We start from the raw sequence: 144,179 nt of genomic DNA on the forward strand, positions 1-144,179 counted from the left end.
GGTGACTTGCAAAGAATCAACATCTTCCTACACCATCACCTGGGCACTGAGAGCTCCTGTTTCAGCAACATTTCTCCGATGCCTGTGAAGTAATTAGCAACAGCTCTTACCACTGTCCTCTAATGGAAGATGGCCTCATTAATTACATTTCACTGAGTCAGCTTAGTATGCTTAGAGATAATAAAAACACTGTTAGCCCTTCTTCCAAAATAAGCAGCAAACTCACATTTTACAGACACTTACACTAAGATCCCGCAATAAAAATACAACACCTTGTGTTTAAATATTTTCCATCATGCCTTAGACTATCTAAATCTCTAAATATTTCTTACAAGAATCAGTTCACCCACTCCTGAACTGCCTGCACCAGACAAAACACTCTGTGGTATTTTAGGGTATTCAGCAGAAATAGCAAAACGGATCTCGTTAAGAGGATGGAACGTCCCTGCTTAGACTTTAATGAAGCATTGGTATTAACACATACCTGCATCACCTTAAAAGCATCAAGAGCCCTTAACAGCATTACCATATTTCACAGTATGACCTCTCCTGCCCCTACCCAAGGTCGCTGGTACAATACTCGTTCCATGGAGGAACCTCCTCTGCTGGCTCATCAACTTCATCTAAATGAATGTGGTTGTTAATATTGACTAATCTACATATTGTTCATGATGTTAATGCTTTTCAGTTATGAACCCCACTGTCTCCCAATGCCTCCACTGTATAACACAATACATTTACGCCCTAAACGTGCCAGTGAGCCTGCTTAAGCACTTCACAATACACGCTGCAGTTACAATAGCACATCCACAGGCCCAGGGTCATCCCCTCTGACCTTAAATATATGAAAGAACATAATTTAGGAGAGTTAGCCTTACACTAATTAGAGAAAGGCAGAAGGGTCAAATCACCTTCAAGAGGCATCTCTTTTTCTTTGCTGATTTTTTAGGAAGCCTACAGTAACTAGGGATGGGAACCATCTCATGGTAACTACTATATGGTAAGAAAGAGGCCATAACTTCTTCAGGGGAGGAAAAATAGGTATATTTTGGAAAAGCAAAAATGTCTCTATTTTGCATTTTGAAGATGTTTCAAAATGTTTAAAGTTTTCCTTCCTAAGTACATTTGCTTCAAAGAATCATCAGCATTTAATTTTTAAAGAGGGATTTGAATGGTTTCAGAGCATGCAGCTGAAGCAAAATGAATCAAACTAAACACTTCGGGTACTCTATTTATTTTGCCGAATAATCTTCCTCTTAGTGTGATCAGAAAGAAATTAAGAAACATTTTTTAGTTTAACAACCAAAAGTAAAAAAATCAATTATTCAGAGTTCTAGTTCTGAGCTCTTCTGAAAAAATCTACCTTTTTGATATGCTTGAGATCACTTAAAGATACTAAGAAATATAGCTATGTGCACCAAATTAAAGGGAGCATCAAAATACTAGATGCAAAATAAATGCTTTAAAACAAATCTCCATAAAAATCAGTGAAAACATTTGACAACTATTTATATTTCCAATAAAACAGGTGATTTTTCAATTAAAATGGAGATACAATCTTTCTTAAAAGTAATGAAAATGCAAATACTTAGTACTAGATAAATTAGGCTGGGAAACTGCATATATACAGAAAATAGGTCATGTTGCACTGAGTGAAAGAGGGAGGGAAAAGTAGAAAATTAAAGGCAAAAGGCAAATTGAACTCAAGTTCTTATTTCTCAACAGTGTCCTTTTAAAAAACCCACCCTCTAAGTTTTCTCTCCAAATACTGAATCAACAAGGAAAAGGGCATTGAGATCTGAACTCCTTTTAGTAATACATTGGCAGTTTTTTCCTTTGGAAGGAAAAACATTTTGGAAGAGGACAGAGGGAAAGACAAATAATCCCAACTAGATTAATAAATTTGTTAAAAGAGAGAGCTGAAAAAGGAAGTACCACAAATCAGGACAGACCCTCTGTTTTTATTTTAATACCTTTTCTTTTAGCACCTTTTCTTTTTTTTTTAAAAAAAAAAAACCAACATAACCATAAAATAATATTTGGAATACCACGGGGTGTTAGGGAAAACAGAGCCTACCCTGAGCTGCCAGGAGGAGCTCAGCCTCGCTGAGCAGCTGAAGAATGAAGCACTGGAGAGGCAGAGACACACTGGGGAGAAACTCCACTCTCCTCCTTTCAATTCTTGTTTTCACTCCTGTCTCAGAGGTCACCAGTTTATTTCATTAACCAAGTGGCATCCCCCAGGACTGCGAGACTGATCCTGCTCTTGGTTATCCTACAGGAGAAGGGTATCAATGATATTTCCATGGTGGTGAAACCATGGTGTGTTGGTCCAAGTCCTGGGTTTCTGCCAGGGATGGGACCAAGTTGAAGTATATTATCAAGGTTTTAGGTAACCTGGACTGGAGGAGCAAAAATATTACGGAGGGAAAAGTACAGGTCAAAAATGGGCATCGCTGTCAGATATGTTAGATATCCCTAACACAGGGATCAGCCCTTGGAGCAGCACACACAGACCCCCAGCCACACACAACTTCTCCATGTGAATAGGGCACATTATTGCTCTATACCCTGCAAGATAAACCCAGCAATAATCTGAAAGAGGCAAGAATCGAGACTTGCCTTGAGTGTCTACAACACTAAAAATTCCTGCTACTCATGAGGAGCTGGACTGTCCTTCAGCAGCATATCCACTACTCAGAGAGGGCTTTTGCCCCCCAGCAAAGTCCATCCTGAAATACACCAGAAGCAAGAAAAAGGGGAGAATCAAACCCCCCAAGTTCAAGGAAAAAGATTTAGCTCCTGACATGAAACAGTTGTTCTCTCTGAACCAGTCACAAAACTCCAAGGGACAAAGTTACACCCTGGCCGCAGAAGAGCTGATCTTGCCCTAAGCTGGAGGCTGGATCTCCGTTGCCTTGACATCCCCTTTTCCCTAATCTTCGCAATTATTTTCTACCCTTGCTTATCTCGTGCTTTAAAAACAAAAAATCCCCAAACAACCAAAATGCAGAAATGAATTCTTGCTAAAATTCTTTTCATGATTGCTGTGTAAATAATAATCCAGTAAAATGACTGATACAAATCTCCTTCAACGACTCATTCACCAGATTTCTGCCCTTGCCTTTCAGACCTCAGCATCAGTACTGTAGCGTTTCGTCTTCTACCCATCAATTGATACTTAAATAATGCATAAAACTGTCTTATTAAATGCATGTTGAATATTTATTTGGAAGCTCATCATAAGTTGAAAGATAACCTTCATTTCCAATTCCCTTTGGGATAATCAGCTAATTGGGTATCAGCAGAAGCTCAGCCTCTTCAGTCTGCTGCTAGTCAGCATTAGAGCACCTTCTAACAATGCCTTCAACATGCACTGAGAGGCTCAGGCCCTCATGCTGCTTTGTCCAACCCGAGCTAATCCACAAGAAGGATATAAAAGGAAAGATAATAAAAGTGGTTGCAGTCACCCACTGTTTCTTCAGTCTCCTTTGTGCCTTTGGATTTGGGCCAGATGCAGGCAGGAAAGAACCAGCCACTTCCTTGAGATAACTGCTTAAAGTAAGTCCTGGCAGCTGCGGCTTTCACATAAACTCAAGAGCTGTATGGGACCTCCTGGCAGCAATGCAGCAAGCTCTCAGGCTTGCTTGTTCCTAATACACTTGGCATTAAAGCATCTCATGATAAATCCAGTTCTTAGAATTACAGGGTCTGTGATACAGCCTGGACCGTACCTGACTCTGAGTGGCAAAGTTGTTTCCCATTTGTCACAATCAGACGTTTGTTAATGAATCAGTTAAGTAATCACGCTGCAAAGGCAGAAGCCAACTCTACTTTCTGTTGAAGGATCCTCTCTCCTCTTAAAAAGAGCACGCTGGCTTGGTTTTGGAGGGCTGCTCCAGACCCCCGGCATGTAACAGCTCAACATTGGAAGGCTGTTGGTAAATTGTCATTTATTTTGTGCTGCTGACTATTTTCTTCTCTTTTCTTTGTAAAGAAACATGACTGTATCCATAAATTAGGGAAAGGGAGGTGTATTGTATCAACCTGGTAAAAAAATACGAAGGACTGGTCAAATGAGGGGTCAGCCCAGACAAACCTCATTTCTGAACACATTACATCAAAAGTCCCCTGATGGCACAGGAGCCACCAAACCCTTTCACAGACAGGCAGTTACCAGTGTCTGACATGTTTTGTGGTACAAGACCTGACAAATCAACACATGGAAGAAATTTACCTGTGCCCAGAGCTCATCGGGTCTTTAGCAGCTGCTGCAAATAGCTGTGCAGGGAGCAAACAGAAGCACTTGTGTGTAATACTGTCTTCTAGGCTTGTCAAATTCACTTTAAGAGGAAATTCAGTCAAACAACACTTGCATGGGAAATGCCTACTAATTTTCATGCATTTGATTATTGCAAGCTAATGCTGCTTCCCTCCTTCTCCCATCGCTGTTCACACTGAGGAGGCTCCACCAGTACACAACAAGGCATCCCACAGGATACAGGAATCGCGCTGCTTACCATGAACCACTTCTATGTTTGCGCTCAGGAAATATTTTCAATCACATCCCTCTTCTCCTTGAACACCTGCATCAGTTTCAGCTGGACACTTCTTACGTGGGATCAGCAAGGAAATGCAGAAAGACCTCCAGAACCTCCTAATAATGTCGTCTCAGATTTTCACCAGCTATGGGTTTCCTCCTGCATAGAAAGCAATAGCAGGCATGAAAATCCCCATGCGCGTTCCCTAGACTTACCAAGTTGTAACGCACCACACGGATTTTTTAAGTATCTAAAGTAAACTGACAAACTAGTCTGTGATTTAAAACTACTTGACAACCAGCTCCTGTAAGAAAGATCTAATCTGTGGCATTTTTGTCCAAGTTAAGTCTAATAATGACAAATGAGAAGCTTTACGCGCTTCTGGAACGAGACCTGAGCAGTGTGCAGAGAGCAGCTGAGGACGCCGCCTGCCCCAAAACTGAACCTTGCGGCATGACCTGTGGGGAAGAAAATCAACACACAGAGTAACTGACAGCAGACACAGCCTGGAAAGAAAAAGGAGACATGAAACAGAGAAACCCAAGCATTTTCAGGGCTAGTATCTGCTTGCTTTAGGCAAATACCTTAGGAGGCGAGGAACCACGTGGAGGGCTGGTCTCTGTCCACAGGGAGCTGGGGCCCATTTGTTCAGCTGGTGGCATCTACGTTTAGGCAGAAGAGTCTGGCCCTGGTGAATAAGAAGAGAACCTTTCAGCCCTCATCAGGTATCTCTTAATCCGCTCGCCACATTTTGTTTCACAGCAGGATTCCTCCATCCCAGAAAAAAAGGCAGGATTTTTTGCTAATCCACACGTGCCCGGCAGAGATGGGGCTGCCTAGGGATGAGGTGAAGGGTCCGTGTGTGTCTGGCCACCGGGACCCAAACCAGGGATTCACATGAAGGGAGAGGAGCTGCCTCTCTCCGTGCAGCAGCTCTTCCCTCCTCCCAGCCACAAGCCTAGCCTCCTAGCCTTCCCTAGCCTCCTAGCCTTCCCTAGCCTCCTAGCCTTCCCTAGCCTCCTAGCCTTGCAGGCACCCAGTGAGACAGATAAACCATCCCGTGAAGCCAAAGGTCGCTTCATGCCTCTCCACATGGATGAATAAAGGCTCTCACTGGAACCTTAAATATTTTCATAATCAATCATCTATATATTAACATCTGACATGTATGGGCAACAGACCAACTATGTTCTTTCTGAGAAAGCCGATATTACATCTGGCTGTCCCCCATGAAAACATGACGAAGAAATGCAAGTGTCTCCGTGGTGCATCCGATACCTGAGTCAGGCTCCTCCCTTGTGTTGATCAGGTCTCTCTGCCGCATCCACCACCAGGAAAGTACAGGGTCTCTGGGCTTGTTGGGACTCAGACTGCACACAAAGTCCTTAGCTTCCAGATGTTTTGCACATTCTGTATATTTAGAAAAAAATAAAATGACTCTTTAATACTGAGAATAGTTAGCGATAATGGATTTGGAGCGTGTGTTGGGGGACTAGTCAAACTGAAATGTGTGGTGCATCTTTCAACGGTGTTTTACACACGCAGAGAGAGAATAAAAAAATGTGGCAATTGTTATTTTGTGGGATATTTAATTCCTCCAACTAATTTTGCATGAAACTGGCTTTAGTTTTCCTTCCCTGTTTTTCTTTTCTGTTTTGCTTTGTTTTTTTCAAGTCTTCCCCATCTTCCCTTCCTTCTTGGAAAGAGAAAGGAAAATGAGAAATGAAAACTCGCCCTTCCCCATACTTCAACTTTTTTCAAACTGCTCTGCCAATCCATAATCAGCCTTTTCTGCAGGTAGGCCCCAGGTAGCCTTCGACACGTTTTAAAAACTCGATGCCTATAGTAAGGTTCCTAATTCCATACTTCCAGCACCAAAAGCATAAGCTGGTTTTAAAAATACTGAGCATGCAGCAACTCCCAATAAATTTCACACCCCTGTAAAAGTCCTGTTGTCAGGAACTGTTTTCATCCTTTCATTTGCAGGTTGCCTTCATTACTTCCTTCCCTTGGGTCACGAAAAGGCTGTTAGTGACATCTTCCATTTACCAGGTGCAGCAGTATAAACTCAGAGTAACTCCACTAAACTTAATGTGCCTAATGTAGATACTCTGGATTTGCGTTGCTGCAAATGAGATCAGAATTTGTCCCAGCCACAGGAGCCAGAAGGAGGTCAAATGCTTTACATACATTACCTCCTCTTCAGCTTGCTAATGATGTGCAATTTTCAAATGCTTTTCCCCAGACACTGCAGTTCCAGGAACAGCACTAAAAGCACTAAAAGGATACACGGCAGACTTCACCACTGGAGCAGGCGTACGACCAGTGAAGCTACCAGCCTGACTGCAGCAAACCTTATTTTTGTGAGTTGAGAGAGGAAAAGATTTGGCAGTATCCAAAAGATATCAACAAACCCACCCTTATGATGCCAATATCATAGAATCATAGGATGGTTTGGATTGGAAGGGACTTTAAAGGCCATCTAATCCAACCCTGCAGTGAGCAGGGACATCTTTAGCTCGATCAGGTTGCTCAGAGCCCCGTCCAACCTCACCTTGAATGTTCCCAGGGATGGGGCACCAACCGCCTCTGTGGGCTATCCCACTTACTGACCACTGCAATGCCTTACCCTGCTCCCAGAAAAATCAATGACAGCCACTCCAGGAGTCAGAAGCCACGTTGGCCCTGAGCACCTTCCTCCACCAGCTGAGGACCCAAGCATGGTGAGAGGTCTGCGATGGCACACGCATACAAGAGGGACATGCTCCCTTCCCCTCCCCGGGGCATGGGGACACAGGCCGTTCATCAGCCTTAAATCACGACTGCTGCTCCGGCTTCTGCTTTGCTTGAAGTGGGCAAATGCCTCGCCTGATTTTCGGTTCAGCCGTGTCCTGCATCTGTTCATGGTTTTCCTGAGGTTACCTGTGCAGCTCGAGCGCTTGAACACGGGCTGAAGCCCATGTGGTTTTAAGCTGGATGTTAATTAGAAACGTTTAGTGCGTCAAACCTATGATTAATGCACAGAGTTTCAACTGAAATGAACCAGAGTCCCAGAGATCCACTCTCCTTCCCTACTGCAAGACTTCGCGGGGGGAAAAGAGCTTTTTAAACAAAACAAAGTCAGAGCCTTGGCCAGTGTAAAGCAGCCTCTTTATACTGGAGGCAATGAAGGCTATTTGCTCGATCTTAAAATCTGGCCTGAAAACTGTAGACTACATTAAGAATAACATGAAAAAGTCACAATACTACTCTGCTTTGCTTTCTTATCAACAAACATAGCTGCAAGGCATGATTAAGGGTGCTCATCATTCACATTGTAATTATGAGGTATTATTTGTAATACTATTTTAAATTTGCCTCTCGGTAATCCAGGGAAGAAAATCTGATTTCAGTTCACTTCATTATTATGTTTTTGGTGTCAGAATAATACAGAACTGCTTTGTTTTGACCAGTGGAAGAGACCCAGTTTTCACGGAGCAAAAAGGATTGCAATGACTGGGAAAAAAAAAAAAAAAAAAAAAAAAAAAAAAAAAGAGCAAGAAACAATGAAGTATTTTGGAATTCATCAGGTCCAATATTAATTTAATGGTTTGCTTTTCTTTAAAAAAGCACAGACCATTTAGCAGATAAAAGCTGCCTCTCACCTCTGCTATTTTAAACTTCACCAAAACGTGCAAGAAGTTTCTTCAGGTCAATTTTGGGACAGCTTTGCTTTGGCAGTGAATCGCAGAGCTCCAGATCTCAGAGGTCCAAACCAAATATGTTTTGAATTTTGCCATATATCTGGCTTATTACATTCCTGATAAAGAGTCTCAAGATACTACTGTCAGTGAACTATGGAGTGTTTCTCAGGAGCAGCATAAACATCCGATAGCACATCCTTTACCCCGGCTATTCACCTCTTACCATTGAATGCTTGACAATATTCTGATAGGATATCTGAAAAAAATAGTGGGTGACCAGGAAATGAAAGGCAATCATATCTGCATTTACACAAGGCAACGACTTAAATTCTGGCCTATTGTAATCATAAATTTTCTTAATATTCTTTAAAACTTGTTACTTTGATGTGATTGCCTATGAATATGTGCAATACACTATCAAGTCTTAAAGCTGCTGAATGCTGCTCACTCTCACTTGTTTACACAACTTTGCCAAACTTTAATGATTTGAGATGAGATATTACAGGTGAACAATCTGCCTCCAGCAGTATTTTCTCTTTAATTTATATCTAAAATGACCTGCCCCTTTCTGGGATGAGGATAGAAGCAAAAATAACACTCTCCAGCTAAGTTAAATAGTTCAAGCAATTTTTTCCTTAAAAATTCCTCACCACATTTCCCACTTTGGAGCAGGCATTTTATTGGGGATATCCCTGTGGTTGTCCTTGAGAAAATGTGGGCAATTTACAAGCTTTTGTAAAGTCAGAGTTTGCACAAGCTCAGGAAAACCTACACTTGCAGAAACCTCAACGTATCTGGGGCATGTTCCACCCCAGAGCACAGGAACTGCGTTGGCCTTTCCCCAGCTGCAGCTCTGGCAACTGCTGCAGACCAGAACAGGTCGGGGAGCTGGAGAAGGGTGGACAGGGTCTCCTATTATGAATAATCCCATCTTAACAGGACTGCTGAGCAGAAACCGCTAGAGAGGGTTTTATGAATAGGTCCTACACTGAATGGCACCAAGATCAAGTAAGAGGAAAGTCAGTGCTGCACATCACCGTTCGGATACATGGAGGAAAGGTGTTTGGTCCTTACAAATAAGCCCGTATCAAACTGATCCTGCTAAGGAGAAAACCCAGGATATGATCTTCGCTGAACTGGAATGAGGACCCACAGTATGGAGCTTCCAGGCTCAGCTTCCAGGCACAGCGCACTCAGGCGCAGGTCTGCAGGTGATTTGGGATGTCCCTCTTTTGAGTGACCCACCTGAACCATTCGGAGTGGGGATCAACAGCTTCAAGCCAGACGAGGCCAGGCACTTCCCAAAAGTCAGCCCCAATGACTGTATCGGGCGCTTGGCACTAAAAAAGTCAGAGCGCCTGGCTCAGAAACATACGGTTCAGCATAGCCAAAAAGAACAGACTGACCCATTAAATCTTATACAAACAGCACTGCAAGAACCGTTATATTCTCTGAACCTTCAGCAACCTTGAGCAAGCATTCAATTCAGGCTGGTTTCTAGAAGCTGACAAAATTGCAGGGCCTCTTTTCTGTTTTAAGCTGGCTTGTTTCCTCCAACTGCGCACAGACTTTAAAGGACTTCTCATGGTATCTGAGACTGTGGTCACTAAAAATAAAGCAGGCAACGGGAGCTAATGGACTGCAAACGCAAACTGTTTCTAGGTTGCAAGAGAAGGTACTGAAGCATTTTCCCTTTCTTCCTCTGCCTTCCTGCTGCTTTTTCCTTCCCCAATTCACTCTTTTCTTAGCTCAAATCTCTGAGGCTCAACGACAATAACTATAATCACTGTAATATGTAGCCATCTGAGCAGCTCAGAAATGTCCATCTTGGGCCAGACCCTCTCATGGTGAGGAAGAATAAATATGAAAAACACATGGACTCCTCCAGAATTTTAATTTAAAACAAATATGGAGTCAAGTGAGGATTAATCGCATTTCCACTGAAGGCTGGATTTTGTTGAGGGCTATTGACTCCACGTTGCTCTTTAATCAAAGGAGGAAAATGATGATGGGGGTGGCAGTTGGAATAGCTGATGGAGATGGGCTGGATTTTCTCCAGGATCTACTGTTCTGACCCTTGACCAGAATTGTGGTTAACATATTAGAGGGATGATTCCCTCCTTCGGCTGCTGGGTTTTGGCAAAATATCCAAGGATCATAGGAGATCTGCACAGAAATATGCTGCACAAATGCCTCTTCCAGGGAGAAATGGCACACAAAAAGGGAAGCTGACTGCGCTTCAGGGCAAAAGGAGACAGTGAGAGCAGTGGCTGTGGTGTATGAACTTCTCCAGTGCAGAGGAACTTATTTTACAAACAGCAGAGTGATGATGGGCCTTGGGGAAAGCTGACAAGCTCGTTAATGCCTGCAGTGGGTCAAAACTTTGACATCTTCGAGGGGCAAGACGTGATGGGAATTAGAAAGCAGTGATTGAAATCTGAATTTGTACTACTCTACACCGCAGGCACACAGGACATTGGCTTTCCAGTCATGTACCCAATTAGAGATTATAATTTTTAATTAACTTCCTTAGCAGTTCTTGAAGGACCACAAATTTCTCTAACAAGACAACCCACTTATTATACAGGCCAGGATGCTTTCAATATTGCTCAGGGCTGGTTCCCTTTGCCTGTCTCCACAGAGGTGGTTCTTAGTCCACCAAAGGTAGAAGAGGCATGAGAAGTTTGACTAGAAATGTCAGACCCCCAAGTGGATCTGGTCCATGATACAGCTGATCTTCTTTCACTTGAGTATATCAAGCCAGGAAAGCAGACATCAACGGTTTCTCACGGTAGCTGACCAGGAGGAGGCTGCCACCCATCAGAGAGCTCTTGCCTCGCCTGGCAGGTGCTTCTGCACATCTACCACCAACAGCATTGGAGCATCTAGCCCTGAGCTACAGTGTGTGTAAAAGCAAGAAGCAGGCCTGAGCACAAACACATGCTCTAATCTGAAAATCCAAAGCATAAGAAAATCTCTAGCCTAGGATGAGAATAAAGTGACCCACTCCAAGTACAATGTGACCTGTTTTTTCCCCATTTCTGATGGTTTTGATCCTCTGAGTCCCCAGGCAGCCGCACTGTGAAATCCATTTGAAACGTCAGAGAGAGAGTGTGCATCAAACTAAAATAAATTCCTCTACCCACCCAGTCTCCTTATAGGCCAACAAAAGGCTCCCCCCTTTCTCTGCTACACCTTTGGCTCGGCAGTACTTGAGTACTTCTTGGAAATCAAGCATGCATTTGATCCCCTTGAAAAATCCAAATTGAGATGCTTGAGCCTATTTTATTCTATTTTCTTAAACCCCAATAGAAAAATAGGTTTATATACATAAATAAAAAAATAATAACCTGCCATTTAAATCCTGTTCAGGCAATTAGCTCAGTGCCTAGTGCTGTGCTAATGCGATCGCCTTTCTTTGTTTGTTCCTATTTATACTGCGCTTTAAAGTTCATTAAAATCACTGCTGCTATCTCACACAGAACAACTGTTCAAAACATCAGTGTCACACAGTCAGGAAATTTATGCTTTGAAGTTACCTCCTTTATTCATTTTTATCAGGCTTTTTTTTCATTTTCTTTTTTCCTTTCTTTTTCTTTTTTTTTTTCTTCTTAATGACTAAACCAGTTTTATGCTCTTCACAGTTATTCCAAAACCTGTTCCTCCTGACACAGAGCTGATACATCATTCCTTGCTCATAACCCTTTTTCTCATTTTCATTTCTCTCCTCGCTTGCTTTGGCTCTCTGCTAAGTCCATCACAGCTTTGTTTTTATATCCTCGTCGTTGTAGTTTATAGCCCAGTAAAACCTAGAAAGCCGCTTCAGAAAACACACATGCCAGCCCTTTGATGCTTGTGTTTGTGTGGCAGCTTGCTGGAACGTGTCAGCGCTCGCACAGAGACAAAGCCCCGCAAACCCACCGGCTGCTGGAGTCAGCCCTGCCAGGCGTGGGGCTGCAGGCAGCGGAGCAAAGGCAGCGACGATAAAAGGGAAACAGGTGAACGCTTTCCTCTCCAGCCCCAATCGAGACAAACTGCCTTTTTGCCCCAGTCCCCCACACCACACTGCTGCTTTTCCAGTATTAAAAGCTCCATGGGACAAAAGAAGCATCTCCCCGAGGGAATCAGCCCTGGGGCCAGCACCATGAAGATGCTTCTTGCCTTTGCCTGGAGCTCGCTGCTCCCCTTCACGCTGCCAAAAAGCACAAGGCGACATCTATAGATAGGGACCACTGCTCAGCAATGAAGGACAGGCAGTGCGGATCCTTGGCAATGGCAGAGTCAGGCCCAGGAGCAGGTGGAGGATGCTTGTAAAAATAACGGGGATTTGGCTGAGAGCTGGCCAGAGAAGGAAGAGAAGCCAGCTTCACTTTTCTGTATCCTAAGAACTGTGTTTGAGAGCTTTGACAGCAAAACACCCTTCTTGTCCAGGAGGCAATGTCCTGCCCCTCCACCACGTCTGCGGGGAGCTGTGGGACAGTATGTCCAATGGCGCCTACAGATTGTCTCCACTGTGGCCAAGGACAACATATTCAGCTGCCATAAATCCATCCTAACAGAGACTAGGGGAGCCCAGTCCAATTACAAACCTTGCCTTGCTTGGAGCAAGGTCCCCGCCGTGTCAGACCTGAGACAGAGAGGTGCCGCCCCAAATGCTTTTGTGTCTAAGCAGACATTTCAGAGGGTGCAAGCACTGTACGTGATCTAGAGTCCATAAATAGACCAGTTTTAATGAACATTAAAAAGAAATTACTTTCAGACTGGTGCTGTATCTGCCAGGTGACACCCCCTCTTGCGGGTACCTGCACAAATCCCAGATTGCAGAGGATGGGAGGAAAAATGTGGATTGATCCTGGAGGTGTCCATCAATAAAGTCCAGGTCACTGACTATCACCTGTTTTAACCAGCAGCCTACTGTCTTCTGCTGGTCTTCAGCAGATTTTGATTAGATATGAAGGCTTATAAAGACCAAATTACATTTATAATTATTCAGAAGAATTCTTCAGACTTGTAGATCATTCTAGTTGCATATACTCAAATTTCATTTTAAATCAAACAGTCAAAAATATTGTTCAAGCCGAATACAAGTTATATCACTACGTAATTTTGTACCTATGCCCTTTAGAAAGTGATATTTCCCTTTTACCTAGAAGAACTGGAGAAGTTTATATACTGAGAATGAGCAGAAGACCTCTGTCAGGAGCCAGAATTGTTTTTCAGCCTGCAGTAATTAACGAGTGCTGTAGACCATCACTTAACATGATACAAAGAGCACTGCCAAATCTCAGGATTATATCTGGAGCTTTACTCTCAAGTCCCCTGCGTCTGGAAACATGTGATTTTAAGAAAATCTCAGCTTTAATTTTTCTAAATGCTCTTCTAAATTTTACAGCTGCAGAGGAAAGCTTGAAAACATGAATAGTAAAGGCTATCAAAAGCAGAACAAAGAGTTCAGTATTAATGTGTTGTAGAGGCTTTTTTTAACTTTTTCTTTTAAGCTGTCTCTTGAGTTGAGGGGCTGATTCACGGTATTTTGGCCACCAGCAGTTGGTGGTGCTCAGTCTGTCGTAGTAAATAACAGACACCGTGAGCCATCCCTTAGTAGTTTTAAAAACAGTTCTGGCTCCCAGACCAGAGCCAGTCTGAAGGGCCAGTCAATGGCTGGGACATGTTATCATCAACATGCTAGCACCGTGCAGAGAGAAGACACCCACCCCATCTCCTCCAAGACTTTCAAAAGAGGAAAACACTTTTTTCTCCACTAAAACATGAGTAATACTAGTTGTAAGGTTATCTCATTTGGCTTAGTCAAATGCAGTACAGTTAAATAGTTCCTAATTCCCAGGTTCAGTCCAGAGCTCTTTCAGCTCATCCACCACAAACCAAATGAGAATTTGAAGGGCAAACTTCCCTTTCTAGTGAGCCAAGGAAATCCTGCCCGGCGCCTGCATGGGCAGACGTGTAACAGCAATGCCACACTCAGCTTTCCCCACAGATCACCGTCGTCTTACTCTTCTGATGACAGCTCACGAGCAGTAGAGAAATCTAATTTCTCAGCATCAGATTTACGGCTGAAGTGGGCCTATCTGACAAGGGAAGGCACTGTGCTTACTCGAGCTGATCAAGAACCTGAGAGCAATTTCTACAGAAAAAAAAGGTCTGCTTTAACAGACAGATATTAAAAGTAAACTCACAAATTGCTTAGGGCTTCAGATGAATAAAACACAAGAAGGATTTGATTTTCAGCTGCTTCCCTTCTTTCCCCAGACCCACACTGTTCTCAACAGGAATGTGGTGTCTAAACAGCCCCTAAGCACCCACAAGGCTTGGACCTCTGTGCCCCTCATTTTCACACAACAGGAAAGCTGACAACAACCATCTGACAACAACACCTCTAGGGAATGGCAAGTGTCTTCAACACAATGCCCAAGAGAAACTCAACGCCATCTATTCCACTGCTACTACAACACACTGCCATAGCAAGAAGGCAGCAGGTAGTGAACCCCATCTCCAGGAGCCCGTGTGGGCCAGCGCAGTCGGCAGCATCCATCATAAATGCACTATCCATTTAGCCCCCCTTTTACAAGGCTTTTTTTTTGTCTGCTTTTTCGAGATATTCTCCACTAGGGTCTTGAACATGAGTCTGAAGTAAGAGGTGGATGGAGACTGTGTGAGCAGGGGTTTATGAGGCAAAGGGAAGGGCCATGAGCCAGCACCACCCCTTCTAATAACCCTGGAGAGAAATTCTGGGTTGAAATGCCAAAACCAGGTTTGACCTGCAATGGGATAGAAAAGTTTCTGCTCTGGTTATTGTCATCCTGGGTTTGGGTCCTAAATGTTTACCTCTCTGGTTGGAAGCCTAAGGTTCAGATTCCCCACTGGTGCAGGTGCTGATGGACATACGGAGAATTTCCAGACAGCACTGGAATCTCAGCCGCAGTGCAGCCCTCCTCTGATTTACTGAGCTGTGCAACTGGCAGGGACAGATACCATCCCTCCCTCTGCTCGCAGCTTGACCCCTTGCTAGCCTCTGATAACGCTGTGTCTTGCCCAGAAGCACTGCCTCCAAACATACAGACAAAAGCCAAACTGATAGCACTGCCATCTGAGGTCTCCAGTTGCAAAAGCTGATCCCAATTCCCTGCCTCCCCTATGCTCTACTCATTGGTGCAGGGTGAGATCTTTTCTGTGCTAGCTCCACATGGATCCTGGCAGTCACCTGGCAGTGCTCAGCAACTGCAACGCAAGATGTCCCTTGGTGGACATTCACAAGCTCTCCCATGTCCTTCAAACTCTTCTGAAGGACTCCCTGGGCAGCATTGCTTTCATACAAGCCCATACTCCAGGACGTGGAGGGTTGCACCTGGTAGCAACACTCTACAAACCAGGACTTTGGGGCTGCCCCATAACACGGGTTAGACTCAGGCAGGCCACCAGCTCAGGAGCCTTTGGTAAGGAGCCTGCCCGTGAGCCGTGCAATGGAAAACGAGTAACCGGAGCTAACGCTGCGATAATATCTCTGAGAATAATCACGCACTGGGCTCCTACCATGTTGTTTATAAAGCCAAAGCGGGCAGCAATCCAGACGGAGCCACACGGGAACGGCGCAGGAATGAGAACACGAGGCCCTTCGCTTGCACAGACAGGACATAAAACAGAAACATGGAATTTATTCCACTCTATACTGGGCTGGACTGGAGCTTCTTCTCCCTCTGCTTGGTGGATTAGCAGCCACTAACAATGCCTCTCACAGCAACTCTCCGTTTTGTGTCCAAAAAGTTTATTCTGTTTGTAATTTCTCGTACCTGCTAATCTCTCCCGGATATCCTCAGCTGCTCCAGAGCAAGGGTCAGGCTCAGCCACGTGCCGCGAGGCTCACCAAGTCTTTCTTCACCTTGCTGCCTGCCTGTCATCCCTGCTGCTGCTCATGGAGGCACTGCAAAGACAACGGATGGGTGTTGGATGCTCAGCTCCAGTGCTTCTTTCTGTGGGAAGTAAAGTCAGTGGGAATTTTAAGAGCATGTTGAATGCAAGCTCAGATGGTAAGTCAGTGTCGGCTTGTCCAGAGGACTCGGATGTGGCTACAGCCCTGCCTCAGGCATTTCCAAGAGCCCCAACTGCTCGTCTTTGCAGCTTGAAAGACCTTTCAAAGTCACTTTTGCAACCTCATTAACTGCTTCCAGTGTCCATAAGCTGTTTCTTCCCAGCATAAAACTCCAATGATGGTTTTAAACAACAAAACCAGCGAGGTAGCACTCAGAAGCAACCCTACAAAAACAAGTTCTTGCACTCCAGCAACCGCAGACCACTTTCTGGGTAGAAGGCAGGATACGCACACAAGGGAAGGGATCACACAGCAGTTGCTGCAAAGAGACTCCTGTTTTCAGCATAGCAAGGTTTCCTACACACATAAATAAACCCTGTGGCCACGTCTTTTTGGTCACGCTGATAATAAACTCCTCGGCTCCTGAGCACTCTTTCAGTAGACGTGGTACCTTTTCCATATGAAGCTCATTCCACCTCACACTTCAGGCTGCTCCTCAGCCAGAGACCTGAAGTGACAGAAACAAAGCCGCACAGCCGTGTGGTTTCTGACGGCAAAAACCCACGCTCTGACACAGAGCATGGATCTAGGCATTTTATGGCAGTCTGGAGTATAAGAGCCTCCAAATGCTACTCATAAAAGGAACATGAAGAACTGCTTTTCAACACAATTCTCCTATTTTTTCCCCATTTCCCTTTTTACGTTCCAAAACGTGAACAACTTTGGCTCCAGTGGAAAAATGGAGAGGAGGACACCAGGAATTATTTACTTATTGCTGCCTTTTTTTCATCACGCTTTCCTCCCTTTAGGACTTGGCCTTGGCGAGTTTCCCAAGCAAGAATCGAGAGAGCCGACGGTTCATCCATCTCTATTTAAATTACTTTTGTACTGCATTGAATAATTGTGCCTCCATTTTACTCCAGGGCTAAAGGTGACTGACTTAAAGGTGATTATCTTTTGTTAATAGCCTGCATTACTGAACAAGATCTTGGAATTACCTTTGTAATCTTTCCCCACACTTTAATGTTGCTATTATTATTAATATTGCTCTTTAAAACATACTTTTCTCCTGTCATGTGGAGGCAGAGACTGCTGCTTCTCAGGGAGACAGTGAAAAGGCTGCCTGATATTATCAAGCAGGAAGAATCCAGTGCATCACACCACCTTTTTCCTTAAAGGTGCTGTGGTTTCGAGTCTAGCCACGAATGAGCGCCATTTGATTCAATCAATACATGATGGCTGCAGCCAGGCTTCCAGAGTCACAGATTTGGAAGCCTATTTCACCATTTTGTAGGATTTGTACAATATGTTTTCTCTTTTAAATAAAGCCATTTCCACCCTGCCATCCCCCTGCAAGCCCTGGGGCTTGATGGGCATTTGCACCGGCAGCTTTTCTTTCCCCAGGTCGGGACTGGGATACCATCCCACATCCAGCAGATGCGAGTCCAACTTCAGAGGCAGCATCAGTGACTTCAGATTTTTTCATCCTTCTCAGGATTTAGAGGAGCTCATCAATACTACTTCAGGAAGGTCTTTAACCAAGCCAGCTCACACAGTGCTCCTGAAATACCCCATCACAAAATCCCAGCACACCATAAATAATCGGTATTAGGCTTATATTTTTCACGGCCCAGACTTTCTGCAGTTTCTGCTCTAACAAATCACATTTGTCAAGCTTTCCCCGCATTGTCTCCGAACACTGAGCACCAGCAGTGTTTGACAGGTATTTGCTGAGCGCTCAAAGGACAGGCTCTGGAAGGACTCTGTGCCCAGCACCACTTGAACATACAGGATTTCACAAATACTTGCACACTGTGTGTTACTTCCAATGTCTTCTATCTGTTCTGTATTTCTTCCTTCTGTATTTATACTGTTGTTTGCTGCCTCCCATATAGAGGAAACCGTCTGAAGGCTTATGGAGAAGTGTATAATTTGGTTCAAGCCAGGCTAGCATTTTCTATCATCAGTAGCATTTCACTCAGGTATGTAATGTGCAAATCCACAGGCAAAACATAAACATCTTGCCATTAAAGTGTTACAAACTTTTAATGCTAACTACTGTCATTAAACAGTTAAACATCCAGAGGTGAACAGAAAAAATACCTTTCCCATATTGAACTTTAAGCTGAGGTGCATAAACAAATGACACATTTCTTTCACATAAAATGCATATTAGAATGCGATTATTAAGCTTAAAACAACAGGTATTCAAAGGTAAGGAAATAGCGATGCCACCTCATCAATTAATCCCATACCATTTTTTCTGCTGCATTTGGTGCCAGTTGCTACCTACGTGACCCCAAAAGTTTAACACAGCCTCAGAGCCTGTTCTCCACTCACCAGCAGCCAGCTCCCACAAGCCCACCTCTTTCGCTAGAATCACTGCCAGATTACCTTGGTACGCAAGGTGAGCAAGATCTGCTCTGTCTAAGACATCAAAATAGGATGTTTAGTAGAAATCTGAGGCTGCATCTTCCCACTCGCATCACACCTAGTGCATACAACATGAATGCAATGATAGCAAAGAGAACAGAGCCAGGAATTGTCACCCACCAAACTCCATAGCAGGTTCCTCAGATGGAGCCCTCTTCTGTGCAGATCAGTCTAATTAAACCAAGTCCTCCTGCAGAGAGAGCTGGCTCTCCACACAACCTGTGACAAAACGCAGGAGATCCAGGAGAGACCACATCTCCCTGCCCTCCAGGAGCTCACACTGCAATGCCATTCAGAGGACAGGTCTGATCCAGACCTCCCTTCCAATGCAACCAGAAACCTGCTACTTTGGCCAGGTCAGGCTGGGAGATGAGATGGTGTGAGGCTACTGAAGTCACCTGGAAAATTAGTTTCACTCCCTGCTCTGACCTGGATCTGGGTTCGAAGCTAAACTTGCGTGTGAAAAATACAAGAGGCCAGATCCAGGATGCAAATGTCCCGTGCAGGTGAGCAGCCTGGTTCTGTCATCTCTTTTTCAGTCTTTCTTTCAGTGCAAGAGACTCCAGCCCAAGTGCCTGCCAAAAAAGGCCTCGTAAGCAGCAGCTCTAAAGGGAAAGCAGCCGAGAGCAGCAGGGAAAGACTACCAGCCTGCAGAGAGCAAATGTGGCAGCACTTTTTAACACAAAATCACGCAATTTCTGGAGAGCTGCACGTGTCCCCAGCCCACTGCAGCTCTCCAGGGAAGGGAAAGCCACACTTCAGGCTGGAAGCACCTTCCCACGCTTGACGAGTTATGCAGTTATTTAACAACTCATCGTCTGTCATTACTTACAGCTTTACACATAACCAGAACTTCCTAACTGGCTGCACACATCATGGCCATAGCCACCTGCAAATAAATGCCCATGGCTGATGGCCTTATTTCTATGCAGAAATTGCACCCCGGGACTGAATACAAAATATTTAAGGTTAATCATTGCGTTTGTCAGATGATTAAATCCACTCAGCATTTGGCCTTTCATCTTGTCATGCCCATTTAGATTAAAATCATCCAGGCTTGCCCAGCCCATAGCACCTTATCATTCAGCGGAGGTTAGGCTCAGGTGGATAAAGTGCTGATATATATCTCAGGCCTGAAAATAACCTTTCAAATAGCTTCCACTGTGAAACTTGCATTTTTTGTGGCTGCAATCAGTCCAGAGTGATATCCAAGACGGTTGTTTAGCTGGCCCAAAACAGTGAGCTGGGTGGCAGAGGCTGTAACACAAAGCCCCATTTCTCATATTGGTTTTTCAGCAAAGTTAAGCAAGTCAAGGGAAATGGTCTGAACAGCAAGAGGGAAGAAAAAGATATAAGGAAAAAAAAATGTAGAAATGCTTGCTTGAGAAAACAGTACTTGGCTTCTGAGAATAAAAAGCTTACTAGTCAGAATAGTCCTTTCCCAAAGCAGAAATTTTCCAGTGTGCCCATAAAAATGAAAGCCATAAAAAAGGATTTTCAGTTCCAAAACATACACATTTTCGACTGAAAGGCTTTCAAGTGTAAGTAGTTTTGTCCAGCCGTGATGTTCTGGCTTTAAGTTACCGATAAAGCGTGGATGCTTTTAGAAAACAGCAGATACATTCCAGAGAAATTTGTTGGTTTTTTTTAAAAAAAAAAAAAAATAAAAAAAAAAATAAAAGTTTTGGCAGGAAAGTTACAACAGGCTTAGCTGTGGTTAGGACTTTTGAACGTGGCCAGGCCTGACTTAACTTTGTCCCGAATGACATCTGTCCTTTGGCTTCAACAGGACCTTACCCTGCACCAGAGCTGAGACGAGGGGGTTTTGGCCCACAAAAAAACCCTAGCAGTCCCAAGTTTGATGCCCAAATACATTATTAGTGACAGAAAATCTTAAAGAAGTTCACTAATTCAGTTCAGCATCTACATTTTGATCTAAAGCTGCCAGATCTGAAAAGACAACTGAAAATCCCCCAAAGCCGGGCCCTCAAGAAATATTCTGTACGTCTTTCTCTGAAGCATGTAGAAAAACCACAAGAATAGCCTTTCCTCAAGGTATTTTGAAACCTCAATTCCTAGCTGGATTGGAGAAGGGCAGAGGCAAGAGGAAAGGAAAATCATCTGGGGAAAAGTTCACAAGGCTTCCTAAGACCTTGGGGAAGCCTTTGCGCGGGTTTGGATGAAAGATGGAGACAAGGGCAGCTTCAGGGAACAAAGGAGATTAGAGGCAAAGAGGCTGTTTGCATTTTAGCAGAAAACTTCAGCAATCTTGAGTTTTAAAACGTCTGAGAACGGTGAAATTAGACCAGACACTGTCCTACCAGTAGCTCTGATGGTCTGAACTGGAAAAAGCTCTAATAGTACCTGAATTTAGAAGTGGATGAAGAATGAGACCCAGCTTTATTCTTCAGTCTCACATCTAGTCTTTAACCCTCAGCACCATGAACATGTTCGTGTCCACCTACTTTCAAACTAAACAACTGAGCAAAATTCACAGGGTGAGAAAGGAAATTTTAGTCTTTTTCCCTTTTAAAAAAACCTCTCAAATGACTGCATGCAAGCAAATTGCACATAAAGGAGGCCTGACTTACGGGATCAACCCCTTCCACCAGGAAGCTGGTTGCCCAATATCCACATGGCATTTCTGGGGACTCTGGCAGCTCCTCTCTATGCCACTGATGGGTACCAGCACCACCCGCAAACTTCTAGGGCCTCATGCTTGACTTACCAGCAGCCTGTTGGATGAAGATAACATGAACTATGGGCCGAACATACAGCAAATGTTCTGATTTACAGAGTTGAGCTGTGGCAAAAGTGGCTGTGCAGGTGGGGAGGAAGCAGTCTGAAAGGGGGGGTTTCCTTCCTCAGCTCCTTCCATCTGGCGAAAGGCCAAGGAAGTCGTCCAACGCCGGGTGGAGAAGGCTGGGAAGGACCCCATGTCACCGGCAACAGCCGTGGCTTTGTACAGCTCCCCGTGGTTTTCTCCACAGCTGAGCTGTGAACTCAAAAGAGGAACCTTACCAACTTCAGTTCAGTTGCTTGCTCACGGGCAGGCAATGGTGAGATCTTGCCGCATACCTCAAAATACATATCCCCATTGCAGGAAGGACAGAGGACCAGCTTCGTTACTCATGTCTCCCAACAATGATGGGAGGCAATGCCCTCAGAAAGGCTGACAGACCGTCAGCTCCCATGAAATGACACCAGTTTACACTGGGGCAGATCTAACTTTGCTCCCGCACAAGACAGAGTAGAAAAATCTTAAAGCCAAGTTCATAAATCACTGTCAGCCCATGACGAGGGTTGTCCAAGCTACAATGAGATTAATTGCTCTCTCTCCTTTCCCTTCCGTGCCCACTCCAGAAGTTGGAGGATCTGTAAACTATAATCTAACAAATTTGGCTTTTCTTTTCCTTTAACCTGATGGGATGTCAGATGGATCAGCTGCAACAACACTTCAAACCCATGCACTGTCCTGATTTCAGAAAATCAGGAAAGGGCACAGGACTCCCCAGGCAAACAAGTGCCTAATTATACAGGCAAAGATGTCATGCAATGCTATCACCAACTAACTGTTCTGTGGCAGATGCCCTTCACAAACCACTCCTGATGCTTATTTTTTACATTTTTCTCTGTCTAGTCAACATGTGCAGCCTAAAACAGATCAGCGTGTACAAAACTCACTGCTCTGAAGCGGCACTGAGAAAGACTCTCCTTCTCATTGGGGCAGGAACTCATAGTGACTATGAAGAAAATACTGGAGAGCGCATCAATAGCAAAATCACGCCACTATGATGTTTATTTGCCTTTAAATTACTAAAAGCACATCCAGCTGTTGCAATAAGAAGCGAAGTGCTGAGATTTCACACATGTAAAAGACCACAGCTCCTTTTACTGCTCTCCAGAAGACAGGCAACCCGCACTGAACTGCATCCACGACCGTCTTAATCCATAAGAGACTAGAAGATGGACATAATTCAAACGCACCTTAACAAATGAGAGAGAATCTGACCTGGTTCAGTCTGAGCCCAGGTGTATGCAACAAAGCTTTGGGTAGAAACTAAGATGAGGATTTAAACAGAAGATTGTCTGGCAGATGTGTATCGGTGTTACTACATGCATACTAACCTGTGCACAGTGCCACAGCCACGCCTCAGCACAAAATACATCAGCTCCCAGACCAGAGCTGCCTTGCACCAGCTGAGCTTGGATCCCAGGTGTAACACACACTGGCCTGGCCGCAGCCGCTCCAAACACTTACGGAGCACTTAAGGATGTAAGGTTTACTTAGCCTGTGAACCTGTCAGGACAGATGATGTCTCTCTGCTACCTGCGTGTACAGCATGAAGCACAATGAGTGTCTTCTCCTGCTTGGAAACGTACATACACGACAGAATTTATTACCAACGTTGCTCAAGCTTTCCCATTCTCAGCTGTCACGGCTTTTTCTAAGCTTCCAGACTTTCCCGAGAGAGGAGGTGGCAGCAGGTCAGTGTGGTTCAGCGCTTTCTTTGCTGTTGACCCCCTTATCCGTTGTGAACACAAAAACTCACCTCCTCTATGCTTACTGGAGCCCCCACCAGCCTCACGCTCTGCAACCCGAGCCCTTTCTGCAGGCCATCAGCTCAGCCTTCACTGTTCTCAGGAGGAACCACGTAGGCTCCATTAATCATCTTTTCTCCAAGTCTCCAGTTTTCCGCTCAGGCTCCCGCCCAGTGCTCGAGCATCCTGTCCTCCATGCCGCTCCTGGGCTGCGTCCAGGCCAGCCTCGCACTCAACATCCTGACTTCTTTGCATCATGCACATCTGACACCATTTATTAAGCAACACCATTTACTAAGCTGTAACACGCTGGGCTGCACTGTATCTCCTTTCCTATTCAGATATAATTCTAGGAACAATCTAGATGAGATCATATAATAGAGGGAATGACATTTCTTGCCTGTACTGAGGACCAAATGGCAGCTTCATATGGTGAAGTGCCACAGACGTTTGATACAGTTGTATTTTCAGCCATTCCCTCCCTTCACAAATTAAAACAGTACGAGGGGGGTTTCTCAGTGACTTTTGCTATACAATGTCTGCTAGACTGCAACTACAAACATCTTCTCATGAAACCAAAGGTTCAAAAAGCCCAGGTACAGACCAGCATGATTGGCTTGAATACTTGTATCAGCTGCGTTGGCATCATTCACTGGCCTCCTGGCAAACAGAGGAGACAGTAACAACTTCTCTCCATTTAGGAAGAAGACTCCAGCTCTTCCAAGGTCCCAGGTTTGTGAATGGTGCTTCACAGCTCCCCTGCATTTTCCACAGCCATGCAAAGCTGCAGCAGGCAGGCAGACAAAACACCTAACCCAATAGAAAATGTGATCCTCTCTGGGGAAAAGTTCAATTTCTCAGCCAGAAAGAGCAAACTGTGTCCCAGAGTGCTTTGAACTTAATGAGGCATGTTATTTTTAGCTTTTATAGATGAAAATGTCATTAAAAGCAAACATATTTCTGGGAGGAAAAAAAAAAAAAAAGCTAAATTCCCTGCAATTTGGACTCTTTCGAAGGCCACCTCTACTTTCAACAGAAGATGATGGGTTATAATAAAGATAAACACATTGGGCACCTTTTCCCTTTCCACACAGGGCACTGCAGTGTTGCTTCCAAATAGATAACACTATAATTTCATTCCATTTAAAAATCCATTTGTTACTACCATGTAACTGAGAACCTGGTCTTCTCCTGCCAGAACGACCATCTGAAGTCTGGCTGAAGAGGCAGCACATGGAAACCTAACACAAGGCAGGTGGCTCTGTATCCAGTCAGGCACAATAATAATCAGTCAAAATCCATACTCATAAATTGAACTAAACAGAAAGCTCTGTATGGGTAAGGAAGTTAGTTCATTTTGGGGAAAGCTTTATTTGTCCTAAGGACTACTGGCACAGAGGATAAGTAGGAGGGTAACTTGAAATCAGTCTTGCTAGAAAGCTTTCAACCCAGTGAAAACATCCGCAAGCAAAGTAGTTTGCAGAAAACAATCAGCTGGTGCCTGGGTTTGAATTACAAGAGCACAAAGTTAGGCTCTGACTCCATCTCTGGGCATTCAGGCACGCTGCACCAGAAGCACTTGCAATTCAAAGATGCAGTTTTTCAGTGCCAATAGAAATCAGGCTTCTTTTAATACAGGACCCAAAGCTGGATTTAGGAACTATCCTGAGAACCACGCTGTGAACATATTTGCTTAAGTCCTCGTCCATCTGATAATCTTCCAAAGTGGCAATTTAATGACTTCATCCACTTGGATCTTGCCACCTCCTTGCTTTCCCTAGCCCTTCACACTGGTAAATGTGGCTCCTCAGAACTCACAATGGGAGGAATGCAGAATTTTCTCCAGGAAAAACACATCCATCTCCCAAGTCAGGGAAATCTGACTCAGTTGTAACATTAAAAAAGCCTCTCAGACAGATGTGAAGAAGGCGGACATAATCAACATTCTTCCTTAGGTCTAATCTGCTGCTGCACTGATGCTGATCCCAGAACCCACACGAGCAATATCACTACAGTGTCTCCAAGAGGAGGACAACAAGCTTAACTCAGCTTTACAAACCTTTCACTACAGAGGCAGACACCCATGCCCAAACTCTACACTTCCAAAAGCTTCCAGATATCACTTCCCCTCAGCCCCCATATCACTGGGGTCACAGAGGTATCATTCAGGGTTTGTTTTACCAAAGGATTAAAAATATCACTGGGAAACACTTAAACCAAAACACACATTGCACTCGCAGATGTTTACAGGGAAGACTCCATGATCTGTTTTCTGTTTGCATCCTTTCCTGAAGACCAATCTGTAACCACATCTGTGCTATCCCCCTGGCAGATGAAGGACACAGCAAGAGCCAAAGCATAGGTGGGAAAAGAGCAAAGGACTTGCATAAGCGAGTGCCCAGGGTCTGGCTGCATCCTCTACCTGCACATGGGGTAATAAGGACCATCCTGTGGAAAGGAGGTGCCTCCGGAACACTTGGCCATCAGTCAACCAGTAACCAGAGGAAAATTCTCAGTTCCTATACTCTCCAGGATCCAAACAAGATAGGATGAATGAGAGGGCTGGAAGGAGCAGCAATTCCAAAATCACATATTAAATACAGCACCTGTACATATGTGTGCTTAGGGAGCATGGAAGGCCTCAGGACGGTTTGGCTTTCTTCTGAAAAGGACATGCAATGAAGTCTTGCTCAACAGTAGCTCAGCAAAATACAATTTCTGACACGAGTGGGCTCCAATCCAGAGCTTTAATGCTATTGATTTTAATCTCTGCCTCTCTGGAGTAAGTCTTGATGGATTTATTCTAAGCACCATGTTAGATTTCCAAATGGTGCCAACCAGCTTTTCATGGAGGCCAGTGGAGCTCTGCCAATACACACTAACTCTGTATATACAAGGGTTTTCAATATGTAGAATTCAGAGATTTTGAGAAGTCCAGATTATAAAACGTAGCACTAAATCAGGAGGGTGAAAATCAGGGCAACGGGCAGACAGATTTCAAGAGACCATTCATGAGCTTTTGCTTTAGAAGAACATGGCCCACAGCGAGAACAGAAAAAACACATATGGCCCCACCGCCTAATTTCAGGAAACCAGAATGAAGTAATATCTACCTTATTCCTGTCACAAGGAGATGAAAATCCAGCAGATGCTTCAAGAGACAAACCCCCCTGATACTAAGAAGGAAACTGCCCTCAACTTTTACCTACTTTGGATCAGGCTTAAAAAAATAAATTAAAAAGAAATCAATTTTGTAGAAGTACTGAGGTGAGTAAGGAGCAAATATGTTGGCAGATCAAGCAGCTTTGTGTTCGTAGGTTGGGTGGGCAGCTGTGAAAAATCCCCTCCCTCCCCAAGTATGTTACCAGGCAGCCAATTGAACCAGTAAAGAGCCCCAGAGCACTCAGCCATACCCCTGCTGTAACTCAAGTCCTTTACAAACCACCGCCTCCACCACAGCAAAGGGAGAGCCAGCTCCATTCTTGGGCAGCCTCTTTTGTCCTTACAAACACGATATGAGAAATTTCAGTCTGTAACTACCTTGCTAAATAGCATGTAACAGGTAGAAACAGTTCAACACACTTTTCAGTCTGTTTTTGGTGTGGATTAACTCTGCCTCTGAGCATCCCAGCACATACCAAGCTTGACTCCAGGCAGCAGTGAGATCAGTGTTTGCTCTATGTGTTTTTCCAGAAGGGGGAAAAGAGAAAAAAAAAGACATTTGAAGGGTGGCATTCTTTTTAAAACGGGGTCAACAATAGGTCAACAATACAAGAAAATAGGTCATGTCATCTTAATTGGGAAATCATGAATTTGGGGCTGTCCCCATCCTGGTAACACAGCGAGGATCTTTGTTCCAAGCATTAGGCAAAAGCCAGCACTGTTAGCCAAAATAACTTTTCAAGCAAACTCTTGTTGAATAAATGTTTTACACTGAAGGGAACATTTTTCAGTACTCTGCTTTTTAACACCATTAACTTTAACTGTCAAGCCTGACAAGTATGGAAAACTGTTTTCTTACAAAAGTTAACATAAAAAACATTTTCCACTAAAAGGAGTTTTCCTCACTACACATTAACTCTCCATTTTGCCATTTAACTCTAATTGCTATTTTTCTCCATTCCAAATCTTTTTTCCTCTCCAAGATCTGGACTTTAAAGAGTCTGGGTAGACAGACGTTAATGCTTGCTTATAGAAGTTCTGTAACATGGATGTATTGTAATGAACTAATCATATTTAACAGAAGGATCTGGGAATAACCATGACCTGTTAATCACATTCATTCACATGCTCCTGTTCTTTTTCGCTACTTTTCCAAGTGTCTAGGTGAATTCTTGAAAATATTCAGGAGTCTAAAAACATTTTGGGACTTTCAGAGCCAAATCACGACATGAATTAACAGCCACATGGAGTGGAAAGGGAAAAGGAGTGCTGGTCCATTAGAACATCAGCTTACCAGTGGGGACAGGCTGCCTCAGCAACGTGCGGGCACATGTCTCAGGAGGGGTTCATCTCTCCCAACTTTACCCTCTGAACATTGCATCTAGTCTTAGATGTCTCCTTAGTCAGTGGAAAGCATGAGTACCTCCCGGTGACAGCGTGGGTTGACAAGGGACAAATGTGCACTGCCCACGCTGATGTTAACCGCCCGGGTGGGTGTGCCGTGGGAGTCCCTGCTGCTCCCAGCACGCTGCAACGGGGACTAGATTACAAAAGGATAAAGCCTGAAGTGGTTTAAGACATGTAACTTGATTTTGAAATGTCCACAGTAGTGGGACTTGTGTTGATTTACCTCTCTGCATTCCTAAACAAAGTTAAGTGGCTGCACAAATGGTCCAGAGATGTCCCCTAAAAGGGGCTCCCAGGAGATGCAGCAATGCGAGAAGCCTGTCAAGCTGCTTGTCTGTGTGGATGTGCTTCTTGTCTCTGAGCAGGTGAAGGAATCAATATGAAGCTAAGTGAATTAATCTGTATCTGGAACGCTTTAATAAATAACAAGGTTTTCAGAAAATTCATTCCCTGGTTCATTGGTTCTTCTGGAAATCCTCATCTAAGCTGGTAAGAAACAAATAAAGCTCCTAATTCATTTCTAGATGAGCCTATTTTTGTGAAACTACCTCTTTCGTTACACTGCAACACACAGGCAGCTGACCTGGTAGCATATGTAGTGTCAGGGGTTGGTGGATTAATTAATGACAAAACCAGATGAGACTACTGTGATTTTCACTTCTGACCCCCCTGGATAACCCAAGCCGTAAGACTTCCCAGAACTGATTCCTTCTAAAACTAGAGCAGATATTTTAGGGAAAGAAAAACATGTAAAATTTTCCAATGAAACAGAAAGCTTTGTGTTTCTTGGTGCACTGTTGTGAGTGGTTAATCGCTCTCACTCCTGAAAATGTGGTTTATGTCTAGTCTGAGTTCACCTACCTTCAGTATCTCTCTGCTGGTTTTTATTGCATGTTTGTTTGCTGGACTGAAGCCAGCCTTTTTATTGTATCTATGTTCCTCTCCACCAGTGTTCAAATCTCCCCGCCACCTCCCTCTCTGTTAGACAATGCAAACTGTCTCCTTCAGTCTCCAATGGGTAGACGTGCTTTCCGATCATTTAACAATTCTTAAAACCTTTTTCTCAATTCTCTCCAATGGCTGGTAAGGTCTTACTTCAACTACCAAAGTCACAACTGGAAACTGCAGGAGGAGCACCTTCCTCCTCCTCTCAAATATTCCTCTTTTTATACACGTTTCCCTTCTTTGCCACACTCCCATGTAGGGGTCTATACTTGGCCGATGGTCCCCACAACTTCACACATCTTTTTCAGAGTCATCAGTTCCCAGGATATGGCCCAGCTTTACAGGGGTCCTGTTAAAACATGTTGCTTGTTTTCATCCAGGTTACTAACGGGATCTAAATGTCCACACTGTTGATCTGTCTTTTTATTTCAGTTATCTCTTCTTCAGTTTTCAGTCTCATCACAAAGACAGATCTGTGATAACCCCAGGACTCCATTAGAAGCCTGTCTACTCACTGATAAATTCACATTTAAAACTGGAGACTCCAGCAGTTTCTTATCCATTTCAGAGGTGCCTAATTGTTTTTCTATCATTCCAGTCTTGTATAAGAAGTCATTCATTGCCAAAGGCAACACTTTCTCAGGACCACAGGGTGTTTCAGGTTGGAAGGGGCCTCAGGAGGTCACCTAGTCCAACCTGCTCCTCAAAGCAGGGTCAGCCATGAGATTGGACCAGGATTCTCAGTCCTTTCCAGAAGTTTATCACATCAGTACTATTACATTCATCAACACAACTTGTAATCTTCCTGAAAAAAAAAAAAATCTAATTAGACAAGAACTGTATTCTATAAGCCTGTGTTGATTGACACTACTTACATTAATCCCTTTAATTCTTTACTAATTACATGCCCTATCAGCAATTCCATTATTTTGTCTAGGATTAATGTCAGACAGAAAAATCCGTAGTTATGTGAGCCACCTTGTTTATCCCTTAAAAAATAATGGCACAAAACTTAAACTTCTTCCACATAGCTGTAACTTGCTGGTATTTATTACCTCTAATTAAGAGCTGCTATACAATATGCTTTCAGTATAAAAGGTGTTTTATTGTTAAAGGACATGATCACACGATCTCCCTTTCCCCCATAAGAAACAGAAATATTTCTTGAACTATTCAAAATTCCGTGCAATATTATTAACAACGCTATCATTTTCATGTAGCACTGATCTACTGTAAACATAATTATATCACTCAAGAAAGAGAGCTGCATTTCTATAGGGATTTCATTTTGAAAGCCATATGTTGGAGCTTTGTGCTGCAAATACTAAAAATGTGCTCGGAATTCCTAAAATTATACTTGAAAATATCCAGACACAAAAACAATCGCATCTAACATAGAAGAAATCCTATATTAGGCCTCATTTTTACAGATCAAGGGGAACTGATGACAGAATGTAAAAATATAGTAGCAGCTTAGGTACAAGAGACTGATTTGATTACATTTGTTATGTGCAAATAGAATAAAGTCCAAACGAGTAATGTATCTACTTGATGACTTAAAATGCCAGCTTAACAAAGATGAAAATAATTACAAAGCAAAACAACTGGGAGAAAGAATTTGAGCAGGAATCTGTGAATGATAATTGGGAACTGTTCAAGACCATTTTACTGCCTATGCAGAGCAACCCCAATCCTACGGAAAAGAAAGAAGGCTGTGCTGGCTAAAATCTGCTCTGGCTCGGAGGGCAAGTGAAAGCCAAATCATAAAGTAATAAATAAATGGAAATTTCTTCCCCATGGAAGACAAGGAAGATTAATGGCAATTAATTTAAGTCAGCAGCAAGGAATTCCACAAAATTGATAAGAGGTATCATGCACAGATTGAAGGAAAATAAAGATACTGGGGACAAAAGAGGAAATTAAGGTTTTGTCTTCTGTGTGCAGAAAGTCAAAGACTCAGATCAGCAAGCAGCAAACACACTGCAAGAGGCAATGCAAGTGAAACCTCCTGCTGGCACGTTCGATTCTGCTGTTGCTGGATCAGGTAGCCTCAGCAATGCCCTTCCAGGCTGGAGTCATCCCTGTCTGTGACACAGACATTACCAAAAAATGCAAAAAAGTGGCAGGGTGCCCCATATGGGGTTGAAGACCACGCATTTCCTCAGCTGGCCATTCCCCTCGGCTGCAGTGGCACAGAGAAGGGCAACAGGCTGACAGGAGCGGGACCGTAAGCCGAGGCAGAACTGCAGGAGGAACGAACCATCACAGGATGCTCTTCCAGACAGGCTGGTTGTGGTGGCTGTGGCACGCACTGGGTGCCTCTGCATTGTGAACAGCAGGACACCGGGGTACGGTTTTGCCCACCCAAAACCTGCTAGCCATCTGCTAGAATTAAAGACGACCATCACTGTCTTCAGCAATTTCCAGCTGACCTTTGACCTGTGTCTGCACAAGTTATGGATAACAACACACAAGCGCTGCGCTGTGTTTGTCCATCCAACCCATCTCCAGAAAAGCAAAGGACCAAGGAGTTGTTCCACAGAGCTAGTCCAAGGCTTCAGAACAACAGCATATAGAGCTGGCAGAGTCACTCCTAAAACAATCATTCCAGGCAGCAGATACTTCGCAGCAGGCAGCACGTGAATGTTCCAAAGCCTCCCCAACCACCACATCTGCCAGGTTTCCCCTACCCAAATATCAAAGTACACAATGACCTCAATATTGAACATGTCAGGTGGCAGGGAAGCAGCAAAGACCTCTCTGAGAACAAAGGCAGTTACAAATGCCAGGAGTCAGCAGACAGTCCTGGAGAGACCTAGAATGTCCAAAGGTCCGGCACAAAACACTGGAGTGCGTATCTGCATTCAGTGTCTCCCAGCATCACATGGGGAGTCGGAGTCAGCTCCCAGCTAGCGAGGTCAGAAGGAAACTTCTGGGGGCAAATTGTCTGCTCTGGGGTCTCTTCTGCCTTGCTCATGGCAGAGAAGACAGTGGCTTAACCAAACCCCAAAAGGCTTGTCCAACAAGAGGATTATCAAAAAAATGAGGACCCATGGTCCTAATGAAGAAGCCCCAAATGCTATGTTAATCTTCTGTCAGATGCTCCCCCAAAGCTAAGGGTACTTCTGAGCCCTACAATAAGCAGATGACACACAACCAAACAGCCGTTCGGCTGCTCAGGTTTGTATGACTGAGCCTACAGAGGTCGTGCAAAGACTTTCCTGATGTTCTCGCTCCAACCCAGAGTACACAGGATGACCTGCTTTAACATGGTGAAGCAGGAGAGGCACAAACAGCTCTTCCACAAAAGCATGCCAGCTGCTCCCTACAGACACAGCAAATAACTCACTCATGGGTGAGGAGATGCTCCTGTGGCACTGACTTCTTTGCAAAGTATGGTTTTCAAGGGAAGGCCCTTAAGGGTTAAATTCCCTCCCTGTCTCCTCTTCTCCACCCACCTCCCTCCTCCCCACTCCAGCAAAGGACCCTTGTGAAAGAATCTGTATTCGATATGCACCAAGAGAGACTCTGGTCTGCGCTTTTTAATAAAGAGCAATTCCTTTGCATTCTCAGGTGTCCCTTAAAATCAAGCTCTGATATTTCTGCTGCATTATTACCATGGCCTGTAGATGTCTTCAGACTCAGAAAAGCCATTTGCTCTGCAGGTATGCTTTGCCCCTGCAGTGCTGAACAGTTTCTCTCTGTTAAGAGAAGTCCCTCTAGAGAAATTGGTACTTGGAGCCAATTAATGGACCTCTTCCACCTTCTGTCCTGCCAGTTTTTCTTGGCAACAGCATCCGATCCCTGTGGCTGAGACACCGGTCGTTACACTGTGCCATTAAAAAGCAGAACTGGGGAAACAGCGTGTGTAACCTCAGCAAAAAGGAGGTGCCTGAAACATTGCTGGCCTGACTTTTTGCTAACCTGCGTGCCATTCTTAATGATGCGCTTCATGATTCAGCTTTTGCAGCGCCACTAATTAACTCCGGAAAGCACAAGAGCTGCACAGCACAGAGATAAATTTAACTTTAAAGATGAGCAAAATCCTATCATTACAAGCAGGGAAAAAAAGTTTTTCCTGGAACCACAAGGAAATAGTGAGTGAATACCTGGCTCCCAAAGCTGCAACTGCTCAGCAACACCTCTGACCATGGGACCAGCTCTAGATAATCACATAAAACTGGGACTTTAACGATCACCTGAGATTTGGGCTGAGAAAGGCATTCTGTACAGCCCAAAGTGAGAGTTCAAGCTCTTCAGCGTCTCAGCCAAAATCCCTGTAGACCTTCCTGGGCTGAGAAGAAAAGACTGCATTAAACTCTCCAAATGACTGCCCCAGAAAATCCCCTCTATTTCTCCGAACAGACTGAATGAAGCAGGGGAATTTAGGTCCAGATTAAGTTTAAATGCGGGGCTTGAAATCAAGGGATCATGTTTGGGTTCAGATTCACAGATTCTTATCTCTTCAGAGATGATAGCTGACCTCCTGCATTGTCCAGGTCACACAACTGCAATTAAAAAAAATTTAAAAATCTGTATCGAGTCCCTTAACTTCTGTTTGAGCTACAGAATATTTCTGAGGAAGACACGCATTCTTGATTTGAAGAGATCAAACCATGGAGAATCCATCACATACCTCGGTAAACTGTTCCAGAGGTTAATTACTCTCAGCGTTAAAATTTTGTACCTTATTTCCAATTTGAACTTTTCTGGCTTCAGTTTCCAGCCATTGGACCTTGTCATGCCTTTGAGTGCTCAATTAAAGAACACTAAAGCATCAGATACCATTTCCATCTGTCAGTGCCTAAACACAGATATCTCAGTAGCCGGTTCTGACGAGGTTTTTGGCAGGATCTGTACTACCAACAATAATTTTTCTGTCTGTCTTCAGATCTGACTTGGAAGTCAGGTCAAAAGGGTGAATGTAATTAATTTTTAATTATTTTTGATTCTTCAGAGAGCTGGGCAATAAATAGATCTGATTGGAAAAACTCTAATGAATCTTGGGTTTATCAGAATTCACCATTTTCTCCACACTGAAATGTTTCATTGGAAGAGTTCAGGTCCAAAGGAGAGTAGTGAAGGCTAAGCAGGTTCTGCCCCTAAGTGCACTCGGATCCTGGGCCATCACAGCGTTCGCACTCAGCATCTCACAGCAAGCCAGCCGCGTGATGCGGCTGCAACAGTACAGAGTCATGGCAAAACGTTCCCCCAGGAGGTGAATTGCAACCAAAACAACCACCCCTACTGTGACAGCAGCGCTGTCCCCCCAGACAGCTCTGGAAATTAACCTGAACACATCCCATGAGAGTGTGGAGGGGTTTCCTCCTCCTCCCTCCCTCCTCCCTTTGCTATGGTGCAAATCAAGTTCTTGACAAGTAACTGGAAAAATAATCTACATGTTCAACGAGTATCAAGTGACATCACACCCCAGTGTTATGGGACAGGAATCCTCCTTGGTAACTGTTCCGTTCCTAATCAGTATCTGCTCAAATGAAGATATGGTAATGCTTCTGCTAACAGGAATTCTTCTCCCTCTAAAGAGGCACAAACAGCTTTAGACAACAAAAAACAAGACCTGGACAAGACTCGTGAATTCAGACTGCCTGAATCTGAACGGATGGAGCAGTCAATGACTGCTTCCGAGCGGACTTTCGATGGATAGGTGGGAAACGGGGACTTGTGATGGAACGAGACTTGCAATCTCATTTCTGGAGCTACTGCCGCACCTCCCGCGTGCAAGATGTTACTTCACTGCTACACTGATATGCTGCTCACAAGCCAGCTATTAGGATGAACTATGCTTCCTGCAGAACGGCACTTGCCTGCTTGAGGCAATAGTGCCATATTCTGCTGTTGAATTAATTTGCCATATGACAGGCAGGCAGAATACTCGAACACGCCTGGAGCCCAGTGATTTTGGCTTGCTTTCACAGGGGATATTTCCTCTATGCATGCAGCCTCCATCATGATTAGGGAAAAAAAGGAACCAAGTTTATCTCCTAGACAAAGACTTATTTGCTGGATTATCAGCAAAGGGTCATTTTGGTTTTTCATTGCTGCAGCTTGAACTGTTACTTCCCCCATTGCTTTTCTTATTTAGTCCAAATGCACAAGACACCACCACAAAGATCTGAACTCATAGGCGAGACTATATGCAAGACCTTATAGTCAAGAGCCACACAGACTTGGATAAATATTGCAACAAATCCTCAGGGTCTGTCCAATCCAGCTACAGACACATTTTTGTCACAGTAGGTGTTCACAAAATGAAAACAGGTTACAAAGGTCTATTCTGTCCTATAAAACACTAAATGCTCACCTGAGGGAGGCTGATTGCCACACCTGACATCTGCTTCTATAAAGCCAGGTCCAAAACGTTACAGGGAAGAGGCTTGGGCAGGAATTGAGAACCATTTCAGTGGATGATACTATTCATTAAGGGTCCTGATGCAAAACCAGAGACACATATACGGAAAAGACCTCATAGGTCCCCTCCGCCTTTCCTCTGGCCACCACAGGGTTGTTCCCAAACCTTCAGGTCATCCACAATAGCTTAAACTGCCCTCAAGTTGGGAATCCCACCCTACAAAAGGCTGTTCCGTGAACCAAAGGGAACCCAAATGCTCCCCTTCCCTGGCTGACCTCTGGGATAGCCCAGACCACCTTTGCCCGCTGCACACTGGTACCACTCCCAAAGTCAGGTCTTCCAAGCCCGTGGGCAAGAAATCAGGCAGCAGGAGGTCAGGCTAATTTCTCACATACTTCAGGTCATCTTTCCCAAAGATTCCATTTACTGGGCCTATTTTTGACCCCATAAACTTGGCCAACTTAATCTTCCTATTATCAGGAGGAAATAGTGATAGTTTTTACTGTATCTACCTGTCTCAGATTTATTGTACCCAGATGGATCTCTCTGGGCTGTGTTTTCTATTAAGAAGTATCTTTATTTTATCACATCAGTAAGAGAGGTATGCAGGTCCTGCAGGCTGTTCAGCTCAACCAGACACATAATACTTTTCTTTGCTAAAGAAAACTGTAGGAGCTACTAAGGCCCTAAATTAGCAAAACTCTTAAGTATAAACTAGCTTAAAAATACACACTTAACTGCCATTTAGATCATGGGAAATTACAGCTCAATTCCAGCAGGCACCTATAGTTTTTTATATATACATTTATAAATACATAATTACATGTTAGCTGAATAAGTACACCTCAAAGCACGTGCTTGAATATATTGCTGAACCAAAGCTCAAACACCCTCCACACCAACCCTGCAGCAAAACATGATAGTGTTACTGGAAACACTATTAAGCAGTGACCATGTCTTAACAAAATGCAGTTTTAATGCTAGGAAATGTCCCATGTTATCTAACCTAATCAAAACACCAGTGGCTGCTAAATGACAAGACCTGCATTTGATCTTGCCTTTATACAGCAAATGCAGGAACACAAGCTCATAAACAAGTGAGGAAACACATTTAACCAACAACCCACAACTTACTTTCAACAAGCTTACCGATGTCAGCACATGCGATAAAATTAGCCTGTTGGAGTCTGCGATTTTGGCATGATTATCTGCTAATTACATGCTGTAAGCTGAGAGGGGTGGGCTCAGCAGCTCGCCGGGGGCTGCTGGCTGCTTCTCTTCCCACAAAACTTGCTCACAAGGCATCTAAAAATAACTTTATAGGCAAGTCTTCTGAAGGGAGAGGCAGGGTAAAACAAAAGAGCGTAGACAGCTTAACCTCTTCGTGCCCAAATATCCACATTTGCAGCCAGGTATCCAACGCCCCCATCAGCAGAATCGAATCCTTTCGCTCCTTTTCATCAAGGCCTGTCATTTCCTCCAAGTTCAGCTCTCCACCTCTTCACCTCTACCCTATCCCTTTAGTATCTGGCACGTGACCATTGCTTCTGCTCCATAAGTTGGATGCTTTCAATCCCGTGTGGAGCTTTTGGGCTCTGCTGCAACATACCTGCTAACTGAGAATAACCTGGTTTCATGCACAGAGACGACAGGTTGTCCTGTCTCTTCAAGTCCTGCAACTGATAGCAGCGAGGTTACACGCTTGTGCAGATAATACAAGTGGAGATTTACCCAGCAGGCTTCCCGTGTCCAATCTTCTCTGCCCTGCTTCCACTTCCCCAGCAGCAGCTGCTGATTTCCACCCAACTCTGATTTTATGCAGAGGACATATTCATCCCAGTTCTTTTCAAAGGGTGCAAGTTACCTGTGTCCTGGAGTATGTGTGGGGAAAATATGACGATGTCCATTGTCAGAGGCATACAAGTGCATGATTCAGTAGTTATCTTGATGGAGCAAATCTATCAAAAGAGTGAAACAGCTAAGTGGATGAAACACAAGCAAAATTTTATCCATTAAGCAATTCTATTAGGTTACAGACCAATGTATTGATTCAAGGAGCACAGCGTGAGTGACTAAATACTTATGAGCATCAAAGACCCACTGCAGTCAATTACTGCTCACGGTCAGCAACTGGAGCTTCATGTTAGGAAAGGATGTGTTTTTCCAACATCACTGATTTAGTGAAAAACAATGCTGATGGTGCTAAATATGATAGAGCATATAAGGACTACAGACAAGTGATCATACAGGGAATATTTAAGCTTCTCAACAAATTCATTATATTGTTAATGATAAGCAAATCAGGAAGAAGCAAAGAAACTCAAATACAGACTGCACACAAGACTTGCTCTTATGTGAAGGCTGAGCTCATACTTTTTAATACAAAATTCAAAAGGCGCCAAGTTTATCCAATTCTTGGATAATCGGTCATGTTTTCCATTGCAAGTTCATCTCCATATGCAATCTGATGAACTTTTACACTTTTACTTTTAGACTAAAGGCAACCAACAACCGTAGCAACTGTTACGGTTGAAGTCTCCCTGAGACAGTTGATGCTAATGTGACATCTACAAAAAATACACAGGTAAAAGCATAATTACAAGGAGTAACAAAATGGCAAGTTCCAAATCACAAAGGCAAACTCCTATGAGCAGCAGTAGAGAAGCAGCATTAGAGGCAAATGCTAAAGCGTATTAATGATCCTAAATGTTCCAAATGACTTCATATCGCCATGCAGACAAGATGCAATTTTTTTTAAAGGCTTAATTTTTAGAGGTTGCTGAAAAGGAGAAGGCGGCACTCACACGTCTCATACACCTCTTCTGTCTTTCATCCAGAATGAAGACATTAACCAGGCCTATTATGTATTAAACCAAAGAACAATCACACTCGCGAGTCTCTTGACGCTTGCCCATCATTATGCTTCCACTTGTAGACAAGGCTAAGCTTCCCCAAACAAAACTCGGTATCTGCTGAGGGAAATGCAGAATATTGCTGGCAGAAGGGAGGCATTTCGCATGACCATTTCCCTTTTCCCGCATTAATCCCCCCTGCCTGTACAGCTCCTATGTGGATAGAATTAAATTATTTTTAAAGCTCATTTTTCTTCCAATAGTATCACCATGGTTTTCCACTAGAAGCAAATGCACATAAACACAAGTTCCACAAGTTCAAGCTGATTTAACAAATCCCCCTGTTCTCTGATCCTATTGTTCCTCGGCAGGGCTGGCTAATGTCAGCTTTCACGAGTCAGAAGAAGCTGCCCCCTCCCCAAGGCATGAGATCCACTGGGAGCCTTGGCTTCGAAGCGTGTGTTTTGTATTCTTTTTAATACTCAAATGCTAAAAATGAATTGGGGAACTAGGACAGCTGCTGGAGGCTGTAGCGAGGTGGTAATTTAGTAGGGTTTATGAAGCCAGGCACCCTGCCTTTTACAGAAAACACTGTATTCCCCAGAGACATTTTAAAATAATAGGATAGGATATAGTTGTAGTATTTGCTCGTGCAAATTGTTTTTCTTCACCCGGTTTTTTATTTTGTTGGCTGATGCAAAGGATTAAAGGTATCAGCATGTGGAAACCATGCAGGCAAACCCTCGATAATCCATTTTTGTCTAACCTGCATATCATCAGGCCTTCAGCCTGAGAGCTCAGCGACTGAAACCAATGGGCATTCTGCAATCTGAACTGATTGCAACATAAAATGTCACAAAAAAAGGAGCTGGCTTCTATATGTTATTCTCTGGTTGGTATTCGGATTATCCATATTGGGTTCTTTCCTACCCGGCTGGTTTGGGGCAGGGTTGTGGTGTGGTGTGTGTGTGGACAGTCCAATGTGGATGTGTGTGTGCAACCACACAAAGTCAGTCTGTGTCCTTCTGAACGCCTTCACGCACAGATCCAGGCTGTGGGTAGGCACAGGCGGCTCCACATGCATTTTTGCAGGGACACAACTCATGCTATCACTTACGCACCTCTTGCATGGCTGCACGGAACACTCATCTGCCACAGGAGGCTGAACAAGACTTAATTTTCTGTGCAAACATCTTACTGGAAAAGGCAAACCCCTGGTGTATACAGTTGAGCTGCACTTTCAACTTCATCACCCACAGCCCTGCAGAGCTGCCTCCTTCCACACCGCTGCCTGTGGGGTCTCAGCAGACTTGAGCAGACACAATTTCTATGCCATACCCAAGAGAGATGAGAGGACAAGGCTGGCCCCAGCACCACCACCTCGCTGCTGGGTGTTTTGCTGTTAGAGTGGCAGCACTGCAGGTTTTGTAGTGGCCATCACCTAACAATTCTCTTTAAAAGAGCCATAAAAGCCCGGGGCTGTAAAGGCTCTGGCTTCTCCTAGGGCACAAAAAATTTGAGGTCATGGTTTTTTTGACAATCTATTTTCTGCCCAGTGGAGAAGCGTGAGAATGCTGAATCACAGACACAGCAAATTAGAAAAAATCATATTTAATGTTTTTTAAACCAAAATGTTTAATCTGAACCCTTGATCTGAACCAGCCTTGGTTTAACTGAAGATTTGCCACAATCTAGGCAGGATTCCCACATTCTTCCAGAAGCTCTAAGTTTGGAACAAAGCTATCCCGCAGCATACCATGGGCTGAATGTCCTTACCATCCAGCTGTATACCATATCCTTAGCTCTGAGCATGACCCACCAAAGCAATAGGCCAAGGACTTGTCCAAGCCCAGGACACCACCAGTCCCACTCTGCGGCTTTCAAGGCTGCCCATGAACCAGGCAGCCTTGCAGCTGCGCCTCTGTAAGAGCAGCTCGAGATCTCAGACTGCCAAAGAGTCACTGAAACTGAATTTGTCACAGACGCTGCTACTACTACTATCAAGGAGGTCACTCTCCCCGAGAATCTCCAAGATCCAAGATTAATTTTGAGTTATAAATGCCTTGTCCATATGTCCAGAACAGATCGAGTTTGGATTGAAACCAAATGTTTAAGGAACTCCATAAACACTCTTCCCACAGGAGCTGGGTGATCGTCAAGGAGACAACTTGTATAATCCCTCATTAACCTCTAACATGGTTGTTCGTCCCAACTGATTTGATACTACCCCTTTCCATGAAAGCGCATGCTTTCCTGCCACAATCTGACTGTGTACAATGTCCATGACACATCCCATCATCACCAAAGCATTCCTCATCTGCATGGCATTTCAGAAGTCTGCAACATGCCAAATCAATTGTCCATCTGTTGGCAATTTCACAACATGTAGAGCATAGACTGCACTCTATTTTCTTCACTACATCACTCACCCATCAATATCCAAAGTCTCTCTTCCCTCAAAACAAGTGTTTCACTTTATTAAAAAAAGACAAAGCCAACCTATTGACAGTTTGGTACCAATTCCACAGAACAATTCGATATATTTACAAATTTAGACTTCCATTAATCAATACTTATTCATAGATGCGAACGAAGGAGCAGCCTTCTGGGCACATATGTTTAGCGTCAATTCATGACTGCAAACTAAATATACCTCCCTTGGCTCCAAAAACCTCGAACAAAGACCTCCTGTTCACTTGAGATGCACAGTCAGGGTCAGGTAAAGGTTATGAGTTATCCCTATCTCAAGGTTACTTACACAGTACATAAACTCCAGGATCAAGTTGCAGAGTCTGCAACAATTGCTCACTCAAAGTCAATCACCTTCAATGGAGACCAAGCAAAAGCAGAGGCCTTTGGGTCTGCCTCGCTTCCAGGAGTGAGCTTAGCTGTTTTATCAGCTTTCTGTCTCCAGGGAGCCTCCTTAGATGTCAGGGCTTCTGCTACCAGCCCTGTCAACCAGATCTGAAACAACACGACTGCTACAATTTCTTGATATATTTTGGAGTGACTTCAAATTCAACAGAGCAGAAGTGAGGTGAGGTCAGAAAGAGAGGTGTGAGCAGGCCCAGTGAAGGTCTGACTGCCTAGACACCAAACAAGCTGTTATTTCACCTTGAGACACATCTCTGCCCAAAGGTGTTGTAGGGCACCAGGATGACAGTTCAAAGGACTTCTCTGCCATCTCATTTAAAAATCAGCAGGACCAAAGTCTACTCAGCTTATCCTTCACCCCAAAGGCTCAGTGGGTGAAGAACATTGTCTTACAGAAGAACAGCTGAGAAAACCAAGAGCCCAAATTCTCCATGATGTTCACCTATATTAAAAAAAAAAAAAAAAAAAAAAAAAAAGTATTTTCCCTTTAAAAAAAGTCTAATGATCAGGAAGGATAAAAGGATAAAAGACATGAGCCACTGTTATGCATTAAATCTGCACACTCAGTGAGGCAATTATGAGACTTCAACTTGCGAGTATATTTTGCAAAGGCATCCACAAAGACCTCACTTGCTTTAAAGGGATTTCTTCTGAAGAATGGGCATGATTGCACTGCCCAGATTCACAGTCTGAGCATCTGATGGGCTGATCAATATTTTGAAGATGACGATCAGCCTTTACATCTAAAAAATTAACTGCTCACTCCCACACCAGAGAGCAAAGCATGCATTTGGAAGCAGCCCCATTCCCTTCCTGCTGCGGACTTCTCTTAGCAGCCCTAAGTCCTGACGAATTTCTAGCCTGTCTCACAGGGGAATTGCAAGGCTCAGGTCCATTTTATTTGCAAAGTGCTTTGAAACCATTCTATGACAGTGTTATATAAATGCAAAGTATTGTTATTGTATTACTTTTCCTAAGCTTTCACTCAGACTGTAGGGCTCTCCACCTCACATGCACATTTCAGAGGCAGAAATCTTTTCTCCCTTACTAAATTGCTTTAACTTTCTTGCTTGAATAAATGCTCATCAGCTTTCATGTGGTAGTGGAAACTGCCCAACAATATCCCTGCTGTTACAGGCAGCCTGAAGCCCCTGGCTGCCCCCAAGCCCCTCCCAATGCTGAGGAGCAGAGCAGGCAAAGAGCTCCTGATAACACAGCGTTTCGTCCCACGGCAGAAAAACAAAAGTGCATGCGGAGCCCCCACGCCAAACGCTCCACCTGCCAAAATGCTTTGTGCCCCTGGCATGAGCGGTGCTTCCCCAGCAAAGGCCAGAGGAGCTACCGCAGGGCAGGGATCAGCTGCGCTTTCACCTGCCCCATGTAATGCGTTTCCTCCCTTTTATTCTTTCCCTCTCCTTTTACAGTGGTAGGTGGGAAAACAGAAGAGCAATCTTGCATCGACATCAGAAGCCATCAATCATCCTCTAAAACCAGCTGAATAATAGAACAAAAAAAAGAGAAAGAGAGAGAGAAAAGGGTCAGGGCGGGTCCTCGGGTATGGAAATGCCTGTCCTGGTGAAATATACTGTAAATTAGTCTGAGACAGGGGAATTTGGAGCCAGCAGGGTCCCCAAAGCTCACTTAATATCAACTCCAGAAACATTACACTAATGTATTTTTAAATATGATTTACAGGTTGCTCCATCTGAGAGCATCGTGTGGATGGAGGAAAACGAAGAGCTGGCCTGGCATAAGTAACATGCTTCTGGGAGGCAGTCACTGCCTCCCTTTTGCAGGATGCAAAGTTGGGTGGGAAAGAAATAAAAGCACTTGAAGCGCAGCACAGCTTGAAGGTGGGCAGCCACCCCCCGCACTTTGGAAATGCCTCTTGAAGTACCGAACTTCCTTTGCAAATCAAAGTGGTGAGTATTTAGGCACACGCTTCCCATCACCAAAACCAGTTTGAACATTTAGAAACCTGCACCCCTTGGGAGTTTAAATGGCTTTGAGCAACCCCCCACCACCACCACCACACCCCGCACAGCCTAACCTCAAGGGACGAAGTCCCCAACCTCTTTTGGGGTACATGAGGCTGAACCACAGCGACCTCTATGTAGGGGCACAATTGCCCATGTGTCTTGGTGTTCCCTGAAGAACACCTAAATATATTCATATATACAATATAAATATAATTATAAAAATATATCTAAAATATAAATATATTTAATATATTTAGCCCTCCTAAATATATTAAACAAGGCTATTAGGATGAACCTCAGGTTATTCAAATGGGGAAGACGAAGCCAATCCACAGGGACCCTTTGGTTGCCTCTGTGATGGGCTGAACTACACTTACCAGGATGGAGGAGAAATCCCCTCCTAACAGCAAAAGCTGCTCCTTCCATCAGCATTAGCAGAGATTTTTGCACGGAGAGCAAACAAGCTGCTCTGCATGACGCGTTGACCCAACTGTGATATAGGACTTGTCAGTAGAGCTGTGTGGAGTGGTGGCATCCAGCCCACTGTGCCCCCATACTAAAGACAAAGGGATGGCTCCAACTGTGGAGGGACAGGTTCAGCAAAGCACTTGAGCATACGTGTAAGTGTCAGCATGTTAGGAACTGTCCCCTAGCCAGCAAAGCACTTAGGCCTGGGAAGGAAAGGAGATTCCGGCAAGGGCTGGAATTAAGCATGGTTTGGTGAACTTAGCCATGATGCTGTCATTCCAGTAATTTTCACCTGCCTAGACTTCTCTTTTTAATAGCTCATTTTTAATTGAAATTTCTTTCAAGAAAGAAAATAAATACTTGCTCAGCTTAATGCCCTGTTTCTAATCTTGGTCAATTAGAGGATAAATAAATAAAACAAACACAAATAACTCCACTGTAACAATCTCCTATAGCATCACCATGTGATTCTGACAATGTATTTCAAATTATTAACACTCGTTGCAGTTCTATTTATCATCATCTTCAGTGTCAAGATACTTCAAGAGGCAAGTGAGCTTTTAATGAGCTCTCAGACCCAAACAGGAAAAGAAAAATATATCCAGTGCATACTGCTTTAATGATCACCTAATTCATTTTATTGTATCTGCTGTTATGATTTATGAATTAGGCAGAAAGATCAGAGACATAAGAAAAACACTCATGTACACAATACCCAAAATAAGACAAATATGTATTTATATCTATTGAATATATATATGGATTTTATATATAACATTGCATCTTCACACTGGCGTTCGTTTTTCCCTACAAGACCATGATGCTCTTGCTGCACAAGTCGCTATGTAATTATGGATTTGTCATATTGATTTAAACTCCTACAGCCCATGGGTCCGCCTGCTCGCCTTTGTGTTTTATACCAACACAAAGAAAACAGCTCAGAAAGGTGGTTCTTTGGCCCTGGGGTATTAATGAGTTGTTCCTTATGGGCTCTGCCTCTCTCCCTCGCTGACCCCAGCTCACACCCCCCGAGCTGAAATGATTTCCATCTGTCAGCTGCGCAGGGGACAAGAGGCACTGGACGTTTCACAAATGCAGGTGACCCTTCTAACCCCCTCGGTGTAAGCACTTAAAACTTGCTCTCACTTTTTATTTATCCTGCAGTCATATCCCATGAATAAAGGGGAACAATTTCCTTTCCACGGCAATGACCACCTTTAGTTAGGTGGATATTCCCTGCAGATGCCTGTCGCAGGGTTTAAGAAGCGACTGGTGATTTCTCAGAGTCCTTCTGGAGACCCTGCAAAGAGCCTGGAGCTGCAGTGCGACACCACATCAGGCTCTTTGTACCACCACTGCTCAGGAATCCACCACAGGGAATAAAACAAAGAGCCAAAGTCTTAGCTCGATACACATTTGAAATAAAATCTTCCCTTTTTAAGAAAAAAAAAAATAGACAGAAATTTCATAGAGATGCTGGAATATAGCAGATGGATGTGTTGTATTATACCTCACATGTGTGTCAGGCAGGAGCTTGGCAGAAGAGCAGGGAGCAGCCCCTGCCCTGTGAGCAGCGGTGTGTATGCTGCAGGCACCAATAACCCAAAGCGCTGACCCCCCGGCGGCAGGAAACCTGCCCCTGCATCCTCATGACTCACAGGGAGCAAAAGCAGAGAAATGGACACCAAAGAGCTTGGTCTGGAGAGACCTTCCTCTACAAATGACTTTCTGTGACTCCTGAAAGCCTACAGTCAAATTTATTGTGCCAAATACCCACACAGGCTCCCTGCACCTTCAGCTGCTCCAGCCACCCTTTCCAGTAATTAGCAGGGGTAACATGAAGTATCTGTGGCTTGGTTTGAAGCTCTCCCTCTCTCAGCTGTGTGCATGGGTTAGGGCTCATACAGTGATGGGAAGGGGGGACAGGGACCCCGAGCCCACTGCCACCCCGTGAAGTCTCAGAAGTAGCTACGGAGGGAGAGCGCTCCTCCAGAGAGAAACACGGCTGTTCGCACACAGAGTGATTTAGAGCTCAGGGCTGCCCTAGTGCACCTTCCCCCTGACTCTGAGCACTCACTTCTGCGTCCTGTCCCCTTTCCAGCACTCCTCATTCACTCTTTGCTACTTCAACAACTGTTCCACACATCTTGATGCAACCTAAAGCTGACAACACGAATACGTGAAATTGAGAAACACTTCCATTTTGGAGTACAATTCATGAGCACACCCAGCTCTGGGCAGTACCCAGGTAGCTACTGATTCAAGCAAAAGCCTTGGGCAATGGCCCTTACCTTCTAAGCCACTCGTTTTAGGGTTGAAATCATAACAACTGCAACCTGCACTTTGGAAAGGCTTTGGCTACTACTCAGTCTCCAGAGCATAGTCAGCTTAGTTGGCTCAGTCCTTCATCATAACACGACATGCTAAAGACCTGGCTATTCAAAGTAAGTAGGTGAACACAGCAGACGAGAAAACCTACAAAGCCCGCCTCTATCATTTTATAAAACAGACTACTGTTTGCCATTATCTCTTTAAGACAGCTTATCCTTCCAGCTCTCATATTAATTTCCCAATCAGAAAAACTGCTGGACAATTTCATTACCAAATGGTTCTTCATGTCACTGAAGAACTTCTTGACCACCTGCCACCCGCTGCTATCAGAAGGGCACAAAACCTCTATGATCACCACAGGGACTGGAGCTCCTCCAAGGCAGATTGTGGTGATTCTCCCACAAACTGGATTCTCCCCAAGTGATCTCTGATGTCAACTTGCAGATGATAAATGACATCTTCTCTCATCCCAAGTATCCAGCTCCTGTGACCACAAATTGAACCCAATTGTTCCATTACTACACCAGCCACGTATATCTTCTCCATGGCCCAGACATAACAGCAAGCATTCCTTCTTCTTTACTTTCCAAATGCCAGCTCCAACCACTGCCCTTAGAAATCTTCAAATGGCTTGTTCCTTTCCCACCAAGCACTATAATTACCCTCAAATTCAGTCCAGCACCTTCAGAAATGCAATTGTACTCTTCTTACCAGGAAGAACCTGCTGACCACTATACTTTGTTGAACCTTCAGGCCTAAAAGTCCACTGCAAAGTGCTTTGTGTGGGTCATTTTTATCTGTGCCCTGCTGTGGTACTTTCCAGTGAGAGACAGAGAGGTTTCCCACTGTTGTGCGTTTGTTCTGTTTTACTAGGTGTTTTTTCCCAACCCTCAGATTCCTTGCTGCAAATATTCTCCTCCAACTGAAAGCAGTAAAAAATCAATAAAAATAGGAACTTTGCTAAGGGTTCAGGAATCAAACACCACCTGAAATACCCCTGAAATAATAGGCACCTCCAGCATCCCAACCCGAAATGTAGATCTCTGAGACAGATACATCAGCTGGGCAGAGGAAACTCTGCACACCAGTTTAAACACGAACCCTGGGAAAGCACCAAGGTAAATCAGGAGAATTGTTCTAAGTGATCAGTGGTCAGTACTGCTCTCAGGTGAAAAATTTGTAAAGATATATTGATGCCTGGAAATCAGCCAGCCAATTCAACAAAAGGAATCTGTTCAAGGGAAGGTGCATGTGAAGTATTGTAACTATCACAGCATCCTCTGATGGTCAAGCATGGCACAGCATAATTCAAGACATGTGAAGTAAATGATAGAAGCAGAACTAACGCCACCATCAGCTGCTTCCTGAGATGGAAAAGGCACCTATGGGGAAATTAAAAACATCCTTCATGTCACTGAAAAAAATAAGTTTCAGCAGCCATTGGTTGTGCATTTCACAGGCTGCTCAAAATACCCAGTGCATCCCCCTCTGCCATCAGATAAAGGCAACTCCAGAGCATCTCACTGAATTCACTGTGATTTCCTTATTGTAAGCAAAAGCCATCACCATGAACAGCATCAGCGAACAAGTGGTTTTGCGCTGGGTAGAAGTGACACACATGCCCTGCCACCAAGCCTCTGCAGAACATACACTGAATGTACCCTACAACAACCCTGGCTAAAGTGGAAAGAGCTGGGAATTGCACAGACAGACACCTATTAACCTACATCATACATGACAGTGACAGACAAAGCTCATTGCTACAACCCCCAGAAATACCAGAGCCGGTGTCAAAAAAAAAAAAAAAAGGCTATTGATGAGTATGGGCTACCCTCACACGTGGCGAAAAAGTGTGTGTGCATAAAGATGCAAGCTGTCAAGGTATTAAAGGAACTGATGACTTTGATTATATGGGACCACAAACACCAGACCAAAGAGGCAGTTCCCAGAAAACCCAGAGATCACTAGGAATAGTTTCCTTGGCCATGGCCTCCCTCCTGAAAGCATGGAAGAACTGTGGATTCTCAAAATATTTAAGGGTTTGATGAAAAGCTTAATTTTTCCCATAGCAAATTATGGATATGAATCATGGGGAAAGAATGGTGCTGACAGAGAGAAAAAACTGAAGCCTTAGTGATGTGGTACTGACATATCTTTTAGATTGAAAGGAAGATGAATGCTGATGCTAGAAATATTAGTGGAGAACAAGCAGACTCTGCTGTCAGAAATCAATACATAGAGACTTATGTACTTCGGTCACATCAGGCACCGAGATGAAAATAAACTTCAAGAAAGTAATTACAGAAGGGAAAGTGGAGGATCATCGCAGAAGAAAGCTAGGAGCCAGGAGCTGGAGAGGGCAGCTGCTGCGAGAGGCTGTCGACCACTTGAGCTGGTGGGAGCTTGCGGGGGCAGCTAAACACTACAGCCCCCTTGGCACCCACAGATGGAAATAAGGATTGTGTTTTGCTCAGTGTCACAGTTTCAGCCTACCCAGCTGGCAACAAAAGCTGGCAACGCAGCCACTCGCTCACCCCTACCATGTCCCCTGAGGGATGCAAAACAGAAAATGCAACCAAAAAGGCTTGAGGGTCGAGACCCAGGACAGGGAGGGCTCAACTCACCAGTTATGATCACGGGCAAAAGACAGACTCGACTTGAGGATAACAAGACACATTTAATACAAACAACCACCACCACCAAGGATAATGAGAGACACAACCAGGTCTTACACACAACACACCTTCCCCCCACCCCTCCGGCCTTCCCGGGCTCAGCTCTGCTCCCTCTTCCCCCCAGCAGCGCAGGGGCAGGGAATGGGGGTCACAGCCCGGCCGGCACAAGGGGTCTCCCTGCTCCTTCCCCCTCAGGGAGAGGGGCCCTCGCAGCCCTCCCCTGCCCCACCGCGGGGTCCCTCTCCCGGCAGACATTCCCCCACCAACCGCCCCAACGCGAGTCCTTCCCGCGGGGCCGCAGCTCCCCAACCCACGCCAGCGCGGGGCCCTCCCGGGGCTGCTGCCCTCCCACCGACGGCAGCTCCAGCGCGGCCGCAGTCACGGCTCCTCTGGCCCGGGGCCCTCCATGGGCTGCAAGGCGACCTCTGGGCCACCGCTGGGCTCCAGGGGCTGCAGGGGCTCAGCCGCCACCCCCCCGCGGGCCGCAGGGGAACCTCTGCTCCGGCACAGCTCCCCCTCTCCTTCCTCACTGACCTGGGTGTCCCCAGGGCTGTCTCCTTCCCGTCCCACTTCTCTCACCCGCTCACCAACACAGACAGACAAACAAAAGCAGAATAATTAGCCACTTCTTTCACTCTTAAATAGTTATTCGCAGAGGCGCCACTGGTCTGGCCTTGCCCAGAGGTGGGTCCGAAATTGGAGCCAGGGGAGCTTCTCGAAGCCTCTTACAGGAGCCACCTCTGTAGCCCCCTGCGCTGCTACCAAAACCCCGCCAAACCCCCCCAGACACCAAATCACGACACTCAGGTACCACAGTACAGCAATGAGACAACCAGGAAAAAAGACAGTAGGGGCTGGGCAGGGCAGAAGGGAGAGTGGAGAGAGGAAGGAAGCAAGGTGAAATGCAGTGTGTTCTGTATCCACTTAGAGCAAGACTTTTGGGCTTGATCTCATACAAATTTCTTCTTTGACCCTTTTCAGAGGTCTGTCAAAACCCCCTCCTTTCTATAGCTTTGCAAGAAGGAAGGGGGGAAAAATCAAAAGATTTTATTTGGTAAGCAGCCCTTCCCCATACCCCTGCTATCACCACCACTGATGCCACACACACAAGGTGACCACTAGCACAAGCTCCGTGCACAGGAAGGGCTGACCGGGCTATGCAGGATGCCAAAACCTGGGCTGGCCTTCAAAGAAAGTCTTCAAGAGTCTTTACCCCATGCACTGGCAGGGCAGCAACACGCCCAGTCATCCTCCAGGAGCTTTGCACTCTAGAAACTGAAAAGAAAAAACTAGGACAAGTCTTCATCTGAAACAGGATTGCGAGAGGGAGCAAGTTTTACGTGTATGTGTGTGTCTATATGCATATGCTTGTCTCTGTGTGTGTGTGCACCTACCTGAGATGCGCGACCAGCGTTTGCACACACTTGTGCACAAATGGAGTGACACGTGGCACCCAAAGGTCTCACCGCTACAAAGAAATGTCACCTGCTTTTCACCGCCCTCCCCTTCCCCTGCCCAACAGCCTTGCAGCACCACTGCAGGTCTCTTCACCTTTATTTGAACCCATTCCTGCTTTTTTTCCAGTTCAGCAGCCACTGCTCTCCTCCTGCATCATCTGCAGCCATGCGGATGCAGCAGACCCTGCCGCTGCGCAGGGCCACCTCGAGGACAGCGCGCTGCAGTGGGGCTACCGCAAAATCATGCCTGCATAAAAGGCAGCAGCTCGTCATAAATTTCCAGAGATGAAATCTCTGACACAAGCTCTTAAAACTGTGATTTAGAAGCATGGTCAAAAAGCAGAAGTGGCAGAGATAGGAACCTAATTCATCCTAGCTAACTGCCACCTTCAGGAGTTGCTGCTTGGAAAGGAAAAGGAGACCACGAACCCCAACAGCATTTCCAGATCTCTGCTGCTTTGAGACCTCAGCTAGGACCAGGTTTCTGGAAAGCACCAACTACCCACTTGCCCAAAATCCACCCTCTTTGGGACCTCTCAAGCACCAGAATATTTTGACAAGAATCCAAATCCATTTCATGACAAAAGAGACTAAGAAGCCATTGCAAGACTGAGAGCATCTAATTAGAAGATGAACACACAGCAAACTGTTTGAGCTGGTCCCAGAGCTGATGTGTCTCAAGCAAGGGGTGATTTCTGGAGCTCCCATGATCTGCCCATGGGAGGCTGAAGATTACTGATAAGACACTGTATCTGAAATACATTTTTTTATATCAGCTACTCATGCCAGACAAGTCTGAAGAAGGTGACTGTAAAATTCATGTAGTCAAGGTCTATTTTGCTCTTTCAAAATACTTAAGGATTAGCTTTGCAAGCACCAAGAATAGCTCTAACCACTGATGATTTCTCAAAGGTATGCAGCTGAGCCTTAACATTCCTCTTCTGCACCAAAACCCAAATAAAACTCTCTCTTGAGCTGCTGTTTGGTTCTGCATGCTGGTTTGCCCATGAAAACCACCCTACAATGGTACTCAAAATCTAATCAAATGGGAGACAATGCCTCAGATTTCACTGGAATTAATTCCGATTTCCTCTGGCCAGAGTGTGTGCAAACAATACCAGTTTCTTAAATTAAGAAAATAATTCAAGGTAAGACTGATCTCTCTCCCAAGTCAGCAGGTCAGGGAGGCGACGCCTCTTTCCACTGGGCCTTTGATCTTTGCAGCTTGACCTTGTTTTTGACAACCTTGGGAGGTCAGGGAAATTGTTTTCAGAGCCCCACAGTGTATTGATTTCTTTACAAGGGGAAGGACATTGGCATTGTCATGGTAATGGAGGCCCCCTGAAGGCTTGTTAGGTGTACCACCCCTCCAAGACGTGCACCGTAGAGGGCATGCCTGGCTTCTTCAGAGGCCAACAATCTGCCAATCAGTTCCACCCCATGAAAGCTAAGGTGAACATGAGGAGACCTCACCACCTGTATTCTAATCTGCAGCTGTATTGAAATTTTCCTGGCAGAGCTGAAATTTTAATGTTTAATTTACTTGAACTAATGCGTCACAAAATTCCCATCTACACTGAAAATTCTAATGAACATTAGATGGATGGACAGAGAGACCTCCAAGCTTTGATCCTTTTCATTGCTGTATTTTAAAACACGCAGTTCCTTAAGAAGGTTAAGCAAGCAATAATAAAGAATTTTTAGTGTGTGTACATGATCATTCCATACTGATGCACTTCAGCTTTAATAATATTGTATTAAATTTTATTGTAACCTTACTGACATTTACTGCAAGGGAAAGTACGTAAGCTTAACAGCCTTATAAAATACAGCCCAGTAATGCACCTATAAAGCATAATATTTCTATACCAATGATGAGCTATTGCAATTGCATCCAATTTAGTGGCTCATTATTAACGAGCGCAATCACCTTCTCAGTCACATGCTCTGAAACGCAGCATAGTATATTGATGCCATTTCACATTTTACAAGGCAGCTGCTCCAGCTTTGCTCAGTGGTACAATGATCTGACAGTGGAAATTCTCTTCTCATTATGAATTAGCTGTAAAACGCACCTGATGATAAAGAGGTAAGCCCTCATGCACATCACCATGGCTCTTGTATAGTCAAAGGAGGGAAATTAGTTTACACTAGCTGAGATCAGGCCCATTAAAGCTGACTTGCCTCTCCAACTCCTGAAGATAGCCTTTCGCTAAGAAGTGATACTGTTAATAAAATTTGATAGAAAAGACAATTATTGAAGTCTTTTTATGGCCTAAAATGGCTCAACAAAATTGGGTCTCCATATAACCTGTGCAAGTGTCCACAGGTTGCTCCAAAAGCCCTCAGCCATCTTTGGAGTTCAGCTGCCTGAAGGGCTTCTAGGAATCCCACCTGGTACCCAGCTGCACTGTTAAGTACCTAAATATCTTGGTAAATCTGAGCTCAGTGGTGCATGTGGAAAAAGCTCATCTGGTTCCAAAAACTGGACTTTGCTGGAATTTAAGCACCTCCTTTTCACAAAAGCACATCTGAAAGTCCCTTCATCCACAACCACTTATTCCTAGAAGCCCTTAAAACTCTCTGTGGCCTGTTTATTTCCTAACAGTTCCCATGCTTTCCCAGACCATTCTGACAGGCCAAAGACCTGCTGGGATCCAGAGACCTGGCAAAGAAATAGCTAAACTGTCCTTATAATCCCAAAAGAGGTCTCCTAAGCAAGTCCTCTGGATCGTGCCCAAAGGCACCAAGGACAAGGTGAAGCCTGAACTAAGAACAGCTTTTCTTACTAAAGAAGAGAAGGACAAGGATACAAATTTCAGCACAAGCAACAGGTTCAGTTGCCACCTCCAATAAACATAACTTGTCTTTTCTCAGCCCTTACTCAACAACACTTTCAAAGCTTAGCTCAACACAATGCCTTCACTGTCACAGCTGCAGATTAGCATCATTCAAAGACCAAATCCTGGGGTTTCTTCAAGGGCACAACTTTAAAACAGGCAGAAGGGGAACTCATCCACACTTGAACACACCTATGACCTTTATGACCATGGATTCCACATCTCTTTCAGCTGCACTGAGATGAGGCACAACAAAAAGATGATGGGGCAAGACCCTACAAGGTGTGAGGGGTGGCCCTGGCATGAACCAAAGTTCAGGATGTCTGAGGACCAACATCACATGACAAAAACCCAGTGCAGTGAAGTCCTCAAGAGCAGCTGGGGATTTTCTGAGCTGTCAAGGTGACACAGCCTTGAAGCAATCGGTGCTGCTCGGCAGGATGAGACAAACACAGCTGGTACCTGGAGGAGATTAATTCAAAGAGTCATCTTGGCTGGAAGACAGGGAAAGATTTTGAGACACTGTGTATGCAGGGTAAAGAAAATAAGTAGTTCATTTTCTCAGAGCATTAAGCTGTAATGGCTGTCAAAGGGGATTACTGATATTGTTATGCCAGTGTCAGCACGTGTTGTAGAACAGCTATATTTTGAATTTCCATACTTGCTTAATTTAATGTTCGGATAATCTGGCAAATGAAACAGGAGCCTCAAAGACTCTTTTTTTCCCCTCTTCCTTTAAAAAAAATCATTCTATTAAGAATGTTAAATTCTTGGGAGCAAGAGCTGGCATACATGGAGGGCACATACTAATCTCATTTATGCTGAGATTTGCTTTCTGTTAAGCAACAGAAAAACAGCTAATCAAGCATAATTCAATAATACATCATCTGCAGATGTAAGACTCAGGAGATTGGTATGGAGCTTTGCCTGTTTACATGAACTGATGATCTGGGCCAGGTGCATTTAATTGCACATGGGGTGTGGGTGCACACCTAAATAATTCCTCTGATGGCTCCTCCCCAGCTTTGGGCTAGCTGAAATCTGGGACAGCTTCCAGCACACAACTGAAAACAGCCTCTGTGCTCCGCTACATGTGTCATCAGTCAGTGGCAGCCAAGACAGCCCACTTCCCTGGGCAGAGAGCACTGGCCCAGCTGCCACCATCCCTATTGCCCAGTGTCGCCAGAGGCACAGCCCATTGCTTGGGGATAATGCAGGTGGAAGCTTAGATCAGCTGGTGACACTGCCATGCCCATGGTGTCACACCATAGAGCATTTCCAGACATCCTCAGAGTAACCTTATGCTCCTTGCAGAAAACTGTAGGTGGAAAAACACAGTCTGCTCAGACACTGCATTGCCATAGCTGGATCAGCGTGGTCTTCCCTGTGTCCATGCTCACAGCCACCACACAGCAGGAGCTCAGGAGAAGAACTGACCCATTCATTCTTGATACAGGTCATATCATAAGAAAAAAGGCTTCCTGTGTCAACAGCCCAGCCTACCTGCCACAGCAACCCTGCAAACAGAGCAACACATTTGGCTCCCACGTGCCTTGTAGCTGCTGCCAACACAGTACAGGGCGGACCAGAGTCTCAGCTCTGCTGCAGCTAATGTAAGGGCAGCATTTCACACCAATGGCAAATCCTGCATCACATTACTCTTATCAGAGCTGTCTGGAGGAAAGTAACTTTGTTTTGTGGAGGATTTCAATACTCTTTTTCTTTGTTTCATTCAGATTCAAGACAAAATTTAAGGTGTTTGAAATTCCCCACCTAAGAGAACAGAGACATGGCCCAGGGAGAGCTGGTAGGTGCTGGGGCCATGGTGTCATGGAGCCCTGGGCTCGTCAGAGACACTGTGCCAAGGACCAACAAAGAAGTTCCTTCAAACCCCTGAAATCAAAAACATCCTCACTAAACAGACTATTTGGCAAACTGGCAAATTCTATTCCCTAAATATTTTTTCAGTGTCACTACTGCACAATTTCATAGATCATAATGTCATACAACAGGGTAAAAACCTCATGTTTCAAATCAACTTAAGAGAATCCAGGTACTACTTCTTGCCAGTGTTTCCTCTGGCTAATATCCAATAAATATGAAAAAAGCCATTTGGGGAGGTTGGAGGGTTTGGGGTGCAAAAATTACCAATAATAGATGGACTAGCAGAGAGATGGTGCTATGCATGAAGACACATAGACAGGCACATGGACCGATATGCATATAAACAGGAGGGAGGCCGAGAGACATTTCTCTTTGTTCTCCATCCCCTGTTTTGCTGTTAAGGCTCTATGCTAATTTCCATGGAATTACTACAGCACATTTGTAAACACACATGAAATGCAGACAGCTCTCTGCAATCACTGCTGTCTTGGGCTATTAAGTATAATATTTAGCTCAGCCAGATGCTGCCAGAAGTTCGCCAAGCCCATAAAACAAGTTCAATCACATATTTTCAAAAACGAGAACATGAAACCATTTTGAAAGAGTTTACGTATATATTTGCGTATTTGTTTCCTTCCATCTGGCAAATTCCCTCCCAAGACAGAGAGCTGAAGCCCAAGGGAAGAAGCTTTTGCATCCAGTCACCTCTCAGCAACACCCTTCTGCAACAGGACTGCCATCAGTCCCCCTTAGCTAGAGCACCCACCGCTTCTAATGGCACAGAAGATTAGAGTCGATGTTTCTTTTGACAGCACACAAGGGAAAATCGGAGCCTCTGCCGTCTGCAAATCTCAAGGGTGCCTGGTTCCAGCATACTGTGGAGGCACCTCTGTAGGTTTTCACGGTACTAAAACCCCAATGTCCAGCCACAACATGTTTCAAGCTTTCTCTCCCCTTAAGGCTTTTAGAATGGGCCCCACTGAGGAAGGATAACGCCACAGGCCCTAGATCCACAAATACACCTGCATAGAAGCACCCTTACAGACCTGAGCACCTCAGTAAGATGCCTTATGGCATAGAGCCACCACACGTGCAGAGCCTGAAGCTGAGGATGACAGAAAGGCATCACTAGATGTCCCCTTCTGTCTGCATTTGCTTTGAGGCTCGGGACATCTTCAGACCTGTATTGTTGCTTTTTATGTTGCACTGAACCTAAGAGCTTGCACGGTCAGTTACCCCACAGCAAAACAGGGCAGGAACAGGAAAGTAAAGGACACCAAATTATTAAATCTCTACAGCCCTAGAGCATAGTTAATTATGTCCTGATGCAGAAAGTGTCACAAAGACCAGAAACCTGGAAAATCACAGGAGGCATCCAAGAACAGCTACACCAGGAGCAGCCAGATGGGCTGACGGCCAGGGAACAGTCTAGCCCATGTATCAGCTCCAGCAATGGCCACCATCAGCACAGAGAGCAAGAAACCCATAGGAGAGAGGTGTGAAACAATCGTCCTTTCATGGAAAAAAGTCCTTAAACCCCCAATGCCTGAGCCTGTCACTTGCTTTGACATTACCCACCCCCTCCAGCACTCCCACCCCAGCACTGAGTACAGTGATGCTTGTTACCAGAACAACTCCAATCCATGATTTTTTCTTGGATCTCATCTCTAGGAAGTTTCAGCTGGTTCCACAAATACAACTCAACCACCTTCGGAGTGGCACAAGCCGCTGCTGCAGCCACATGTGCTTTAGCTTTGCACTTGGTGCGCGTGCACTGAGGTGCCCCTGAGCCCCATGTCCTGTGCAAGGTCCTGAGGGGAGATGATGTCTTTTCCCTGTGCGTTGGACCCTGCCTGGTACAACAAAAGGCACCTCAGGTGCTATCACAATACAAATAATAAAAGTAATGCTCCTAGGAACACAAATAATAAGGATGTAAGTCCAGCGATATCAGATGCAAACAATCCAGACAGATAAGTGGCTTTAAAGTTAACGCAGCCCTAAAGAAAATTACAACTTTGTCTCATCTAGAGAGCTTCTTCTGTGCTTTGCATGGCCATGTAGCCAAACCAGTGGCTCCAATATCAGAGAACAAAACCAACTAACAGGTGAAAAGCAAAGCTCTTAGCACATGGGCACCACACAGGTCACACCAAACACCTGCCTGCACCCTCTGCAGCTCTCCCTCGCCCCAGCCCAGTTGTTTCCCCTGGATTCCATCCCACCCGAAGGATGCAGCGGAGCGCATGGGAGCGTGCCCCTTCCCGCAGCTGCGAGCGGCCGGGAGCAGCAGCTCCTTGTCCCACGGCCAGCCATTGTGCAGAGGAGCATCAGGGGTGGACCTGGCTGGGGGCCAGCGCCGCACACCCGAGTTCCTCTCACAAACTAACCAGAGACTTGGTTGCTAGGTCTCAAGTTTATCCACAAGGCTGTAAGTCTGAGAGGCTTGGCCCTGCCCAGAGCCAGAACACATGTTTGTGGGATATACAAACCGCTTGAAATAGAGGCCACAGAGGACCCATTAGAAATTCAATATTAGCTTTGTAAAATTGCTAATAATTAGCTACAGCTCTTTTCTCCATCACAGCAGCTGGTGACATGAAAGTGATTAAGTTTCTAATGAATAGATTAGGGTTACTGAATATATTAAATAACAAGGTTTTTAATCAACTGTTTATTGATTCCAGCAAGACAGTTCTGACGGCAAAAAAACCACTGGGTAGCAGTGGAATTTATTTATGGGCTAGTGTTCTACATCAGAAATAATTAAAAATAGATTATTTTTCACCAAATCTAGAGCTTTTTTCTCTTTGAAGCAGTTCAATATGGATTAAATTAACTGCAAATAATAAATTAAAGGAGAATTGAAAGCTAAATTCAGAGTGGAGAGGTGCTCACAGCTTGGCAGTTGATCTTTGTTTTCAGTTGTTGTGGCAAAACCAGCCACATATTTATTGTCTGTTTTAGCCAGGAGAGGCAAAATATTGGACATCTTGGGGAAGCAGTTTCTGAGAAACTATCTCTATTGTCAAGCCTCACAGGAAGGATTCATAAGGACCCAATCCCAAAAACCATTTGGGCATAGGATGGTGTTAACTAACCAGAAGGCAAACCTTTATTCGCACAAGCTCCTTTAGCTGGGAAGAACCAAAAGTATTTTCCACCAAGGTGTAGTATGCAGCTATTAACACTCCAGGTTCTCCGAGGGTAGCTGGGGGTCTGCGCCCCAGTGTCACAGCCTGTGCCCAGAGCCACAGACAGCCACGTGCCTCTGGCAGGGAGCATGGAGGGGAGGTCTCGGCCACTGCCAGGGCAGGACAGGAACATAGGTCTTCTTGGAGTGGGGTCCCATTAGAACACTCACAGTGTAGCACCTCCCCGCCCCTCTGACCCTCGGTGCCAGATGCAGCTGAGGAGTGGGGCTGGTGGCCCTTCACACCCCACGAGGTGCAGGGTAAGGGCTGCAAGATGGGTCGCTGGAGTGCCCACACCCACTGAGCAGTACCACTACTGCCCCACAGCCAGGAGGGAAAGTTCTTGCCTTCCCTGCTCCAGGGCTATCTCCCCAACACTCAACCCATTAACTAGTGTTTATATGCCTTTTCTCCCTTGCTATTCCTCTCCTTTCTCAGCTCACTGGGTGCCACCAGGAGCAGAGTGAGTGTGCTCACAGAGCGCTCCTACTCCCCTAAGAAATTCCTGCAGAGACAAGCAACAGCCTGGAGCCCTGACCCCCCTTTTTGGATCAAGACAATAGTCCCACCTTGTAGCCTGGTGCTCAGGTTATAGCCAACAGAACCCCGTGGCAAAACAGAGATTTTCTGCTTGGCTGTATCCCTCACCCTCGCTGGGTGTCAGGGGGTTACGTGTGGCAAAGCAAAGGATCAGCCAGGGAGGCATTCTCACAGCTGGAAAGACCTCTCTGACCAGCAACAACAGCTTCGTGCTAAAGAGCTGTGAACCTGCCAGTGACATCTCGTGTCCCAGCCCTTGTAAAATGAAGCTAGGAAACAATTTCTTTCTGCTCATCAGAGATCTTTCCAGTGCTGCTCATCGATCTCCAAGACCAGCCAGAAGAGAAGCAGCACATTTCACATTCTCTTTAAGCAGTTTCCATTTCTGCTCCTGTCAGGTTCAGAGGACCACAACTGCATCCCTTCATGCAATAGGATTCAGGATGTTCTGCGGTTTTAACTACCCACAGTGGAAACCAGCCGGAGGAAAAAGAAGAAATGTTTAGGAGCACTAACTTTTTCCATGGCTTCAAAAGGCTGCAAAACTTTCTGCCAGTATATATAGCTACCTAGGGGTCTATTATTTTATTAAAGGATATTTGAAGTGCTCTATGACATAAGCAGATCCATATATATATATACAGTGCATATGCATACGGAGCCATTTATAGAGCAAATCTCTCTAGCCCTGATAGTTTATAATGTAGAGGACCTTTAATCTGGCATTGAACCAAAGCCAAATGCTGCATGTGCTCTTTACATCAACGTAACGCAGAGAAGACATTTTTCTTTGGAGCCCCAGTGGAAGCAGGATTCCCTGGAAGGTTTTGCTCTCAAAATGGCAGTTGTTTGAAGCTGCCGTATGGGTTTGGATCAGCATAAGCAATGCCTGTGAAAAAAGGCCTTGGCATGCAGACGGCTGTTGAGGTAACCGAAGGTCCAGGATAAATCAGATTGTGTTTGTCCGTGGTGGGCTATAGGATTACCATTGCTGGACACGTGATGTGCGTTAGCATACAGAGACAGAGCATGTGAAAACAGGTTGGATCCATGTGACTTTCACAAGTGACAGACCATGCCATGTGAGTGCTGCAGTCTCCTCTTCCCTCCTGTTTTGTGCATCTGTCTGCTAAGTCTTCTTTCCTTCAAGAAAGTTATCGTACAGAGAACAATAAAAACCAGATTGCTGACAATTACCTACTAGGCTTTCCTTGCACCAATGTCACAGTTTTAAGATCAGACACCAAGATATGATCTGTAATATTAATCTCTATATACAATACCAACAATGCAATTACACATTTATGCCATGTAAAGTGACAGGTAACCGTGTATTTAGTCCTTGACTTAGATGCAAAGATCATCTACATCCCAAAGCCCAAATGCAAATTGATCAAGCTTTTCCATTTTTTCATTCTGCTGAGTCTCAGTATCTTAGCTCTTAAATATGGGAGGGGTGACACAACCGAACACGAGCCATGTCCCAGTTCAGGGGAACATACCCGTAGCGCCTGCACACTTGGGACAGCCTTACACACTCAGCCCCCCCTGCTGCAGCTCCTTCCAAGGCTGGACTGTGCATATGTAAGAATATGCAAAAACCATAACACTCTGAGGACTGGTTATTTCAGCTATGGTCACTTCAGTCTGTATTCACCTGCTAAAGACACATCTCTTATTTTATGTTTGGTGATGCTGATTAAATTCAAGGAAAAGTCCCACCGCAGGAGCAATCAACTGCAGCAAGAACGTTCCTTTTTTTGTGCATGCAAGATCTTACTGTAATTTGGAGTTTTCCAAGGTTTTTGTTGATCATACCCTTCTGAGCAGGATACTTGGGGAAGAAACAACTCCATTTTTTGCCCCATCCAGATGCCACTGAAGCACTCACGCCTTGTAAGCATACTTTTAGTTTGATTTTCCAGGCAATTACCTCTGAGACACCTGACCCCCGGACGGTGGAGACACCCCACGGAGACATGGGGGGGTCTGACATAAAGGAATTCACAGCCACATATCAAACCGGAATCAGATCTTTAAAGCTGTTTGCATTTACCACAACCCAACCAGCTCTGCTCTGGGCTGGCTTCTCATTTAAAGGGATGGTGATGTTTTCCTTAACTTACACGTTACTATGGTTCAGTTCAGCATGCTTGTCTCACTGTGTCTACATAGTGATTTTCCTTACCACCCAAGTACAAACCAGCAGTCTCTGCAGCCATCCACGCACACTTCATCAGGACAGAATTCTGTCTACGTGCACCCAAGGCTCTAATTCAGCAGAGCCTTTGGGCTTTTATGACACCAAAAGCTTCAGCGGGCTATCCCAGTCCTTCCTGGCTTGGATGCTTTGGGAGGAAGGTGGAAAGTCTGGAGCACAGTCCTGCCAACAGGGACTCCCTGGGGGCTCCAGGGACACCTCTGGCTTGTGCTCCAACCTCACACACCCAGGACAGGGGAAGCTGGAGAGGTCATTTAGAGCATGCTTTCCACACCATGACAGAAGAGCATCCTGAGCTGAACTATAGTTAACACCTCAGTGCCGAGAGCAGAAAAACTTCAACAGAAAGCAGAACCACAGAGGAGGCGGCAGCATCTCCCCCATGTACCAGGACTGCTGTGGGAAGCAAGCCCCAGTTGGCATCACAAGTCCCAGTTGGCGTCACCAGCAGCGTGAAATAAATGAAGGTGCCTTCAAGGCATCCTTTCCCATCACAGCATCAGCCTTTTTTTTCTCTCTCAATCCCAGAGGCAAACCAGCTGAACAACACTGCAGTGAAAGCACTACCAGAAGCAGCATTTCATTTGTGCTTTTCTCCCAAGCCCTGAAAGCTGATCTTTTTTATGACAAAATTGAGAATGCTTCCTTAAGAGCCACTATGCCAATTGCTTGCACTTCTCCCGGTGTGCAGAAAGTGTCACAGGTAAAGAAACATATATCTTCCTAGTCTTTCTCTTTACATATGTTTTTAACTTGCTCCTATGCTGAACTGTCCAGAGGAAAGCCTTGCAGGCCTAATTCAACTCACGAGATAAATTGTGCAAGCATGGAAATGGTAGCAGAACATTTAATAGGGAAGGGGAGCGTGGTCAAGGTCAGTGAAAAAGGGGGCCTAGGCTCTCCTGTGGTTGCATCCTAAGGACAGCAGTCCCTTCTCCTCCAAGCCTTACAAGACCCACAACGTTGTCAAGAGACATGTATTGAAAGTGCATCATTAATCTCCAGACTTTCCACCTAAAGCACACTGCATGGGGGCAAGCCTTTGCCCTTGGGTCACACTGATCACCTTGAGCACACACCTTGCTCGCTCAGTGCTGTGGTTTGAGAGCTGGGAGGCAGCATGGGGGGCTGAGGAAAGCTGTGTGCCCACAGGCGCTCAGCTTACCAGGGGCTTACTCTGCCCCTTCTTATCATCTGCAAACTCGCACTCCAAGCTTAGTTTATCTTCTACTAAAGGGGCTGGTATCCAGAATGCGCTGGCAGAAGGACACGGCTTCTTGAGCAAAGCAGCCATCTGGGAGAGCCTTGTTTCCAAGAGGTGTCTGGAAAATCAGCACCGTGGAGCACCAGCAGAGGTATGTGGGGACCGCACACCCAAGTCTGGAAACAGTCACCAGCACGTTTCTGCTGGCGGCTGACTACACCTTCCTGTTAACATCCCTAAACTGCTAGCTGTATGGGTGCTGTATCAGAGGAGATGGAGTGCATCCTGACACGAGGGCACATGAGCTATGGATTCAACCTCTGAGGTTGTGAGGTCCCTCCTGGAAGTCACCAAGCTTCCAGTTGAGCTTGGTAGGACTAGGTCAGATGGCAAAGATGCACCACAGGGATCATCACTCCAGCTCTTTAGCCCCTCCTTACTGTCTTTCACAGCTTCACCTTGATGAGTCCCTGGAAAGAGCAAGGTCAAAGATGAAGAAAGTAAATACCTTCAGGGAGACACTGCAGAGAGGTTGCACAGCAAAAAGACCACTAAGACCAAATCCATCCTGGGCGTTTTCACCATCTGGAGCAGCATTCGTTCAAACACGCTCCTTGCGGGGATTACCCCATTGCCTTCCAGCTCAAGTTACAATTTATAATGCTGAAACTACAGGAAAATATAGTGCCAAAGCTCTTCGGAGAAGGCAAGCATCACTGGGCTGCCCTAGGATAACCTCCCGCTCTGCTTTTTCCTCCCCTCTCTGCAGTAACTGCAAGGTACCAGACATGCATCCACAGGCATATCCCGCCACCGATCCACCCAGGTGCCCCTCCTCACTCCAAGGAGATGTGATTGCACGGAGCCAAGGAGGGGTGCTCGAGGCTGCCCTTATCGCACTTCATCTGCATGAATTCCAGAGAGCCTCTGGGAATTTGAGATTTGTCGGCATTTCCCATCTCACATTTCCTACTGGAAATCCCTCCAGCTGGTGAGATGCTGTAATAGGTACCATTTAGCAAGTTAATGAAATCCATATGTAATTGTCAGAAAGATAATTGACACATTAGGACTCAGAGATTTGCATTTGGCCTTTTGCAGTTTACGTCTCATGGCAGGGCAGCAGCAGGGATGTAACGGGTAGAATTTAACAGTGCTGCATGCATGTCATCTTTTCTCCGCAGATTAAAAGTCTTACCTGCCCAAAAGGCTGGTTTAACATGGCACAAAGGAGGCCGCTCATCTCTCCTCCCTTGATATTACACTGTTGGTTTGTGTTTTCCTTTCTAGAAGCTTTCCGCTAGGGAAATGCTTGCAAGGAACACACTACCAAGAGTTAAACTGAAGTGAGGGTGAACAGGCAGACTGACACACAACCCCCACTGTTCAAGTCATTGTTGAACACAGCCTGCTCTGCCTACTGTTTGATTAGCCATGGGTGAACAGCGCAGAGGTGGATCTCAAACTTCAACATTTATAAAGTCGGGTGGAGGCAGACCCCCTTCTTCCTTATCATTTCCACCCACAACCTAAGTTTTGACTACCCTAAATACTTCTATCACCTGCAAAATTTATCACATCACCATACACTTTGGCTGGGGGGGACTCCACTAGCTACACTTCTGCACTGGCAAAACTGACTGTTTATTCGTTTCCTTTAGCCAGATACAAGCCCACGGAAGGACATGCCTTCATCTCCGACCATAACTTAGCATAAGAGCCTTTGATGAGAAAACTCCGCGAAAGATTTTTGGAAATCCAAGTACATTCTGCAGTCTGGACCGAGCTCATGGTGGAAAATAGCCAAAAATGCAAATTCTATGCTATCATCTTAAAGTACATTTTCCACAGGTCGAGCATGAACATCCCTTCGTAGAAGGGAAGCCAAACCTACCACATGCATCTTTACATCCAAAGCTCTTGGACCAGGCCAAGGTATGACTTCAAAGGAGATCCTCTGATTTTCTGTAGAAGCTTCACAATGTGTGAATGCATATCCAGACAACCACAACACTTTTGGGCTAGGATGCCATCTGGAAATCATTATAAAGCACAGACTTGCTCATGGGATTTCATGCACTTCCCGCCCGACATGGGAACAGCCTGTTCTTCATTGTTCAGCTGCTTCTGTTCCTTGACACATCAACTATAGACAGGAGAGACAGAGCAAGTGTCTCCATGCTGTGAGCTGCCTTTTTCTTCCTGCCCTTTTAAATCACTTCTTTGTCCCCGGTTTCCAGTACAATAATTCTCCCTGTTGGCATTTTGCGAGGCACATCCCTCCTGCCGGCGTAGGGCGATGCTCCACACTTGAGCATGCACAGCCTGCCGGGAACAAGGCAGCTTGCAAAGCTCTTGGCTGAGGCCTGAAACCAACTGGAATGCGGAGGTTTGGTTTTTCAGGTCTTTCTGTCTTTTTTTTTTTTTCTTTTAAACGTATTTTGCTAAGCACAGAACAACATGGGAATAGCACAGAATATAAACTGCTTTCCTTTCCTAATTAATTTCACAAACTAAACAGGATCCATAGCTTTCCTGAGTTACCTCAGGGACCCTCTGGAGTGTCTCGTATGTTCATATTTCAATCTCCTTTCTGTCTGCATTTCATGCATTCTTCCTCCAAAAATTTTGAACTCCCTCTCCCTTCTCTTCCCTGCTTTTAGGGCGATTTTTACAGGCATTGAGAGACTTCAGATAAAACACAATGAGCCCAATTCTCCATTGCTACTTAGTTTTTGCAGTCACTTCCACTACTGAAAAGCAAAGTAAAATGTCACTAAGAACATTTCTTATTTATACTCACTTTCAGCTAGCTAAAGGAGACCGGAAAATGCTACTTTGCTGCATATTCTGACTAGTTCTCTTGATTTGATCCTGCATCTTGAAGTTGGAGAAGAAGCAGGTAATACATGTTCAAACAGCTTTGATAACTATCAGAAGACCTCCCAGTCCTGCAATGCAGAAGGAAAGTCTGACAAAGCAGGAACATCTGGATGTAGCCAGAGCAGTTTGTGCATGTTTACTGAACAAGCTTATTTACCACCTAATTGTTTCCAAGCAGTTTCATTTTCTTAATGTTGTGTCAAGAGCAAAGGCAGAGCACTCAACACGTTTAATGGCTGACTTAGGGCCCTACTACAAGGAGTCACGCGATGGTGTGAGAAATAACGCTGCTCTCTAAGACTTCAGCCAAGCAGAAAATACCTCCAAAGGTAGGGATAGGTAAGAAGCTTGTAAACAGAGACAACAAATGCCTAGAAAACTGAGGATCAATGAAAGGAAGCCAAATCAAGCTTTTTAAGAACTCATCATTACTCATCTAAACTCATGATTACATTTTCATGAAGGAGGGCTCGACTCAGGCCACAAACAACAGTGGAAGCAACTGCTCAGCCCCATACACCACGCAGTTGTAGCCAACTTGAGGCCAGGGTGGGCTGATGGATTGACTGATGGCTGGCTGGTGGGGCTGCTGAGCTGCTGGTCCTGGAGCAAACACTCCAAACTTGCTAAAATCAGCATCACTTCAACATTTTTTCATTGACAGCCCATGCGTTGCAAAGGAAGGAGAAAAAAAAAAAACAACACATTGTTTTTATTGCCTCTTGAATGTCAGCTGGCATACTCTGCCTTGGGATAATGTACCCTAATTATACAGCTCGCCTTCCAAACACACTCTTCAAGGCTGCCGCATGTGGCATTTACAGTTGCTGTAATAATACAACAGACAGCCAAGAAGCATAGCATAAGCACACCTCTGACCTGCAAGTGACCCACTAATTAGTGGATGCACAAGGTTAACGAACGGAGCGCTTCATACAGGGAGGCGTGTTAGCAGTGTGAACTCCAACCTCAGTAAACTAGGAAATCTATGCCAGGAGGTGTTTATACATTCATTAGTGGCGTTGGCAAAACAAAACACAACAGAAAAGCCCCTTCCTGTTAATATTATGCTCAGGATAAAATGAGAGGTCTCTTTTTACGGCACGCAACAATTATTGCAGAGGTTGAATCGTAACTATGGAATTAGGCCCTGTATTTGGGAACTGCAGGCAATTAGCTCCCAGTTGGCCCCGGATGCTTTGCTAGGGTTTGTCTGCCGTCACTACCGAGTCACAAATTCCTTGTTTTATCCTTTGGCTGATATTAAAATGGTTCTGGATGCCCGAGATGACAACTGGATTAGCACTTCGAGCGAGCTGGCAGCATTTGGACCTGGGTTCAGAGGGTACATCTGGCCCAACACAAGGGTGCAAGATTTGGAGAGCCTCAAGCTCTCCATTGGGACAAGCAGAGCCGTGCTGCTTGCCACAGGGTTGGCTGGAGCATCCCCAGCCCCAGGAGGCTGCATTTCCACCCTCACTCTTCCTCTCACCCCAGAGGGAGAATTATACCACAATAACCCAGAAAAGAGGCACATCTGACTTCTCCCCAGGGCTGATGTGTACAGACAGCTAGGACTTCGGGTCAGCCCCCATTAAACAGCTGTAACCCAAGCCACCAAACCAGGAGCTTCGGTGTCAAAGGGGTCAGATTTCCCCATTTGCCTGTTGGGTGCTTATATCAGGACAGAAAGGGAAGGTTGCTGTTGTCTCCAGTCAGATATATCAAAGCAGCTCCCAGCTCTGTAGTTGTAGTAGCAAATCAATAGTGGGGTTATTACTATAAACTGCTGATCCTGGTCTCCATCACACAATGACACGGTCATGTCCCAAAATGTACTCAATCCTCAGTTAGACCTCCTAAGGCACGATCTAGACCTGACAAGAAATGTAACAGGCAAAAATTGCAGCAAAACTGATGGGAGCACAGGCATCCAGGCAGGACCCAGGGCTGTGCAATCACAGCAGTGCAGATGGGTGATAGATGTCACACAAGCAGTTTGTTATTAAAAAATGGAAACAGCTATTTTTGTCGAAAGAGTAATTTTGGTGGGAAAGCTCTTTATTGACAGAACACCAAAAATCTGGAAGCTATTTTTATATTTTCTTTTTGAGGAAGAATAATCTAAACGCTTCCAGCTCAATCAGAACAAACTCAATGGGCTCTAAGGATCTCCCATCTGGGAAAGGGAGTGTCAGCTCTGTTGACAAAACTGATGATCTTTAAGTTCCGCTAACATTTTTGCTACAGAAACGAGACATTTCTTGGGCAGCCTGTCATTCCCAGAGCCACCTCAGTGCTGCTGGATTGACACAGCCCAGCTAGGGACCAGTGCCACACGTCGCCTCCTGGGAGCACTGGCTGAAACCTGCACCCTCCATCACTCCCACAGAAAAGATGCAGAGGACCCGGAGAGGAGGATTTCACATCACATCTCCCACTCAAGAATCCGCTCTTCTCTGGACAACACCAGCTTCTTAAGGGAGAGAAAAAGAAAAGCTCAATACTCCCAGCAAACTTGTGGGCTCTATCTGATAAGCTGATCTCTCTCTGTTGCTATCAAAGTAAGGAACAACTTCCTATATTTGCCTCCTGCTTTAAGGGAGTGAAGAGCAGAGCACTGCCTTTCAGACAGGTACTTTTCAGCTACATTTGGGGGCAAATATTTCCTTTGATCCTGAGTCCAAGCTGGGATTTTCAGCAAAGCTGCTCCCTCCAAGTTATTTGTGGTGAACGTAATTCCCCTCCAGCTAACGCCCATATGGGAAGCAGTCCACCAAATCAGCCCACTCCTGGAGGGAACAGTCCACAGGGGTGTTTCCACATCACCCGCAGCTCAGCTAAGCAATGTGAAAAGCCAAAATATAAGCAATGGTGGGAATTTGTTTAGCAGAAAAAAAAAAACCAACAAAAAAAAAAAAAAAAAAAACACACAAAAAAAACCCCACACAACCAAAACCAAACCAACAAGTAGCCAGAGGTTGAGAAAAGAGAAAATAGAGCAGTGGAGAAGGAAGGGTGACTGCCAGTACTGGTGGGACCGGGGCAGAGATATCCCGGCACAGTTTGCTGCACTCCTGATTTCAAACAAGGATAGCACAGCAGGGTGGTTATCCCCAGAGAAGCTGGAGTTCAGCTGCCAGTAACTGTGGCTTTTTCAGTCCACTCCAGCCTAGCAGGCACAAAGCAGCCTCTACAGCAAAGGAAAAAAAAAAACAAAAAAAAAAGAAAAAAAGGAGCTTTTTCCCCCCTATTGGAAGATGAGGGGATTTTTGCTCTAATCCCTAAACAAACACATTTAATGCCATTAAACACTCACTGGCATTACTGAAACATATCATTCTCATGCTTCTGCATGCAGAGCACAGGCAGGATTTCAGGGAGCTGAGCTCCTGTGCTCGCGTTGCACTCAACCTGCCCCCAGTGGAAATACAGACTCCTTTGTCACCGTTCACTAGGAATAGGAGGAAAGTGGTGAGTTAACTTCAGGGGAAATGGATAGTTGGGAAGTTTTTATGGCCCAATATCTGTAATTGGTTTGGAAGAACCAGAGCAAATCTCAAAACAAATGAGTTCTCTCTCCTTTCTCTTCTTTCTTCACAGCTCAGAAAGAAGCATCTCGTCTCTTGCAGAGCAGTGGGGTAAGGGAATCAAAGGGAAAAGAAGGATGACAGCTGGGCAGGATATTTCCCAGCTCCTTATGCTCCAATACAAAGTATTTTCTCCCTCCTATCTTAAAACTGGAGAAGACAGAAAAAAAACCCAAAACCTCTACAAAGTTGCATGAGCCAACACCAACTGAACTAAGCAGGTAACAGTATTTTTTTCAATTGAAACCAATTTGTTTCTTCTTTTTCCCTTTTAAGTAAGGAGACAGACTAACTTGGGTTTTGTTTTAATAAGGATTACTGATAATACCAAAGCAAGACAGCATTTGTATGACAATAGTCATCGCTGGAGTTCAGAGTATTTAATTCTGAAACACTATAAAAGTCAAATTATCCCTTAAAATGATCCCTTTCTCATTAAGGGTTATTTGAAAAACCGTATTTCTCAAGACTTACATTTCCCAGACATTCCTGACCAGCTCTTTTCTGGGTTATATGGATAGAGATTATTATGTGGTTAGGAATTCAAATCACTGATATGATGAGTTGGACAGGAGTGGCCCAGCTCCAGCATGTACTGAGAGCCTGCTACCACCTGACTGCTGCTCTGTGGCCTTAGGGCAAGATGAGCTCTGCAGATGCTCATCCTTTGCCCATCACTGTGGTAGGTCTTTTCCAGGCTCCAGGTGAGCCAGATAATATTCACAGTGATAAATACTTCCAAAAGAAAACAAAACCAAAAAAAACCAACCACGTTTTGGAAAGGATCTGAAATCACATTTTTCTAGGCTTGATGCAATGCCTCTGCACAAAGGGAGGGCATCTCCCACCTCAACTCTTCCCTTTACACCTTTCTCTGAAGCACATGGCTGCACTAAGACATGGGTATGGATCCAGTTGGGCAATTCCTATCTTTCCATGAAGGCTTACAGGACAAACGATGCAGGGCAGCTGACCCCTCCATGGAAGCAGCAACAAGGACAGGATCAGCCTGGTTCATGAAGGCTGCACCCATCTCACACCTTCCTCCCGCTGCAGTCTTTCATCCTCCCAAGGCAACAACTCCAGCTGCTCGTCAGCCACTCTCCCCTCCCCGATTTCAACAGTACAACCAGTATAAACAGCAACTCTTTCCTGGTCAGACTTGCTTGGACTGAGGCAGGTTAGGGAACAATTACCAGAGCAGCTTTAGGGGTGGACTTGGGGCAGAGGATGGACAAACAGCTGGAAAAAAATACACCCCCCAGCCAGTACAGCTGCAGTCTGAGGTCAAGTCCCCTCTTTATAAACACTCCCCTGGTTTAGGACATAGACATTTTTTTAAAGAACTCAGATTCTGGCTCTGTCTTCTCAACCAGCAACTGTTTGCTGCTCTGCCTCAGGCTCCCACGCAGGGACTCTCAACGACCGAAGGAGACACTAGCACCTTACTGTCCGCAGCTCCTCCAACCCAGGCAGCTTCAAGCACAGAGCAGTTGCTACAGCAAAATAATACACCCGACTCCACCACCCAGAGCTGCCACCGAGCCTATGGCATCGCTGCAACACTTGAGCAAAATAAAACTGCAACCATCCCTTTAAAAGAGGAAGAAATTGGCTTCATAGGACTATAATGATGATGAGGAGTTTAAATGTAACCACAAATATAAAACTTTAAAACTCTCATAAACAGATTTGAAATGGAGCCAGAGGAACTGGTGCAAATGCGAGCTACTCCAGTGCAAAGTAATAATAAAGACACAACTATAAACCTGGGCAAGAAGAAAGAAGGAGAATCAGCAAAGAGTTTTCCCTTTTTGTGTGTGCAGGAATTAGCTTGAAAATAGGACATTTTATAAGCAGGGCAAGATTGGTTTTAGTTTATTTTAATTTTTGCACTCCTGGTTAATTGCTGAGTGCAGCCAGAACGCAGACACATGCCAAATACAGATGTGGCAGCCCAAAGAGGTTCTTCAGATGGCCCCAAGCCAGGTAAACATTTAACCAAAAAAGTCAACCTAATTTTAGTGGGCTAAAGTCTGGAAAAGTGATTAACTACAGAAAGGCCAGTGTATTGCTTTGTACCTGGGGAATGCTGGAGCAAAGCAAAGGCTCTCAGGCCCTAATTAAGAAACCGCCTTTTCACTCGACGGAAAGCCGGAGCACCGTGAAACGAAGGAAGCTGGTGCTTTTCCAACAGTGCTCATAAAGCTGTCAATAAGTTGAGAAAGTGGCCTTGATGGTGTGAAAAGCCATCTCCAAGAAAAAAAATTCTTTGCTGTTCAATAAGGCCTAACAAATCATCTAGGATTACATAAATGGCAAATTTAACAGCAAATTAGGAGTGTTTATGATATCTAGACAGTTATCCAGCTAGAAAAGACAAAAAATCAAGAGCAGGTAATTATGAAATCAGATTCAATGGATTTTTTTTTTTTTTTTTTTTAACCTGGGCCATTCTAGTGTTGCTCAAGACAGCAGGGGATTCTCCTTCTTTTAGAAGCAAAACGCTCCTTTTGGGAGCGCAATGCCAAGAGTAAACACGCCAGGCACGACATGCTGCAGGCAAACACGGGCACGTGACCATCCAAGGGACCCCACCATGGTGACCATCCTCTGGCAGGGTATGGTTTTGCCGGGCTTCCTGCAGCTCCATGGTGCAGTACAGACCTGTTTTCCAGATGTAGCTCTTGCAGCTGTGAGAAAGTCCATCACCTTATCTTTACAGACTCCAGAGCTTCCAGAGGACTAAAATGGCTACTTCTCTTCATAAAATTAATGGCATGGTTTTTATGGGTTTCAGCTACAGCTGTGAGCCTGATTCTGCTTAGAAGGGACTGTTAATACAATTACCAGGCTGGTTTTACACTGTAAATTCTCGGTTGTTTTCTTTGCACTGTTTAGGAGGTTCTCATTTAGATGTGCCCTGGAAATCAGGTAGGGTTGTTACCGCAGCTGTACTGAAGGTTATGCTGACACTTGCTTTATAAAAAACATATTTTCAAGGTTTATAATGGCAATAAAAGTTTTTCCTTCTTGCCGAAACTTGGCATTGGCACTTCAGCAGAGCTCCGGAGAACATTTTTTGGAAAATTTTGAAGAAAATGCACATACACTCCATGCAGTTTTCAGGCCCAGAGGCTTTAGAGGGCAGACAGGACTAGGAGTTTGTAAATGAGATATGCGGGCATTTCTGTAGCATGGCACGAGTTACCCTCCCAACTACACACAAGCTTAAAAGGGACTTAAATCTCTTGTTCTCTATCAGGAAGTGGTACCACATTAACTTAATTGCATGCAGATAAACCTCCTGATGTGAATACAGTTACGTTTATTTTTAGGTACTTTATACCAGTGGAGTTACCCCCTTATGTGGAAAAGAAGCTGTACCAGTGCAAGTCTTTACTATAATTATGCCAACACAGTTCTGAATGTGCAATTACTAAAAAAAAAAAAAAAACCAAACACCACACAACCAAAAAAACCCCACAAACAAAACCTATAGTTTTATCCAGTGTGCCCATATCAAATATTAGCCAGACTTAATCAAATGAGCAACGAAAGGAGAGAGAGGAAGCACAGCTCAATTTAAGCATATTTATTTACCTCTAGAAAAGCAATCAGGAAACAATTTTCCCTTCCCAGAAGAGTTTGAGATTCCCACACAAAATCAGAGGAAAAGTTAGTCTCAAAAATCTTCAGGTGCTGAAAGACAGGAAGGACAGAGGAAACTTCATTGGATAAATAAAAAATGGGAGGGTGTTTTGGGTTTTTTTTATCATTACATAGTTTGTCTTTAGGCAAGATGCAACTTTCAGACAAAACTGGGTATTTAAAATTTATTTCAGAAAATGTTGACTCAGGTCATTTAGGAAACCAAGCAAACACAAGAGAAGAAGAAAAGTCCTTGCCAAGGACAAATCCTGGTTAAAAGCTAGGAAGTTGGGAAGGGTCGTATCTTGCAAGGGAGCAAGGTTGATGTGGAGCCCTAGAGAGATCTGTGCCATTAAAAATGCATGTTCATAAGTGACCTGGAAAAGGGCGTGAGCAGTGAGGTGGGAAAGTTTGCTGACAATACTAATTTTGAGAGCATTGTGATGAACTACAAAACAATTTTATGATACAGTGACAGGTAATAAAATGGCAGATGAAATTCAATGCAGATAAATGTAAAGGGACTCGCCCGGGGAAAAGCTACAATCTAAACTTCCTATTTAAAACGATGGGCTCTAAGTTGACCATAACCACACAGGAACAATATCTTGGGGTTGTGACAGATGGATCTGTGAAACATCAGCTCATTGCTCAGCAGCAATTAAAAAAAAATACATCATTAGAAATTATTAGGAGTATAGAACAAACCAGAGAACACCATTATACCACTGTGTAAGTCTGTGCTTCACCTGCAGCCTAATCACTTGCAGTTATTGTTCCCTTATCTCAGAAAGGATATCATGGCCATGCAAAAGGCAACAAGGCTGATCAGGGGTAACTACAGCTCCCATATGTAAGGGTCAAGAAAGCTAGGACTCTCCAGTCTAGACAAGAGTCGACTCTTAGAAGAAAAGGACAAAAGTATATGAAACGACAAGTGACAGGGAGAGGTGGATGCTGTTCACTCCCTCTTCCAATACAAGAATTCAGAGAGTCAACTGAAGCTGTGAGGAGCCAGGCTCCAATCCAGTGAAGCAGATGACTCTCTACCCTGGATAAATTAGCTGTCACTGCAAAAGGAGGTGGTAGATGTTAAAGGTTTACCTTGGTTCGATAGAAAATGACATAAGTACAAGGAAGAAAAGTCCATGAAGCGCTACTGAATAAACAAAACCCACACTTACCACAGGATAACAACTGAATTGAAAACTCCTGACAATTTTTAGTGCTGGGAGAAGCTACCATGTATGCCTGCCCTGCTATTGCTCTTCCCAATGCCTGCACTTACAGCCATGGCAGGAGTCTCGTAGTGAGCAAGCTGTGGCCATTGCCTGTCCCAGCACGGCCATTCTTAGCTTCTTTTTCCCCATGTCAAAATTTGTTACTTGCAAACTAAGAAAATAGTCAAAAATCGTTCTCTCACACAGGCAGCTTTGCTCTCAAACAGTATTTTACAAGGGACGAAAAAGCTTCAGTAGAAACCAAATACAATGCAGTGCGGTAGCCTTCCTGGAGCCACCCAGCAAGGGACACACCACCAGCAGCGCTGTGATCTCCCGCTGCCTCCGTGCTGGCAGCATCGTGGGATCGGACATGCTCCCATTTGATTTAGATGCGACATATATCCAGGATCAGCAGGCAAGAAACAATGCCTCGCAGCACTACCTTTTTTTTTTTTAAAAAAAAAGTTAAGGAGCAGATCAGAATTTTCCAAATACTAAGCTTTCTATGACATTTTAGACTTCAGGGCAAAGACTGGCATAACAGATCTATAATCACCACAATGTGCGAGTTCTCATTGCATCAAGTTCTGTCCAGGACGTCAACACCAAATGGTGGTGAAGAACAGTTATACAGCCAGCCTTCAGCGCTCGCTTTAAGGAGCCGCTGCTGAGCAAGGCATCAGAAAAGGAGATGCAAGGGGTCAGTACAGCAAAAAGCAAGAGCTATCTCTGGTCCTTCCTTTTCTTCCAACTTTTTTTCTTTAGTGTGATTTCCCTTCTCATTTACCTCAATCAATCTCTTCTCATTTCCAGACCTCAGCCAGTTCTTTAGGGATTCATTATAGTTGTTACTTTCACAGGACAGCAGACACACCAAGTGCTAAATTAAGTAGCCATCACCTTCCACGTCCTCTGCTTAGAGCAGATTGGAACAATATCTCCTTTTTTAAGCCCATCTTCACCCCTGACATCACCAACCTGCTCAGGGGAGACCCAGCCAGTCTAGCAGGGAGTAAGAATGGACCCTGAAAAGCCCTTGCTGTGATATTTTTAGGATCAAGGCCCCTACATACAATGGTATGCTGCCACTTGGTGTCCACTGATGAATTTATAAGCTTTGGGGTTTAAATTAGAGTATAACAGCCTTTGACAGCACTGATACAGAATGGGGAACAACATGGGTATGATCCCCAAGGCTTGCGAAGGACATTCTTCTCCTGTAGATTGTGATTTAACTGTATAACTAGTAGAACAGGAGATTGGGACCTTTCTGTCTGTTTCAGTTTCTTTTTATCCATTAGAAATGAGTAAGAGAAGTGTCTGGTTTGCACAGGCAGTTCCACAATGGAAAGGAGCATCTAGCATCTTTGTAGGTCAGCCCTGAGGCTGGACAGTGGGCTCTGTTGAAAAAGCAGCAACAGGAGCTCTGATCATTCACTGAATGGACTTTTTTCCTGTATCAAAATCTGGCATCAGTCTGAGTTGCAGTATGCTCAGAGATCCTTCTCCAATGCCTTCTCCCTTTGGCTGTTCTGGCTTCCTGCATGGCAATAAGTTTAGCCCCGGGCCAAGTTCTGATATCATTCACATCTCATCACCCCAATGATACTAATTCAGGCATCCCATTAGCTGTATCTGTCAGCTCTCTTGTGATAAGCTTATTTCTGATCATTGCAGTTACCCTTTACCCACAGCTAAGAAAATGCCTCCAGTAACATCTCCAGCAAGCAAGTCTGGTCCATAGGTTTTTTTGTGTAGTAGCTGTTAATAGAATGAAGGACATTTTGGGGCTGGAAGAGACATAGTGGTATTGCAGACCCCATCTACAGAGTATCAGAGTGACCACCTTGGACATAATTCTAAGTATTATAGCTCATTTTTAGACATGAAAGACATCTCATCTCTGAAGCTTTCCAACACTGACACGTATCTGTGCTACCTTCCATCACTCCTGGAACAGCCCTAGGTACCTGCAGCCTAGACGAACATGCATTTCTGTGTTACCAGAGGCAGCAGCATACACCCTCTGTCCCCATGAGGAGCAGAGTACGAGGCAATCTCATACACTGGCATTGCTCTTTCTGCTTCCTCATGGAGAAGGTTTAGGGCACTTCAGGGCATTCCTCCGCACACTGAAAGCAGATCTTCCAGGGCTGCTGTCTCTCTCCCAGGAATAGATTCCTGACCTGACCTTACCTTATGGCAGAGACCACCACTATGAAATAAAATACGACTTTTGATGTTGTATTTTTATGATCTATGAAATCACCCAGACCTCTTGGGTAAATAAATTCTGGATATGAAGCTGACCTCTTAACTTTTAGCATATCAGTAAAGCCTTAAGGTTTTTCATTAAGCTTAAATAACATCTAAAAAGCCCTGTTTTCTAGTCTTTCGTAAAAATCCCAAGGAGGTAAAGGCTCATGGTAAATTTTGCTTAAAATATCAACCAGAGATACAAGTTCAGTAAGTGTAATATCTTAACTGCAGAATGCCAGAGGCAAGCAGTGCTATTCACGCAAGGCTTTTGTAATGTTACTTCACCGTGCTGCGATGTTGCCTCTTAAATGCTCTTATCTTAGAGACTGGTTCACAGCTCCAACTGATTTCAGTCACCAAACAAGTGAGGAACAAACAGCCTAGGCCCAGAGAAAAGCACCAAATTTCATTCCTCAGCATCCTCTTCCGTCAGTCACCAAAGCCCTATTAGCACAGTCAAAGCCCAATGTGGCATCACACAACTGAGGGCCACAAAAAGAACACAAGCGGACTAACAACATGGAGAGGAAGGACAAGGGTGGTAAAAATTAGGTGAAGCAGTAATCCAAAGAAGAATGCCTTCATTCAAAAGGAAACACAATATATCAATCCGAACACTTCTTACAGCCAATATGCCAGGATATCGGAAGTGGAGAAATTGAAATCTAAGGAAACATGCAATGAAACTGCAGAACTGACTAATGCAACAAGTTCTTCAGGCTACAGACTCATCAAGAATCAAGACAATATTTGATATTTCTTATTAATATCCAAAAAATCACATAAGAATACTAGAGGAGATATCAAACCCTGCTATCACCTAGCCTCAATTTCTCAGGAATCATGAAGCACAGAGACAGGACACAAAACTGTACAGTCTGACTGATCCAACCTGATCATACGGTGGCATAAGGTTTTCAAGACAGATTTGAGAATAGTGAGAAGTTTAGTGACAGCTAAGACCCGAAAGAGCATTCCATGATCAATGGACAAAAACTGCAAACATACTCTCCACACCAATTTCTAGCACCTCTCGCCTACCCGCAGAAAATGCGTAACATTACTTGGAGAGAAAAAAAAACAGCTGGTGCAAATTATAACCCAGCCTATCTGTCTGTTCCAAAAAATGTGGCTAAATACCTCACAGGTCCAAACCATAACTTCCCTGAAGTCAGTGCCAATTTGCCACTGGCCAGAAATGAACTGAGCTGTATTTTGGTGTGGTCAGCTTACCATAGGTGTTGTCCCTACACTCCTCAAACACTTTGCAATTCAAACCCATTGACATAAACAGAAAGTCTTCTGTTGACTTCCCTTGTGCCTGAATCAGGCTCTACATCTCCTTCTGTGATGGAAGGGGATGAGGCAAATCCTTTCCCCTTCCTACCTGAGCCACTTGGTTCACATTAACTATAAAAGCCACATAAGACTACAGAGGAGTGATTCATAGAGAAAGGCAGAGAAGGAGGAGTAGCAGTTCTCATGCAGCAAAGTCTTTATTAGGAGACTAGAGGTGAGGGGGTCTTGGGGTTGTCTGGAACACACCCAGACCTTGTGGGATCTGTCTATCTTTCAGTATGATGTAACCAAACACACCCATATGTCAGCTGGTTTGTGTAAAGTCTCTCCTATTGCCCTCCAGCCATTCCTCCAGCCCCTGCTATGACACTTTCCCAGCTTGCTGAGCTCACTTCCCCTTGTAAGAAGGATTTTGATGAGGTGGAGCAATGGTAACCACATGGGCTTATTCACCCTCACCCAAGTCATCTGCTCCCGCAGGCTTGTGCTCAGGGGATGCAGGATTTCATACATCAGCTCATAAGGACCCAGCAGTTCAGAAAAGTAATACACACCTGGGATGGAGTACACCTTGCTGCCTGCATCATTTTGTTTAATTTTATTTTTTCAAAAGATCTTCATAGTCAATTTTCCTCCTGTTTTCATTTTTTGACTCAGCTGCACTCACAGCCTGAGGCGATGGATCTGGCATGGCGGGGCCCTTGTTCATGTAGTTCAGTTGCTGGTAACAGCTGGGATCGCTGTGGGTCTTCAGCATATAGATTCTGGTTTAAGCACAGAAGAAAAAACTCTCCCCAGACTGCAGGCCAAAAACATCCCAGCCACGTAACATTGCCATGTTTGGGATTTCCACTTTTCCTCCAGCCATCTGTCCTTTAAGGCTTCAAAGAAGGAGAGCCAGGAGATGGTTGGTAGCCTAACCAGAGCTAGTAATGTGGAACTGGGGATCAGTTATTAGGGTTAAAGAACAATTTGTTACCAGTTAACAGGTAACCTGCTGTCATCTACCTGATCAATGATGTATCCTCAACATTATTCTAACCATACCTTATTGTCACCTTCTGAGACATGCCCTCCCCCACAATAAAACTGGACTGATATGAGACTCAAGGTGTTGTGTGAAGATGTTCTCAGCACAGTCCTTAGTTGCAAATTATTCCCATCCTGATCCACTGGAGTGTCCATTATATTTCTAAGCAGTCTGCAACATCCTGGGCATTTTTATGGGATGGACTACTAGTCTAGGTTATAGTCAGCAAAGACATTGTCAGACCCTTAATTTAAGAAGGGCTGCAAACTCTAGGCATATTTTCTGCACTGAGATGTTCCTGCCAGTCACCTGACAAAGGAGCCACTTGAGCCATAACTGCGTCTCAGTAACCGAAAACAGTAGGCTGTAAACAAGGACAGACATTCTGGAAGGTATCTGAAATCCCCTCATTAAGTGTCTTCTCAGGGCTTGATGAGATCCTTGACATCCAGAAGAAACTTTGGCAAATTATACTTTCCAATGTGTACACTATTAATATATGGCTGGTGTAACTCTCCTTGAGTTCCTTCTGTTCCACTTCCACTGTGTGCAAGGAGCTCTACAGGTGGGCACAGAATAATTATTTGTTGGTTAATATCCTTAGTAGATGTCTAGGAGTTACATGCTACTGAGCGAGTTTACACTCAGGAGTTATATGCCACACATGGTGAGTTTCTGCTGGCCAAGCAATCATCAAACAGGCTGATTCTCCATCTTTGTAGTTGCTGTCATCCATTTTTCTACATTTTTCTTTACAGTTTTATAACTTTTCATGTCATCAGTTTCCCTCTTGACTCCTCGAATCATTATCTCAACAATTACACTGTTCTCCCTTTCCTTGCCTTGCATGCCTTTAGCTGACGGACTTTCTCACAGCTCAGAAACAATTTTCTCAGGAAAAGTAAGCCAAGATCACACAGCTGTGCTGCACCAAACCAGGCCTTGGGTCTGAGAGCGCTGAACTCCTGGGCTGGGTTATATTGGGTCATCTTGGCAACCCAAGGCTCATTTTTCTGGCTTACAGGGAACTCTGCTGACTCCCAAGGCAGAAACCTTACACTGCTATTTGAACACTCAGTTCGAAGCGTAAGCAGCCAGGACAAAGCCCCAAGGGCCACACCAAGGCTAGGCTAAATCACACAGCAGCGTGCGTGTGTCCTCCAGCACGCAAGGGAGAGCTTGCCAAAGAGCCAACCACCAGACCTGCAAGTGGCGCATGCACTGTACTGCACAGGATGGGTTACATCAGCATACACCACGTCCCACCACCGCTTCCCGTCACTTGTGAAACATTACCAAGAGAAAAAATAATCATTATTTCCTGAAGGCTTTAATGTGTTGTTGCCATCAATGAACAGCAACCACTGAACATCCTTGAGGTCAGCAGCTGCTGGCCAAATGCATTTCTTTCAAGGAAAAAGGCAAAAAGAAATGAGGGTCTGAGCTCACAGTGCTCTCCGTCCTTCAAAACAACAGCTGGGAACTTGCCCTCAGGTGTGCTACACTGAGCCTCACTGCACCACGAAGGCCATAATTGCACCTGCATAGGAAATTACTTCTCTAGCTGAGGGCCAGGGAATACCCACCCAAAACCAAAACCAGAATGGGCCTGAGCCAGGAACGAGCATCATTTTCACATTTAGCCAAGTGGAAAGATCTAGACAAAGGATGGGGAGAATGGATTCCTGGGAAAACACTGATGGAAGTAAAATGAGTTTGGAAAACTCTAACCCTTCCTGTCAAAAAGGAACTTTTGCTAAAAATATGTTGACTCTTTCCACAAAGAAAAAAAATAAATGAGCTTTTGTAATAACAAGTTGATGTGTTACCGTGTCTCAGCAAAACTTTAGTTCAATACAAACAACCTTCTACCTGAGAAGCAGTTTTAACGGACAGTTCTCAGTCAGCCCCATTAACTCAAAGCTGCTCCCCCCAGAGCTGGAATGAATCACTTTCATCCAATGGACCGTTCTCTCCAGCGTGTTTGCTCTTCATTATCCATGTGTGAGACTGCTTGTACAAGTCGCACAGTATCATTTCTACTGCCTCCGTGGATAACAAACTTTACAAAGACAGAAAGGAGGAAACAATCCTTCTGTTCATGCAGAAGTACTCTTGTCCTTTCAGAGGACAAGAAGAAAGAACAGCCAACTCCAAACCAAGGCATGCATACAAGTAGGAAAGCATTCTTATGGCTGCTTGAATGGCCACAGATAATTAGGAGGATCAGCCCTAGGCAAGATCACTGATGTCATTACTGAGAGACAGAGGTGCAATCATGGACATTGCCTTGTGACAGTGAGAAACTCACCTAAAGACAACTAAGAGAGCATCTAAAGAGCCACAGAATATCAAGGCGAATAGACTCCAACACTACCATGATGGGACTGGCGCTGTTTAACATCTTTGTCACCAAGACGGACAGTGGGATTGAGTGGACCCTCAGCAGGTTGGCTGACAACACCAAACTGTGTGGTGCAGCTGACACACTGGAGGGAAGGGACCATCCAGAGGGACCTTGACAGGCTGAAGAAGAGGGCCCACGCAAACAAGGCCAAGTGCAAGGTCCTGCACCTGGGTTGGGGCAATCCCAAGCACAGATACAGGCTGGGCGATGAGTGGATCAAGAGCAGCCCTGAGGAGAAGGGCTTGGTGGTGTAGGTGGATGAAAAACTGAACAAGAGCCAGCAACGGACACTTGCAGCCCTGAAACCAAATCGCATCCTGGGCTTCATCAAGAGCAGCGTGGCCAGCAGGTCAAGGGAGGTGATTCTCCCCCTCTATTCCACTCTGACGAGACCCCTCCTGCAGTGCTGCGTCCAGCTCTGGGGCCCTCAGCATAGTCTGAGGGACCTCAGCATAATCATCTGGATCTGCTCAAGCAGGTCCAGAGGAGGGCCACGAAGATGATCAGAGGGCTGGAGCACCTCCCTGATGAGGACAGTCTGAGGGAGTTGGGGTTGTTCAGCCTGGAGCAGAGAAGGCTCTGGGGAGGCCTTATAGTGGCCTTCCAGTACTTAATGGGGGCCTGCAGGAAAGGTGGGGAGAGACTCTTTACCAGGGAGTGTGATGATAGAACAAGGGGTAACAGTTTCAAACTGAAAGAGGAGAGATTTAGATTAGATATTAGGAAGAAGTTCTTTACTGTGAGGGTGGTGAGACACTGGCAGATGTTGCCCAGAGAAGCTGTGGCTGCCTCCTCCCTGGCAGTGCTCAAGGGCAGATTGGATGGGGCTTGGAGCAACCTGGTCTGGTGGGAGGTGTCCCTGTCCATGGCAGGGGGTTGGAACTGGATGGTCTTTAAGGTCCCTTCCAAGCCATTCTGTGATTCTATAAATAACATCCCACAAATGCAGCTTAGATTATGATTAACAGCAGGTTATTATCCAAGATGATATGTTTAACTGAACAGGTCTTATTTCCCTGCTGCAACCCAAACAGCATCCTTTGGGCTCATCCCATTGCAAGGATTTCTGTGGCTCCTAGCACACATAATATGTTTGTCACCTAAGGCTATCTCCTACTACATTTTCTGTCCTTGGAAAGATTCATCTTTAGCAGCTTTCAGGTGGTGAAAGCTGTATCCCCATCCACCTAGAAACATTCACAATTAGAAGCTTGACATTAAAATGTCACTCCTAGGGTCCTACAGCAGAACTGGAAGGAAGCTGAGCCAGAAACTGGACTGTAACTTGTGGGAATGATGAGTCATTTGAGATGAAACCAGCAGTCAATATTTGACAAATTAACCTTCTCAGAGAAAAGTAAGTTTCTAATACACCTTCTCCAGATGAGAGTGTCAAGATTTAAACAGGCACCAGATTTGCATAATACCCTAAAGATAAGCAGCACTATGCCAAAGCCCTGCAATGCATGAAGGATTTATTTCACGTCTTATACATTCCTGTATCCCAGAAGAGGCCATTCATCATTGTGCCAATACTTCAGAGATTTCACTGAAAGCTCCAACAGCTCTAGATTATCAAGGAATTATATATTTTTCCCCACTGAATAATCATTCCCAGAAGCCTGCTAGAAAAAAAAATATCCCATTTTCATCATGAAGGCTAATGACACTGCAAGAGATGACATTCACTTTTAATGACTACCCAGTCAAAGACATTGAAACCTTTCTTTTTGACCAGCTGGATGTATCTGTTCATTACCACTTAATTTCCAGCTCTATTTAGATACTCACTCAACATCTTACAGACAGATCTTCCTCAATGCCCTGGCTACACAGGACCTCTACAAAAATAAAAAAATCCAAGAGCTATTCCACTATCACTGCAATGAGAGATTCCTCCTGATTCAGGGACCATATTGGATATTCCCATTCCTGTAGCCCGTACATTCAGCCTCCTACTCACGGATCCTATCCGCACATACAGCTTGTGTGTCTGAGACTCCACACCAACATAGCCACATGCTGGCAATCCCAGGTTAATCCCTTCCTGAATGCAGGTCTCTGAAAACTCACTATTGCCTTCCTTGGCACTCGAGCTGCCTGACAAGGACAGGAACATGCCCAGTGGTTGGCAGTTGGACAGCGGCAATGAATTTAACACAAGCGTGACTATTTTTTTTTGTCAGTACAACATTGGAGGTATCTGGGAAAGCCAACATCAGCTCAAAACTTGTAGACAGGTGGGATATTAATAGAGGTAGAAGCTTGTATCCATCCCAGTGGTCTGAAGGCTTAACTTGCTTAAGCTCCTCGTGAGACTGCCAGGCTCAGATAGGATAGTGAAGAGGCTATAAAACTTCCCTGTTGAGACTGACATATTGATCAATTCAGAAGCTACATGAAGTTTGTCCCACCTGGAAAGAACTCCACATGTGGTATCTTACCTTTGGTATTCTGTGATAGCCTTGAAAGCCCCAGCCTCTGCTTTGATATATGTGGTTTAATTCGATCAGTTTTCCTTAAATAGGAAATTTTCAGGGTGCAAGGATCATGTCAGGCAGTGACATTCAGAGCGGGAAAACCTTTTGATAAGGGGAAGGAGGTTACTGTACATCAAAAACTGTACCATCACTGCTGGAATCACCAGAAGTTATTGTTGTGTTACTCATTTGCTCCAAATCTTCTGCTGCTTCTACAAAGAGGCCCTTGGAAAATACTGTTAAAGAAAGCGTGCTTATATTTTAAAGGGATGCTGTCACGGATCATGGACAGGAAGTGTGCACAAATCTCAATGCTATGATCACTCTTACTTGGAATACCTGTTAACATTGAAACACCTCTGAAGACTAGTAACTAAATACATACAGTCACTAAAAAAAGGACGGCAGTGCAGGGAGCGGAATTACTTCAGGAGCGTCCTTGCTCTGCTTTTTTCAGCCCACCTGCTAAAAACAAACTTGCTAATGCAGATCTTACGACCTTGCTGCAGGATCACACGTCTGTCTCTGCCACCTAGCCCAATGACTTCTGAGCCCAGCCTGTGTCACCCAGAACCAAAAGAAGGGCAGAGCTTTCAAAAACATCATATATATGAAGACACATGCTGTGCTGAAAGACCACAATGAGACGGGTTGCAGCATCACTCAAATCTTTATCAGGCATCGAGGAATCTCCGTGAAAAAGAAACATTTTGAATACTCCCAACTATGGGAAATATGTCCTGCAGTAGGCACCAAAGAACCCAATCCCAAGACCTGGCTCTGCAGGAAGGGATCATTCTGCTGCTCACAAACCACCTTTTTTTTTTCCTCCTTATTGCTTTGCTGTATAATCACACAGAGAGGACATGGCTAAACAGCTTTGCCAGCAACAGGTCCAGAGGGGCAATAGGATCCTCTGTCCAGAGCCCTGTCTGCTCTAGTCCATTATTCAACCCTAGGTGCTCTGGCGAGCTGCATTCCTCCCTCCCTCCCTCCCACAGTGGCTATAACCAGCCCTGCACACCTCCTTCCTCTTGGCACTGAGAATCAGAGAGGCAAAGAAGTCCAGTGATCTCTGTTTGCTGAAAAACACAGTACCTAGTTCATCAAAACTATTCACAAATCTGAGTCAAATTCAGAGAGCTATTACCTCCCTTCCCCAAAACAGCTATCAAGGAGCAGCAGCATTTTGCGTTACCTTCCACATGGAACCTGCCCATCTTTATCACAAGCTGAGATGCCTCTGAAAACGCACAGAGATGAAGCAAATGGACACAAATCAGAGCAGCCTACAGTCAGGCACAGGACAGACTCCAGCTCCGCAATCCCCCGGCCCTGCACCCCAAGCTGGAATGACTTCATCTCCTCTCACCGCACTCACTGCTGCACGGATCCCAGCTGGGCTAGTTAGCAGGACAGCTGTGCACTGGTTTACAGTAGGAAGACTCTTCAGTAGAGCAATAACTAGAAGTGTAATCATTTTTTAAATGAAAATTGATCCCAATCTGACAGGGATGCCAGCACAGACTGAGAATCCCAGAGGAGAAGGCTTGCTTGGGAGATTTCTGGAATTTCCTGCTTCTGGACCAATTAGAAAAAGTACAAGATCATAATGATATATTCTTATGACAATGGGCCATGTCACTCATCATTCTACTTTTGGCCTGAAACTTGGAATTACAGACAAAATAATGGGAAGAAGAAATTTTTTTTTTTTCCACTTGCAAGGTTTTCTCAAAGACTCTTTAGGGAGATAGGAGTGTTGTTCTTCCATCTGCGTTCTTTCACCCATCCCATCTTTACAGACCCTCACCTGGCAAATTACACTGTTTCTGGAACGTGTTCTCAGGAATTTGAGTAAAGGATATTATAGTTACAAATGAGAACATCCGCACTGCCTGGCAGACAGTGTACTCATTGTGTTCAAAGGAGAAAAAAGCAGACATTTTGGAAAGCCTCAGAAAAAAATAAAGAAAAAGGGAAAATTCAAGAGGACGTTGATCCATTAGGATTAGGCATTTTGCACTGTTAAAATTTCTGGGCACCTTTTATAATGTAACCTTTTATACATTGACACCATCAATAGCCCTGGGAGAGAGGGAAGGACTGTTATCCCCACTGTTCTGATGGGGAAACCAAGAGACGAAGAACATGGGCTCAACACAAACCAAGACCTTGAATGTTGACTTTATAAACTCTCAATGGATACCTTCACACTGGGCAAGGCTTCCTCCCTTTGAGTTGTATTGAAATGAGTGCTAAATCTGCCATTGCCTCAGTTTCCGAGCTGGAAAAGGTGGTTCATGCTGACTAAGCTGCTATTCCCCACCCATTCAATACTGCACATTGCACATAGTTTCCAATTCCAACAATGTTGTGGTTCCTACTGCTGTACTCTCCAAGCAAGGACCGTGGTCCCATGTGTTTGGTACTGTACATTCATGTAACAAAAGTAAGGCTGTTCTTACAGTTAGGGAAGCAATGAAAAATTTCAGCTGGAAGGGACCCCTGAAGGTATCTAGTCAAAGCCCAAGCAGGGCTGTCTCCAAAGGCAGACTAGGTTGCTCAGTCAAGTACTGAAAACTTTCAAAAGACAGAGATTTCACAGCCTCCAAGACCCTGTTGCACTGCTGCATCACCCTTCTTGAACTGAACTTGCTATTTAGCTTTGCCATTATGTTTCAACCCACTGGTGGCCAACTCCTCCCTCTGCCACAGCAGTCACCCTGTACCCACCCCAGTCTTCTGGGTGCCCTTTGCCTTTGGAGCTGAGTACCTCTCCTTCTCACCAGCCCTATCAGCTCTCCCATTTTACACAACAGGGCCAGCAGGTCAAGGGAAATGATTCTGCCCCTCTGCTCCACTTTGGTGAGAACCCACCTGCAGTGCTATGTTCAGCTCTAGAGTCCTCAGTACAGGAAAGACATGGAGCTGTTGGAGTGAGTCCAGAGGAGGCCACAATGATGATCAGAGGGGTGGAGCACCTCTCCTATGAGGAAAGGCTGAGAGAGTTGGGGTTGTTCAGCCTCGAGAAGAGAAGGCTCCAGGGAGACCTTATAGCAACATTTCAGTACTTAAAGTGGGCCTACAGGAAAGATGGGGGCAATCTTTTTAGCAGGGCCTGTTGCAATAGGACAAGGAGCAATGGTTTTAAACTGAAAGAGGGTAGATACACACCAGATATAAGGAATAAATTTTTTATGATGAGGGTGGTGAGACACTGGCACAGGCTGCCCAGAGAGGTGGTAGAAGCCACATCCCTGGGAACATTCAAGGTGAGGTTGGACGGGGCTCTGAGCAACCTGATCGAGCTAAAGATGTCCCTGCTCACTGCAGGGTTGGATTAGATGGCCTTTAAAGTCCCTTCTAGCCCAAACTGTTTTATGACCTTAGCCTCACGATGGGGAAAAGGGATGATGCCCATAGGAAAGGTAGCTAAGAACTGGCTGAGGCCAGCCAACATCATTTATACAGCCCACTCCTTGCCTGCGTCCAAGAGGCCCCCAGGAAAGCAAGTGGCTGGGAATGGGCTCCAGGCCAGACGAATTGGCCTGGCAGGCCAGACACAGCTCATGAGCCAGATACCGGGCAGCCCAGCTTGAGGCTATTAAACAGCAAAATCTCACCCCTGTTTATGGCCCAATCCAGACTCACACGCAAGCCCTGTATCCCAAGCTCCTGACCCAAAATGTAGGCAGCAGGTTTTCAAAATCTGAACCCAAGCCCAGAGCAGAATTTTCCAGCTCTGGCCACCTTATTTTACTGGTGCTTTTGCATTTCTGATGTCAATATCATTTTAGGTAATAATATGTTTCAAGTCAATTCACTGTCTGGCCTTCATACACGTATAAAGTCTGACAGGCAAAAAAAGAAAAGGAACATATATTTGATAGATTTAAAAGCTGTTCCCGTTTGGATTTCCTTTTAATGGAAACATTCTGTTGGTCTTTGGTTTCATGGAAGTTGGGGGTACTGGATTTTTTAAATAGAATACAATTCAGGGGCCAAATTTGACTTAATGGGGTCCTGTCAATCCCTTGAAATACTGCCTCGGAAAACTGCAATTAAAAAAGTGTTTCAAAACAATAGGACAGACACTAAAGTGGATAGGGGACATTGTTGAAATGGTCTCCAGCTTATTGCTTGGCTTTTTGCGAATTCTGCATGATCTTTATACAAGTAAGCTTTTAAAATGCAAAGTCAAGTCAAAAAAAAAATACAGAAGCTTCATATGCAGATGTCATATGTTTCATGAATAACCAGTAAGTAGTTGCCATCCAGGACTCAAGAACAGCACTGCCTACCCAAACTAGGAAGTTCAAACACATGAGCACAGCAAGAGACCAAAGACCAAAGCAACACCGAATGCACAACCCAGCACTGATGGGCAAGTACAACAATATTTACACGCATGTTTTTGCATGCACAATTCAACGCTTCAAAGCAAGTCTATAATAACAGCGTAGCACGTCCGTTGTGTCAGCAGCAATACAGCAAGCCACTCTCATGAAAAAAAAAAAATCCCTAAGGAACAGAGTATCACTTCTACTGTCCAAGCACTTATAAAATATTTGTAATGGTGGAGAAATGGGTTTATAGGTGGAGAAAATGCTGGATTAATTTCTCTGCAAGCATGTACCACGATTGTTACTGAAAAAATTTCTTTTGCTAGATCCATGTTATTACAAGTATTCGGCAGAGCACAAAATGTCATTGAAGTTGTTTCCCTTGCCCTTGCCCTCCCCTTTGAATGACCGAGCAGAAGCTTTGCTGGTTCAGAAGACAGCAGAGCCAAAATCCCCCAGTGACAATCTGCCACAGAGAAACACTCAGGAAGGTCTTGTGCCACTTAGGTACACACACCCCCCTAGCCTTCATGTTAGCTGCACATCAGACAAATACATAAATTAGCAGCAACAAACCTCCGAGGAGCCAGAGACCAACAAATTAGTGCAAGGAAAGAGACTCCAAATTCCACCACGCAGTAAGATTTCTGAATCTGCCCCGAGTTTTGTGTTATTCTTTGATTATACTGACATCTAAAGGTCATCAAATTACTCTGTTAAAGCTCCTGGCATGATTCTTTCTGCTTCTTTTTCTCTTATCTGATCTCATCTCTAAAAATCAATGAACATTTGCTACATTGTTAAGAAAAATGGAAAACTGGTAATACATTAAAGATCTTTCACTGGTTCAGTTTTTAAGTAAAAGACTTGTGGGAAAAATATAAAAAGAAGTCTATGTCTGTTACTGCAAATATATCTGAAGGACCAAGAAGGTAATATATGGTCTATTATACATCAAAATTGTGGACCCGATCCTAGATTTACCTGTGTTACACCATTGGCTTCCAAGAAGAAACTCCAGGTAATCAGCAATACAAGGAAGAATGAATCTGGCCCATAAATCGTAACTTTCAGCAGTAAATCTTCGTATTATAACAATTCCTGAAGTCTGGGCTCCCACAGACAGCTAGACCAGGATATTTCAAGAGGTCCAAAAATTCTATCTGTACATCATACCCTCAGGAGCCAAACTGTGACACAGATCCCTCCATGCCAGACAGTTTACAAAACATTTCCACAAAGCTCCTGGAGTGCCAGGTGAGGAGCTGAGCCAGGGATCCCATCCTGGTTGAAAAAGGGGTGTCTTCACAAGCACGATGGCCAACACAGACACAGCTCACCAGAAAACTTCAGAGCAAATGGTGCAAACTGAAGTCTTAACAGCTAAATCTTCCTCCATGTCACAGGAGTAAAACATGCACGATGCCCTGTCCTCACAGGGGCTTGCACGTTGTATTTGCTACCAGCCATGAATAATTATTCTTCTTAGCCAGAGTCAAGCTCTGCCCTAAGCAGGTGATCAGAGAGGGCAGACATGGCACAAGAGGGGACAGAGGTTTGTCTGCACAAGCTGAAATCCCATTTCACATCCAAGTGACAGGCCCTGGAGCACCCTGCCATCTCAGTGTTGCCCACTGACGCCCTACTCAGTGTTACCAGCCTGCAGGGTAAAAAATGCAGAATCAAAGAGCATTTGCCTAAACCAGGCCATCACACAGGCAGGGACTGCCCAAGCTTTATGCACATAGACCACTTGGTATCAGACAGCTCAGAGCAGCAGCAGCCCAAACACAGATAGCTGAGCTGGACCAACCCAGTGCCCATGATGGGTACAAAGCAGCTCTGCAACCAACCAGAGCCACAACTTGTACTGGTGGGGCCAGGAACCAGCTCTCCAGAGAGAGAGGTAAGTGGATAAACTCACTACCCCATCTTGGTCAGCTCAGCAGCCATCCACAGGAAAACAACCTGGAAGATCAGGCAAATCCCCAAGAACACTTCAAAAAGAAAGCCAGGTCTCCAAAAGGGTTAAAAGCGGGCAACAAACTTATTCACATATACCATCTCCAAAGGGGGACATCCAAATGAAACAAGCCATTCACACAGCCTTAACCCCCCCGCTGCTCCACCAAAGGAAAATGACCCCCTGAGTTTCCGTTCCACAGCCAAAGCAAAGCCGAGCGCTCAGACAAAGCCATGCAGCTCAGGAGCCCCAGCCTCTGCCCACAAGTGCTTTGAACCTGTATTATTATTACGTATAATCCTGCACACGTGGACACAAAGAAGCCATCAGCTTCCCAGAGCCAGCCCCCTTGAGAGGATAAGCACCCTGCACTTGAAGGGTAAACACCAGCTCTTGAGCCCCCACAAGCCAGGCTGCCGTAAGCAGACTGGCACTGAATTAGTCACTAATCGGATTAGGATAAATTGCTTTAAACTGACATTCAGGAGTGAAAGGCCCCCACCACCTCTACAGGGGCAGAGCCCAGGGCTTCAAGCAAACCTGACTGCTGCAGCCTCACGCATAAAGCATGAAGTAATTGCCTTATTCCAGCCAGCAGTTTTATTATCTTAATCATGGATGAAACAACTGTATTTGGGGGCTGAGGAAGGGGAAGGATTTGGGTTAACCAGGCTGAGCAAGGGATGCCGCTCTCTCTCACAGGCAAAACACAGCGTGGCTGGGGAAAATGCCCACAGTACCGAGATGGCAAAAGGTGAAGGGGTCTGAGGACAACAATTATGAGCAGCAGTGAGGGTGCCCTCAGCCTCAAAGCACGCATTGGAGTGGGCAGAGGAAGGCAGGGTCAGCAGCACACATAGTGGGACCTTACAGATGTTCAGCAACCCCTAGCAGGGAAAGCAGATGTCAGACCCTGCAAACCCAAGCAGAGATGCCCAAAGGGCTGCACACCGTGCTGCCGAGCTGTCTGAACAGCTGCCTCTGCCCCCTTGAACTTTGCTTTACACACACACGTTATTTGAGAGCAAAACCAGCAAAGCCTGGTTTTCTACAGATCTGTTTTCCCCTGTATGTTCTCTGATGCTTATCAAAGCCTGAACACACACCACATTTCCTCCCCGCAGCCGCATCTTTCCACTTCCACATCACCTGCTTTTGTCAAAGAGCCCAAAAGCTCCAAGACCTTGCTCCTTTCATCAAACCTTGTTGCAATTGGCCTGTGGTTCAAAGGCTATTTTGGAGGGCTGCAAATAGATAGCAGCAGACTTACAAACACACAACTACATAACCTTTGCTTCTTAGGGGACCAAACAAACAAACAAACAAAAAACCAGCAAAAGATGAAAGCAGAGAGCACAGCTGCTTTGTCCCCCGTTCCAATCAATCCCAGCATCAGTCCGGCAACAATCCTGGAGAATTAAAGCCTCAATGCTGCAAAAATGTAGTTGGGTATTGTAACTTCACAGGTATATCCACCCCAAACTCTAAGACCAGAACAGAGAGGCTGCCAACATGAAAGATACCTGTTGCTCCCTCAAACCATCAGCCAAATAGTTAAATAAGCAAGTGACAAGCAAAACCAAAACATCCTTTTTATTTATAAACACTGATCCTGCAGAGAATGTACCCTTCACAAAATACAGAGGCCCAATCCTGAAGCTGTTCAGTCATCGGTAATCAGGCAAAACGTTTAGCAAGGATCACTTGGATTTTTGCCTGAGTAACACCTAGAGGATTGGGCTCCAGCTGTTTTGACTTCCCTGGCAGACTGATATCATTGGCACACTAAAACAAGGGCTTGAGTTGCTTTCCTCACCACGACCTCCCTTTGCAGAATTAGAAGGTTTATTTGTTCTAAGATAAAGTATGGTGACACATTAAAGATGCCCCCATTTTCCCTCTTAGATCAGCTTGACATCTGGTTCAAAAATGTTATGAAACACTCTCTGAACCTGCTGTGGAATTGGATATCATGATATTTCACCAAGACATGGTTCGAGCGAACTTTCACCTCCAAGTGAAAGTCTGAGTGTTGAAAGTGAAAACAGACCATTCAGAGCCTTTCACTGGGACAGACCTTTCAGTGACACTGGATGTAGGGAAATAATTGCAGATGGTATTGTTGCAGGGGAAATATCACCTGCTATGAAATCTCACCCTGAGTGAACATTCAGTTGTTATAAGATCATATCATTGCGCTGCTTCGTAGTAACACATTCAGGCTGCAGACTTGAGCAAGGTCATTCCACAGGAAACCCGCACACAACAACAGGGTTTTGTTCATTGCGGTTAATGATATTAGGACGGGGCATGGAAAAAAAGAAAGCCTATCAAAATATTTTTGCTACAGATAAAACAGATTTCAACGAAAGGGATTGCTTTTTCCATTTCCATTTACATGAAGAAATTTCAGCTTTCCAATAGAGAAACAAAAGCAGCAGCAATGTGATGTTCAGGGAAAACAAGAGGGGCTTTTTAACAAATAGTTGAAAAACTTGGTATATAATTAATCAAAAAAAGAGAACGTTTGTCAGCTTCATTGAATTTTCTCACACATAACAACCCAATAATTTCTATGTTCCTTGCAAAAATCACTTGCTCAAAGCCCCTGGCTGATGCAAGATTTCCACCTCTTCTTCTGTGGAAAGGCATCTGGAAAGTATGTTTTATCCACATAGATGTGTTACAACAGAAGAGCGATGCTTCTGAAAACCACATAGGTCTACAGGAGCTCTGCAACCTGCTGCCTTTGCAGACTTCATAACACTGAGACGAAATTTTCAGGTAACTACAAGCCAAACCCTCCTTCCCCTCAGGTAAGGAAGCAGCTTGACATGAGAAAAATCAATATGGGGGAAAATTAGGACCAGGCTGTCCCCTAAGCCTTGCTTCTGCTACACGAGCATTTCCAAGTCCTATTTTCATAGCCCAAGAAAGACTGAAGCCACCTGCTTTCCAGGTGCTGGAGGCAGAAACCTTGAGACACAGTCACTTCCAAAAGACACTGTGAGTGGCATCCTTTGCCCAGACACGGGCTGGAGAGCAAGAGGATGCTGGGCATATCTTGGTAAGGGCCTGGAGAAAGAGCAGAAAAACTTGTAGTCCACAGTGAGTGCAAAACAGAGGGTACCATGAGGCTCGTCCATGATCAAAGCCACTGCATGCAAACTGCACTTTGGATTGAGACAAGCACAACAGCAAAGAGCCTGTTGAAGTCCTTCCATAACCACTAAATTTTCATTCAAATTTCTTTTTTTTTTTAAATTAAAAAAAACTTTTCCTTTTTAACAGCCCAACTAGTAATATCCTCCCAAAAAAAGAAACTCTTAAAAATGTTTTACAACCTGTTAACAGCTAAAGAAACAGCCCAAAACAATGTCTCCACAAACGCAGACCACTGTGCTTTTAATTAAGATTCACAACTTTTTTTATTGAAGGCGGTGAACTATAATGAGTTCATTCATTCACAGGAGTCGACTCAACCTGTGCTGCCTCCATCATCTAACCTCCCTGGGATAATAAGGACACCGCTCACACCTCACCGCTTCCGCCGCACAGCATCATGCAGCCCCGCAGCGAGGAGGGGTGAAGGCCCTTGTACAAGCCAGCAGTGGAGCTAAGCGACACCATGAAACATTTTTGAGACTTCAGCATCATCCCTAAGTTTGAGTCTCTGGGAAACCTTGCTCTGCATGGAAGTGTGAGAAACATCAAACTGCCCCCAAAGGAGTTGTAACATGGGATAACAAGTCCTCCAACAGTCCCCGTCTGCATCTTTAAAATGAGCAGGCACCCAGGGCACTTCCCTCGGGGACAGGAGCACACATGCAAATGATGGGAAAGCAGAAAAAGCACCCCTCCCTCTCACTCACCCTCACCAGGGAGCCATCAAATGCCTCTTGCTATTGCTTTTTTAATTTGTGGGCGAGTTTAATGGCCACAGGAGGAGATGGCCGGACAAAGGCACCTTCCCGACATCGCATCAGTCCTCGCTCCAGCGTCCCAACTCATCCAAGCCAACGCCTTGCCCCTCCAAAGCCTCCTGGGGTCCTCCCATGGCTCTGGGAGATAATACACCTTCAGAGGAGCAATTGCTGACATGGTACAGATGCTAAACAAGAAGATGGAGAACAAAAGCGTTAATGTGGGGCTTACACATGAACATCCTAAACTGAGGATGCTCTCAGGCCCTCTGAACACTTTCTGCAAATTTACCCTACAGTTACTGAGACCAAAGGCTCCTCAGCCCTTCTAAGTCCTTTCCAGGACTAAACCAACATGATTAAGTTGATGCACAGTGACCTCTGGAGTCACGTGTCACTGGCGTTACAGCGATGAGTATCTCTTTCTTAATGTAGTATGGTTGCATCCATATGGCCTCATGATACAAGGCAAGCAACAGCTCTGCAGGAGGGTTTGGAGGCATGAAAGCTTGTCTGTGTTTTCCAGCACTACCTGTGCCTCCAGACTGGACTTGGCCTGACCAGTAAGTCAGGAGTCTTCTTCCTGCCTACCTTCTTCTCTGCCTTCTCCCTATAGTAGCTGGAAAGCAGCTTTGTACACAGTGGTGCTCATGGAAAGAATTTTTTTAAAAAAAAAAAATACTAGACTCTTCCACAGCCAAAAAGACAGTCTGAAGTGTCCTGAGAAGCCTTGAAAAACTAGCATTTATAGGGGCACATTTCACAGACATCATCCTGATTAAGACTGAAAGCTTCTAGAGTTTGAACACATGAGCAATAGTCTCTGAATTAAAACTTCCTAGTTAAGGCCGTAATGGACCCCAAAATCTCCCTGAGCTCAGGTGAGAGTTCACTACCAAACAGGTTAGAGCTGCATTTCTGTATCAGAGCAACAGTCAAGCTGGTGGTAACCTACTGCTCCATCTCCAGTATTCACCAAGGTCAAATATTTGAAGGAAGCTAAAAAGATTCCTGAAATGCCACGTATGCACCAGCAATCTGCTAATCTCTCAATTTCTAACCAGAGCAAAAGACAACAGCCAGCCACAAGAGATATCCAAAACACAGGCAAATCCTGAGGGAAAGAGCAGCTGCTTGCAGGACACAGGAGCCTGTGTCATCGCAGTGAAGCTGGTCAGCCCTCTTCCTCAGAAAAGCCAGCACCATGGAATCAGGATTATATTGCACTTTATCAGAACTAAACCACTTGGACAGAGGGGAGGAGAAAGGAAAAAAGACTCAGTGCCTGAGCCTCCTGCAGGTGTGATTTGTGCCTAGGACGCCAAGCAAGAGGCACATGGGTTTGCTGTGTTATGTAGCCAAGGCAAACAAGACACAGCAAGGTCCAGTTCTGGCCCCCTCAGGATCCATTAGCCAGCCTTTGGGAGCTGTGGGGGGCACGTTATTCCTAATTGTGTCTTGTTTAACTTGGCTCTTCGAACAGCAAAGCTTTTGCTGTCTTGGCTAGAGTCACAAATCTCACACCTTGGTGGGACTTACCTCTTTTCTTGGATTGGCAATTAAAAAAATCCCTAATGTTGATATATGTAAGTGGTTTTTGATCAAAGACATTTAATTTTTACAAGAAATAGTCAGGATGATGTGCTAAGAACCTCTGCCCAATGCATCAGGGAGAAGCACACACTAGTCACAGAGGGCGAGATCCTCCCTTTCGTACTCCTTTAAAGTTCCACTGATTGCCATCATCTTTGGATTTTCCCCTCCTGACTAGCAGCAGAACAGAGACTTACACCCAGCAGAGGTGATGTACACCACTCTGCAAACACAGGTATAAATCCTAATAGCCTCATTCCTCACTGCAGCCACTGATATGCAAAACCAGCCAAAGAAAGCCTTTCTAAGGAAGAAGCACCCAACACCCACATTGGGCTAGTCCAGTGATTTCCTTGACCTGCAAGAAGTGAACAACTGGTATTTTTCATGCAGGCATAACCTTGCACCAAACACATTCTGCCGTGGTCCCATGTTGAGCCCAAGAGGATAAGCCCCACAGAAGAACTCCTTCGCATTTGCTTGCCACCAGCCATGTCGACAAGCCCAGGGGTGCTGAAATCTCGAGACCAGAGAGCCTCCACATCAGCCTGGAAGCTCTGTGAAAGTACGTGAAGCTCCTGGCACTGAGTATCTTCCAGATCAGCCTTTCCCTCTGGTTTCGCTCCACATTTCTTATTTTGGCCCAGTGGGGAACACAATGGTGTTTGCTCATGCAGAACTGGTCCAAGCTTGAGAAATGGAGGAGGAGGTGCGATATCATCAAGCTTCCAAAAAGCCTGAGGGATTTGCCAGTTTGGTACAGAGATGAAGAAAACTGAGGTGGAAAAGACAAACCACAAGCTCAGTCCTTCCTCCCACAAACATAATGTTCAAACCATGAAATTCAAAGAGAAGTTCACTTCATGGCAACCTCTGGGCTGGAGCAGGGTGCCTCTCGCTGGCCCACCTCCAGCTCTGCTTACTCTAGAAATGACTCTGGTGTTACTGCCCTGCCCTGATGGGCTGGCTGCAATAAGCAGGCAGAGGCTGAGGATGTCTTTCAGCATGGCACCTCATCTACATTTTAGTCTATTACTGACAAGGTTAAAGCTGATTTGATGGCCTTGAGGTCTACTGCTCCCCTCCTCCCAGCCCCTTAATGGCTGTGTAACCCTATTCCTCCCTTATCTGCAGATTACCCAACGAAATCACATCCCTCCAGCCCAGGGGAGGTCCTTCACCCACCCCTCTCCTCTTTCTGCAGGAGCCAACCTTCCAGCCTTCCACAATTTGCCTCTGCAGTTGCACCTAACACCTGCCTGTTTTAGAAGACAGCAATGAGGGATAAATACTCCTGTTCATTCCTATAGCGAAAGAAACTGTCACCTGCTGGGTTTGTGGTGTGCTGCATGCAGAGGCAGTTCAAAAATGCACTACTTTTCCCTAAAATAAATACCAAAAAACACACCACAAAACCCACCAGCTGCTTAAAGCATTGCAGGTTCCTATCTGATCTGCTCAAAACTTTCCCAGCTCAGCCAACTCTCAAGCACCTTCCTCTGGCGTTGTGTCTTGGATTATCATTTCACAAGGGAGGTCACTGGTTTTTTTCTGGTTTCCACCTGCCCTTCTTATTTCTGTTCTGTATTTCCAGCACCTTTTGATCAGTTAATACACTGAACATAAGAAATGGCAACTGGATGTCAGCAGCACACCTTGTCCAGTTACCCCCCATTACAATCACGTCCAGATTCTTCACCGGAAGTTGCAAGAAAGTCCACTGGAGATAGTTATCAAATTTAAAACACATCCGTTCCACTCCCCCCAACTATCAAGTTGTGATATTTCCACTTTTAGCATCAAACACGTACGTCATTTGCAATAGCCTCATCCCAAAATATCAGGGAAGAGGCGGAGTTGGACATTTACAGTATGTACTGACTAGACCAGACATGACAAATCTAGGGCCAAAACACAAGAAAACTTGTGGTATGAGAGAATGTAAGACCTTGTCCACATAAAATAATCCCGTTTCTAATCTTTTCCAGCACGCAGATTTCTCTGTACCAGCTCACTGGGATTTTTTTTCTTTTTTGAAAGTTTGCAAGCAGAACTACACATGGGATTCCCAGATCATGTGGCCACCAGGTAGCATGATATTAGTGCTTCCTTGTCACTGCTGGTGATAGCCTGCATACTGGATTTCTGACTATGTCACTGTCTTGAAGGCATCTGTGATTGATTTACAGAGACAGGTCCTTCACTTCTGTCATTGACAGCCAGTGAGTCTCCAATTTACAGCAAAAATTCCTGATCTTAATCCATAAATTCATCACCTTGCACTTAAATGTCAAACCACTTCTGTTGCTCCACTTCTCCAATCCCCCTCCTCTGTTGATGTCTCCGAACTGTGCATCATCCACACACTCCTTCTCTGTGCAACAACTTCACTAATGGAAATATTTAATAAAATCAGCCATAAAATCCAATTCACAAGACTCCACCTCACGTCTTTTGTCCTGACAGCTCCCCTATCAACAAAATCTATCACATGTCTTTTAGGTAGTTCCCTTTAGACAAACTTTAAAATCTTGCCTTAATCCCTGTTTTCTACGGCTAAACAAATAATTTCCCATATGGCACAATAACAAACACTTGGACAACCGTGGATAAGATACCTGCCTTTTTCTAGATAGAGTAGAGAGCGTAGCTTACAAAGATGTCATCTTTAACAAATCCAACGGACCTAAACTGAAGATGTATCCCATCCCACTTTCCCTGCCCCTATGTCTTTAACAATCTTTTTCTCTAAGATTCATTGCAAAGCTTGTCTTGCTATTCAGGTCAAACCCGAAGGTCTATAGTTACCCATTACCACTAAGTCTTTTGTTACAGTCACTATAAAAACACAATTAAAGCTGGATTATGGTACGCTTATGCGGAACAGTATCTTAATCCACAAATGGTCCTGTGGAAGCCACAGATCCTAGCTGGTGCAAATAAGAAAACTGGAATTGAGCCCAGAGGAGATTAATAACAACACTACTTCACTAATTCACACTAAAAATGAGGAAACCACATTGACTATTTCAGATTAAAAGGAGTAAGAGAAGTACAAATAAATGCATCACAAAATACTCTCCTTTCAATTTCAAGTAGCTATCTCTGAGCAAACATCATGGTGCACTGAAATGAGAGGAGTGTGCTATATATAGCTAATGAAATCTTGCTAACATTAGACATGGCTACAGCATCTGTTACTAAATCTTTGCTGAGGAGTGTAGATAGACCACCAGGTTTCTAGAGAGCTTATAAGAAAAGCAATTTATTGAAGTGAAGTTTTGTCAGCTTCTATTGTACATAAATACAACATTAAACTGAGGCTTAATATTTACTGCCGTGTCATCTCAGCAGGCAATTATCATCAGCGCCTGAGGCCAGATCCTCAGGTGATGTAAAATACTACAGCAGCAGTGAATTCACTGACTGTCCTTATTACTCCTCAGAAAATTTTCAATCAACACAAAGGAAATTATGCCCAAGGCACAGCTGCGAGGCTCAGACCTGCTCTCATGAACTCGATCTGCATCCACAGGATGGCCCATTGGAGGAGATTTTCACCTTAAAAACACTTCAGCATCTTCTGCGTGCTGAGCATCAATCCCAGAGATCTAGTTTCCAGGAGCATCTTGCCGCCCGTGCCCCATACACTCACTGCCCATGATCTAAAGCTTTGCAGGTGCAGCAGAAAATACCCTGCAGCAGGGCTGTAACTCTCTCCCACAAGATGTGACAGCTTTCCTTGAGCTGTAGGTCCTCCAGGCCCAGTACACAATGAAAACAGAGAACTGCTAATTGTATTTCCCCACAACCAGCAGGGATCTGCTGATTCAGTGCTATTGTCACTTTGCTCTCCACACTCTGCTGAGGACCTCAAATATTAACCTTGGCTTCTGTTCAAGACTAAACCCCTGCCCACCCCAGGCGGGTTCAGCCATTCACCCTGTTTGGGTTAGTTTCCCGTACGAGTTTACCACTCCAGCAGACAAGGAGAGGAGGAAGATATTTTGCCCCGAGAAGGCCCTTTGCCAGCTCTGCACCCTGCAGTAACAGACAGTCACTGCACACAACAGGCTCTGTCCTGCTCGAACACCCAAGCACCCAGACGCCTTCGCTGCACTCCCTCCAAATCTGTAAACTCATCTCGTGACACTGGGAGAGGATAAGGGAAGAGGAAAGTCAGGTGAGAGAAGAAAGGTCCCCGAGGATGGATGCTCTCTTGTCTCTCTAACGGGTAGCCAGTGCCTTTGAACAGTGTATTATCCTAAAAGGGATCAATTACTGTACATCACCCTCTTTTCCTTTCTCCAGGAGGCAGGAGGGAATAGTGGTGTGAGGGGGGATGAAGGTCACCAGCATAGCTCTCTGGAAGCAAACTCCAGAAGTCACAGGGCCAGCGGGAGGGAGCCCACCGTGACATGATTAAGTTTCTGGCTCCAGGCTGAGCACATTCAAGTGGCCTCCCTGCCGGCTGGGAACATTTGACGCCCTCCTGCTATTTAAAACCATTGCTGACCAAAACGAGCCATCAGTGCTGCAAAGCCGGAGGAGAGCAGCCTCCTGCTCACACGGCAGAAAGAAGATTTTTAGCAGCCACGCTGTGGGGGGAAGAGATGGCCTGGAGAGAGCTGACTTGCTAGGCCTGCACTCGGAGCTTTGGGACCTTTCCACCCTGCAGCTGCTGGGCAGCCCCAGCCAGGCTAACCCAGGTCGCAGGAGTCACACAGCAGTGCTGGTTAGGCAGTGCTGATGGGAGATCACACCGCACAACACAGCAATGTAACTTCCAGCAGCCCCAGCAGCATCTGTGCACAGCCCCAGCCTGCTCCAGTGGATGCCCTGCTCACGCCAGGTCTCCAGTACAGCCTCACAGTCCCCCATGCAGGAGCACATTAACATCTGTGGTGTTCAGCATCAGCTGCAACCTTCAGGAGATTCTCAATCCCTGCTCAGCTTCCCAGTCGTCAAAGGCCCCAACAACTATATCTCTGCCACAATAAAGCCCTCAAACATCAAAGTTTCCACCAATAAACATAACCAAAAGTGCCCAGGTCTGGAAGCCAAGCACAGGTCAGGCCAAAAAACCACCTACAAAGAATTTTCATAGCACAATTTCTCTCCCCCAGAGAAAACTCTAAAGCCAGTGATCTACCCTGTAGCTGTAAGGTTTCAACACCCATGGGAGCAAGCTGGCTACAGCCCTATTCCAAGTCCCTCATTACTAGTGCAAACCCACACCAAGAGGTAAGCCCAGGAAAACAGCCAAGGTGCAGGGAGGAGCCCACCCCAGCACCGCAGCAACAGGACAGACACTACATCATCCCACAAGGCATGATGCTCTGAGTTTCAATCCTTTTGGGGACAGAGAGGGAAGCTGTAAGATGACATGGAGCAGAGCTGGAGACCTGGGGACTTAGCACCTCAGACTATCCCAGCACAAAGCGGCACAGGTGACTTCCCAGAAGGAGGCAGCCAGTCCCTCCTACCACAAAAGGACAACCTTTGTGCAGCTAACTGAGCACAACACTCATTTCTGAGGCTGAATCTTGCCTTGCAAAGCCTTATACAAGAGAAGCAAGAATTCCAAGGCCACAGGTAGGTTGTTGCATACACTCATGCACAAAGCCAGCAGGGGTATTCACTTAATGCAGGAGGCCCACAGCAAAATATCTAGTCCCCGACAACACCTTCTAGGTACCTAACTATCTTTCATCATCACAGTGTTGACCAACAACAGTCAATAACTTCCTGGCATCTTGGAGAATATCCATCTACACTTTGCTTTCCAGCAACTTATAAAATTTCTGCCTCGCAGGACCCCGTCCATTTCTTGTGCCCGTTCTCCCTTCAATTTCACACTTAATTAAGTCCCTGGATCAAGTCTCAGGATGGATTGCTCACTAGACCAGCAGCCAGAATTGATGTCGTATCTAAATGATGGGGCCTGAGGAAAAAAAAAATAAAAAGCAGGAGCAATGACATGAGAGAGGGAGGGAAAAGGGGGAAAGCTGCTTTTATTTCAGGGTTAAAAGCTTAATCTTCTACTAAAACGGTATCACATGAGAGGGAAAGAGTCTCTTATCCATGTGATACTGCTGACCCAGGCTTGGTTTAGAAACTGTAATATCATTCCACGAGAAAATTATGTCAGTAAGTAACTTTTCTTCAGAGGCAATTAAAAGGAAACAGGACTCAGAAGGAAGACAGCACGGGATGGAAAAGGGGGGCTGAACAGTGCTCATTTGTGGAGGAGACATGCTGAGCCTCTGATGAGAAACAGTGTATAACCAGACATCAGTAATGGGAGAGCCTACAAGGGCTCAGTGTGATGAAGTGCTCAAAAGCTTGGGTGTTTCCTCTGAACTTTCTCCAAACCCCTTGATTTCGGCTGAACAGGGCTGCAAACCTCATGAGCTAAACCCTCCTCAGGAGATTTCTGGAAGTTCCTGTTCTTCTTGGAAGTATCACAAGAGGGCTTAGTTTTATTGCTGCTATTTGGCATTTCAATTTCCAGTATGGTCAAACCCAGGAAGGCCGAAGGCAATGAAAGAGCAGAGCTAACAACACTTTTTGAGCATCGTAAAGGCTGAATTCAGGTTCACACTAACAGCGTTTCAGGTCACTCTTATTCTGGGCTCATACAAGCAGGTCTTCATAGTAAGAAAAAGGTTAAGTCCTCGCTTAAGACCAATTCAGGCAAATAATAAGGCATCTTCCAACATATCTCAAAAACTCTGGTAGCTTGTTGACAGATAAGGAAACAAGAAAGGACTGGATGGGTTTCCCATGTCCTTTGTTGATTGTGTACACAAACTTGTCTGCAGGCACTATCTGTCTGGGACAGTTTAATGTCAGGTCATCATTTATAGTCAGGTTAACTGGAACAAAGCACTACAATGGCTGACTGAAGAAGTTCCTCCACTAACAACTCACACCCCCCTCTCTGCATTTCATTTCTTTACTCAGCTCCCCCCTAACATGCAGATAACATAGATGGGATAACACACACTAGGTGCTGCAAATACTAATCACCATCCATTACACATCACCTGCTTTTTTTCATCCTTTGTGACTTTGTGTTCTTCATCTATTGAAATGTCACAACAGTGAATTTAGAGTCCTTTGGCATTTTGCTGGTTTGACACATGGCTAGAGGACATTCCTGGTCTCCAAGTACGGTTACAGACTCCCATACTAGCCACCTGTCCAGAAAAGTGACAGTCTTACTCACTAAAAGTAATGAGGTGGATTTAAGCTAGCCACCAGCCCTAGAGCTATAAAGGCGCTTTCAGTTCGGTATTTCTGAATTAATAAGCAGAGAAAGAAAGGACAGATTAGAAACAGTTAGTGATAAATGCAGCCCTTCAAACAGGTTTTGGTGTCAAGCCTCTGAAGTGGCATCTTTTCTATCTGGTCCTATAGGTATCTGTCCATCCTTAGCCACACAGAGAGGTAGTATCTCAGCATGTACGAAGGGTTAAGCCATGACCTTCCCAACGTGGCTGCCATGAGGTACACCTTCCACCCCATGACTCCCTGGTACCCAGAAATCTAACTGCCAGAGCACAGCAGATTTCCCATGCTGTACACAAATCACACAAATGCTGTAAAGTGTTGATTGCAAAGGACCTATCCAAACCCAAACATTCACAGTATCTGGGAGGGCTGGAAAAAGCCGTGAAGACTCACTTATAATTACTTCAGGAATTAAAGGTTCATTTTCTTGGGTTTGAAGCAAATACAATGACAAAGAACATTTAACACCTAAAGCACACTTAACGGGATCCACTGGTTCAATGCAAATTCTGTTGATTTCAGGGAACCTTATTCTGCTCTTCACTGAATTGAGGTGACACATGCGAGGGACTGAGGTGGCCAGAATGGCATGGGTGGTCAGGGTAACCCACGGACAGACTCCTTGCTCCCTTCTTTGTCCAGCTGCCTGCATTCAAGCAGCTCCTACTTCCCATGGACAGGCACGATCATTTGGAGATGGGCAGGTCACATACAGATGATTATGAGGAGAGAGCTGTTTGTTTCCACATATACTGAGACCAGCTGCCCAAAGCAAGTCCAGATCCCAGACATCAGCTGGTGCAACGGCTGTGCTCCACAGCCCAGGATCCTATACACAGTAGCTATACACTGGAGCTGTTTTATCATATGTCATAAAAGCCTTGGACAGAATCTAGATATTTGTCTTTCTTGAAAAGAGGGAAGCCTAGAAATATACAAAACAAATGCACAAATCTGTTCCCAAACTGTGGAAGATGAATATTCCTTGCAATTCCCACATGAAGACAACTGGTAGGAGTCCCCAGCACAGATTACACCCAGGGGAAGATTCTAGCACCAAGCAAATCCCATCGCAGCTATTATCCAGGAGAACGCTCTGATGCCACCAACATGGCTTGTTTACACAACAGCTGAAGAACACAACATGAACTGCACACGTCCCTGCATTAACACCACAGCATTTTGACTGGATACAGTGGATAAACCCAGGCAATAACTCACCACCAAGGCACTGCAGTTCTTTGCAAGAGGCCCGAGTATGGCCTCACGACACCACTCTGTCGGCCTCACATCACTGCTCTGTCAGGAGCAAATAGGCATTGATTAGTGCCACACAGGCCAGATCGCCTGAAGCTACAGCAAGAATTTGATGCTGCATGAGATTTCCCTACAATACGCTGCACTAACTGCACTCACATATACAGGCAGCTGTGTGCTTATTATTTGCTTGCTTACCTGTTTCTAGAGGAAGGGGGAAGCTTCCCTGCAAGCCACTGCCTTTATCCTGACATTTGGCTTTTGTGAAAGCAATTTTGGATTGAGCCTCGAACAATGATTCTCGCCGTTACGCTTGCTCTTTTGTCTCCTTGGACACATTGGCAAATTTGCTTCAAGCTAAGGCATGAATTTAGCAGAGTATGAAGAGAGCAGTTAGTGCAGCGAGACAGCTGGAGATGGAAAGCATGCGGTATGTCGCAGTTTTTAATTGTTTCTGCTGTCAGAAAACAATCCAAGTACAGTAGCTCATAATATTTCCTGCACAAAATCCTAATCATTGCCTGCATAGGATCCATCTACTGGCAAAGCAAAGAGTTTCCCAAATTCTGTATTAGATTAAAAGTAAGCATCCATAGGATTTTGTCTTGTCCCACCCGCCTGCACGGAAAGTTCTCACTCAGCCACTCTCTTCTTTGTTCCCATCAAGAATTCACCCCTCATACCAATCTGCCTTCAGAAAAGAAACATTTCTAAGATCCCAAATAAGCATTTTGGTTTTAGGCTGTAACACTTTGCACTGCCACGGCAATTCCAACCAGAAAACAAGAACATCTACTTCACGCTTACAGAGCAATTTTCGGTGTAAATTACTGCAAGGACACTTGGCTACATCCTTGGGTATGGACCTTTCTCTCTTTGGTACAAACCTACATTTAAGAACATGCAGATAAGACTTTCCACATTTTCTGAAAAACTTGGACCCAATGCAGACACCTAAACAGTGTAGCGACAAGGCTACCACAGCTGTGGAAGCAATGGGATCCCCTCTGGTGGAGAAATGGGTAGAACAGACCACCCTGAACTCCAGAGACACTGGGTATGAAAGACATGCCTCAGCAGAGCTGCAGAAAAGCAAAGGTGAATCTACTGGGATGCTGAAAGCAAATCATGAGCACCCATTTTCAAAGGCAGAGCTGGGCCCATCTAACCACAAGGCTCGGTTCCACCCAGGGGACCAGAAACACTGACTCCATATGTCTGATATCTAATTCTTCTGGCTCCAGGCAGCACTCGGGAGAAATGTAAACTCCCAACACGCAGCCCTTTGGCTGCAAAGCCCACACCTAAGGCTCAGCATGGCTTACTAGTGTCTAACACAGCCTCACTTCAATCCCAGGCTGTGCAGGAGGCTGTTGTGAAGCCAAGGGCAGAATCAAAACCATCAACATAAAACCTGCAATAACACAAGCAAAACTCAAGCTGGAAGGGAGAGCTGAGCCGCAGGACGACAAGGAGCCATTGACATTCAACGCACTTGGAACAGGAGCAGCACCACTATAGGCAGAAAACTCTGCTGAACTTAAACCCAAGCAGAAGATTACAGCGGACACATTGTGTACTTTATTCCAGTTGGTATTTTGAGAACCGAGAATCTGAGAAGAGCAAAGTACACTTACAAGAATCAATTGCAGCCACAAATCCAAGCATTTGAACTTAGAACCAGGTTTTTGTTGTTGATAAATCAAGGAAGGAGAGGTAAAACTTTGAAGATTTTCACAGAAAATGTTATTATGGGTTCAAAAAAAAACCCCCAAGATATAGAGCAAATTTTGTGGCTAAAATTGAACTTTTTGAACATATGCTGATCCAAAGGCTGGGAGCAATCTTTCAGATTTCACGATCATTCATATTTCATGTTTTACCCAACCAGCCATTTCACAGAACTGGTGAAAGGGAATATAGAAGGTGGCCTGTAAGCCCCGAGGAATCAAGAACCACAGAAGGATTTGAAGAAGGACTCTCCTTAGCATAGGCTGGGAAACAGCCATATCCTTCAGCTTCACCATTAAAAAAGTAGGGTCTCACAGTAAGACAAATGAACATTTACATCAGCGGTGTCCTCTCTTGCCAAACGTCTGCTGCTGTTGCTATACACATTTGAATGCAAGAAACCTGTTCGTTATCTATCCTTGGCCACCACCTCCCAGGGAAGAGTGCAGTGCCACACTCGGCAAGAGTCACAGGAGTGGGTGACCAAGGTCCAGAAAGCACCAGTGTCATGGGAGACTCCACTGATCACACAATACCCACAGCACTGCACAGGGAGATGATCATATGTCACAGTAACTATGACTCCACAGTGTCAAACCCTCTACTTTCTGGTGAGGCTCCTCCTGTTCTCCACTGAGAGTCCCCTTCCTGCTGACGGCAATAAAGCTAATGCAGAAATCTACTCCATATTTCAAAATACATTCACTTCAGTCAAGTTTTTTCCCCCAGCAAGAAAAGACAACATCCTGGGGTTTGTTCCAACACCTTGAGAGAAGTGATTCAACTCGCTGTATTTTCATGCTAATAGACTTGTTTTTGCTTCAAAAATGTTAATCTATTTAAAAAGGTCACTTTTATTTAAAAAAAAATTCTTCAGGAAAGGTTTCAGAGTGCCTTTGACACTGGATTACATCACGTTTCCTCTGACATCTGAGTCACAAAATGCTCAGAGCAGGATTTCCAAGGCTTCCCTTTATTTTCTGTTCCCATGAATTCCACTCCCACTGCGATCAATAGGATTATTGCCACAGGCTTCAACAGGAGAAGGGCTGCCAAATGCTGAACACATTTGAAGGCCCTAACCTCAAAGTCAATATTTTCCAGTCAAGAAAATAGCACTTTGGTTATCAATGAATATGTCAAACAAGAGGCCCATTATGAACAAAGCAAGCTGGTAAATGATCCCAAAAGAAAAAGGAAAAGAAATAATACTATAATTTAACATGTTCCTTACAGCCTATGGCAGTTCACTGATGAATTTGAGCTGGTTTAAGGCACCTGTTAAGTGAGTCAAGAATTAAAGCACTATTTTTGAATACCTACAGAAGAAGGATGAAAGGGATGCCATAAGGCTGTCGTAGTCTCCTGCTTGTACCTGAAAGCAGGATCAATTCTGCCTATGTCTCTCCTGCTAGATGTTTCCCAAGCAACTATAAAACACTTTAACCTGTTCTACGCCTCTTCCAAACTCCTCCAGAGCTTTACTGCTTTCGTGGCTGTGGCTGGACATTCCACTCCCAACACCTACCGGTTACAGCCCCTCCTGCAATGTGTTTGCAATGCAATTTAGAAGTACTCCTGATCCTCTTTACAATAGCTTTTGCACTCGGGGAAGTCTGTTCCTCCTGTCTCCTCGTCTCTAAATTAGAACACTGGAATTTCTTCTCTTTTATAGGTCACATTTTCCCAGGTCTTTCTAAGCACCCACCTGCAGACTCTTCTGGAGGATCATGCCTTTCCTGAATCCCTGACCATCAACCCCTGCTCGAAAAAGCACTCCAGCATTCAAAGCCAACAAACTCCTTACACCAGCATTCACCTTGATTTTCAGGGTTCAGCCCAATCTTGGATCTAAAATCTCAGCATGATCCCTCTTGCAGTAACCTCACTACTTTCTCCTTCAGTTTTGGCTACAACTAGGACACCTACTCTTTGAACTGCTTCAAAGAAGATGGGTCCATCCTGAGCAGTACCTGCAGTTTCATGGTTTCATCTAAAATAGCAAGGATATTTCTGATGCAATTTGGACATTTCACATGATTGCATAAAACCTTTTGGTCAGCACAAAACCAGTCAGGCCTAGAAGTGTGCAGTGGCAGCAGGATCAGTGCTCCTGCAGCTTAAAGCCCAGTGCTGTACGGTGTTACTTAAATGGAAGATTCTTTCAGAGCAGTATTAAGGTTTAGGACTTATAACTGAAGAGCTCTAATCCTTTCCAGTAGAGGCCAATGGTGCATGTAAGAGTATTAAACTCAGTATACATTAAATCCTAAACATTTCCAAGTCGCAAGCAGAACTAGATCACAATCAAAGCCTTCAATTCAAATACGCTTACTTGAACGAGCTCAAAATCCAGGGTCTGATTTCAGCAGAACTCTTCTCCATACATCCTGAGCTCCAGATCTGGACTGAAGATATTAAACAGCAGTCTCAGTCCTTATCTTTAGCCCATCTGAAGATCAAAGAGAACTGGCAACAAAAGCATTCCAAGGCATTGAAGTGATGCATTTGTAATGAGTTTCTACTATTATTCCACACAGTTGGGATTTTTTGGGGTGGGGTGGGGAGGGAAGGAGGAAGATTTTGGCAGCCAGCTAAGAAGCACGGATGGAAACACATTTTAATACTAATTTCCTTCCCTCCTCTCCCACTTTCTGCTCAACAAAACCACTGAACAGATCCATGAAATTACAGGAGATAGAAATCCTTTATCCACAGTTTGCAGTTGTTGACATGTAAGACCCCTAATATGTAAATAAATTGGGCTGGGCAATTTTTTTTTTGTCAAAGCCACATTGCTCAGCAGATAAACAGCAACAATGCAGCCTGTGCGACGGCCCAAATAATTAGTTCCTGCAACCAGGGCATCTTCATGAAGCACCTCTTCAAGTCTCACTCTGATGGGGAGCCAGAGGGAAGGGGCTGCTCCTCAGCTGTAGGCGAGACAGTGACATGGCTGAGAACGAAATTCAACTTCAAATCATCTGCCATTTTGAAAATGATGTCTCTTGATCATGAATTAGTGTCAAGGCAGTTGATGAGGGATGAAGCAAGGAATGAATGAGCAAAAAAGAGAGCAGGGAGAGGGAGAGAGAGAAAAAAGGAGATTCTCCAGAGGCTTATGAGAATCATGCCAGTGAAGAGACTGTGCACACAAGCCATCTCCTTCTCAAAGTCTGCATTTTGCCAAAAAAATAAAAAGACCCTGATCCCTAGAAATGTTCCTGTCTGCTGGCTCCTAGAGATAAGGAAGCGATATTTCACAGTCTGACACTAATCATATTTGGGCATATTAAGTAAGGACAGTCCAGGGGCTTTCTTTGCAGCATGCATATTCCAAGTTCAAAGTAGGAGCTCGTTACTGTGCCTAAAAAATCCTCTTAACTCAGAAACACGAGACAAAGAGGGAAGAGAAAAAAAGAAAGGGAGGGAGGTGCTGGGGGGGGGAGGGGAGGGGGAAGAAGTGGTATTATCTTCATATTGTTCTCCTTACCCAGCCCCATCAGTGACGTCTGCTGCAATGTTTTATGACAGGGAGACGCTCCCCTCTTTTCCCCCATCCATGAAAATGGAACAGGAGACTTGCTAATACAATATTCCACGGCTGTGATTTACACATCCCAGATTTCACTCCCTCTAAAGGTACACAGCCACTACAGAGCCAGCTCCTGGGATGAAATCAGTGGAGTTATCCCCATCGGAGACCTGGTCCTGTGCTCCTACAGCAGGAAATTGCTGACCCGGCTCTCCTGCCCTCACGGGCAGAGGTCACTGTCTGCCTCTCTGGCCTTGGCTCCTCATTCCAGTCTGCTGCTGCCCAAGGGAAAGGAAAAAAAAAAAACACAAAAAAAAAAAACCTGCAAAAAAGCCAAACTTCACTAAAGCTTGAAACAGGTAGCCTCCTTTACAGGGACCTGGAGGCCAAAGGTAGACTTGGATGGAAAGCCATAAGAAAACATGTCCCAGTGTGGACCAGCCCTTGGGTCCCTCCATAGCACAGCCCATCCCATGATCAACCAACCATCAGCTTCTCCCCCAGGCTGCTTCACCCCATTTCAGCTTTGGCTCACACGGTATGAAGCCTACCAAAAACCAAACACCTTTAACAACTCCAGTCAGCAGAGAAAGGCTTTATTAAATGTAGCCCTCTCTAAAATAACAGTCCTTACTAAGCTCAGCCTATCAGTTTGTGTGGCATCTCAGTGACAGCCGAAGCGCTTGGCTTCACTAGATCACATCTGCAAGGGCTCAGCAACGGGTGGGCCAGGGCAGCCCAAAAAGACAAAGTTTCAGTAAATAGTATATTAAAAAAGTGAATCAGGTTGAAAGAGAGCCAGGAAGGTCGCTAGGTTGAATCTCAACATTATCCAGAATTAATGTTTCAACTCCCTTTTTGCCAAATTATATTTTTAGTTGGAGACTAACCTACTTTTAATGAAGAGGATGAAATAACCCCCATATGAACTTCAATTTGTTCCACCAATGACAATTCCCACGTATTTAATTCTTTATTCTGCCATGCAAGCAGAAATAAAGCCCAGGCTGTTGCTTACAGCATGAGGTGAAGCTACCACAAGAAAATCACTTGCCACAAGCCTTTACCACACCTTCCAAGCTCTTCCTAACACCTGCAGGCCAATCCAATTGTGGAATAGCTCAGCTAAACTTGGAGTTGCTCAGAGAGCCTACTCACTTCATTGAGATTACACAGCTACAGCTGACTGTTTTAGAAGTGGCACAGTTGGTCTGGGATTCTTAAACAGCAGATTATTAAAGAGGAGAAAACTGATCAGGATTGAAGCTGAGCTAACAATCCCACTGGTCTCTGGGGAGCTACACAGGGAAATGGCAATAGGTGGAGGTGGATTTTTTTTTTTTCATTACATTTCCTATCTTTGAAGCATTCACATACCATCACCCATCACAGTGTCTGCACAGAAGCATCAGTGTTTGCTTCCACACACTAAGCCTCGAGGGGGCTTCACCTGAACCACCACCTAGGAGCTGGTTCTGCTCACTAGCATAGACTTGTACCACAGCCTCCACCCGACTCCTAAATGAAAACTAACTTGGACATTAGCAGCTATACATCAGGATTTAACCTATTCCCCGGTCAAGTCAAAGATAAACCAGCAACACAACATCCACCCTGGAGCCCACATTGCTCATTTCCATAAATCTGGGTGTGTAGTAAAGCACTCCGAAAAGTACAACCTAAATTTTCTTCCCAATGGAAAAACCCCCCACTACCCTAGGTTTATTATGTTGTATAGTTGCCACTCACATGCCAATAGCTTTCATTCAAAAGGTCAGCATTTCCCACATCAGCTCCCCCCATTCCAAAGATCTCAGGAACTAGAAGTTTTCAGGTTAGAGATGACTTTGCTTTTGTGTTTTCACTTCCCAGAGAAAAAGCCTTATGCTTTACCATGCTAAAAGAAAAACATATAGAGCCCTGTTCCTCTACAGAGGCCATGTCCTCAGCTGACTACTGACCAGTCCAAAAGCTGTAGGAACAGGGAATACTATTGAATTTGATGGGGTATTTTGAAAAATTTGGGGGGATTGCTGTTACAGAAGACACCACCAATTTCACATGGCCACACAAGAGAAGGCCACAAGTGGTCTAATCCCACAGGAAGAAGACTACTCCTGTTTCCTTCTCTTTGAAAACCTACAACCTGAAATTCACTTCCTAGCAAGGTAAGCCTGGACACAGACATTTCCGTACCCTGCTACATCAGCAGGCTGGACCTGGGCTATAACCCTGCTCCTTGTCTCTTCCCTGTTCATGCAGCAAACACTGCAACAAACCTGCTGTGCCCCACAGTGAGCTGTGAGCATCTTCTGAGCTCCTTTACAATTCCACTCATCAACTAGAAAACCAGTTTTACTGAAACCCAGCCTTACAGCTACATGGAATGCAAGGAATGAGATTAAAAGGGATTATGTGTTTCTTGCGAGCAATGAGGCTTGATAGCTCAGACAAGCATCGCCTTAATGTGTCCTCCACTTTGAATAGTTATTACCCCCCAGCTCTTTGAGTACGAAGGTTTGTAGGGATGAGCCATATGCCATGCAATCAGGATTTCATTTCTGCTTATTGTTCACACAATTTGGAATGGTCTTTTGGATGTCTGCAGGTTGCTGACATTTTTCTGTATTTTCAGGCAAGACTGCATGTTTAGTAGTAAACATCTTGGAGCGGAAAGGAAAGCCTTGGATCTGAGCGGAATGGATGCTGAATCCAAACTTCCCTCCAATTGAAGCAGGGAAAAATTTCAGAATTAGGTTATCCATTACTATAACACAGTTTCAGGCAAAGGCCATTCACAAGGTCCAGATGCTCTCAAAAATGAGACACAGGATTTCAGGTCAGACTTTCTAGTCATTTCAGATTGAGTGTTCATCTGCATTCCAACAGGATCTACATGGTTAATAAATACAACCAGTTGTACCAAATAAAATACACGTATTTTATGAGATGTCAGAGGAACAGGTCTTTTTGGGGGGCAGTTCCAGTGACTCTTACTTGAGCAGAGATTTAAGGAATCCACAGCCAACCATTCCCTGACACACCACCAAGGTATCTGCATGACTGACTGCCCAACCCCAGTGAAAGATGCCTGGAAGCATATATAAATACACAAGCCTTGAGTGGACCCGATCCCAGCACTGCTCCTCAACCAACCTTCACTTTATCCTAGAAGTTTAGCTGGAATGGCTGCCTCTGCTCTCCAGGCCTGGGGATGCTGCATTATCCCACCTTACTGCTAGAAACACTGCTCATTTCGCACTTCTCATATCCTGGAGATACACGGCCACATTGTATGTTCTGGGATCCAAAAATAGAAATGTTACTTCTAAAAGCAGTATTTGCAGTGGCAGAACCAGAGACACCAGAAGCCTTGGCCACTTCAAACACTGCAGAACATCTGTGCACTCCCAAGCATCCCACATCTCCACCACGGCAAGTCATCAAATCCAGCCAAAGCTTCCTTTCCTTCCCTTCAGCAGAGGAATACTGGAAAGGCACAATCCTCACGATGGATGGATTGACACAATCAGGAGTAATTTAATTCATGTTTAATCTGCAGCTAATGACTGCAGGTTCCCTCCAACTCTCAGTCCCCTTCCAATTTTTCACTGGTAAATTGCTACAGTTTGCAGTTGAAGCTCTTCACAGTAGATTAGTTAACATTATGTTTTTATTAAAGCCGAAGTTAATATCCTTATTCTCTGAAGGAGACCACTGGGGTTGTTGGAATTATTTTTTCCCCTTTGGTTTTTTACTAAGAGCCTTCTCTGCTGACTTAAAAACACAGAGCCTGCAGACCCCCAGCTGAAAACTTAAGGGAGCCCCAAACACTTACTTCTTAAATTATTATTTACATTGGAATATAAAAATCACTCTGCTGGATCAGACCAGGGGCCTGTCTACCCAGTATCCTGTCTCTGATGGTGGCCAGCTGCTCTAGAGCAGAGCTGGTCATACGTTTTCTGTCAAACCTTTACCAATAGATAAAATTTTTTTCCTTATATAACATTCTTCACAAAAGAAAGCAGCGTGCTGCCTACAGAAAATGTTGACTTTGCAATGAAGAGAACAGAGGTCTCTAACCCAAATGACTTAGTATTTTGGACATAAAGCTTTCCATTTCCTGATCAAAGATAATTGCTTTTCAGTGAAGAGTCAGAATTTTCTGGGGAAAATATGTTATATGAAATTACGTTCACATTCATCAGTATTTTCCATTAAAATATTCACAGTTTATAAAATATTCAAAAAAAATCTCTTTATAAAACAATCTTCAGCTCTGATCTGAAGAAATCCTCAAGAATTGTTAGACAGAAAATTATGGTACAAGTTTCTCCACAGAAGTTCCTCCTAAACCCCACAAAGCCAACAGCTACAACACAATGAAGCATGACGTTTTCTGTGTATTATTGGCCTTTTCTAAACTGACTCAAAGTCATTCAAAGATGTCACAGGACCCAGTGGAATGCTGTTGGCCAAGCAACAGAAGATGGGGATATCTGACAGAGACAGCTAAGGAGCGGGTTAACATCTCTGCCACAGGCCACCCCCTAGACAAGCAGTTTTGAACCAGCCTGTGAATAATAAGGGCTCAGAGATACTGAGCGCTTACAAGCAGCTCCAGATGCCCATTCAGGGCTAAGGCTCTGCTTCTTCCATGCCATTTTCAGAGCCTTCCCCCTGCTCCTTTCATGCTTTCCTTCCCAATCTTTGCTCACAGCAGGACTGATGCTTCCAAGTCCCAGGTTACATCCTGCTCTGTTCACCCCTGTGCCACAGACTGCAAACTTGACTGCAAGCCATGAAGAATAAATGGCTGTTTGAAGCTACTCTATCTATGGAGGAATTCCATCCCATGCCAAGAACTCCTCAAGAGCTTCCTGCCTTCCCTTCCCGCTCTTCACCTACAGCTTTTGTGACACAAGAACTAGAATCAAACTGCGCCAAATATCTGGTGTCCTTTACACTGATGTAAATCACAAAAAAAAAAAACCTCCTATAGCATCAGCCACACCACCCTGATGTGAACCCTGAACCAACACGTAGTACATCCAGTCGACCCATTCCTCCTGGCTGCTCCTTTGGCTGCTGGAGTTCCTTTACCCTTGGTTAAACGTTACACAGATCAATGACAACTGGCCACATGGACTTAACCCCCAGCCCATTCCTGACAAACAGGAGGGGTGTCAGGACCATCTTTCTGTCCTGGGACACCACACAAGGAAACATATTAATGAACAGTCAGAGTTCACCCAGGAGAAGCAGCAATTGGCAACACAGCTAGAGAAAAAAAGCCCGATTCCCTCAGAGCAAGGAGAGCAGAGCCATTATCATCTGGGGAGATTTAGGAGACAGCTCTAAATCCCACAGGGATCATATATTCAAGTTCATCTCTTCAATCAGGAGAGCTAGAAATTGCCTTTTAGGAAAAAAAAAAAAAATAATGCTGAACCGTCAAATAAGCATGAGATGAGGCTTGAAGAAAAAGCCTAATTTCTCTGGGCGCTCTGTGAAAGGAAGAGAAGCTGCCACTCCACACCAGAACACTCGTGAGCACGATTCCTGCAGAGGCGCAGGGCTAACCTAGGATGTGCAGGGACCAGGGCTTGCCAAAAGGTGGTGGAAAAATCTCTGACCAAGATGGACTTCAACAGAGAAAATAGCTTTTTCAGCCCTAAAGTTCAGTTTTACAGAGCATCTTTGAGGTTAAAACAACTGGGGAGAATGGATCAGTTCTACAAATTCTTAAATGTTCGTGAGGTTTTTTTTTCCTCTGGTCCAATACTCCAACTGTGAGACACTGAAACCCAAAAAATATTTGTTCACCAATGAAAACCGCAGAAATTGCACAGAAAAGAGTACAGCGACAGGCTCAGATCTCTGATCCCTTCCCACCTCCACAACCACAGCTACCAGGACAGGAGGGCTCTGCTTTGCAGCCCAGGCTGGCCACAACTTCGAGACTTGCTCTTGCCATCCACGGCCACAAGCCCCGTGCTGCGGTTTGTGCGCCACCCCGCAGCCCAGCTGCAGAGCTGACTTGCAGTCCAAGCTCCAGACTGCAAGAGGACCACTAGGAATCGGTGAGTTCTGCCAGCAATTCATAGGTTTTCTGCCTCTGAGCCCACATAGGATGCAAATCACAGCACTAGCCAAACCCCAGGATCTGCCTCTCTCCAACCTGACAGTCCTGTGCACCGTGTTTTTTAATTAACCTTGGAACAGCAAAGGGTCTTTTTTTTTTTTTTTTTTCTCCTTTTTGCCAAACACAGCCATATTTTACAGGGATGGTGACAAGCTAATTAACTTAATTCTTATGACACCTCTCTGCAAGATGAGGCTAGGGTTGGCTAGCTCTGCAATGCAGTGTTGGGCTAATTAAAAAATAATTACTACTTCACCAAGGACAAGAACAAGAAGTTAATTAAAAGAATGAGGTGTAGCCTTAATGAAACTCATCAGATTGTATTCACTCAGATGTCCCACAGCCAAATTCTCCCCGTTAGAATATAAATCCACACTGTCTCCTTCTTCACAAGTGTTTGCGAACGGGCTCCCCTCTCCCCCTCTTCCCTTTCGCCTTTCTCTGGCAGAAACGATATGAACTACTTCAAAAACAAGAGAGTAAACTTGGGCTGAGATTTCACATGCCTCAGGGGCTGATGGATAAGATATGGATCTCCAAATACTATCTGGTATTATTTGCAGTACCTCAAAAGTCACACGCTGCACAGGGACTATACCATTTGTTTTTACCGAAGCCCTGTGGATAATCTGGGAGCACAGTAGCCCTGCTCCGCTGCAGCCAGGCAGAGCACACCTCCTTCCAGACAGCATCCTGAAACACTGAGAGAACAATACAGAAAGGAGATGTCCTTGGCGAAAAAGAGCTTTTACTTAAGTAAAATTGACCCATGGTCCAGATTCAGACCTCTTGCTACATCACTGGACAAGCTGATAGAGTAACCAGGCAAGCAAGCATTAGCTAGGGATGAAATCCCGGTGTTTCAGGTTAACTTAAGTCCTTCACAAGTTCAAGTCAAATGCCTCTAATGCTTCTATCAAGGGAAAAAATCTGAAATTAAATTTCCAATAGTAATTCACTTCTAGATGAGGGGCAGCTGCCCCAGAGTTGAACTATGCTAAATTTTCCACAGGTAACTTCATTCTTTTAAATACATTTTTTAAACGAGAGTGTTTAGCCAGGAGTTAAATTAAAATGAGCTTTGCAAGAATATTTACTTTTTTATAAGGATAAAAATCCACTAGGAGTCAGACCAAAACAAAGAGGTTTTCCCCCATATTTTGGTGCCATCGCTAACACAAAAGCAAATTCTGCAAGTCACAAACTGCATCCCCATTTATATACAAAGGTACTGTCCCTACATAAGTGCCTCATCTTAGACATACACCAGCTCATCTCCCTTCTGGTGTGTAAGCCACAGTGGTCCCACCACCAGCCACCCCAGTTCAGCTGAAGCCACTGAAAGGTCCAAGGGATGCTCAGGCTTAGATTTCTCAGTACTTGGTGCACCCCTCAGGGGATGACTGGTCACTGCTGGGAAGCTGCAATGACGTGAGTGATGCCAAGCACTAGCTACATGCAGTAGAGCAGATCTGCTCAAGCAGCATTTCAAGAGTTTGCTAGGCTTAACAAAATTTGAAGTTTGGAATGATGGTGGCATGATAACAACATTCCTTGGCCAATGCCTGGGACAGCACAGGTGACAACAGCACAAGTCTCCTTACACGTGCCACTGGCATCTGAAAAAGTATCCAAGGGGGAAAAAATATATATCTAAAAAGAAGCAGAGAAAAGCCAAAGTTTCCTGGCCCTGTTCGTTACACACCAATTAGCAGTGGAATTGGCTGCACTCACAACCCTGAGCACAAGAGTCACCTGTGCCAGACACTGCGCTTTCCTCAGGATGGATCCAGAGCTCCTCAGCAAAAGAGCGAACAAGACAAAGACACCAGACTGGCCACCCTACCCAATGAAGAGCTAGAAGGCCCTTCAAACCATGCATTAACAGATGTGACATGAGACTGAGCAGACCAGCACGTGAGGCGCTGATGTGGAACAAGCCTGTTCAGGTGACACCTCTCACTGCAAACCAGGAGAGAAACTTCATCTACTGGTGGGATCTGTTTCTTCAGCGCATTCAACGGCCGAAACTCCCAAAGGAAGAAACAACAGGGTGAAGGGGAGAGGGGGAGGGAATGGAGGGGTCCTTACACTGGTGGCATCATCTTCCTGCACACAAGACACAGCATGTGCAGCAAACACAAGCTGCCCTTATCCAGCCTATGCTCCTTTCCAATTTTCAGGGTCCAGCAAGCACACCGAACGCTCGGCCCTCAGCAGGTAGCAAGCATAGCTCTGCCCGGAGCACTGGAGGTTATCAACAGCACTTTCAAATATCTGCAAGGCCCATACGAGGACCAGAGGGAGATGAGATGTAACTTCTCACTGAAGAACAAAAGCTGAGCAACCTCACTAATTTACATCATTACAAAAGGGAATCTATTCAGATTCAACTGATATTATACCATCAGTACTCAGTCTAGGCTTTCTGGACCTGCAGTGGAAGTATTCCCTGTGGCAATCCTGCTTCTTTCTTGTCTGTCCAGAGCCTTCCCTGAAAGGTGAAATTTCATATTCAAGCCACTTGACTCTCATAAAAACACTTTCTGCTTCTTACTCGTTGTGTATTCCTTAACAATTTCTTCTCTCCCATGTAACACCCTCTGTTCCCTGGAAAGAAGCACAACTATAAAAGCATCAGTTTTGCAGCTACACACATGTAGGTGCCTGAACATGCATCCACATGGTCTGATACACACATGTGTGTAGCATGTGGACATGTGTTCAGATGCATGTAGACATGCATGCACCTATACCAGGAGGTGGGTCTAAGTAACATCCTTATGCTTTCAGCTGTACCAGTCTGCTCCAAAGCAGGGCAGCTAAGCCCACACTCTTCTTCAGGTGCCCCCCTGAGAAGGCTTTTTGTTAGAGGAAACACCAGTCTCTAACACTGTTCATTTTGGGCAATTTATACTTCTTTAAAAGGGCTTTCACTTCAATAGCTCCAGAAACCAAGGAAGATGAAACAAGTTTCCCAAGGTCATTCAGCCAGTGTCCTCCAAACTGCAGGGCTGCTGAAACCCAGTTTAGGATGCTATCAAAGAGCTCAGACCCACAGGGGTCCTAGACTTTTTGAAAGGCTCATCCACAGATCTTTCCTCATTTCAGGCTGTTTCAATTGAGTAGATTTACTGGCTTCAGCAGATTTACTAGATTTACATTAGTACAAGCGAAACTATTTGCATCCCTCTGCCACAACAGGCTCACAGGAGGCTGAGCACCTGCAGTCAGAGCAGCATGGCCCAGTGGGGAGAGAATTAGGACATGGGAAATGTCTTCCCCACCCTAAGGATTCACTCCCTCGTCTCATGATCCTCTGCAAAGTACCTCTCTATGCCCCTAGCTAGTGTCTGAAATAGAGCATCTGAGATCTCCAAGGAAAGGCTGCCCTAAAGTATCGCTATCAGCACAAGCAAAACACTGCAGGATGTGCAGCTTTGCCCTTCTATTGTCTTTGGTGTGAACTGCTGAAGCCTACAAATTCCACAGGTCAAAAATCAGAGCCCATTTGAAGTCACAGCTTCAGCTGAGGAAGAGGAAGCTCAAGTGCACACCTCAGTACAGTTTGAGAAAGTAATATTTTGTTGCACCTCAAATGGGATGACAGTGCAAGGAGAAGTCAGCCAAACCACCTTGCAAAAACCCAGGGGTGATTATATGAGGGAGGAAAAAGGCTGCACAACTTTCAGTCTGCTTCAGCACTGGGTGGGAAAATCCCTAATTAAACCAGAAACGCTGTACCTGTAATCATCAGGGGAGAGAAAAAATAGCCAGGAATCCAAGTAGAGGAAATTGGTTCTTGTTGCAATCGAGTGTCTTCCTTCCTCCACTTCCCTGCTTAAACATGAATTATTTTTTTTAATTCAGGTTCACTGCAGCTTGTAAAATCTCTCAGCAGACCTGGCTCCCACAACTTGGTTTGTACTGTCCCATTTGGATTGAGGACACCAGCAAGAAAAGTCAGTTCATAGAAAGGAAAGAAAAAATCCATTTGAAGTCAAACCCTTCATCCTTAAAAGGAGCATCAAAGCAAATCAACATCAGAGCACCAGAGTCTAAGCATCAGCTGCTGGATGAAGAGATTTCTATCCCATTTTACTCCATGACAGTACTACAGGGAAAGCTGCTGTTGCTTTGGACAAGGTTGTTGTGCCCTGCTCTTCCAGTGAGCAGAGAGCAGCAGTGGCTCTGCTCCCAGCAGAACAAGTCCCCTGCAGGTCCACAGCCCATCTGCTGCGGTTTGTCACGTCCCAGATGGACCAGCTCTCTACTTTGTTCTTTCCGGCCATCAGTATTTCTGGAAAGGGTGCAAGAAGGCCTAATCGTGATCAACCAGTGGTTGCTTCACGCTCTGAAGTCATTTATAACTGCTCAAGCTGGGAATACTTCTATTATCCACCTAAACGCAAAAACTACGGAACCAGGACTCAACCTGACCATTAGCTGTGCAATCACCTGGGTACCAGGCAGGGTCATGGTAAGCAGAGCTTTAAGGGGCTAATCTCAATGCGATATGAAGGTAAATACAAGGGCTTCAAATCAGGGAGTCAACTGAAATTATATTATAAATAAAAATAATAATCCTCAAATAAGCTGTTGCCAAAGAGGCTAAGCTTCTGCATCCAATTTGTATCACATTCAGACAAGTGACGTTACAAAGCTGTGTCCATATATTATACAATTACAGGAATGTGGCTTTCATTACATGATTAAAGCACTCCTTGTTATGACACAGCCCACACTATCAACAGATGTTGGGCCAGCGCATACCGCAGTCCTCCGCGCTTTGGGTGCCACGTTGCTTCTGCTAATAGAGGCCACGCAAGGTCAGCAGGAAGCGCCTGCAGGCCCCCCGGCGTGTGGCTGATTGAGCTTAGCTTACTCGAGGAACAGGACTCCTGCAAGACCCTTCCTCCCCAGCCCTTCCTAAACGTTCTCCTCCTTGTCGGCAGGAGCAAAGCAAACATAAACCAGATGGTCAAGCGGGTATTCCCAGCAAGGAAGAGAACATGTTCGTGTAGGACATGAATGAAAAGGAGCCCATATCATATAGGTTAGGCAATATTTCCCATGTTTTCTGGAAATACCCTATGCTCCACAGACACATCGCTCCTCTCCCAGTCAAAGTCAGGGTCAACTATACTGAAACTCACAGGAATTTGTGGTTTTGTAATAAAAGATCATGTTTGAAGCTTCAGTAGTAGAAACAGGACCAAGCTTCAGAGCCCTAGTTCAAATGTTGACTTTTCCTTTCAGGAAAACAAGGTCGGACCAAAAGCAGTCAAAAGCAAAATCCAAATTGCCCTCAAAACTGTTTTCATGTCAATACATTGTAAATTACACAATTTCACTTTTCCCCATAAATTTTTACTCTGCATTAAAAATACAAAAAATATTAAAAGGATTAAAGCCTCATTTTTAGGTGATATGACAGCTGAATTGTCATTTCATTATTATTTAGATGGTTCCGATACAACTTTATTTTTTTATTTTAAACAGGCATTACAAACAAAAATGTATTTGTAAGCAGTAAGTCCCATTCAAGTAAAACGCCATTTTTCAACAGCCTGAAAAGTTGTTTGGTTTTTTTACACACGCACACTTCAAAACACTAATTGGGTATTATAGATGAAGGCGAAGTTCAAAACAGAGCAGAGGCAGAGGTTATACAAACTTGGGGACAGCCTGTGCTTCCTGCAATACCGGAACAATGCCACAAAATTCCAATGGGAACCATTTGGCATCCTTCCACAGCAAGGAGCAGCAAAGGACATGCTTGGATTTACATGTATGCTAGATGGGGCCCTAACAGATACCATGACCCAGAGCCATAGCCGTGCACTAACAGCCACACCTCTGAACATCACGTCCAATTATACTCACAGCCCCCCTTTCTCTCCCTAGCATGCTTCAGGCCTTCTAACCCTCTCTAGGTCTTCCCCACTTACAGTCCCTTTACATCTCCCTGGCCCACACTGTTCCTCCATCAGCCCTTCAAATCCCCTCCCTACAGGGCTCTCCCCCTGTTACTCCACACCCCAAAGGCATCCCTGCAGGCTCCCACTAAATGCCAAGTCTTCTGTAAAGTGAAGACAAGTTTTTAAGCAATCAGAGGAGCCAATTTACAAGTCATCATATCCTTCAGTTGTCATTTATGCCCCTCCCCAGCTGCTCCAGTAAACAGCCCTTGTTGGTTGTGTTTTATTTTTGTGGTGCTCATTTAGCAGCCACATTCTGTATCTCTCCACAAAATTACGCTCATTTAATTTCCCATGTGAATCTGTTGACTGTCTGCAGGAGTTCAAAACAGCAGCACTTCTACACAGTTCGTGAGCACTTTATAACACATCTGTTGGGCTCTGATGGGAAAGTTGCATCTGAACCACAGGCCCGTAAGTCTTCCAGAGAGTTCAGCTCGTACAAAGAATTCACTTTTTGTCAAAATCTGCTCTAAGGAGGAGAGGGACTGGAGAAAATGAAAAGGATTCACCATTGCCAAAATGCCTGACGTGTTAACTGCCAGCCAAAGCTAATCCAGAATCAAACAGAGCTCATTATATTTCTAATACAATTCCCTGATGGGTTCCCTCCACTTGGGCCACAAGACAGCCCCAGCTCCTCACCACAACACTGGGCCCAGATCCAGCTCAGGTTTCCAACTCCCACTGAAATATTTGCACGATCCTGGGCTTTATTACTTTAGCCTAAGCTGCACAGACTGTACAATCAGCTGTACAAGTCCGATTCTCAAATCCTATTCACCAGCACCTGAAACTGGCTCTTGATCAAAACAAAATCCAAGCCCAGGTCTCGCTTTTATACTGCCTTTCCCAGCAGACAGCCAACACTCCCCTCTTCAAAAGCCATTTAATCCTTCTCCAATTCTAAGCTTAACCCAAGATTTCTTCACTTAAAAGAATTAAATAAGTATAAAACTCATACTAAGTGAACAAGGATGTGCCTACCTCAAAACCGTTCAGGCACCCAGCCCTGAACATGAGCTTAGACAAGCCTGGCAAAGCTATCATGGAAATTCCTGTGTTAAGACATACCCGCAGGATATATACTGAAAGAAAAGGTATTTTATTCATTTGTCCAAACAGTTATTGTCTCCAGGCCAACAAGCAAGCGGCATTTTGTAAGGAAGGATAGATTAGGTGGTACTTTTATACTGTAACTGAAAAGAATAAACTCAGTATTTTATTTCCACAGAACTGCTTTTAAAATATATATTTATTTTTTCAAATACAGATACATAGCTACAGACATAACATATTGTCTAGAGAGGGCAGAAATAGGTTAGCACACCACAGTGTATGTTACATGACAACTATGTCCCATGAAAGCACATGTGATCACATAAGAGACCTGCACTAACATGGCTACAGAAAAGAACTGAGGCTACGTACTGTAAGGAAAGGGAGGAGGAAGAGTGTGTACAATAACTCATTTAGCATTCAATCCATCCAAGGCATTTACAGACACACGCCAGAGCTCTTAATCCAAGAGCTGACCAGCAAATTCCTCCAGTTCGGATTGCCCAGCCAGACACCTGAAAGGGGCCCAGTGCTCAAAGGGCGAGAGCTCAGTGCTTTGCAATAAACAGCCCTATCCAAAACGTGTTGAACGAGGCATCAAAGCTGACGCACGCAACATCACTAATTGCTTGTGAAAATCTAAGCTTCGGTGCCTGCAAACACTTAAGCACATGTATAATAGAGTCCTCCTGTTGACTCTGTGGTTGGCCTTGCTTGCATATGCTGCGAAGTTGCTGCAAACGTACATGCTTGGGATGGGGGAGTGCTATTAATAACAATAATATTGAGATCTTAGATAGTCCGGGGCACATCAGAGCCAGATAATTATACAGGAAGGTGAGTCAGAAGAAAACAACAACCTTTATCTTTCATAAAGAGCAAATTTCACCCTGACAAATACAGTTGTGAAAAAACAGAGGAAGTACATGAGTCCAGAACAATTTATATACCAGAAAAATTGCTGTTATTGTGGGCAGCTCTGGAAAAAAACAACAGCATCGCTGCCCAGTGGTCAAAATAGGCAAACTAAAGGTGAACACTGTGAAAGCCAAGCGAGAAGCGCTATGCTCTGCCCTGGTGCAACACCCTGTCTGCACCATTTCAGCCAAAACAGAAAGGGAACAGGCGGATTCAGAAACAACTCCCGGCTAGCAGCGTGGATGATTTTAGTTCTGGTGAGATCCTCACATAAAGAGAGATCACAGAAATCATGATTCTTTCATTTCAAATTCCTACAGTTATGAAACAGCTTAAAAGCAGTACACAGAATGATGCACAAAGGTGAATCTCATATATCCTATTTGAATTTTCTCATTATACAGAAATGGGCCTTTTAGAGGAACTGAGGCATGACACTTCTACAAGAGCAGCTCTGAAACCAAATTCACCAGCTATCCCCACTGCTCAACCACAGAAGCACAGCCAGAGTTGAATCACAGATTAACAACAAAAATATCAGGGAAAAGCCCTTAGAATATCTTCTCATTAGCAGGGCAAGTGGACCAGACACAAAAAGGCCATTTCCCACCCTGCAAAACCTTCATGAGAAAGAATTACCTTGTTCGTGAGCATTTTCACTGCCACCTTGTAATAAATGAGAGGAAAGTTCACAACTGCCTTGAAGCTATCACATTTGCCCCGATTATAGAAGACAGCTGCTGGGTGAGAAACAGAGCAATAGTCCTGGGCAACAACCACTGGATCACTTCCCCTCCCAATCTTAAAGCCCTCATAGTAAGATGTAATCATGTGGAGGTGAGTATGTCCCCCCACAGCTAAGACCTTTGAAAGATGCTGTGACAGAAGGGTCCACACTCATGGGCAGAAAAAGGTCGCTAGGATTCCTTGTGCCTTAGCTTAGGCACTTATCTTTAAGCGACATTGAGGCTTTCTCTAACAAAATCAATAACAAGTCTTAATTATCTTAGAATGGAGTGAATTGCCTTCTAGAGACTCCTGTGTCTCTCTCCACTAACAAGGAAGGTCTGCAGGACCAGGCAGCAATTTCTACATGGCTAAGATCAGGTGCATTGAAGTCCTTCCTAAATGATAAAAGTTAACAAAATTAAGTGTTCTCTGCAGACATGTCACTGCAAACATTCCTCCACTAACAACTCTTTTTGGTCTTTTCTCTACAGCATCTGGTTCTGGGCACCGCTAGCAGCAAAGTGCTAGACTCTGTGGAAATCAGATTTGACCAAGCATGGGAATTCCTGTGTACCAGTAAGTTATCCTTTGATTTGTGGCATATTTCAGATTAAAGTTCCAAGGAGCTACAAGGGGAAAGGGAATTCTCCATTTCAGTCCTGAGGGCTGCACTGATTTATTATTTCTGGCACCATATAGCGCATTGTTTGGTTGAGATCGGCTGTTAAAATCCATACTTATGAAATGTAATATTCCTCTGGAAATGTCCCATTCTGATTCTTTTTTTAAATGGTATTTTTATTCAGAGGAAGGGGCAGAAATGGTGGAATTAGCCTAGTTATAATGTTCTAAACCATTTCAGCTGGTAAAGTCAGGTAGACTAATACTTTGTTTCCATTTGGCCAGTTATTTCTTTAACCAAAACCGAGATGAGACCCTTGTGAGAATCCTGGCAGAATAATTAAGGAGGGATGGCTGTACCTCTTCCTAATAAATGAAAGGCAAAAATGCCAAAGGACTGGAGCATGGCTTGCTCCTCAGTGTCTTCTCACATTAGCACTGCTCAATAGCTCAATAAGGGCAGCTGAATAAGAGACTACCCAAACACCAGTATGTGAGCGAGCCAGACAGAGGTTCACAACCACAGGCCCCTCCATGAACAGATCACTCCAGAGCCATCCCTCCACTGGCTCAGAAGAGATCTTGGCAGACTACACAGGCATAGGGCCACCAAAAACTAACTGCAGAGGCTGACAGACAGGAAGAACTGCTCACAAGCATTGGTAGCGATTGGACAAGGGGTGATGGTTTTAAGCTAGAAAAGGATAGATTTAGGTTGGACATTAGGGAAAAGTTCTTTAATATGAGGGCAGTGTACCACTGGAACAGGTTGCCCAGAGAGGTAGTGGAAGCCTCATCCCTGGGGACATTCCAGGTCAGGCTTGATGGGGCTCTGAGTAACCTGACGTAGTTAGAGATGTCCCTGCTTACTGTTGGGCAGTTGGACTACATGACCTTTAGAGGTCTCTTCCAACTCCATACATTCGATGATTCTCCAGAGCTGTGTGCCATACCTCCATCCTGGTTGATCACCATACATTTGATGATTCTCCAGAGCTGTGTGCCATACCTCCATCCTGGTTGATCACCTGCAAATCACACTAATAGCTAAATTATTAATAATTCCTTGTTTTAATTCACAGAGGCCAGATCTTCAGCTCGTACTAATCAGCATCACTTTACTGCAGTTAACAGAGGGGATCAGGCTTGCCACAGGTGAGATCCAACCCCCTGCTTGTCAACAGCAACCACGAGGTGGGAAACCAGCAGGACTTTGCAGTATGGGTGAAAGGCAATTTTTAGGAATTGGCCTCCATTCCCTTCGGGAGGATTTACCCTCTGTTTCCCCAGAGGCCTCCACCCTCCCGCTGTGATGGAGCAATCACAGGGGGGAAAGGAGCTAAGGACAAGCAGAGAGCAGTGACCGCCTGCTCTCAACCTGCGCTAGCTTTTTGCTTATCCAACCTCACAGCCTCTACCAAAGCACCTTCACAAAGCAAACAACTGCATCTCCCGCGAACACAGCGCTGAGACCCGGTCCCCGCAGCGGTAACCCCCCGGGCTGTGGAAGCAGTGCTGCGCCCCCCTGCAGCCCCCGGGGCTGGTGACAGCTCGGGCAGCCACGGGACCGCCACCAGCCTCGGCCCGCACAAGCGTGAGCCTCTTCTGACACCTAGTGCCCAGGCGGCTCGGAGCCGGGGCAGCGCCAGCCTCTGACCACACCGGCCTGGGACCTGTCCCTTGCGCAGCACCCTGGCACCCCCAGGCACCAGTGACACAGGCACACCACGTCACCTTAACGTGCTGGGTTTCGGGGAGTGTCACGTTTGCAGGGTCAACCCAAATACATGCTTCAGGCTGCTCAAAACAGCGTCCATACAGAATCTGGTTGAAAATCACGACTCCACGGAAGTGAACTTTGATTTTGATTTTAGCAGGCTCCAGGAACACACCTTTTCCTTGTCACAACCCTCATCTGGAGTCGACACAGGACTCTCTGGGTCTAAATACTTAATGGAAGTGTTCCTGGAATCACATTACCATGAAAAAGTGTGATCCCAGAAACATTTGCATGAGACAATAGTCTGTAGCTTTGCAGCATCCAAATCCAGATGTTTCTGGTGAGAAAGAAATAGATGACCTGAGAATTAAACCCAGGCCCCTTGGCTCCCCTCCAGATGCTCTACCAGCTGCTCACACCAAGTCCCCTCTGGTCAATTACTTTACTTGATGCTTCTAATCAACAATATTATATATGTGATGCTATAAACTTTTGTATTTAATATTAGCTCATAACTCAGCATTCAAAACCAGATGTTTTTGGTGAGAAAGAAATTGATGACTTATCAGAGGACTGAACCCAGGCCCCTTGGCTCCCTTCCAGACAGTCTACCAGCTGAGCTGCAAAGCTAACCAGTTACCTCCCGCTCCCCCCACACCGCTTCTTTTCATGAAAGGAAAAGGAAAAGGATTTCACATCTCCCAGTGCAACGTGCAGGAATACGTGGAAGATGTTTTTATAAATGCTTATAAAACAGTATAATGCAATGCTGCTTTGAGTCAGGAGAGCCCGCTTTTTCCCAGAGAAGGACTTTGCAGACAAGCCTCTTTCTTTCCCAATAGCCAGTCCTCATTGAGGGTTCACATACAACTGCATGTAGAAGCAGCATAATACATGACTAATTTAAATCCGAATTTCTTCAGCTTCCCCATGCTCTGTTGAAGATGATGAGACAGTCTCTGCAAGGCTGCCTTCAGGACAGCTCACTGGGTCGCGTGATGTAGCAAAATGCGTATGTTAAAGGACTTAAAACAGATTTCTGCAGGGCTGAAAGGTGGAATGCATTCATTTCTGATTTATGGAAATTGCATATGTTCCAACCACACAAAGTAGTTAAGCAAGTGCTTTACTTCAAACTCGCAGTAGATGCATTGAGTTCAGTGCAACTACTCATATGTTTGAGGTTAAGCACGTACTGTCCTGTACGAGGCTATACTTGGGGAACCCAGAGCAGAGCACAGTACTGTTCTGCTGTTGCTTAACTACTGAGGATGCTCTATCACAGCAATCACGTTTATTTATTAAATGACAGACCATCAGTTTCATAAGTATGTATTCACAGGGTTTTGCTCTTAAATTATAGCTATATAAGGTGTGATGAAAAGCAACTTCCATGAAAACCCAAAGCCCACAGTCTTAAGAGCTTTGTTTAGGATTAGAGACAACATCCACTACAGAGAGCATACAGATCTACAAATATTTGCCCACAATTGTCAGAAACAACTGTTAAAATATTATTACAACCAAAAGGAATCTGAAAGTAAAACCAGCATGCTATGAAAGTCTATTAGTGAATGTTTTCCAAAGAGGCAATTCCAGCTTCCCTAACCAATGAAGACAGTACACCTTGTCCAAGGAGAAAGTACATTTTAAGAAAAGAAAATATGACTGCAAACATGCACAGAATTGGCAGTGGTGTTCAGAGAACTCAATCCTTGTTAATTTGACCAGATTTTAAGGTCTTGCCTTAAATTACCTTAATTACAACAATGTTGTGATTTTGCAAACTTCAGTAAGATACAGTATCCATTTGCTGAGGCGTCTCACCGTGCCCAGAAAATGAAATTCGGCAAAAGCTTGGATAGATCCTATAACTGCTGGAAAAACAAATCTTATCCTCAGTGAAAGAGATTTCTAAATTTGGCTCTGTTCTACTCTGAAGATTCAGCATTATCTTGCCAACATTTTCACTACAATCAAAGCAGCTGAAATCAAAGCTAAAATAAAACATTCTGACTAAGCTGGAGTGGTACAGATAACTTTCCATTCAAGAGCTGATACCTGAAACAGTACAATTCCATCGAGTCATCTTTTCCAAATATTTCACATCTCTCTGGTCAAATTACTTTCCCAGATAGCTCCAAGCTATTTGGGAGGATATATTGTACCAAGGCTGTTCAGAATGAAGAGAAGGAAAGAGAATCTGCATGGTGAGAGGTGACAAAGAAAAGGAGAACAAAGACGGAAAAAAAAAAAAAACAGGCTGAGAGAGCTTAAAGGGCCAGGATGCTAGAGACAGACACGGGCAGGACCAGCAGGTCAGGGAGAAGTCCAGGGAGACCACATGTCTGGAATCAACACACTCAGCATCTGGGCTTGACCAGACCACAGCACATGCAGGAGAAGTGCTGAGAGCTGCAGAGAATCACAAACATTTCATCTGCAAGAGCTGGTACAAATCATGTTGGGCTTGGCCCTGGTGAGACACCGAGACCGGCAGAGGCTGATGAAGGACAAGCCACTCTTGTCTCTCTAGATCCTGTGCATTTAGCAGGGCTGGGCCTGCACAAGAGCGCCGTGCAAACAGCTAAACTAAAGCCCTGTGACAAGAACATTGTTAATATATTTAAAAAGATCAATATATCAGTGTCTGATGCACTGACTGCTGGGGGCAAAAGCACTAACCACAGCACCGTGGGAAGAGGAGGAAGGCACGTGGCACAGGCAGACACAGAAAACAAGGAGCAACTGAGGTGGAGCCTGAAGACACAAGTCTCCAGGACCAGCCACATGGCACAAAGCAGGTCTGGCCTCCAAAGACACAACTCACCTAGTCTTCTGCAGAGCAAGTAACATTTCAAGGCTCTCAATGCCTCAGCTCTCCTCACGCTTGTTTCACCAATGTTAGTTACCCAGCACATCTCACAGGCACAGGATGAATTTTAAGACAGTAGCCTTCAGCGAAGCTCTGCAGTGCAGCTTTTAACCCCCAACACAGCTGTTTCAAAACATTGGTGCGACTGATTCTGACAGACTCAACCTGTCCTAAGCAATACCAAAAATTCCATCTTCCCAGAGTTTCCAACCTTTTGTTTTAAAGACTCAGATACATAATCTATGTTTAAAAGGAGAATTACATCAACGGCCTATCACAGGGTTGAATGGCTACTGCAAAGGAAGGGAGACTTCAGACACTTGGCCCTCATTTGGTGGTCTGAGTGTTGTAATGCCCATCACTTGTGGGAACTGGGACATACCTAACTGGAAGAAGCTCTTTGGGGGTCCTGAAACACCCAAGCACACCTACATGAGGAGCAACCACACTGGTGGACTGTAAATGCTGTTTTCCACTGGGTGCTCCTGCAAGATTTTCCTCTCATTTAGATGGCACAGCAACACACCACCCTGTACTCAGGCATCATCTTTCCTCTTCAGCCACATGCCAAAAGCCAAGACAGCCAAGGGGCGAGAACCTGCATCCTGTGACAGCCCAAAGACGTGCAAACCAACATGACTAGGTATCATCCAGACTATGCTGTTGACTTCCAAGTCCAAAAAAAAAATCCAAGACCACATGGCAAGAAACACTGCTCTTTCTTAAGATCAAACTTCAAGGTGTGCGGAGGAAAGGCTAACGAAGTGCAAAACAGAAACAACCAGTCATCAACAAGTTGTGAGAGAATGGTGTTTCCTATTCCCTCGTTAGATGACTGCATTTTCAATACTAGCACAGGCTGCCTTTAATTAACCATGATTGCACTAAGCCATAATTTGCAAGTTGTCAGTATCAGCATTCATTCAGAGAAAACCTACACTGCCCCTGCCTCCCCTTTCACAGGCCTACCTTGACTCCCAGATCATCCAGGGCTTCAGAGAGCAAGGTCCAGGTCTTGAACAGGATCTGACAGCAAAATGAGAATGTGTGGTTGTAAAAACTGAAGCTTTCCAAGGGTTTGGGTTTTTTTTTGCATAATAAACTGATACATATTTTGCAACACTACAAATATAATTCATCTTTTCCATAGATCATAGATTTTAGAGCATTGAAACATGCTCTAAAATATTTCCCTTAAAGCCTCCTGTCCTCCTCCCAGTCTGTTATCTGCGGATACAACACGCACCAAGTGATCAAATCCGCTTGTTGCTTCATTATTTTTTTTTTAAATCATTCACAGACAGGACACCATCCAGGAAAGAGCAGCTGGAATCACAGCTGCAAAGCTCTCACTAATGTGACACCACATAATCATACTTGATAGCAGAAGAGTTCTTTGGAGGAGGAAATCACTTCAGGAGATGTACTGTAATTGAGTGGGGCTCTACCAACCTTCTGGCACTTGAAGATTTTTGTGTTTGGCAAGCTTTTGTTAACAAAATAAATGCAAAATCTTCTACCCAGACAAATGCACTGAACTGACAGAAATATTTTCAATAAAAATCAAAACAAAATACATGCAGGTACAAAGCTGAAAGGCAGACAGCAAGTCTTCAAGTCTTGAAAGAGTAAATTTGCTGCTAGTCTAAGTGGAGTTACTGCACAGTCTCCAGAGGAAATTTACCCCTTTTCACCATGAAATAAGTTGGCCCGCTCTTAGGTTTGTGTGCCAGCCACTTACACACAAAACCCACCCAAACTGAGACAGTTGCTTCCATCCAGACCTGTGCCCAAACCTTGCAGCCTGCACTGACAGCTTCCCTGGGTCCTCAAGGAAAACATGCAATTTGCACATAGTTTGCATAGGTGTATTTACCCCAAACAGACACAATCTCTGTATTTACTTGCAACCAGCCACCCTGGGACAGGAAAAAAAAAAAAAAACAAAAAAAAACACAAACAAAAAAAACACAAACAAAAAAAAAAAAAACAAACCCAAACAACTAAGAAAACCAGGCTCTTTACGAACTTGATCTTTCAGGAAGGGAGAAAACGAGGACAGCACTACCTGGATTTGGCTGGAAATTCAGCACGAAAAAAGCCACGGGCAGACCTAGTCTGGTCTGGTCAAACGGACGGCTACCTCCAGCCCCGCAGAGCCTCAGCAAGCTCCCAGGTTTCCCCGCCATTTTGGGAGGGGGGGGGGGGGGAGAATATCTCCCGTCCCTTCCTTCAAACTCCTGCAGAGCCCTGTGCTGGTGCAGCAGCCCCGTAACCCCTTCCTGGCTGATCGACAGCCCTGCCACCTCAGTCAGGGATGCTCCCGAGGGGCAAGTAAAGGCAGATCCTCCATTATTGCACTCTTTGGGGTATGTTGCTGCCTGGTATAGCCCAAATTCAGAGGTGCTATGTGCTGCAAGTTAGGGGGTTTGAGCTGAATTCTCCCCGAAGGTGAGACTGTTCGTGGTTAGATGTGAACCTGCCTTAATGTGGGAGAGGGAGGAGTTTAACAAGTGGATGCCTGAGGACCCCTCCCAGCCTAACGCTTCTAACGATATCTGTAAAAATGTAGGAAATTGCAAAACGAGCACCCAAGGACAAAGTTAGGGCTCAGGCAGGCACGTGTAGTTCATAGCCTTGCACACATATGGAGCAACCAGAGTAATTCCTGGAGTACCTGAACATCAGTCAACTTGTGACATCCCCAGCTTGGGAACACAACAAGTGGTACCTGTTGGGTGCCACAGAGCCAGAGGGTCACGGTGTCCCTGAACATGAGATGGACAGACCCAGGGCATGTGACAAGGGGACAAAAAAGCAATAAACTGGTGCCCAAATCACTCCATCACTGAGGCAGGCAATAGCCTCCCCAGGGAACCACCACCGCAGCTGCAGAGCGGTGGGAGCTTTCTGCAACAACAGGGCCCCTTGGAGAAGGGAGACCCAGGGGTGCCCTGTTGAGAGGAGGCAGACGGGAAACACACATTTTGTGTTGGCAGGATGAGACTTAGCCCTCCATGTCTGGCTCTTTTAAGTGGTTTTGAGGTGCCTGAATAGTATGCGCATAGGACAGGCTGTCTGAAGAAGGCTGTTGTTCCCTCCCTGAGACACGAGCCCAGGCTGCAGTAAGAGCACCTGGAATTTTACTGGGACACTGGCAGGACCGGGAGGTGCAGTTGCAATCAGCTTGTTCACCTTATCCACAGTCACAGCCAGACTGCAGCTTAATACCTGACAACCAGGACAGAAGACAGCAGATTAATTACAAGATAAGAGGGATATGCTCCAACTCACTGTTCCCAAATCAAAAGAGCAAACGCTGCTAAGATTACTGGCTTTGCTTATCAGGAGAACAAGGGAAACCAAGGTAAAAGTTAGCCTATGTGGGAATAAAATGCTCCTCCAGCAGCCTGTCCTGAGGACCATATACAGCATAGGAATGGAGGGGGGACAGGGAGAAGAGGAGGGAAGATGTGCAGTGCAAGCCTCCATGGAGGGTTTGTCCCTGTTGTCCCAAAGGACTCTGGCTAGCACCATTCCTGTGAGACTGTGGCCTCTTTTTCTGCTTGCCCAGTGTCTGCGCTGAGTTAGGACTTTGTTTTAGTTAATCCACACTCTGACAGGGATGATGCAGTCTTTCTCAGCAAAGGTTTGTATATAGCAAGGTGAAGTGTCTGTAAGCAATGAGACAAGATGCCTATGAGATACTGTTTCTTTTCCGTTATTGCTTCTTTCAGCCTGAAAGCACAGAGCAAAGCACGAATGGATGGAGTAGCAGAAGGAAGAACACTGAAGCCTGTACAGCAAGCAGTCTAACGCATCTTTCTCATGATCCTTTACCTCAACACGCTGCTCAAAGGTACCTGGCTGAGAACTTCAGCTGATGGGCACAGAAAATGTGTCTCCGCAGCCAAAGAGGGAAACTGAGGCTGGCTGCAAGCAGAGTACTGTGCTCACTGCGTGTCCCTTGTCAACCTGTGTGTTGGTGAGACGGCTCCCTGTGCTCTAGCACCACCATTTTTTTCAACTTGTTTAAAAGCACATTTATTTCTTGGAAGCCTCTGAACATCAGATGGAACTAATTAAAACCAAGAGGGCTCAGGGGAGCTGGAGGGAAGAGGGAGACATGCAATTTGGTTTCCACTTCAAAGTGGTTTAGCAAAATAAAAGCACTCAGGTCCTCTAATGCAAGTGCCTGCCCACGGGGAGGGGAGAGAAGGGAGCACTCGGTGCTCTCAAGTGGCCACTTTCCCCCCTACTTTTGCTCACCAGGCTTGAAGGAGCTGTGTTTGGATGCTGTGCCAGCTGATTAGTCAGGGCATCAGAGGTTAATTGCAGCTATTCCTCCTGTGCCCTCCCATCCATTTTGCAGAGTGGGTGGCACCGCACAGGGAAGAGGTGGCATCCGTGGCCACAGGCACCCACCCACACCATCCTCCCCCTTGTTTGTAGGGGTTGGGGTCACCTTCAGACAAGACAGCAACTGCTGCTGTGCTGTGAGGGTCCTGGGCGAGTGTGAGTCAACAGCCGCCGAGCCAAGCGGCGTGGCCATGGCCACAGCCTGGCTGTTCGAGGGCAGAGGTCCTCTGGGACTGGCCTGTGCAGTCCCCCGTGTCCCAGCATGGAGGGAAGCCTTGCGGGCAGCCCCACTGCCCCGCTGCGCTCCGCCACAGCCTTCCCACTCCCCCTGTGGCGCTGGGGTCCCCAGTGCAGGGTCCCCTCATGTCCCACCCTGGGGGTACCGAGGCTCCCCAGGCCCTTCACCCTTCACAGCCCCAGGGCCTCACAGTACCCAACGCCCCAGCCCAGCCCTAAACCCCCACGGCACTGACTCCCTTCAGGGCAACTCGAGTTCCCCCATCCCTCAGAACCCTCATGGGTGCCCTGACTCCCCGCACACCCCAGCTCCAGGGCCACCTGCACTGAGGCGGAGACCAGCGCCAGGGCAGGGCCCGCGGAGCTGCAGTGCTGGGGGCTGTACCGGCACCCCAAACCCACGGGCTGACCTGGCTCGGGGCCTCCCCACTGCCCCGCTTGGGGCCTGAGGTCCCCCCCACCGCTGGGGCTGGGCACTGGGCCCCGGCCCTCACCCCACGCCCACGCCCGTGCCACTGGGTTCCCTCACCAGGGCAGGGCTGGGAAGATGGCATGGAGAAGCCCCTCACCAGCACTGCCCCCTGCATCTGCTCCATTTGGGACTCTTTTTTTTCCCTCCTTTTTTAAAAACATTTTTCCTCTCTCTAAACTGGCATCTTAGAGCACACTCTAAACCCTGCATTAAAGCGGGGGCTTGCACCAGGCTGGGCTGGATGGCAGCTGCGGGGCTGCACAATCACCATCCATGGCTGACAAGGACTAATGGGGCCTGTTCCCACTCCACGCCACGTCTGAGCTCCTTCCTTTCCCTCTCCCTTGTTTTTTCAACCCTCATTCTCACTGACAAGCATCCCGGCCTGGGGAATGGTTTATACAGCAGAAGCACTTGGACCCACAGCCAGGGCCAGCAGCTCCTGTCGCACAGGTCGGCACGGAGCCGGAGATGTAATGATGCCCAACACTCCCCCTCCAGCCCCAGTTCAACCAGTGACCTAGGATGGCACGCCGATTATTAACCCTGCATCTGATGTCCTGTCCTCCTGCACCCGCTTTTGATTGTTCTTCCCTCGTTTTGTGTGGCTGGAGGAATGGAAGGGGAAGGAATCAATAAAAATTAATTCTGAAAATAAATAAGGAACAAATTGGCAGCTTGCAAGTGGCAACGGATAAAGTGGCCCATGATGGCCCCATAAAACATCTCTCCACACACCATTTATCACCAAGCCAGTATGTCTTAGCATCAGGCTTAAATTACTCAATATTAAAAGACATAAACCCAGCCTTGCAAATTTGGGAAGAAGAATTTCAATGACAATTAAGATTTTAATGTGCCTGATGACTGCGCTTGGGATATTCTGTCACTGGGGGCTTGGGGGGATTTTGGCCGGGCTGAATTGTTGGGATGGGTCACGCAGGGGTTTAGGCTCCCTGGTACCTGCCATTTGGCTGCAAAACCTGAAGAGCTCTGGAGACCTGACCATCTCATGCCTGGGAGACTGGGAAAGAGCGATTAGACTCACTGCTACATCTGCCGCCCTCGGCAGCCTCCAGCTGCTGCAGCCCCCCTGGATGCACTTGCCCGTGGCTCTGGCTCGCTGCGGCTGTAGCACTGCCGTCGCTGCCGTATGAAGGGAAGCTTTCTCCATCCCCTGTCTGCCACAGAGAGCTATTGTGAGCAACAAATTACAGCCCCATCGGAGCCTCCTTGGCTGCAGCACAAGAAGCAAGGATGCTGGCCCTTGAGTAAAGCTGACTGGATTTTATTCAGTTGCTTTTCTTTTAAAAAGTTTGTAATACACTGCCCAAGACATAGTACAAGCTCTGTATGAGGCATGAATAACATTCACTCATGTGACTGTTTGTACAACCGAGGGCATTACAGGTCAGGCTGAGAAGTGTTGTAAGAATGATGCAAGGCCCCCAGCCCAGACAAGCAGGGAGCATGGCGAAGTAAGATAAAGAGGCATTCACAGGGCTGTGTGGGGTCCAACACACAGTAGCTGAAGGCCCAATAGGTCACAATTTCAGTGTATGTTCTTGGGGCTACCCGTGGGGAAACGCAGCTCTTTTCTGGCTGCGCATAATGTCGTTATCAAACTCACCTTTGAGTGCCAGAGAGAGACCCTCATCAGCCCTGCAGAGACAATGAGTGTGACTTATGGAGAGGAAACCAAAAGAAATGACATGATACACATGGCAGGGAAAACAGCTGAACCTTCTCTGAAACCCTAGCTAGCCATAGAGTCTTGTGCTTTGTTGTCCCTGCCGTATCTCCTCACATCCGCTTACTCACTGTGCACCTTCACAGCCTCCTTGCAGGGACTAGGCTCTGCTGCACCACTCAATCCATCTTCACACCCTTCTGGTTGGCTCTCTAGGTCTCAGCTGCTCCCAGTCACTTCCTCATTGCTTCTTTCCTTGGCATCAAGCACCCTTGGGAGAAAAGGCCACTGAAGACAGATGCAAGGATGGGTTTATTCCAGCTTTCAACAAAGAGCCTACATCAGGTAGCAGTTGTTTTGCTTGTAACTCACAGTAAGGAGAGGAGGGTGAAGCAGCTTTTCACTCCCTCCACTGAAACATTTCAGTGCACACATTTTGGAGGTAGCATTTCGACAAATAAAAAGCCCAACAGCAATACACACAGTGCAGCATAGGGGCTGTATTCCTTAAGTACTTGTTCCTGAGAGCCACTGCTGCTGGCTGGCAATTGTACAGATTCACACTCTTTATTTTTTTTGCTCCCCAACCCACTCCATCAGCTCCTGCTGCCACCCCACACACCCAGCCTGCGCCTTTACATCCAGCCCCTTCTTCCCCTTCCCTCAGCATTTCTGCATGGAGCTGTGTTGTTCTGGTAACCCAATCCACCCCAGTAAAAAGAGCTTGGCTTTGGGGGGGTGGGGCGTGTCTTAATTTATGTAGGGTCAAGCTTATAATTGTACCCCTCTTTTATCCCTTCCTCCATATAAATCATGTCTGTGACATTTTAGTGGAACACTAACAAATTGAGCATGGTGTTCTTATCACCAGCTTAATAATTTGATTCAAAAGGGCTTTGCATCATTGCACACTGGGATCAAGAGGAAGTAAAATAAGGCCATCCCTGTGCAGCAGAGCTCCTCCAAGCTGGGCCGGCTTGTCACGCAACCCTGCATTCCCTGGCTGTTTTTCTTTCATTTGCAGTTTTATTTGGACTCTGGGACAACCCAGCTGAGTGCCCCAGCAGAAGCAAAGGCTGTTCAGCCAAGAAGTGGAGCTAATGGGCTCTGCAGTGATGGGTGCTGCTGAAATGCCCATGAAAGTCAGGAAAAAGGCATTTTTAAGAAATACCTGCAGCTCAGAGGAAGAATGGCCTTTGCATACAGTGCCTGGGTTTTGCCCATTGCCTGGCCAGAGCCACGCAGGTATGGAAGATGATCAGCAGAGCAGGAGAAGAGAGGCAGATTGTGTCTGCAAATCCCTGGGTCCTTCTTTCTCACACCAGGCAATACCCATCCAACCCAGAGCAATGTTTTACCTCCCATTTGCATGCACCTGGTCAACAGAAGGTCTCAAAAAAAAAAAACCCCAAAACTAAACCAAACTAAAACTGAAAAAAAATGTGGATTTGTCTTCAGGAGATGAAAACTGCCTCTTTGATCTAAAGGTCTCTTCCTGTGCCCACCATTTCTGGTGAAAGACTGGGGAAAAAGAATGAAGCTAAAACCAGGAGGAGTTTTGGAACTGAGACAAGTAGAGCCATGTGTGAAGGCACACACAGAGCTGCACACAGCGGTCGTATCAGCATGCCCCACCTCACGGGTGGCAGCATGCCTATCTGCAGGTGTTTACCCTGGTACCAGGTGAACACCCTGCATGCTCCAGCCTGCCTCCCTGCCCAGGGTCTGTGCCAGCTCCCAGCCTGCCGGCAGACCCACACCGCTCATTTCCACCCGAACAAGCCAGGCTCAATCTATCACTGCTGGGGAACAGGCACAAAAGCAGCTCAGCAGCAGCAGAAAGGGCATGATAAAGAGATATGGGTCTCACCAGCATAGCTGCAGCTGGGAAAGGACAGCAGTTGTGTTTGTGCACACTCCGAGAGATGCTCCATGTGTCCTGCTTTCCTTAGGCATCACTGCTGGAGTTGAAGTGACCTACAGATGGAAATGAGACAGATTTGATTGATTACTTGATGGAAGCTGGGCTATGAAAGTAGAAGCCCCACCAGTATGGCTGTCAGCAAAGCTGTGCATCTACTGGGTAAAATGGTCTAATCAGAAAGTAAGATCATTTTTAAATGGCTCTTGTAGCATTTAAAGCACATCAAGAGCTCAGTGCAAGCAGCAAGCTCCCCAACTCACAGCCCTCACCAAACCCGGTCTCTGTTTGGGAGCCCCTGGCTCCCTTTCTACCCCTACCTAACTGTAACACATGGAGCTAAAGTCATCCACCTTACAGCCTGGAGTCACTGGAGGGTGATTTTCCAGCCTGCCCTGAAGGCACAAATGCTGTGATTTATCTTCGTATCTCACGCAGGAGCTGAGAGCAGGCAGGGAAGAGAGCCCCTCTCAGGTCCAAGTATTCATGGTTTACATTTCAGGGGCCAGACAGCCTCCTGGACAGCAGCACGTCACCCACAGTGTGTGGGCTTGGAGAGCTGCTCAGCTGAGATCTGCAGACCACTGATGGTCCATGAACGTCAGCTGGTCAACAAACCAAATGCAATTACAAAGCCACATACTTCCATTTCTATGCGAAGGAAAGGGAGGGTCTGCTCCTAGTTGCTTTCTGTGCCCAGTTAAAGTGTTTACAATTATAAAGAGTAAAATATTATTTAACAGAACAATGGAAATATATTTACCTAAGTGTCGTGTACTTTAGCACACCATTTCCAACCCATCATTGTGGTTAGAAAGTAGATTTTTCTTCTTTTTTTTCTAAAGGGCTATGTGATCCTTTAAAAAGTTGATAATTTCTGGGGCACTGCCTGCAGCAAAGACATAGGTGAAAGAGCATAAGGATATGCCGTGGAAAAAAACAAAAACAAGAACAAAAACCAAAGAAATGCCTCTTTTCTGCTTTGGCATTTTCTACCTCTGACCTGGAGGGCTTGTGTTGCAAAAAAACTTCATCTATTGGTATAAAGAAGACTTAATCTTTACTCCCAGACTGCCATTGTTGGTCATGTTAATGGTTTTATCACACAACTATTTCAGAGCCAATTGTTCTAAAAGCTGTTTGAGGAATACAGTCAAGCTTCCATCGAAAGGAGAGTTTTAGGTCGAATTTTTCAAAATGAAGAAAATTTTCCATTGACTGGGTGTCCTGACCTGGAGCTAGTTCTGCCTTTGTTTCTCTGCTTCATTCCCTCCCCAGGGGCATCTCTGCTGCAAGCACAGGGAGATACCGCCCTACAGCAAGTCCCACAGAGGTCCAGCTCCTGTGCACCCACCCCAGACCAGCTGGTCTGGAGCTTGGACATCCTCTGTCCACTCACCACATTGCAGCTTGATCATTTGTAGCCAGTTACTGTAGCACCTTTTCTTGTTCTTTTTTTTTTTCCTAATCATCTAAGCCGTGCTTATCTCCTGCCACACATTCCTACATCTGCACAAAATGGTCCTGCTCTCAGCAAGTTCCCTCTGTACATGTAAACCAAGCCAGGGCAGGACACAGGCCTGAACATGAACTAGCAATCTATAGAGTTTGATTGTTTATGACATTCCTGACCACAGGTTTTGACCCGTGCCAACCAGCACCCTCCCAAACTGTGCGTGGGCATGGATCAGGGCAGAGCAGGGGCCAGGAACTGTTCCCAGGCAGCAGTACAGGCAAGGTTTTATTAGGAGCACAGATACAGCACAGATACACTGAGGCCCTGGGGTGGAAGAGTCCTAAAATCAGGGAGCTCACAGTCCACTGTGAATTTTCTATCTCTGGCAGCCCTCAGACGGGTTTTGCAATTGAGACTAAAAGGGGATCAAGGCCAGCACCTTCTTGGGTGGCTGCAGGAACTTGTTCTCGGCCTCTGATGCATCTGCGTCCTGCCAGTCCCTGGGTGTAACCACACACCTTGCCCATATGTTATTGCTGACATGTACCCATGTGCAAACTACATGGCAAGTGAGAGAGCGGCGTGCGTTACAAACGAGGTGAAAAAGAAACCAGAACCCACCACTGGATTCTTGTAGCCCTCTGCTAATTAGGTGAGACATGGTAAGACGAACCCCTGCTATCAGCCAAGCCAAGAGAATGTAAATGCTTGCAGGTCTAGGTCACCAGATCCATTATTTACTGCTCTGTCATATGACTTAAGGTTTGACATAAGACACGAGGTTTTGGGGGTTTTTGTTGTTTGGTGTTTGGTTGGGGTTTTTTGCTCTGAGCGTCCCTTGATTTCTTGCCAGTTAGGTAACTGCAAAAAGGGAGGGCTACCTTCAATATCCCACACATGCAAAACAATGATGCTACTGTGAGCTTTGCCCATTAATTCCAGTTTACTGGGTGACACAAGGTGTTGGGTGCTATGAGCCAGAAAGGAACATAAGGCAGCGCTCTCAGCCTCCTGTCCTGCAGACACCGGTGCCATGGCAGCCCTGCACAGCCATGTACGGAGAGGACTGTTTCCACTGGGGGAAAAATACAACTGCAGCAACAGGGACATATACCACAAAACCAGGCAGCTCCCACCCAAAACTTGGCTCTGGGAGCCACTAACTCTCAGTTTCTCTGTTTCGGCAGGAACCTTCAGTTTGTGCATTGACACTGGACCCTGTCCACAGGTTCCCATTCCCAATTCCTTTGCCAGGATGTGGGGAAGGGAAATGTTTTTTGTATTTGAAGGGAATATTTCACATTCAAGGGGAAAAGCTGTATTCGTCTGCCCGTATTCCCCAGTCCAGCTTTCAAAGCCTCCTGTCAGTCAGTGTCATGCTGCCAAGGTGATATCTTTTCAAAGTTTCTGATTAGATACAAGCATTTAAAAGGTTTCTTTTCCCTCTTCCCAGTAATCTCATTGTGCCCATCGGAGGGATTACATCCATCTTGGTGCAGGCATTTTCCACTGAGCAGCCCCCCATTCCCCACTGCTGCCCATGGCTTCAGGCTTCCCCAAACTGCAAAGGAATTACGTGTTGCTGAAGTCCTGCTCTCTGCTGTTCCCTCTGCTTCAGACCGTCTCTGGGGATATAATGGCTGGACCAGGAAGAAACAAGACCTCTGTAGCTGGCATATTGCAGAGGTAAAGCCACATACCTGTAACCCAGGGTCTGCAGACTTCCAGCAGCTTTGCACAATCATTCAGTTTGGCCTGGGAGACTAGGTAAAGAAAGCCAGTGAAGGTCTCCTTCCTTTGGGACAAGTTCTAAAAAGATCAACTATTTTCCATTTTCTCTGGAAATTTTTGACTTTTCTTTCAGTATGCAAAAAATGTACATTTCTGTTTCTGATGGAGGAAAAAAAAAGGAAAGCAGACAATTACTGCGAGACTTTTGTTTCCAACGATGTGGTTGGCCCTGCAAAAGAGCTTCAATTTAAAACTCTAGTGCTGCCCTGGACACCCTCTGCTCCCCACCCATGGGGGCTGGAGGCTACAGCTTGGCTCGGTGTGAGAGGATTGAGCTCTTCTGCCACCAGGGAAAGTAAGGGAGGGGAGAAGGAGGCAGCAGCAGGCAGGTGGAAGGGATGGAGTAGGAGACCAGAAAGAGTCTTCTCTGAAACACTTTGTGCTCTGCTTGACCTTTTCCATGGGTACAAAGCGCAGAATATTTGTTTGGCTGCATCTGGTTTTTGTGGTTTCACAGCAGGAGTGGGGGTGCCGGGCTGCCCTTCTAGGGCCCCCCATGCTCAAAGCAGCTCACATTGCTGGGGCTGTTGTGCTCAGAAAATACCGCAAGTCTCAAAGGAAGATCCTCTCCAAATTCCCCTGCTGCTGGCAGCTCCTGACAGGTTCTCTGGCTGAACAAGCGGGACCCATCACACCCCACCAACCTACTGCAAATCCAGCTGGTCAGGGTGCGCTATCACCTGCTGCTGTCCTTGGCACACCAGGCCCATTTCAGGGTCATCTTAGCACTGTTCATACAAAACAACATAAACTCACTGCCAAGACCACACTGGGCTTCCCAGCAAAGTGCTCCTGACCTGGGGAAATCCTGACAGATGCCCTAAATTATATGGGGTCCTTTGCAAAACCTCCGAAGGACTGCGCGACCCCTAGGCACTGCACAGCCCTGCACTGCTGAACCATGATGGGCTGCCCTCAGCTGTGGCTTCCCACAGCGTGTCAGAGAGGTCACCCCAAATTGGAGACAGCTCAAAACAAGCTGCCACAAAACACACAAAGCTGAGAGGGCACAGCAGACAAAGGAGAGGAGATGGGGGAGTTTAATTTTATACAGTCTGCAAGAAAGGAGATTAAATGGGGAGTGTGATAATGCTATAAATACCTCCAGGGAAATACCATCAAAGAAGAAAGGGGGATTATTCAAATGATCTGGAAATGGTAAAACAAGGAGTGCTGGGGCCTGAAGCTACAAATGGAAATATTTCAGGCAAGGCATTAAGAAAAACTGTCTGAGAGGCAAGAGTGATTAGGTGCAGAAATCGGCTATCCCAGCAACGAGTCAGGGCCTTATCAGAGGTATTTGAAGATGGCGTAAGCATAACTCAGGAGGAGATGCGGATGTGACCCAGGTGAAGAAGAGGGGTCAGACCTAAAAAAGGCAGTTTGGAGCCCCCTCACCAGGGATGCTCTTGTCTCTGATGCCTCACCGTCAGCCTCAGAGCACGGCCTCGGAGCAAAGCACCCACTCGCTAAGAGCTGCAGGCCCAAAGGCACCCACATGTACCAGCACCAGTCACCCCAAATGTATGCATTTGCAGCAGTCACCTTCCTCTTCCCATCCTATCTTCCAGCCTTTTTCCATTTTTTTGCATTTGTTTCCCTACCCTATGACTGAGGAAAACAAAGGCTGATGGAGCCATATGCTGACTTTTCTGATCCAGGGTAAAATGCCATATAAAATATTCCAGCCAGCTCGCCACTGTGTAACTTGGCAGAGTAGCTTAAGTAACTAATGAATAAAGCTGAAGTTGGCTGTGTAATTAAAAGTGATATATTTTTATATATAAATGATGAGTTTTCCATCCCCAAAGCTGATAAATTTCTCAGGTTAAATTTCTCAAGCTAAGAGCCTTTTGTGGCCACTTCTTTTACACAGCACTATTTTTTTTCTCTGCTCCCCTCCAAAAAAAATTACCAGTTTTCCCATCTATTTAATGGGCTGTAAATACTTTTCTACTAAGATGAAAAGTCCATTTGATTTGCATTAAATCTTCATCGTTACAAGCTCTCAGTGCAGCAAGGCCCGGATGCTGACACAGAATACTGCATCTTTTTTCTGGAAACCTCCCCTTAAAGGTCCCAAGGGGGAAGAAAAAACAAAAAAGGGGCAATCAAAGGGAGAATGAAAACCCGTGGCACTTGGTGGTATTGAGACATAAATACTTGCTGGCAAGGGTATTGCTAGTCCTGGGGTCTCCTTCACAGCCTTCGTGCTGCTGGAGTGAGATGCTGCTCTGTCCCAGAGCATGTTTGCTGCAGAAGTCACTTATAGAGCAGTACATCTTCGCTTTATCCTCATGCTCTGGACAAACAAGGCAGACTGGAAAATCTCCAGCTCACATCCCAGCTCCAGCAGTGCCAGGGCTGTCCATGCTGCCAGTTAAGCACTGGCTCAGCCTTGTCCAAGCCCGAACTCATCCACCATCCATGCAGAAGCACGAAGGACAAGCCTCAATCTGTGCTCCTCCTCTTTGGAGGGACAGCCCTGAAAGCACCCAACATCCTGCACGCGGTCCCTGTTAGGCCCAGACTGCAACACTGTGTGCATGAGCCAGCACCAGCACTCAGCTCTCCCCAGGATTTTGAGGTGTGGAGAACCTAATGGTCCTGCTGTCTTGCTGCCATTGTCCTCATCCTGCTCATTCTGAACAGCCTCTAACTGCTGGTCCCAGCCCAAGATTTATGAGCGTACCCACACTGCCCTCCTCCCTGGCTGCTCATCTTAGCAGCTCCTTACCATCGCACCGCTGCTCTTCTTCAGCAGATCTGGACGGGACTCATGTCCACCCCCACGCAAGTGTAAAGCAAGAGGCATTCACCAGCTTCAGGGCAGTATTTCCAGAGAGCTGTGACAAGGATGTGGTCTGGGTGGGTTTTTTAATGATCACTGGCACCTTGCTCTTGACCTCAAATACTCTAGAAAAATATTCAGCAAATGCCTTTATCTTCACGTTTGCAACGTGCTTCCTTCCCCGTAACTTGTCTCAGCATCCTACACAGATTGTCACCTGCAGGCCAGCCCGTTTTCATTGAGAGACATTGAAGTACCCTATAAACAATATCTCACATGCAGAGGAGACTGGTCTGCCCTGAGTGCCACCATGGAGTGGGGTGGAAGGTCCTGTCTCTGCTGCAGCTGTGACGCATATTTAATATTGCTGCTTCTCACCTCTTTGTCTCATTCCGGAGTCCTGGAGGTGCTCAACCTGCTGCTGCTTCCTTCAGCATGAGAAGATTTGGCATCAGGTTCAAGTCCTTTTATTATTTCTGTCCAACTGCGCTGGACTCAACACATGCTGCTTTCCCAGGCAGAAGCAGAATTTGAAGCCACTCACCCCTCTGCCCTTCACCCCGGCATGGATGATGCTGTTTGCAGGATACCAACTCTCTCCTTTGAGGCATCGTTCTGCACACAGGGTGGGTTTCTCTACCTTTTCATGGAAAACAAACAGTACTGTGGCCTTTAGCTCTGAAACCTCCAGTGAAACAAGTGCTCTGCTGGACAGCAATACTCACCTTGCTTTCTGTAGGTGGGACTAGTGTGATGGACCCATGGCCCCAAGACCCTGCTCTGCTGTGCAAAGTGCCAGGCCTTGCACAGGCTTTCCAGCCCCAGTACAGTTGCAGATGGTCATTACTGCCATTTTATTAATAGGTAAATTGGTTCTTCTCGAGGTAATACGCAAGCTGAAGCAGGGAGAAGCCCTCAGCAGCTGGACATCGCTCCAGGGTTGAACATGGACACTCACACCTGAGTCATCTCAGTACCACCCCACCAGACACAAGCTACCCCTGAGCGTGGTGCTTTGTCATAGCAGGGCACAGCACTCGGGCAGAGCCAGCCCTGCAGTGCGGGGTGAGCAGAGCCCCAACGTGCTGGTGTGCACAGTGACGTCCCTGTCCCTGCCACATTCAGCCCCATGGGCAGAGCTCAGCTGTCACAGGGCGCTGCTCACTGCGACAGTGATCTGCAGAGAGACTGGGAATGACAGGACCATTTGCTCATAATTTCTAAATCCCCATGTGCCTCTGCAGTTCTCAGTGCCTTTTAGACAGCAAAACGCCGGGACAGCCCCAGCCCTCTCCCCAC

Source organism: Leptosomus discolor, chromosome 15 (genome assembly GCF_034619465.1).
Source record: "Leptosomus discolor isolate bLepDis1 chromosome 15, bLepDis1.hap2, whole genome shotgun sequence".
Taxonomy (NCBI): Eukaryota; Metazoa; Chordata; class Aves; order Leptosomiformes; family Leptosomidae; genus Leptosomus; species Leptosomus discolor.